Genomic DNA, 144179 nt, shown 5'->3' with positions numbered 1-144179 from the left:
GTTCTTCGGTACCTCTGGCTTAAGGCTTTGCCAGTGGCATCCCTGTATCATGCCAAGAGTCAATATGATGTATGAAGAGAATGGTTTTAGTGGACCAATGAAGATGTTCTGATTGACTAATCAAGGACAATAGTTAAAGATTAAACAGGCCCATTGTGGACCAAGGGGAGCAGTAGTACTCATGTAAGAGATAGGTTGGATGGAAAACCACTTGATCCAGTGATTATTAAGCAAAGGTTTATTGCTCTCACATTGGTCCTGAAGTAGTTCTCTGTGATGCACGTATTGTGTTTCTACTTATTCATGTGTGTGCTTTGATATTCATTATGTCCCACTAGTTAGTGGAGTAGTTTGGGGAATTGTGAATTTCGCTGATAGAAAATCTGGTAGGCATTTTGACAAGGATGAATTATGTCAATTTAAAGCCCTTTAGAGATGATGAGTAGGGCTACAAGTTTTGCATTAGGTGTTTTTGCTATCAATCTGAACATTGAATATATAAAGTAAAGTCACAAGGATTTTGGGAGCGCACGATAGTGCCTGAGTAATTTGCCGCGCCGCTCAATGCCACTTCTGTGTTGCTCCGACGATAGGCCTTCGGCTATGCGGCTATGCGGCCTCGGAATCCGGATTCTGCTTCAAGAACTGTTGCACCTCTCGCTGGGAGGACGCCAGTGCTTTTTTCACGGCCCGAACCTTGTTGCGGAGGCCTGACCTAACTGGATTGTTTGGTGACTGCTATTGCTGCATCGCTTTTGTGCTTCCTTGTGGCCCAGGATTCAGGGCTAATTGACACTGAGAGGGTGCTACTAATGGGAGCTATGGCAACGAGGTGGGCAAAGGGTACCACGATGTCCCCCCTTGCTGACTACAGGAATCGCTGATGCGGCTTCTGTGGCTTCTGCGGCTCCTGCACATGGATTTAATGAAGCCAGTTTTCAGGAGATGCCAACTAGAGGTAAAAGGGACATTGGAGGAGGAGGCAAATAGACAGGATAGTGTGTGAAGGTGGGTATTGTATACACAGAAGGGGGAGGCTCACAACTTTCTATTGCTAATTTGTTCCCCCCTTCTTGCATGGCCAGTTCTAAGGGGAGAAAAGTGGATGATTATTGCGGGGCTGAGGTAGCCATTTAGGTAACCACTGATCCTCTTGCGTAGGGGATGGAGGCCCGATTTACTACTGTTACTGTTACTGGAATGCACCCCCTCTGCACTAATCATGCTGATGGCCTGGAACCACCATTGAGCAATGGTCCAGAATTGTTTGAGGGGAATACGACGACGCAGATACAAGAGGTCCCTAAATATAGCACGACTGCGTCCAACCGGGACAAGACCCTGGATTCAGCAGAGGAATCTTTGAAAGAGGGTGGCTGGAAGAAGATACCCGTTTTAGCCCGACATGTGAAAGAGGGACTACCTCTGTGGGGTGGCAACAGCAAGTGATCCCCTCCCATGAGCTAGCAGGAGATTCTTTTTTTATTTACATACGGATCTGACACCTCCACAGATAGAAATTTATCATCAAGTGATGATGCACTTTCAGATTCGAACTGTAGCCGCACCATGAATGAGGCAGGTACCATGCAACGCAGGAAGTCAGTGCAGAAGAAGCAAAAGGGGAACAGAGCAGGAGCCACAGTCATTTAAAATTGGACTATTCTGGCATGCTGCTTACTTTCCCCAATGGAGATGAATCGCTTAGAGAACCTGGCCAAGACAGATGCAAGCCAACTATGGATACTGAAGAACCCTCTCTGTCTACCATTTTTCACTTGATGAAGCAGTTTCAAGAAGAAGTGCAGAGTAATAATAGCCAGGCAAAAGGGGCTGCCCAAAAACTTCAGGGAGGATCATGACGCTGAATAAAACTTGCTAAGACATCGCTAAATGTGTGAGCATGTTAGAAAGTCACACCGAGAGTATTGAAGTAGAGGTCAGCGCCTTGAAAACACAAAGCTTTTATCATGCACTTGTATGACTGACATCATGTGGAATCTAGAGGACCAGGAGAACAGGTAGCTCTGAAATATTCTGCAATTCCTGTGGATTCCCTAAGGGGGGGAAGGGGATAACCACCAACAGTTAAAACTCTTAAAAGTTGCATTCCCCGACCAAACTAATTGGAATTCAGACAAAGAGATACAATGGTCACATCGATTTCCTTTCATTATTAAGAAACATCCATCAAACAAAATGGAGAAACCTAGAGTCATCTTAGTCCATTTTGGAAACTTTTTACTAGAAAATTTGGTATACGAACAAGCTTGTCCGAATTCAAAAAAGTATATGAAGAGGTGTCGCTTTCGGTTAAACCAGACTTCACTTATGCACCAGTTGAGCGCAGGTGGCGCCTTCATCAAATGTATGTCCCTTCTCAACAGATTGAGGCCCGAGTCGGCTTAAGGAATCCAGCAAAGCTTAAAGTTAATCTAAATGGCCTTTCTTGCAGTTTTACTTCAGAAATCAAGGCTCAGGAATATCCAGTTGAAACTGGGACATGTCGACCACCCTAACTGACCTTCATTTTGGTGTTGCAAGCTTTCCGTCCTCAAAAAAGTGTGGGGGGGGGATCCAGGATTGTATAAAACCAGCCTTGTTTTGTCAAAAAGTTCAATGTTTTCTTTGATTAACACTGTGGGGTTGGGTGGCAATTGGAAAGGTCACTAGTTAGGCATACATCATTCAGGCATGTCCTGATTGCTTGGTTTTTGGAGGGGAGGGATGGGGGTAACTGTGGGGTTGGGTGAGAATGGGGACGAGGAGGAGTGGCCCACACAATGAAGTGGGTATGCCTAAGTAGAAGTGTTTTTCTTTCTTTTTTTGTTGTTGACAAGAGGAAGTATTGTGTAGATTTTTCTAGGCACGGTGCGGAGTAACCCAGATTTGGAAGAATGCCAAATGTATTATGAGAATTTTAGGATCGTCACCCTTAATGTTTGTGAATTAAATGATCTATGGAAAAGGCAGAAATTTTCACAGGGACTGTGACTTTTGAGAGCAGATTTAGGGGCATATGTATGTAATTTACATTTTGCGATTCTCAAATAGCTATTTTTAAGGAATCGCTATTTGAGAATTGCAAAATGGAATGTAGGTAATAAATCGCAATTTTTTTTGCGAATCTCTAAAATTCCTTAATTGCGATTAGCAAATTGAAAATCACAATTAAGCAATGAGTGTCCCATTCATTCCTATGGGTCTAGAGGCCCAAAGGAATGAATGGGGATACATTCTCAAATTGCGATTTTCCATGAGAAAATCGCAATTTGAGAATCGCAATTCCAAGGGTGCCAAGGTGTCCAAAGGACACCTATTGCACCCCTGGAATGTGCCTGTAAGTACATGTGGCACACATACATGCCCTAAGGGCATGTCTGTGTGCCACATGGCACTTTGAATTTTAAAAAAAGTGCATTTTGACAGGAAATCGCAAATTACCATCTACTTGGAGTAGGTGGTATTTTGCGATTCCTTAAGCCAAAATCGCAATTTAAAAGGCACCCCTACATAGCATTTAAGGAATCGCAAAATTAGGATTCCTTAAATGCTTGAGCAAAATAAGGAATCGCAATTTTTGCGATTCCTTATTTTGCTATGTGGCACCTACATTCCAAAAGGCCGTTTGCGATTCGCAAACGCCTTTCTACATATGCCCCTTAGTTTACCTGCAAGAGAGGGACATTGAAGTGGCACAGAAGGGAGTTTTTAAAATGATGGTATATACCCTGATAGGGGGGACTTCACAGAGCGCACGCATTCGAGGGGTAGCAATTTTTGCCCAAAGTAAGTCGCATTAATGTAACCAAAACAAGGTGGCCCCCCATGGGAGGTGGGTTTTAACTGAATGAAGGTCTTTATCCATGTCTTCTTTTACCTTATGCTCCGTTTACGGTAGCACCGCTGATGATCCAGGGATTTTTCACTGCCTCACAAGCGAGCTGGTACACTGGCCTCTACCTATCATAATTTGTGGGGACCTGAATATTAATTTACCTTAGCATTGGGTCATGGATGGTTACCAGGTCTATAATGGTTGGAAAATAAAAGTTTTGCAAGCCCTTAGAGCTCTATGTCTTGTGCACGGGCTTGTCAACGTATGGTCTAGCCTGTGAAAAATCAACTATGGGTATACCTGTTATTCCATACCAAATCAGTCACATGCCTAATTAGATTATTTTTTAGTATCGATTTCTATGATCCAAGATGTTAATATTGAGCTTGTTCCCCGGCTTATGTCAGATCATAACCCTTTAATACTAGGGATTAAGAGGAAAGGCCTCAGTAAGTGGACCTCTGTCTGGAGCACATGAAAGGGTGACTATCAGAATTTTTGAAACAAAATATTGGCTATGCACAGAGAGGTGGTGTGGGAGGCCCTAAAGGTATGCACATGGGGTGAAACTCTTCAGTTCTCATTAAGGAAGGGCAAAAAAGATAAATGTTTGCTACAAGAACTGCAAAAGAAATTGATGAGGTCTGAAGAAAAGCTTATTTGGGCAGTCCAGCAAAAGAAAGAAGTGGATACAGGCCAGTTAGAGGTCTCTTCTGCTAAAGCAGCAATTGGCGAAATCCTAGCTGAGAATGCCGGCTCCAAGTGGGCCGCCTCCAGGAAAACGGCTTATGAATTTAGCAAATAAATTGGTCATCATGTAGCCATGAGAACTAGACAACAAATTACTTACAAAGGGATACAGTCGATTAGAGATCCAATGGATGGGGTGGTATAAGGGCAGCTTTCCTTCAGTACTATCAAGCATTGTCTACCGAGAAAGGTTTTGGTGACAAAATGACCAGATACAAAGCTATTGATAAGTATCTTGACCCTATTTTGATGACTTAGAAGGCCCTCTTAGGAGGAGATTGTCACCGCACCGACCAGTCTGCCAGTTGGGAAAGCTGCCGGTTTAGACCTTATACCCATTGAATTTTATAAAGTCTTTATCAATCAAATTAAAGAGATTTTTAAAATCATGCTAGAGCAAATCTTAATTGGTACTGTCCCTCCTCAATCCTGGTCATCTGAAAAAATCTTTCTTAAAAAAAACAAAGCTTGGGGGCGTGGCTAGCAGTCGAAGAACATGGCCGCAATCTAGAGAGGCTCCGTGCTCCCTAAAGTGAGCATAGTCAATCCGTACATTTCTCCGCAAACCTTTCTGCCCCCAAATGTTGGAGGAAGCAGTGGAAGGTGCCCGGTACCAGGTGATCGTGCTCTGGCTGATGTATGATTCTTCACGGGACGGCGGCGGCATGTGACAACTTGGGGCCTGGTGCGGTGACGGAAGCCGAGATCTCGAGTTTGGCAGAGGACTGAAGCTCGGATCGGGAGTGTGCAGAAAGAGCAGTTGGCAGTGCGCTCCCCCCTCCAAGGCACAACTTGAAGTGGCGCTCGTCCATGTCGCCCTGAAAATACGAGGTGGGTGCTGAGGCACTCTTTGAGCGCTGACCGATGGACAATAAATACTCCCTGTGGCGGCCGGGACAGGTACAACAGTGATCGTATCTCCGGCTGCCATATTTCTGCTGCGTGCGGCCGCGCTTGGGGCTTCATCACGGAGGTGCATTCGGTGCGGGGACAAGAGAGCCAAAAGCAATCGGCGCTGGGATGGACCACACTCTTAACAGGAACTTTCAGCCTCCCACACTGGGTGAGGGCGACATCGAGCTTGGACTTGGTAAGAGCCACAAACTGTGATTTTCCCACCTCCCTCGTGGGGTACTTACATGTTGCCCTGCTGAGTAGGTAGGTGTAGGAAGGCAGTGTAACTTGCAGCTTTCACCGCTTCACAGGTGCTGCACACGGCAGGGTAGTGGTGCGTCTCCCATGATAGAAGGCGGTGGGGGGCGCGCCATTTTGCCTCATTGACTTAACGCAGAGGCACAATTATGGCAGCAAGTTAATTCAGGACAGCTGAAGGAAGACCTAAGGGGTGAAACCCAACAGGCTGCCTGAGCAACGAGTGCTCTCAGGCAGGCAACGGTGATTCGCAACCCTAGCACACACTGGACAAACACTCAAACCGCCGCCATGTGCAACAGGAACGCAAAAGGTGCCAACCAGTCAAAGCTGGATACATTTGTATACACAAAATCGCAGGCAGATGCGCAAGACAAAGATACTCCATCCCCGAATGGTGCAAGTGCAGGTGCAACCCAGGAGGTGACCCTACAGGATATCATAACCACCCTGAATAAGGTGGACTCACGTATTGGGACTCTTGCGGTAGATCTTGCCCTGATCCGTGCTGATTTCAATAAGATGTCAACCAAGGTGTCGGAGATTGAGACCACGACGGCTGCCCTGTCATCTGACACATCCACCCTTAAGAACCAGGTGCAACAGCTGGTGGCAGACAAAAATCTTCTGGCTGCAAAACTGGAGAATCAGGAGGGGCGATCACGGCGAAACAACATCCGCCTTATTGGCGTGCCGGAGTAGACAGGCGGTCCGGCTCTTGATCTCTTTGTGGAGGACTTGGTAATGACTCACTGTTAGACCTGTCAGCCTTAGGGTGGTCTCCCCTACATTTTTGCCCTTTTTGCCTCCCATTTTTATCCTATATTTTGTTGGACTTAGGACTCTGGGCGCCTCACCACTGCTAAACAGTGCTGAGGTGCAGGTGCTCTCCCCTAAAACCTTGTGAGGCTGATATTTCTGCCACCAGCCACTGGTAACGCAGTAAGGCTTACTCCTCCATAGGCTAACATTGGGAACCTCCCCTTATGGACTAACTTCTGACAGGGACCTAATAAGTCTATCATGTTTGGTCTTGTTGGACTCGGGGCGGGGAACCCTTTCCAATGATATATAGGGTTTGGGCATTCCTTCGCTAGGGATCCCACTTTTATAAAGGGGACCTTTTCCTGCCTACACTTAGATTAGGCTGCAGACTCCCCCCTCCCCTCTGCATACTGATAGCCTGCCTGGGTTGGGAGGTGGGAGTGGTGATTCACACCTTCTTCCCTGGGATGAGCTGTGATGGGCTGCCCACTGTAGCCTTAACTGTCACTGTGACAGCTAGGTCAGGGAAGGCAGGGAACATACCAGAATTCACTGGACTCTTCCAGAAGCCCCTGCCCCCAGACCCTTCCAGAGACTTCCACCACTTTCTAGCCCTTAGACTAAAAAGATATATAAGGGAGGGTCCTGGCCTCACATTCTTGTTACACTGCTGGACCTGGAAGAATCCCTGCTGGAGTGAGGACTGCTGCGCAAGAGGATTGCTACTGGGAAGGAGGCTGACTGCTCCAAGGAACTGCTGCCCCACAACCTGCTGAGCTGCCCTACTGTCTGCTGATCCTGCCCTGCAGGGGAAACGCTGTAAACGCTGTTGTCGCTGACCTGCCTGAGCCGTTGCAGAGGCTCACTCATCTTGCTCCTTGAATCTGCTGGACATCGAGGGAATTTGACAAAACCTTGCCGGACCCGCTGCGCGGGTCCCGCTGCGCCAGGAGACACCCTGTGGAGGCGCCGGGAGGGGAGTACTGCTCAGGAAGATATCTGTCCACCGGCAGGGCTGCGAGCAGGCTAGCAGGGACTCCATTGTCCAGGAGCCCCTGCGTGCTACACCTGTGGCCGCTCTCCCTGCCGGCTACGCCCCCCGCCCCATTCACGCCCTATTTCTTTGGGCGTAGCATCCACTGCGCGGGAGCGACCGGGGCGAAGACCGGGCAAAGAGCGGGCCATTTGAGGCCGTTCGAGGACGGCCCAGGCCCACCCCCCTGGCTGTCCGGAAGACACCTAAGGTAGGCGGCGTACCTTTGTACACAACTTTTTGACTCTGGGTCTCGCAAGGTCGGATAATAAGCAACTGTGTGACCCTTCATCCAACTTATGTTATTCACCATGACACTAAGATCAGGAAAAGAACGAACTGTTCAAATCCATACTACTAATGGAGTTGTCACAGGCCCCCTTGACGCTTTCATCACCCGGGCTTCGGGGATATTGGAGAAAGAAATTGCTATGGTCGAAAAAAGACTTTCGCTCGACCTTATCAGTGGGAAGCGCTCATCACTGGGGGGCTTGGCTACCATCTCAAGCCCCGTAGCACACGCCGCTTTTAACTGCGTCCAACATTCCGCCACGGACGCTATTGACCACCTAGAAAGCGTGGGGGTGAGCCCAACTGCTCCCATCCCTGAGGAAGAGGGGCATAGCATAGACGACTCACAAGTTAGTCAGGGGGACGATCTACAGATTAGCGGGGGGGCTGAGCTTAGCCAGCTATCTGGATACTTACCATTTAATGTCTCTAAAGCAGATGATCCCGTTGATTCTCTAAATACACATCCTGTCCCTAATCCTAAAAAGAGAAAACATGACTCTGGACTGCCGGGGGGCGGGTGCGTAAGATCTTAAAAACAAAAGATGCTACATGTAAAGGGAGCCAGGGCTCCGAGCTTCCTTCCAACACACAAAATGCCCATGTGGTCCCAAATATGCTGTGCCCCGCCCTTAGTACACTAGGCTCCTCAAACACCTGCCCAACGTGCCTTAATAGCGATGAACTACTGCTGGTAAAAATGGAGGCTATGCTCAAAACCTTGTTACTACCTGTTCTGGAGCGAACAAGGTTAATGACATCAAAAATCGATAGCTTGGAGGTCGTAATCAACTCAAACCATGCTATGCTACAAAAACTTACTAGCACCACCTATATAGAAGCTAGCAATACACAACCAACCCCAAATACCTCAGTCAGTAATAATACCGCATCGAGTAACCCTGTCCACAAAAGCACTTCAAGGCTAAATACCAATATGCCCACAGGGGGGGACAAGCAAAAAGTAACACATTCCAAGCCTATTGTGAATACTTTAATGCAGGCACCCAGGTCAAAGGCTAATGACAAACAAAATTCTTGTGCACATCAAAGCGCAGGCCCACCCCCTCTAGTTAAAGCAAACCCTGCCCATTCCTCAGCCCCGTCACATAGAGGTGTAACCGAGAATCGAAGTAACTCTAACCACAAGGAGGGGAGACATAGTAGATTTACCACCCCTCGCGCTGACCTACCGGCCAAAGCTACACAACACACAATAGTTTTGACAGGTGTTGCCCCATTAAAACCAGGCAGTAAGGAGTCGTATGGGGACCTCCGTAATAAAGTAATTTTCTGGCTAAATAAAAATCGACCCTTACCACCCTCCTCTCCGACTGAAATTCTATTCGTAAGAAGAGTGGATTGGGTGGGACATGGGACCAAGGATTTGGAGGGGGATTGCATCCTGATTTCATTTAAGGATTCATGGGTGGTGGATAACATCCGAAGAAAAGCTAGATTTGCCAGGCTGGGGGACGTCCAAACCTTGGCCCTAACGTATTTCTATCCCCATAGGCAAAGGGCCTATCAATCTCACTCGAACTATCGACAGCCCCCAGTTACAAGCCATCCCCTGGCTCTAACTCCTCTTGACCGCCAACACCCATTCCTTTTTAATCACTATGCTCCCCTCTATGACCTTGAGGCCGTAGATTGACTCCATACTGTACCATGCGGGTTTTCCTCGGCTATAGATGTAGGTCTTGGGTCAACAGGGTGTGGAGTGGAGTCTTCGCACACAATTACTCATCTAGATGCAGTGGGGGGAGGCTCAGCGAAAATGGGGAATAATCCTCCAGCACTTAAAAAAGTTTCGGAGGTCATTATTAAAAATATGGCTCCCATACAAACGGAGGACAAAAGGGATAGTAGGCAAAATCAGGTTCCCATCCTGGCCCCATCCACGCATCCTCCCCCTGTGACTTCAACTTTCCACAGCCTGTCAATTCTATCCTGGAATATTGCAGGAATCAAGGCCCGCATGTCCTCTGCTGATTGGTTGGAATTTGTGGACAAGTATGATATTATCTTGTTCCAAGAAACCTGGGCAATTGAACCAGTCTTCAAGATGGGCTATGTTAATTTTTTTAAGCCGGCGACAAAAGGGGGCAAAGGGCGTGCCTCGGGTGGCCTACTGATCTGGGTGAAACAATCACTGGGTCTTTATCCAACAGAGTTATATGTCCAGCATTTGGACCTCCTCTCAATTAAATTAAGTAAGGCCAAGCAATGGGATCTATACATCTTCAATATATATGCGAGAGGCATTCCAGGTGGCCGCAGCCCGCCGCAGCCCGCCGTTGCTGAATTTTATTGATCATAAACTTGATGAAATTGGATGTGAGAATGTTACCCTGTTAGCTGGAGACTTTAATTGTACCATGGAGCCATTGTTTGATATGGGGGACAACTGGAGCTTGGCCGAGGACGCTGCTTGGGACATCCCCGATTTGATGGTCGATAAAATGGCTAAAGCAACTGAGGCGGCAGTAAACTGGATGGCCTTTTGTTTAAACAGGGGTTTCCGAGCATGTAATGGCCGCACAAAGTCAGATAAAGAAGCTAATTGTACTTTTGATAATGGCCTAAGGTGGAGCCGCATTGACTATGTTTTGTTGAAAATGGAACATTGGTCTTCTCTAGTGGACATGGTAGTTATACAGCGCCCAGAAAGTGATCACAATCCACTGCTAACATCTTTGAAACTCCCAGATCTAAAAATCGCAGTGGAGCCCACTTCCTCACAAACAGGGGATGTTCTGCTGACTAATGACAGGAGGAGGCTGAAATGGGCTAAGATTATGGAGGATGAATCTCTATGGGACAATGCTAATATAATGGCTAAAAATGCGTATAATGATATGTTAACTTTTGACATGCTGGGGGAAAGTTCGGACTCAGCAAACAATGTTATCAACCTTCACATTAGTTGCTTTGCTCATCTAAAATCCCTCCTTTCCCTCCCTTGCCGGAATATTCCCGCTAAAGCCAACCCCCTCCCTCAGAAGTGGTATAACAAAAAATGTAGGGAGGCCCATTCTGATCTCATCAAAGCTATAAAATCCTGTGACATGGGAGCAGTTAAAGCGGCTAGGCTTCATTACAGAAAAACCCAATGTGAATCCAAACGGGAGTGGGAGGATAGGTTTTGGTCAGATCTCTTGGATGCCTCCACCTCGAACAATCAGAAAAAATTCTGGGACCTACTTAAGTGGGGGAAGGACCAAGACGCGAGCTCCCCGTCTAACCATGTGCCCCGAGAGGAATGGGTAGCGTTCTATTCTGCCCAATTCAGAGATGACAACTCTAACTGTATAACAACAGCGGGTATGACATCTCTGACATATACCCACAGGAAGAAACTCCTTTTTACAGTTTCAGAGGCTGAGTTGGCCTTGGGCTTGACCCTGCGAGGGAAAGCTCCTGGCATGGATCTCATACCAGCGGATCTGTTTAAATCAAACCCAGCCCTGTGGCTCCCTTACATAACCATGATAGCCAACTCACTAGTTAAAGGAGCTACGATCCATCATTCATGGAGGGGAGCCGAGATCATACCAATATTCAAAAAAGGAGACAGGTCCAAGCCGGGGAATTACCGCCCTATTAGTCTCATTGACTCCATCTAAAAAATCATTGCTCGCATGATCTTGGGACGGATTCAGGGCTGGATCGAACGTGAGGACATATTATCTCCTTTGCAGGCGGGCTTTAGATCGGGCATAAGCACCATTGATCAGGTGTTTAGATTATGCCTGATCTATTGGAAAGTGGTCTTGATTGGCGGCGGTACCATCTTTGCCGCATTCATAGACCTAAAGTCCGCCTTCGACCTAGTGCCAAGGGACAAACTGTGGGGAGTGATGGAAAAATTGGGTTGTCCACCAGACTTACTTGACCTCATTATTAAATTTCATGAGGATAATTTTGCGAGGGTAAGGTGGGGTGGCCAAGGACAGGTGACGGAAACTTTTCCTGTGACCAGAGGAGTCCGTCAGGGATGTGTCCTGGCGCCAACACTCTTCCTCCTATTCATCGACCAAGTGGTGAAATTGTTTATGACCACCCCTACTGATGCCCCAATGCTGGCTGGGAGAAGATTCCCATTGCTCATTTTCGCCGATGACACCCTACTCCTCTCTAGAACACGCAGTGGTCTACAGCGGGCTCTGAACCGCTTTGAGGAGTTTTGTGCCATTAATAATCTGGCAGTGAATGTGGGGAAAACAAAGTTTATGGTTTTCACAAGAAACCATCCTGTCCGGAGCACTGTGAACATGAATGGAGTTAAACTCGAGCAAGTTGAGACAATGACCTATCTGGGGGTTACCCTTGACAGCCGTTTGAGATGGAAAGATCAAATCAATATACAACATCTCAAACTTGCACGGTTAACGGGTTGCCTTATAAAAGAGCAAAAAAGATCCACCACCAAGCGGGTCCTTCCAGCCCTCAGGATCTATGATGCCAAAATTACCACCGCCATTTTATATGGCGCAGATCTATGGGGCTACATGGACCTCCTCAATCTCTTTAAAACCCAATGCAAGTTCTTACGGAACTTGGTGGGATTACCACAGTCGACCCCTTCAATTCCTCTTTGCCTGGATTCGGGATGCCTACCAATCAATGAGATGGCTAGATTCAGGCTGGTGGCTCTGTGGAGGAGAATATGGACCTCCCCTGACCTGTATCTATTTGCGAAAGAACTAGCAGAAGTCAGGTCAATTAGTGGATCTGGAAAAATCCCATGGCTCCAAGCAGTAAAAAAGATTCTTACAGACATGGGCCTAGAACAGCTCTGGTTAGCTCCTTCATCTAATGCCTTTCCCTCCAAACAGGACTTTAAAGCCTTGTATTGGGCTTCAGTCCGTCAAATCCGAGTTTCACTGTCCGGCAACATCAGCCTTACGGGCAGGTTCCTCACATTTAAGTTAGATATGTCCCGTGAGCCCTACTGGGATCTTATCACTAAGCAGCTGGACAAGAAACTGTACCACCAGTTCAGAGTGGGTGCTCTGCCTCTGAATACTTTTGTTTGTAAATGGTCTATGGGGGCTTCAATCTCTTGTAAAAGCTGTCCAGGCCAGAAAGAATCAGAGGGCCACTTTCTTTTTGCCTGCCCCAGTTATTCGGTGCCGCGGAAAAAATGGCTCAAACCATTGTTCCAGCGCTTACCAATTAGTAAATCTGCTGATGCAATTTGGGTGTTAAAAATCAATACCTCTGAGGTCTTTGTAGTGAGCCTGGCTAAATATCTGGGATGGGCCTGGCTTATAAGGCAAAAAATATGTTAAAGCAGCAGGAGCGTATCAACAGTGTTTCATAAAGTGCAGTATCGTGCCTATTGCCTATACAATCGTTCTTCTACATCAGTATGATTGGTACCTCAATCTTGTAATGGTTTCCTATCTATCATGACTTAATGTGCATCACTTATGCTTATGTTTATCCAGGTTTCTTATCCTAGATATTTAATATTTTTTTAATTGTTCTTAAAATTAATTCCATGTAGGCTTTTGGTTGTTTCGTTCATCTTGTTTGGCTTATTTGCTTGATTTACATATATTTTTTGTATATGAATGTCTTGTATTCTTTTTTTGTTTAAAGCCTTTTAATTTATCGCTTTTTTAAATGTATTTAAATGTGTCTTTTATGATTTTCCAAAAATCGAAATAAAGACTTGAAACCTGACTGCAACATCACCACCAGAGTGTCTCCACAACATCCCAAAGGAACTACTTTTCTTTGAACAACAATTTAAAGAGTCTTCAACATTTTAAAGATTGCCTTTTTGGGACTGCACCCTTTTTAAGCTAAAGGAAACTACCTGTCCTTGGACCACAGCATTTTAAAGACTGCCCTTTTGGAACAGCAACAACACTCTCAAGATTTGCCCTGCAACGCTGTACCTGCCCTCAGCACTGCTTGCCCCGTGATCCTCCCGAGGGCTCTGTGATTGCCTCTGCTTCTGGCGCAAGCCGACTGAAACTGGCCCTGAGGTCACCGCCACTGGGACCGGAGCGAGCTGTGTAGCGCTGAGAAGCGAAGCGCTGTGTGGCAGGAGGCTCCGTCGTTGCCCCGGACTTGGAGGCACTGTTATGTGCTGTGCTAAAGGAGTGCTGTGTGGCCGTGACGCCCACCCGTGCAGCGCCTGCTGAGCCTGAGGCCCCAGGGGGAGATGAGCCTCGCACCCGCGCCCGCAACCACCACCCCAGGTAACGCCTCAGTGCAACCAGGCTGCTGTGAGGGGGCGGGGTGCGGGTTTGCCGGGTACCTGGAGTGTGAGCTTTGTGCTTGGCTGGGAACCGTCCTTCACTGACCGGCCTACGGGGGCATACTTACTTGGTAATTGACACTGGGGCATTTTTTAGCATTACCAGCAGCGCCTGGGCAGCCGCACTTCCTACACTGGGAGCATCATTTCTATGAGAGACACACTTATTATGCTACAAGGGAACTTTGGCCTAAGAACCTTCCCCCAGTGAATTTTGACCATAAGAACCTACCTCAAGTGTACTTTTGCCATCCAAAGACACTGTGAGAAAGACATTACCAGCAGGAGCCCTTGGCACACATGAGCTTTTGGTGATTTGATCAGGCCTGGGAACTGGATTCATTCTTATTGATTATTGATCTTGCTTGGAAACTGGAATCCTTTTTATTATTGATCTTGCCTGGAGCTGGATTTACCTGCTTTTGGTTCTCGCATAGTTTTTAGATAAAGAAATTCTTATTCTTATACCAAACTGGTGTGGTGTTCCTCTTGTGAGTGTTTTTACTGTGTCATCGCCGTTGTGTGTTGCACAAATACTTTACACATTGCCTCTGAAGTTACGCCTTTGCTGCTCTGTGCCAAGCTACCAGGTCGGAAGCGGTGGTCCCTACTTGGACTAGGGTGCATACCCCTGCCAACTAGAGACCCCGGTTCTAACACTCACCTTCAGCCACTGGGATTGTCCAATTTCTTCTCAGTTGAGAGGGCGCACTCTGTCCCTGGAGGGAAGCCAGGGGCCCCACCACGGCCCATTCTGACCCGTATCTTTAATTTCAGAGACAGGGATGCGATCCTACAGGCCGCCCGTAAAGCTCCTCCGATACGAATAGATAATGCCACTATTACAATTTTTCCGGGCTACACTGCAACAGTCCCGAAACAACGCAGAGGATTTCTTGACGTTAAAAAGGCTCTCAGAGAACGTGAAATGAAGTACTCTAAGCTGTTCCCCGCCAAGTTGCAAGTTGAAGCCGAAGGTGAGGCGTGGTTCTTCTCGACGCCTGAAGAGGTGCAGGAATGGCTGGACGGCTGGCGCAAGGCCACACGGACAGGACGCAAAGGAGATCACGACACACAGCGCAGGGACCACAAGACGGGAATGGAGCAAGAATGAACGCAAAGCTTCGACATGGCGCATACTGCTGAGTGGCGAAAATGCATGAAGTGCCGTGGTGCTGCTGCCGCTCTACTTCTGTAGTGTAGTTCCTATATTCCCAATAGGCGCTGCGCATTGGAATAATATATCCTGTAGTTTAGACGTAGGACTGAGGTCGACTATGTCTCTACCGAATATATTAAACTTAATTGTGAGTGCCAGGCATATTTGGGCTGCATAGGCTCAGTCTAAATATGGTAATGATTTCTATGCCTATATAAGGATCGGATAATCTATACCTATATAAGGGCATGAATCGGGAAAAATTACACTAGGGTCCTAGATTTATTTACAACACTTCATAAGGATACTTGAACTCATGGTAACTTTGGGAAGTTCCCAGCAGAGATGGCTATGGCAATAGTACTTTAATCTGCTCCTGAACAGGTACTTTTCAATGTAAACTGGTGGTGTGGCCCACCATGATGGTACTATTGTGCCCTTTCAACTATAGTTCTTTTGTTTTTTTCGGACAAGAACAGAGGAGGGGCAACATGTTTATATGGATTCAGGGGAGCGGGGCTCTGGGGAGCGGAGGTCATTCTCTCTTACTCCTGTCGTTTAGAACTGGGAAAGGGTAATAAGCACTCTGCTTTGTTGGGGTGGCGGGTAGTTATGAATCCATCAAGCAGGGAGGCAGGGAGGGGGGCGGGAGGGGTGGGGCAGTTGCTGAGAGTTGATTTGTGGTTTGATGTTTCTTTTAAGAGGGTCAGAACAACAGAATGTATAATTGTTACTGCTTTCTGGGCATACTGCGTTGATGCTTGTTTGAAATACTACACTACCTATGGCATAAGAAACAATGGCGGCACACACAGAGGCTAGTTCGCAGGACCCCCCGATGTCCCCGATAGCTCCCTTGTCGCTGATCACATGGAATGTGCATGGGCTGGGAGATAATATAAAAAGGGGCCTGGTGTTGCAATATCTGAGGCGATGTGTGCCGGCAGTGGCCCTGCTACAGGAGACCCACTTCGTGGGCTCAGCCTGTAGAGCAATGGATCTTTGGGGATTTAAAATGGTGGTGCACTCCGAGTTCTCATTTGGTTCAAGGAGTGTGGGTATTTTGGTGCGTAAACAATTCCCATTGATCATACACCAGACTCAGACAGATGACCAAGGTCAATTTGCAGCCATTGTATGTCAGTGGGAAGGGAGACATTTTAACATAGTATCAGTGTACATTACCCCAGCCCTCCAGGAGGTGGCCTTCCCGGAGTTTAGCACATTTATACTGGGTCCCCCAGAGGGGGAGCTGCTCATTGAGGGTGATTTCAATACAGTGGTGGATGGAACCATGGACCGCCACCCTCCCAGGGTGGACGTAGCGAGCACTGCCCGCATAGAGGGATTTATAGATGCCCTAGGCCTCACAGACGCATGGAGGTATCGACACCTCACTTCACGGCACTATACTTTCTAGTCAGGGGTACATAATAGCCCTCATGCATAGACTATTTCCTAATCTCAACTGAAAGCCTTACCAATTTGGAAGACATTGAGATTCGTCCCCGAGGCATTTGCCGATCATTCGCCAATCTCCCTGACCTATACAACACATACTAAGGTAAGACGGCGCATCTATCCCATCTACTCTGGATACCTACATGTCCAAAAAATACGCAAAGACATCACTACAGTCACAAGACATTCCAAGAGAATGTGTCATCGGTACAATACCCCAGTATTCTGTTGGAAGCGTATAAAATGGTAGTCCGTGGTCAGGTTATTGCATCTATCACAGGTCATAGACCTGCAGCGCAAAAAGAGTTAGATACCATAGAATCCGACCGTGCCGAGGCTACTGATCGGCATGCTGAAAATCCCTCTCCAGCGACAACATTTTTTGTTTCATCAGAATAGGGACGGGACGGCCCTGGTTAATGTTAGCAGGCGCGTGTAATTGGTGTAGTGATCGCCGCCTGAGCCCGGCTACAGCCCTGGTTGATGTTAGCCGGCGCGTGTAAAGTCGTTGAATGAGAGAGTTATCAGCCGCGGGTAAATCCGTTTAATGAGACAGTTGAGTGAGAGCGAGTAGGAGAGGCTGCAGTAATTGTCCCCGCAGACACGCTCATTTGCGTGTTACCCCGCTTGAGGCCCAGATGCAGGCCTGTTTGATGTTAGCAGGTGCGTGTTCCCCTCGCTTGAGGCCCAGCTGCAGCCCTGGTTGATGTTATCAGGCGCGTGTAATTAGTGTACTGATCCGCCGCCTGAGCCCGGCTAGAGCCCTGGTTGATGGTAGCAGGTGCGTGGAATTTCGTTGAAAGAGAGAGTTTAGTAACAGCGTGTAGGAGAGGCTGCAGTAACGTTACTTACCAGGCCTCCAGGTGAACGCGTCGTTTGTCACACCCCCAGCACATGGCATGAAGTGCGGAACGTAGCACACTAGCACATGCCCCCAGGATTTCTCACGCCCCCAGCGTGCCCCTTGATGCGGCGCAATTGCGTTCACATGGCATGAAGGCCGGACACACGCCCCCAGCGTGTCACACCCACAGCGTGCCACTTGATGCTGCGCAGCAACGTAATTGGAGCTTGTATGCACGACTCACATGGCATGAAGGGGGGACACACGCCCCCAGCATTTGTCACGCCCCAAGCACACGCCCACAGTCCAGGATGTGATAGCCGTACCACACGCCCCCAGCATTAGTCACGCCCCCAGCCCACACCCACAGCACAACGCAGACACGCCCACAAGGGACTACTTTGCTGGCACGGTTCTTTTACCTTTTAAATGTATAGAGGAGTTGGCCTAACGGCTAAGGCGCTCGACCTCGGACCTGGGGATCTGGGCTCGAGTCTTGGTGACGACGCCAAACATCCTTTGATTCTGGGCAAATCACTTAATCTCCCTGTGCCTAACAAAAATGAATGTGTGTCCTTATGTAATCTAACGGGTGCTATGTAAAGCGCTCTGATACCTGATTCAGTTCGGGTCAAGTTTGCGCTATATAAAACACTGCAAAAAATATATATATATATGGTGGCCGTCTGCATAGCCTATGTCCTTCTGCTGCAACTGCCCTTTCCAACGCTGTATTGGGTGTTGTTATAGGTGCTGTGGTTACTGAGATTACCTGCCTCAAAGGTTTGGGCTCTCTCCGAGTTGTTCCGAGCCTCCCCCAAGTATGTATGCGTCCCTTGTATCACTTTTGTTCTTAGAGGAAAAGGATGATAGATAACATATTGAATAACCATACATCATTTTTAATACCATTTTATCAGTTATACTATTATGTAGAGGATATGTATGAATGGCCATTATCTCCCGCTTTTGCTTCCATTTTGTTACGAGGTAAGTTCAGGTAGTCAGTATGTTGGCATTCATTGATTTCAGTGGGATCTGTATTTACCCCTTATAATTTAATTTGTTAGTTCTTCCGCTGCATTGATCAAATTGTCTCTATCTAATTGTCTGTAAAGAATGTGCCGTGTTGTCTTTCCGTGGCATTGTTTTCCTAGTATGGTCGATGGCAAATGTTTTATGGTGCCTAAAGGAGCTTTTGTTGAACTTGCAGTGTCCTTGCCGCATGATTCCAAACTGTCCGAAAGATGCTCAAGGTCTTTTGGTTCATGTATTCTGCTGATTTTCTGTTTTATAATGATCCACATTCTGGCTGGTTCCAAATATCTATATTTTATATCCCAGTGTTGCGATGTAAGCCACAGGTCGTGGGACGCCTTCCTTTTCACATTTTTGTCAATTGAGAAAACTGCTGTGCCTCTTGAATTACTGGTTTGGTCTGTTCTTGCTTCAACAAAACAAGCACTGATGAGTCTTGGGTGTTTGGAATTACTCCCTCTGTAATGGGAGTGTGGGTGTAAATGTAATGGTGCCACAAGTGTAAGTCATACTTACTCATACACCAGTCTTTGTGAATATCCCGAAAGAATGGTTGAGAGTTAAGGACATAAGAGACAGGCAGAGAGAGTTAGGGTAGAGAAACAGAGAGGTATTGAAAGAGATGTGAGGTAGACAGGAGTAAGGTAGAGACAGAGAGGGGCAAAGAAGATGTGGTAAATGCTTTGTATATCTTTTCCCTTCTACCACTGTATCAGAATGTCCTATGACATCATGGAATGTTTGAGTGCCTTACTGTGCATAGAGAGTCAGTTGGTCATCTCAGGCTGAGGAGCTGGTAGCTCGCTCCTGGTGGGGTTTTCTCCTTGTATCTTCCTATCCTGTAACCTGCCACCTAACTACCTGCTAATAAAGAGGGCTCTTCTACTACACCTGGACTACGTATCATTGTTTATATACCACAATTTGGCGACGTTTCTTGGACTAACCTACGCTGTAAAGAAAGAAGATCGTAACTCAGCATTAAGGAAACCAAGGACTGTTCTAGAACCCAGTTAAAGTTAAAACAGGAGTAAACTAAATTCCTACTAAAACCGGAGTAATGCCCAGTAAACCCCACCAGTGTCCTTTTCATCTAGGACAGCCTGTAACCAGGGCGTTTGTTGTGTGAAGGAGCCAACTGCCATCTTGCTGTCATCTGGACATTGACTGCCTCCAGCCAAAAAAAAAGCCTCTGAGATTCATCTGGCCTGATCATCCTACTGCGTCTCTACAGCTTTTGCATCTTGACAGTCCGCCACTACACTACTGTGGGACAGGTGAGACATGTGTATAATCCCACAGTGTGGGCACGTTTTCTCATGTAAGGGCTTCTTGCGTCTGTTTTCATAGAAGTGCCCCGGCGCAAGCAGTACTCCCTCACAACAACCACCACTCCATGAACTAACATACATGTATGAACAAACATGCTTTACCTGGATTTAAGGGACTATTCTTTGCCCATGTTCGTGTTCATCATGTTACCACGGACCAATGACAGTTTAACCGTCAACTTTCGAACTGTCAAAGAGATCGCTATTTTCAAGCTGATGTTTCTCCCACTCAATGGTTTATTGTCGGCATCAGCGAAGACGTGAAGAAACTGACTACAAGGTGGTGAGAGATTAGGTCTTTGTGTTCTCAAGTGACTGTACAGAAAATGTCGATGCTCTATCTCATCTGCATCTCCTACCCCGTGTGAATGGACACGCAATTTATTTTGTTTAAACTTTTACAGACAGTACTCTGAAATTCAGTCGGATGTTGTTTTTACTGTGTTACCTACTTGGTTTAATAGTCGAGTGGTGATTCACTGTTTCGCAATGACATTGATACTCGTCATGCATCTGACTGTTCTCCAACGACATTTCTGCCTTCTGTTGTTCCGTTCTCTACGCTGGCTGCTACACTTCTGATGACGTACTAGAATGCTCAAAGGTGTTGGTGGATGACAGTGATGACGCACTCATGAATCTCCGATCAGCGTCTACTATGCTAGCTTCTCATTCTTTTCCACGTCACACGTTTGTCTACGTGACCTTGACCAATCTCTATTCACGTTCAGCTCACGTCACCAAGGAAGCCATTTTAATTATTTCAGTCTCCAGCAAACGTTTCCACAGCAACAGTCTCCGATAGTCACCGTGCGTTGTGAGTTTTAGAATTCATACCTGCAAGCAGTTCCTGCGCACTAAGTCTGCAATACACACGCTGTTTGTGTATCTGTCAGCAACAGGTCTCAAGGTACTCTTCTCTGTGCATCTACTACAGGTCTCGAAGTACTTTTTGTTGTCGGAGGTGCTTACCTCAGCGATACACACGCTATTTGTGTATCTGTCAACAACAAGTATTTTAATCTCATTATCTACACGCACAGGGTTTATACCAGCGATACACACACTATTGGTGTCTTTAGTAGTAGTAGTATCTCTGCTTTACAGTCAATTACAGTAATACACTAGAAAAATATTTTCAATTAGCACCAATTGTATATAATTAATTTTTGTTTTACGAAGAGAGTTTGTGTCTACTCTTAATTTGTATTTTTGTATTGTCTTACAAGGTGTACCCTTTTATTGGGGAAGTTATTTAGTTCTGTCTAATTGAAGCCTCATTTATGTAATAAGGGTTAGCACTCTACGGTGTACCCTTACTTAGAGGAGATTGTGAGGAGGTTGTAGTGCCAGTCAGTGCCTACATTTTGTTTCCTAGGGTCTTGTTGTTACCCTTTGAAGAAGTTATGTTGCACACTTTTATTGTGGTGTGCCCTTTCATTAGGGGAGGTTGTCTGCATGTAACTACTATATTCAAAAGTCTCAAAGATTAATATCCTTTGGTGTACCCTTTTCTGGGGAAGGTGGTGTGCGTGGTCAGCGCCACCATTCGGTGATGTTGCGTTGAACAATTCCTACATTGTTCAATAGTGTACCCTTTTGTTAGGGGAAGTTATCTGTGTTGGTCAGGAAGTTGCATCACTCTATTTTTTTGTTGTTCCACCTTTAGGTGAAATAGCGTTAAACAATTTTTACATTGTTCCGTTGTGTACCCTTTTCTTAGGGGAAGTTGTCAGTGATTGTCTAAGTTACATCACTCTATTTGGGTAAGCGTTATCAGCGCTACTCCTTGGTCTAGTTGCGTCACAGTTGTCAGTGTATGACTACTGTTTTCTTTATTCCAGGGATGTTAGTATTCTCTGGTGTACCCTTTTTAGGGGAGTTGTTTTGTTCCACAGTTTAAAGGTTGCCTTTCTAGGTGTACCCTTGGAGGGGAGGTTGTTAGTGCACGTCATGCACTAGTCTTTATTGCTAGGCATACACTTTTTCTGTGTAGTTTACTAATTCATCTTATTGTGCTTTCTTCCATCTGCACACATTTTGTCATTTAGTTGTTACACCTTACTTGGTTTACCGGGATCGCTACCTTGTTTTATTAAGGAGGGTGGATGGGCATGTTATGAAATTTGCATTCTTGTGTTTTGTTCAACCATGACCATTTGTGAATTTTTTAAAATATCTCTCTACATGCCTCTTTTAATTTTCCTTTGTTTCTACTTCCACGCTTGTGTTTCCTGCTTTTCAAATTGTCTCTTTGACTTGCACTTATGTCTACAGTCTCCTCTAGATTCTACTGCTCCGTCTTAACTTATTACTTGCTGTTGTTCGCTAACGGAAGAGGATGTGTGGTAAATGCTTTATATATCTTTTCCCTTCTACCACTGTATCAGAATGTCCTATGACATCATGGAATGTTTAAGTGCCTTACTGTGCATAGAGAGTCAGTTGGTCATCTCGGCTGAGGAGCTGGTAGCTCGCTCCTGGTGGGGTTTTCTCCTTGTATCTTCCTATCCTGTAACCTGCCACCTAACTACCTGCTAATAAAGAGGGATCTTCTACTACACCTGGACTACGTATCATTGTTTATATACCACAGAAGACATGACATGAAGTAAGAAGGGAACTGTGATAGAAAAGACTGCTAGGCAAATACATTTCTAGAGAGCAGTTTAGAGAGAGGTGACGTAAAAGTAATTGGCGAGAGGGGAAATTAAATCATCAGGGAGGAAGGAAGATGGGGCTTTAGTGATGAGTAGGGTGGAGAGATAAGATACAAGAATCTATAGAGTTAGAGAGCGGTGAAGCAGATAAAGAAAGTGAGTTAATAAAGGGAGAAATAGAGTGAGGCAAAGTAGTCACAAGGAGATAAGCATGTACTAGAGAGGGGTAGCCAAAAGTAAAGAGAGAGGTAAACAGGGGCTAGCAAGTTAAAGTGAGAGAGGTCAGTGATTGATAGAGAAAGAGAGGTAAAGTACGAAGTTGTAGCATACAAATAGAAAAACAAATAGAGAGTCAGAGGTACAAATAGGCAGAGAAACGGAGAAAGTTTGAGATAGAGAAAGAGATAGAGGAGAGAGTCCTCATATCTTACTTATAATCCATTACTTTAATGGGGGGCTTTTGGAAGGCAAGGGCCCATGGCAGTTTCCCACATTGCCTATGCCTGAAATATCTCTGAGAATTATCTCTTCTTCCTTTTGTCTAATTCAAGTGGCAGTTAGAGATGGTGGCACTGAATAGCTAGCCGTGAGAGTCGTAAAGGACTGCATATTGCAACCTTTTCGTGTCATGGGTGGAAATTGATAGAACCAGGCATTTGAGGGCCAACAAGGCCATTTTAAAGCACGAACAAGCATTAATTAGGACCCTAGTAAGAGTTTGGCAAGGCTTGAACATTTGATTCCATATTACAAGCCTCACACCTTTCTGTTCACCAAACCTTATATTGCCCAAAGAATGACTAAGACTTATTCTTAAAGAAATAAGTACATTTGCATAATGATATTCATGCCAAAAGGAGTAGATTTATTTATTTCAGGAATTCACAAAACTCTTTCAGATTATCCCTGGAAGCTACACTGTTTTCTAGATTAAATCATGTAAAGGCTTTGTGTATACCATGTTTGCATGCAAAAATGCATATATGTATATTGTCAAGTGCAAACTAATCAGAGCAAGAGCAATTGCAGATACTGTTTTTTTGCTTTCTGCACAGGAATAATATTTTTCCTTATGGAGAATCCCCTTAACCATATACCCCCACCAATTCTACGGGATGTTCTTGTTCCATCTTTGAAAGGTATTCACTCCTGCCTTGAAAGGAATTCCTCTCCAAAGTTTTTAAGGATGTGGAGTGATCAGGAAATAGTGTTTTATTGTATTATATTAGAGTTCATGTAGCATTTTGCTTACCTCTTCCAAGATTTAAAATGATCTCTGGGTGGTCTGTTTCATTATATAATAACACTTATGACCTTGATGAAGTTTGTGTGTCAGTATGTACACGCCCAGAAACAAGTATGTTTGAGAGTGGGCACAAATGTCTAATCATGCAATTTGCACATTAAGACTATGTTTTAAGAATGAGTCACATTGGGGACTATTCACAAAGATACATTTACATGTGAGTAATTCTAAACATGTAAATGTACTCTTATATTTTGTAGTGCTTTTGCTACTTTTGGAAATTCACCATTAATTAGAGTACATTTACAACAAAGCCTAGACCTAAATGTCCCCATCCCCTGGAATAGGGCATGTATCCAACTGTATAGGTGTATAGGTGTAAAGTTACTACTAGTAATTTTTCTCATGTATGCAGAGTTATCCACCACTGGGATGGAGATCTACCAATTGTAAATAGATAGGGAAAATCTTTAAAGTTTATCAAACTTTAGGAAAATGCATAAACATATTTTTATGCTAAATATAAATGTTAATTAATGTTATATATTCATTTTTTACAGAGCACAACACTAAAATGCTTCATCAATATTAACTTAATTTAAAACTATAGATGTAATTACTTTAAATATATTACATTAAATTAAAATGACTATTTTAAATTTTTATCAAAAAAATCCCACCGAAAGTAAAATAGTTATGATTATTTATTATGTAATAATATAACAAATAATATATATACAATTAATTCAGGTTAATTTAATTATTACTTAGTATCACTTTTTTAATAAAAGGTTCTTACAATATTTTATCATAACATAATATAAATGTTTATTTATGTAAATATATTTTAACATTTAATTAAATGTACCTATATTTTGAAAAAGTCAAAATAAATAAATTTATTTTAACACAATCTCCTATTGGGTTCTACATTAGGTCCTGTATCCCTTCTTTTCTGTGGGAGGGTGTTGTAGTACCAGTTGTTGGCTATGTGAAGTTCTGGACTTACTCCATGTCTGAGCTGGTATATTTTTGCAATTTGCATTGGTTGTGGTTCCTATTTCACTGTAGTAACTTTAGAAGTGCAGTTTGTGAATAGTGGTGTTCTTACTCTTTTGTGGGTGGGTGTTTGTCTCTCTTTAAACCCCTCTGCCCACCCTAACCCCCTCTGTACTCTCCCTAACCCCCCTCTCATTTGGTATTAGATATTCTCATTTTTCCCACCTCTCCCCTGGTCCTTCACACATTACCTAATGAATAGTAAACGTACATGTGTGGATCTCCCCTTAGAAACTATAAGATAGGTGGAGGTGGAGTTGAACCTGTCCAACAGTAGGTTTGTAAATTGCATTCTGCAGTGAGTATTACTACTGTAGTACTACTACAAAATGCAGTTTGTGAGTGAGGTCCTCTGCCTTTAGCCATCTGGGAAGAAGAGTTTTTAGGCATAGCTTGTCACCGCAGCACAACTGCCTGTAAAACGTATTATTACCAATTATTTTGACTAAGGTTTGGCTCCACTCAGACGAGTAGTACCCTCTGATATATTGGTATTGGCTATTTGATGTATCATTCCTCCTCACAGGAAGTCCTTGCATTGGAATGCTTGCAATGAGGCCAATAACTCCCTTAAACTGCCCTATCCAAAACCCATAATTATGTCATGGAGAGCTAAAACTGGGTCACAATCACCCGAATACCCTCTTATGAACCCATTTTGAGCAGGTTACTCCCCCAAATGTTTCTAGTTGTACATACTGAAACCATGCCTAAGAGAGTATGACATATGCGTTGATGGTAATAGGCTCTGGTGGGAAAAAGGTGCAATCCAATCTCCCTAGATGTTTTACAGCTGTTCATGGAGTTTCCATTGATTTCAATGGAAATTACATGAAGAAGAGCAAATACCCTTAGCATCCAAGTGGTTAAGCATAAACATTTGTATCTGCAGATAACAAATTTCTCTTCAGTTGGCATAGGAACAATGGGGCATATTAGCAAGAACCTCGTTAAAATTATAGCAGTTTTAGCGGTAGGAAACTGCCGCTGAAACTGCGATAATGGGCTTGATAATATGCGTTATAGAATTCCAATAGAAGCCCAGGTTAGATGTCCTGCACATCTAACCTGGGCTTCTATTGGAATTCTATACAGCATATTAGCAAGCCCATTATCGCCGTTTTAGCGGCAGCTTCCTGCCGCTAAAACTGCGATAATTTTAACAAGGTTCTTGCTTATATGCCCCTTTGTTTTCCTGAGCAGAGGTATGACTCTTCTTATTAGAATGCTGTTCTTACTATGTGACGTATATTCTATCATAACAAATCAGGAAGAACCAAGTCATATGTATGGCTAGGTATCAGTTTTTTGATGTGTTGATGAAAATATATTTATGTGCTATCATTTGATGTGATCCTAAGTATGAATCTGCCTTGCACTGCTGGAATAATTGCATCACAACAATCACAATTAACAAGTGCTGCGCTCACAGTATGTTTGCCAAACATATTTCCCAGTTGCCGCAGCTAACCATGGTCAAGTCTGGTTTTCTTTATTAAATACTCCTTGGAGTTCCTCTCAGGCTTCAGAAGAATGGTATACATTTTAGGGGAAAATATACAGCAAAGGAGCCCAGCACTGGATGCTTGGATTGCAAATATTTCCTCTGCTACGATATATTTTCCTCGGGTGCTCAAATAGGTGGGGATGAACAAAATCCAAACACTGCAGAACACCAGCATGCTGAAAGTGATCATTTTGGCTTCATTGAAACTGTTAGGTAACTTCCTTGCTATAAACGCAACCACAAAGCTGATACCCGACAACAGCCCCAAATACCCCAGTGCGCCATAGAAAAGTGCGAAGGAACCTTCGTTGCACTCAATGGTTATCGTACCAATTGCATTTTTCATGTTAAGGTCCACAAAGGGGGGTGAAAGTACCAACCAGACAATGCATATGACGACCTGGGGAAGTGAACACAGCAGAAGGAGATAGAATGGAAATGTTGGCTTCACCCACTTTCTGAATATACTCCCAGGCCTTGTAGCGTTGAACGCAATGACCACAGTGATGGTCTTTGCCAAAATGGTGGAGATGCAGATGGTGAACACAATGCTGAAAACGACCTGGCGAAGCACACAGGTTACTCTTTTAGGTTCCCCAATAAATATGATGGAGCAAAGGAAGCAAAGGAGGATGGAAACTAGAAGAAGAAAACTGAGGGCTCGATTGTTCGCTCTGACGATTGGGGTGTTCCGGTGCCTCACCAAAACGCACAGTGCTGATAAGGTGATGGCTGAGAAGATGGCACAGACAATCACCAGCGCTGCTCCCAGAGGCTCATGGTAGGAAAGAAACAATAGGGGTTTAGGGATGCACTTATCACGGACTTCATTTGACCACTGATGATCCGGGCATTTCACACACTCAACAGCATCTGGAAGAAAACGAAAAAAAAACATTATTTTACCTAGCATTGAAAAATCACCCTCATCTTTTTCAGTCCTCACAAAATGCTTCAATTTTCAGTTCTCACAAAATGCTTAAATACGGGTATTATTAAAGCTGTTCTCTGCAGAAGCTCTGTGTTCATTGACACTGTTCACAGTTTAAAAGCTATTGGGGTTCTATGCAAGTCATAGCTCAAAGGGACTTGAGCTATGACTGAAATGAACCATAATCCTTCTAATTGGTAGAATCGTTTCAATGGCATTGACTCCTTTTAAGATCTGGCCTTAAGAGAGCTTTAAACTGTTTTTCCAGCCTCATATTTTCACAAAAATAATAGATAATACTACATAATCTTAATTACTGAAATTGGATCTAATTCAGCGCACTTCAGTCATTGATCATATAGAGAGCCATTCAAATGTTGGTTCGTCCCACAGAACACCATAGGTGCAATGGGGCAGTCTCTCATTTCTCCTCTGCTATTGGCTGTGCTCCCAACCTTGAGTCAGCCAACTGGAAAACCATTTGGTATCCAGACTGTGTTAGTGAAAGCGTTTCACCTTCTTACTATGTGTTATGCCACAATTAAAATAATCTAGCTTCAGGAGACGTTTGTATTAGTATGTGTTGTATCACCTCTTCTGCATTTGCAAACAAGTGCTATTTGAGTTATCAGAGCTCTGGCAGTTTCACAGCATTCACTAACAGCTGCTCCTTTCCTATGCTCGGAACGTTTCTGGCAGACATTCTGTTCCTGCAAAACTGAATGGTGGTTTGGTTGGTCTTAGTGTATAAATCCCAGACAGTGAGACAGTGAGTACAGGTGTTGGCAGGATGGGCCATCTCCGACTTGATTGAGGGGTGGAGCTGCCACCAACCACACTTGCACATCACAAAGACTCCGTCATAGCACACTCACAAAAGGTTTCACTCTAGTCTTTTGTGCCCGTAGACAAGCTATGGTCAGTGCAGGGAGGAAGAAAATTCTAGTCACTTTCGGGGGTGGAAAACTCTAAAAACTTCTCAAACTTAAAAGCTGGCACTAACTGTAAATATTGAACCCCCAGACCCAACTCTTCAGCACACCTCTGGACCTCCGAAGGATGGCTGTGCCGCTATGCTGCAAGCTGGAGTGCTACTCTGCTGCCTTGCTATTCTGCTGACCTGCAGCCATACTGTCTGACTGAAGAGGAATGGACCTGCACCTTGAACCCAGGAGCATTAGAGTGACTCCAAGGGCTAGTTGGCAGGCTTCCTGATCCGAGCCTTAGGGACAGAAAAGGCTCCAACCACCTTAAACCCCGCTTCTGCACTCTGTCTGCTGTGTGTTTTGCCTCCCAAGGGGTGCCACCCTTGTCCTGGACCTTTGGAAGTGGGACGAAATGTGCTCTGCCAGCCCAGTTGTGGTCCAAGCAGACCTGACACAGTGCGTTTCATCTCCTCATGGCTCCTCATCATAACCACTGTTGTGCGTTGCCTCCTCGATGTAGGACCTGGTATCGCAGCCCTGCAGCTCCTCTGAACTGCCACTGCACGACACATCCTCGATGCAGGACCTTGCATCACAGCCCTGCAGCTCCCCGGAATCACCACTGAATGATTCATCCTCAATACAAGACCTTGCATTGCAACCCACAACGTATCAGAACCGCTGCTGCATGATGCATCCTCCACGCGGTATCTCGCAACAGTCCACAGCCCAAATTTAAGGTACTTTTTTCAGCAGACCTAACTGGGCCACTGTATCTGGTCCGCGCCCCATCATGGTCAGCTTGTGACTTGTCTCGTTCCGGTTCGACCAGATAACCACAGTTGGCGCTTTTTGCTTTTAGGCACTATTTTCACTTAATTCTTTAACATTGCATATCTCCAGTTCTACTGATTGGATTTCTGCCATTTGACCTCAAATCATTTAATATATTTTAATATATTTTTTTAATATAACGAGTTGTTGTCTAAGATTCTAACCAGGGTATGCCTTCATATAAGCTATCCTCTGAAAGACATGCCCACTTATGAACAGGTTTTTGGGCAGTTCCATCAACCCAAGCCTTTAGGTCTCCCTATTCATCAATATGTGTATGATTTTGTGAAAAGAGAGTGGAAGGATGCAGACAAGATTTTTTCCTAGGTTTGTGTCTTGTTTGTATCCTTTGGAGTAGTTGGGTAAATCTATGTCTGAAGCTGTAACAATGGACTTATTAGTCACCAGTCGAATGGGAAGCACTTCCATGGTGGAGGAGAGCATTATTAAGGATCAGGAGGATAAGTAGATTGACTCTACATTGAAAAAATCTTATACGAGTACTAATCTAGCATTAAGCACTGGAATTTATAGTTCTTATGTCTCTTCTTTCAGATTTGAAATGACTCTTCAAGGCTGTTCAGGAAGGCGTTGAGCGGATGTCCACCGATGTCGGGTACTTGCAGGTGAAGAAGGTGAAGCTTGACTCTACTGCCATGAGGACCAGGAGGCGTCGACAATGACCAGGGACTGGATTCGAGCGTTCCCATAAAGGATGTTGAGTACTGAGGTGTCGGTGCCCGGATTGGACACAACAAGCCTTGGCAACAGCAACCCACGCAGAAAGCAGAGATTGGCTTTGGTGCTGACCAGCAAGGTCTGAGGGACTCACCCTATGGTGGGGAGTCAGGGCACGTCTGGAGCAACCAGAGAAGCTCATGGAAAAGTAGAGTTGCCTTTGAGGGGACCCACCAGTTGATGGACCAGGGAACGTGAAGGAGCCTGGAGCTGAAATGCAAGGAGCAGGCCCACGGAACACTCGTAGAGTGTAAGCCCACAATCTTTGGTGCAGATGGTACTCAGGGCTTGGGCTGGAAGTATTCCAAAGCACAAGTTTGGGAAAGCTCAAATGTGCACGGAGTCCAGGAGTTCCGTCCCACGTCACTCGTGAGGGCTGCGGGTCTCAGCTTTGCTGGGATCTCGTGTCGGCCTCTGAGAAGTCTGAAGTTCATTTCCTGTGTCACAAATACTTCGGAGTCCGGCAGCAGCTTCGGAAATGCAGATCGGCAAGATGCTTCATTGGTGCCTGTTTGAATAGGGGAGTCACTTCTTGACCCCAAGGGAGTTTCTTCCGTTCTCTAGTCTTGAGTAGAGTGTTGAAGTACTGAGAAAAGGGGTTGGACATACTCCGGGGACCCACCTATGGGAGGGTTTGGAAAGAGGGGTGGCTACACCCATTTCCCTTGCCCAGTTTCAAGCCAGAGCAGGGGCTGGAACCCCCTGCAACCGGTTTGAACTGGGCAATGCACACGGACGCCAAATGTGCCCCCAGTGCAGACATCAAAGCACTATGAGAGTGCACCCACCCAGCCCCAATACACTAAAGCCTGTCTGGGAGGTGGTTACACCTCCCTGTGACAGGAAACCTATTGTCCAGGCCTCCTCTTCTGGAGATTCGGTCAGCAGCAGGAGGCCAGACTCATGTCTGTGGCTACAGCATCCATTTTGTGATGCTGGGGCTCGTTTAAACTATCACCGGGCAGACCAGTGTGTACATGTCTTCCCCCTCTAGAAGGGTGGAATTCTACCCCGCCGCCAGGATTGGTGGGGTGGGGGGTAGGAGTCCAAAGTGTTTGACACCAAACACAACATGTTTCCATGCAGCCATTCCAAAGTTAGCATTAACCGCAAGGTTATAATGCACTTAAGAGTATATGGTCTGGCTGCATCACAGAGCAGCTCCAAAGAATAGATACCGAAAGCTGCAGAGGGGTCCTGCTCATGCAGGGCACCCTCTCACACAAAACCAAGCACCTTGCCTCCAGGATTGATAAAGCCGGCCATAGGAGTGACTGATAGGTTTATATGTGTCAGTGATAGTAGATGTAGGTAACCCATATTGTAGTAAGGGGTGCATGCACCACCTTACCCAGGCTGCAGTAGCAGTCCTGTGGTGCCATTTTGGAAGGTTTCCTAGGGGTGGCATAATACATGCTGCAGCCCCTGGTAGGCCTCTGTGGTACCTATGCCCTTAGTACCTACGGTACCATATACTAGGGACACACAAGGTTAACCCAGTAACCAATCTGGAGGGTACCTAATGTACATGCAATCAACTTAGAGAGGAAGCAGCTAGGCTGGGGTCGTGGATAGCAGGGCCCCAGGCAGACTAAAGTCGAAAAACATTGAAACACTGGCAAAAAGTGGGGGTAACCATAGGAAGCAGATCCTACTCTCCTACATTGTGCAAACCTACTTTCTTAAATATTTTGGAGAATGGCACTTTGTTTTTGCATACTTTGGCTTTCTTTCCCAAGATGGCTTCCAAGATGCTCAGCGAAGAACTTGCATTACGTCCTGTATTTTTTCCTTCTCCTTCTTTCAAGAAAGGGCAGCTTTTTCCTTTGTCGGATGTCAAAAGAGCGTTTGAAATATACCTTCAGAGATCTGAGACTTATGGGAAGTGTGAACCGTTTTTGTACCCTTTGGTCTTCAAATTAGAGTTGCAGGGTTTTAATGCTTCTTTGAGTAGATTGATTTGTTCTCCTTTTGTGTTGGCTTATTCGTGGTCTAATATACCTGTTCCTGAAGGGATCCAGGGTACATTTACTAGAGAGTGGGGACTTTGGGGTGGATGTTCAGGGCACTCATCTAGCAAACATCTGTAGAACGACCACTTTGCCCTTGTCACATTCGTTTGTAAAACATTACCATATTGAAAACGTATTTTCCGTATTGAGGGCTTGTGAACAGTCAAACACTCAGTGGAACAATGATAGAACTAAACTGACAACTACTGCATAAGAAAATGTTTCTCATATAATTATTCATGTGTTACAACCCCTGAGGTGTAGGGGTCGACAATTGAGGCACCCTGGTCTCTGCGTATAGCACAAGGCTGTATTGCATCGAGTTTGTGAAAGACAGAAACGGCATTTTTTGCATCTAAAATCATTTTGTAGTCTCCTGCGCCATACTGTCTATATAAAGCAGACATGTTAGCCTACTGAGCTTTCTCACTCAACTTTTATTCTTCCAGTTTAGGCATTTGCTTTGAAAACAGGTGCTTCACCCTCTGATCTTTCTCAGACTATGACAACATGGGTAAACTTTTGATAGGTTTCGCAGAGCCTAGCTGCAATGAGTGTGGGAATAGAGTGGGCACTGGTCGCTTTCTGATCTAGTAGCTATGATTGAACTGGAACAGGCTTCTAGCCACCAGATGACACACTGGGACCCTTGCCTGGGTGAGTACTTATACACACTGTGTGCATAGGATAAGCAATCTGCAAAGCACAGTCTATGGGTGACCCTTTATTCTTCAAACTGCCACCTGGCTGCTAAAGCTGCACTTTTTTTGTCATGATTTGTACCATTTGTTCATGGCTGAAACGGATGCCTCCAGGTCACTTTCACCACCCTGGAAAACACAGATGCACTCAGCCAGACACCTTTCATGATGACAAGACAAAGAAATTACGTTGTAAGTGTTTTATACTACTCAAGCTGTGTATTTATGTAAGATAAACAGATGAATGTGTGTCTGTGAAAATGTCAGCTATGTGTGTGTAATTAGTGTGGGCAGAACTCTGCAGAATCTAACAGACTTTTCAGTGCTTAATTTGTAAAATATTAAGTCCAGGTGCTCATATTTTTGCAGAAAGACACACCCACATCCCCGGCTCGACCCACTTCCTCTACTGGCTCCTCCAACCTATTTCCCCGAATTCAAAGTGGCCTTGGCTAATGATTAAAGACTGGCAGAAGAGGCAGTTGCACAATACACTACCCGTTGGCAGCTCACCACTTCCAAAACCACTCCCCCACACTCAGTTAACCCTACATGCGCCGTGACTCGCTCCTCGCTTACAGGCTGAGTGGTCGCTCCCAGTGTCTCTTGCAGGCATCTGGTATTATTGCGCTGCATCGCTAGAATTGATTTTAAAAAGCGCCTTTCCATTTGGTTACATTTCGCCTGCTGTGTTAATTATTTCATAGCGCTGCCTTGCTTGAACTGCTTTGTTACATTTCGCCTGCTGTGTTAATTATTTCGTAGCGCTGCCTTGCTTGAACTGCTTTAATTGTGCAATTTGATTTAGCTACACTTCGACTGCTGTGTTGCATATTGCCGCTTTGCTTCGTTAGCGCTTTATTAATTATTTCCCCACTGCTTTCAGTCCTGTTAGCGCGTTTGACTCTAGCGCTACGCTGTGCTCCCCCCTCCGCCTCCATTTTGTTTGTTGTTGTCCTCGTGTGCCCGCCCCGCCTCCCAGCTGTGACGCCCTCCCACAGATTAGAAATAGCGCTCCACTCCCTACATGCGCCGTGACTCGCTCCTCGCTTACAGGCTGAGTGGTCGCTCCCAGTGTCTCTTGCAGGCATCTGGTATTATTGCGCTGCATCGCTAGAATTGATTTTAAAAAGCGCCTTTCCATTTGGTTACATTTCGCCTGCTGTGTTAATTATTTCATAGCGCTGCCTTGCTTGAACTGCTTTGTTACATTTCGCCTGCTGTGTTAATTATTTCGTAGCGCTGCCTTGCTTGAACTGCTTTAATTGTGCAATTTGATTTAGCTACACTTCGACTGCTGTGTTGCATATTGCCGCTTTGCTTCGTTAGCGCTTTATTAATTATTTCCCCACTGCTTTCAGTCCTGTTAGCGCGTTTGACTCTAGCGCTACGCTGTGCTCCCCCCTCCGCCTCCATTTTGTTTGTTGTTATCCTCGTGTGCCCGCCCCGCCTCCCAGCTGTGACGCCCTCGCCCCTCCCCCTCCACTTTCCATATATGACAGTTGCTCCCGCGCGCAGCGTTCACGCGCAGCGACCGCGCCCAGTCCGCGCCGAAGGTGCGCCAAAGGTAAGCCCGTCTACGCCCGTCCGCGCCTGGACCGCGCCCAGCGCCAGACCCCCTGCCCCTCGCGCTGCCCAGCCCTCTCGCACTACCTACGATGCCGCCACCCTCCTAGCCCTTAACCCCGGTCGCGCTCCCAACTGCGTCCAAGCCGCTCCTGGACGCACCCATGGACCTTTCTCATGCTACTCCTGCAAATTCAGCGGCATCGACAACATCCCCGCTACAACCACACATCAGGCTCCCGACCCCAACCACTTACAATGCATCCTTCTCAACACCCGATCGGTCCACAGGCACGCCATTGACCTATGGAATCTACTAGACACCATTTCTCCGGACATCGCCTTCCTTACGGAAACATGGATGAACGCTTCACCGCACCAGACATCACCATTGCCATCCCTGAAGACTATAAGATCACTCGCAAAGACCGTACCAGCCACACAGGAGGAGGAATCGCTATCGTCCATAAGAAATCCATCCGCATCTCAACCAGCTCTGACGCCAACCTCGCCAACTCCGAACACCTTCACTTCCAGATCCACATCGACCCCAAAACCACACTCCGAGGCACCCTCCTCTACAGACCACCAGGACCCCGCGCAAAATTCAGTGAAGACATCACGGACTTCATCACTCCACACGCGCTCCCCTCCAAAGAATACATCCTTCTGGGAGACCTCAACTTTCACCTTGAAAATATCAACGACCGCAACACCGCCACCCTCGTGGACAACCTCGCCAACCTCGGACTTAAACAACTAGTCACTTCCCCCACCCACATCGCAGGTCACACACTCGACCCCATCTTCACATCCAGCAATCATGTCTCCTTCGGACACACCACGGACCTCCTCTGGACTGACCACAGCTGCGTTCACTTCTCCTACAACAAACCAAAACCCAACATCCTCCTCCAACCTACCCTGCAAAGAAACTGGAACAAAATCACCACGGACCAAATCTCCGCATCGCTCCTTCAAAACTCCCCAGCCCCCTCTTCTAACACTAACGAAGCCGCCGCCAACCTCACCCTATGGTTATCCAACACCGCCGACACCTTAGCACCACTGAAAAAACGGCAAAGTAAACCTGGCAGCAAGAAGGCCTCATGGTTCAACGATGATCTCAAGAAGTCCAAGAAACTCTGCCGCTCCCTTGAAAAGGCCTGGAAAAGAAACCTAACCACCAGCACCAAGGACGCCTTCAAAAACGCCACCCGCACTCACCACCAACTGATCCGAAAAGCCAAGAAAACAGCATTCAAGGATCGACTTGACAACAACGCCCACAACAGCAAGGAACTTTTCAACATCGTCAAGGAATTTTCCAATCCCTCGGCCAACTCCAACGACATCACCCCCTCTCAAACCCTCTGCGACTCCCTAGCATCATTTTTCCACAACAAGATTGCAGACATCCACAACAGCTTTGACAACCAACCCGGAAATCATCCCACCCTACCATTTGCTGATCATCTTCCCCCCGTGAACACTCTCAACGACTGGAACCCAATCTCCACTGAGGACACCATCCGCCTGATGAATTCAATCCACTCAGGATCCCCCACAGACCCATGCCCTCACCACATCTTCAACAAAGCAGACTCCGTCATAGCTCCGCACCTCAGAGACGTCATCAACTGCTCCTTCAACTCCGCCACCTTCCCGGAAGACTGGAAACACGCTGAACTCACCGCCCTTCTGAAAAAACCAACAGCGGACCCCACCGAACTCAAAAATTACCGCCCCATCTCGCTCCTCCCATTCCCGGCCAAAGTCATCGAGAAAGCCGTCAACAACCAGCTCGCCACCTTCCTCGAAGCCAACAAATCCCTCGACCCCTCACAATCTGGCTTCCGAGCAAAACACAGCACCGAGACCGCCCTCATCGCAGCAACAGACGACATCCGAACGCTACTAGACAATGGAGACACAGTCGCCCTCATCCTCCTCGACCTCTCCGCAGCCTTTGACACAGTCTGCCACAACACCCTCCTACAACGCCTCTATAACATCGGAATCCAAGGAAAAGCACTTGAATGGATCACCTCGTTCCTCACCGGAAGAACACAGAGAGTCCGCCTTCCTCCATTCAAGTCCGAGGCCTTTGAAGTCATCTGCGGCGTACCACAAGGATCCTCACTCAGTCCCACCCTCTTCAACGTATACATGAGCCCCCTCGCGTCCATCGCACGCCAACACAACCTCAACATCATCTCTTACGCAGATGACACCCAACTGATCCTTTCTCTCACCAATGACCCCAGCACCGCCACAACTAACCTACACGAAGGAATGAAAGAAGTTGCCGAATGGATGAAACAAAGCCGTCTGAAACTGAACTCAGACAAAACAGAAGTCCTCATCTTAGGTACATCCCCCTCTGCATGGGACGACTCCTGGTGGCCGGAAGCCCTCGGAAAAGCACCCATCCCGACAGACCACGCACGGAACCTAGGCGTCATCCTGGATTCTTCACTCTCAATGAACAGACAAGTCAGCGCCGTTTCCTCTTCCTGCTTCAACATTCTTCGCATGCTCAGAAAAACATTTCGCTGGATCCCCTCCGATACAAGGAAAACAGTCACCCACGCTCTGATCACGAGCCGACTGGACTACGGAAACACCCTCTACGCAGGTACCACCGCAAAACTCCAGAAGAAACTCCAACGAATCCAAAACGCCTCAGCCAGGCTCATATTAGACCTCCCACGCAACGAACACATCTCTGGTCACCTTAAAGACCTCCACTGGCTACCCGTCAATAAGAGGATCACTTTCCGACTGCTCACCCACGCACACAAATCACTCTACGACATCGGACCAGATTGCCTCAACTCACGACTGTCCTTCTACACCCTCTCCCGCCAACTACGTTCTTCCAACCAAGCCCTCGCCACTGTACCTCGCATCAACAAGACCACCATGGGAGGCAGATCCTTTTCATACCTGGCTGCTAAAACATGGAACTCACTCCCCGCTTACCTTCGCCTTACCCAGAACCACCTAGCGTTCAGAAAGCAACTTAAAACGTGGATGTTTGACAAGTAATCCTCCTCCCCTTCCTAAGCGCCTTGAAACCCTCTGGGTATGTAGTGCGCTATACAAATCCTATGACTTGACTTGACTTGAGTTAAGCACACCAATGGATGGGAACCTGCACTGTAGAAAGGTGAAACACCAGTGACGACTGCCTGTGCAGTCTATGTGGTGAGTTTACAACGGGGTATACCCTAAGAACTCCCTGACCTGGGTCAGTTAAGATAGGTATGTATGCAATGGTCAGTGTCTATTGATTATAATCAAGAATTCATCATAGAAACCTTTACATAAATGAGTTATTTAGAAATTACTTCTGTGTAGTACAGGAAATTTATTCAAACATTTCAATAGTCAATATGGATGATAATGTTTTCAATGAATACCACAAGTCATACATGATGCAAGATATCAATTTCTTCATTGAGTCAAGCAAAACCTGGCGGACAAAAGTCTCAATAGGGTTGGTGTGGAAAAATCCTTGTGGGTTCAATTCACAAATGATATCAATTCACAAATAATATTACAATATTTCAATGCGCTCAAAGTGACAAGGAAAGGAGACAGTTAGGAGGGATGGGTGTGGTTGGGTAACGGTGAGGACTGGGTAAAGGATGTTGTGACCATACTACAATCACAGTGATAATGCAACCTTTACAGACTAATTTTGTTCATTAGTTCCATATAGCTCTTTAGCATAGGATCTGTACGTATCAATGGGTTGCTTCCTATGTTAAGAGAGTAAGTGCAATCCGGTCTACGTTTCGACCCCTGGATTAAGGGTTGATTGAAGCCTCATGCTGGGGTCTTCTTCAGGACTTGAGAGTGCAGGAGCGCCTAAAGGTGATACAATTCAAAGATGGAATGTATCAAGACTTTAATTATAGCGCACAGTTGTACTACAACTTGTTTAGTATAAAGGTAAACTTCTTACTTAAAGTTGGGCCGTCCAGTGGCCTGTTAGGATTGGACCTTGATCGGTTCCTCAGTAGTAACAAGTAATCTAAAGGTGATTAAAAATTGGGGATATGGGTCTGAGAACCGGGTTAGAAATGTAACCCTGTCGATAATTTACTCGGCGCGATATCAAAGGGGACACTTACTGGGGCATCAGGGGCTTTCCAGTCTGTCAGTATGTATTTTCGTATCTGTTTGTTAAGCTCCTCCAGATGCATAGTTTCTGAGGATTCAAAGAAGAAAAGAATATCGTTTTAAATACGCGAAACCTGTTCTTAAGGAAGCTGTTTTTATTTAAACCGTTAACTAAATGAGCATCGGGAAAGTGCTCAAAAGTTATCTAGATCGTGCATTAATCTACAGGCACTTGTTAGGAAAGAAATGGCAAATGCATCTCGCAACTTAAAATGGGTCGATAATGCCGTATTATAAAAAAATGCGTAGCTCGGGTCCCAGCCGAGCCTGCATGGCAGTGAATAATCAGGGCGTGTGGAATCCCTCATTACGGGGATGTATTTGTCGCTTACCATCAAAGTTACATCAGCGCGAGTGTATCCAGCAACGCTGCCCAGCCGCGAGTGAACAGAGCGCGAGGTGCAGGCGCTGAATACTTCCTGGGGGCTCGTCTCGATCAGCCAATCGGGGGAGAGCCTCCACGTCATGTTTAAGGGAGTGTGTGGAAAAAGCTTCAACAGGGGATTAGTCTTGAAAGACATGGAGCATAATCGTATCAAATACCTTGATATTGACAACAAGTGTGCTTTGCTTTTGTACAGTTAACTCCCGGGGGATTCTTTCAGTAGGTGCAGCACACTTTTCAGACATTGCAATGTTGTCTAAAAAGAACGTTGGGATGTCTTAATTGCTCATGTGTGGTTAAACCAAAAATGGGTGCTAATTAGGTACCTTACACGTTATGAGCATAGCGTTGATAATGAAATGTATATGCATAATCCTTATCACTCATAGTCAAATTGCACATGGAGTGGTACTAGATCGGCAAAAGACACGTTTCAACATAATGGCACATACAAGTGTTTTACAATCAATTGCAACATAATGATACATATGCATATCGGATTACCGGGTGGTAAATCCCAGTGGGGCACATTACGAATAAACGATGTTAAGTGATTATGTATGGTACTCTAAACGGCGCTTCTGAATAGCCACACTAGTTGCAAAGTACATTTAACCATAAGGATGAAATACATATTGGCTTATCTGGACGTTAGAACTGTGTACAGACCATCGTGTTAAACATAATAAGATAGGCCAATTTAGAAATGTTAGTCTCAGGAGGTATAATGCAGGAGATTTTTCTACAGAGACTCACATAGTCGTTGTGTGCTTAACGAAGCAGCACATAGATATGTATTCCAATTCAACAGAGAACATCAGCGATACATATAGCATGCAAAGAAGCTAACCCCGTGGTTCAGTCACAGTTAATCAAAGCCATTTGAGAGAAAGTTACATCCATCTCGTTCAATCCATTTTGCACAGAATCAAATCGCTGCATCCATTTACATTCTCTTGTGTTCAAGATGGAGTCTAGATCCCCACCCCTAGGTCCCAGTGTAATTTTTTCAATGACCACCCATTTGAGTGATTCAGGTATGTGGGTCTTTGTCAGAAAATGGTCAACTAAGGGTGCCCCCATGGTTTGGCATCTAATTCTGCTGCAATGTTGTAGTATTCTGTTTTTAATCTTCTGCTTAGTTTGGCCTATGTAGATCAGCCCACATGGGCAGAAGATGGCATAGATCACACCATTGCTATTACAGTTTGTCAATGTTTTTAAGTCAATGGTAATGTTGTTATGTGTGATGGCCTTCGTTTCTATGCAAAGTGCACAGGCTTTACAAGTACTGCATTTGACATTGCCAATTATGTTGGGTAGGTTCCACATCGTTTGGATTGTAGGAGCAGGTGGGGTGTCCAACATGGAGCGGACCACAACATCTCTGATGCTTTTGGCCTTTTTGAAGGCATGCATAGGGGGGTCCGGTGCTTCGATCACATCTGATATGATGCTCCAATGGTTTCCCTGTCGCTGAACCACGCTCTCTTGCGTGCTCTTTTGACCAGTCTTTTGGGGTATCCTCTTTCCAACAGCCTACAGATAAGTTCATCAGATTCAGCAAAGTAATCGTCTTTCATGGTACAGTCTATGTAGCAGCATTATGGTACGGCTAGGTGAGCTGTCCTCAATAGCGGTCAATTGGACCCATAATGTGTGCTACCTTTAGCCAGTATAAGGCTTCGAAGAACTAACAGAGCACATTGTGTTGTAGGACTTCTAGTTTTACTTTAGAACATTGAAGGAATGGGTGTTGATGGCAGAAAACAAGATTTCTTGAATGTGCCACTCAAGGCAAAAAAAATCTTATTTTTTTAACTTAAAAGCCAGCAGCAGTGGAGGAAGAACTGCATCCGTGGGCTTACATTATAAAAAGTTATTTAACATAATGAGCCATTTCAATGCTTTGTAGACAAATGTAACACTGAACACTAGTACACAGGTGATGGCAGAAGACCAAGTTTACCTAAACATGCCACTCAACGCAAAATTGGTTCGAGTGGCACGTTCAGGTAATCTTGTTTTTCTGTCATCAGCTTTGTGCCAGTGTTAAGTGTTATTTTTGTCTTCAAAGCATTCAAATGACTGATTGTGCTAAATAATGCTTTATAGTGTGTGGGGCTGATGGCTGCAGTTCTTCCGCCACTTGTTACCGGCTTTTAACTTTAAAAAAAGATTTATTTTACTGCAAAAGTTAAAAGCCAGCAGCAGTGGAGAAGAGCTGCAGTTGTGATCCCCACACAGTATAAAATGTTATTTAGCATAATCAGTCACATGAATGCTTTGTAGACAAATATAACACTGAACATTGGCACAAAGCTGATTACAGAAAAACAAGATTACCTGAATGTGCCACTCGAAGCAATTTTGCTTCTCGTGGCAAGTTCAGATAGTCTTGTTTTTCTGCCATCAGCTGTGTACTAGTGTTCAATGTTATATCTGTCTTGCAAAGCATTCAAATTCCTTATCATGCAAAATAAAGTTTTATTGTGTGGGGCCCACGGCTGCAGTTCTTCAGAAAAAGTTAAAAACCAATAACAGTAAAGGAAGAGCTGCAGCCACGGACCCCACACTATAAAACTTTATTTAGCATAATCATACATTCAAAAGCTAAATTTGTAGACTGATATAATGCTGGTGAGAGATATTACTTACTGGCTCTGAAGGATAGACTTTTTAGTTTTAATTCATCTGCGAAGATAGGAGGCCCGCTGCTCGACACCATGATTGCTTCTGTCGTCTCATGATGATTAATGAACTCCGAGGGTGAAAACAGTACTGATTGGTCCAATTCTGCACACAAACTTGATGATTTGCCAAGGAGGGACGCAACTAATATATTTTTCAATCTTTTATTGGTAGTGCAATACGCTAGCACACTACCAATGAATGACTGGAAAATGGAAATGGGGTGTGACCGTGTTGGTGATCTACGCCGAGGCAGGGACCCAGGCAGCTTCAGTTTCTGGCGGTAATGTGATGTGTGCGGCTCTCATTTAGGCAACTGGCCGAGCCGCTACATTCAGTTTTAAATATTTTACGCTCAAGCATTCGTGTGTCCTATCAGCTCTCCACGTGGATGGGGGGAAACTGGAACGGTGGCACCTACACTGAGCAGCGCGCATCCAATTAGTATTCATATTGCATGTGAATTCAATTAGAGTTTTGACCCAGCCCTTAGAACTAAGTGCTGGTGCTAAGCACCGGCACAAATTAAGCACTGGGATTTTTATGTATCTCCACGGTATTCTACAGAGTAAAACTCAGCAAGTGCTGTCCACCCCTAACAAAAAAGAGTGTGTCCTTCGGTAAAATTCACCAAGCCCTTAGTAGTTCCATCGGTACGCCTCTGCCCACAACCTCCCCAAACCCAAATGACACACAGACAAGTAAGTTGGGATGAAAAAGGTGCAGGTTTATTTGTAGTACAAATAACAGGATGGGTTAACTGACAGGCGACCCCCTACACCCCGCAACCCCTTGTTGCAGGGCGCCTGAAGTTGAGCCAAAGAAACTGACACCAGCGGCCATAGCCCGGTGTGGTACCTGGGAGGAAATCCTCCCACCGGCGGACCTATCGTCCACCCATCCCACCCTCCGGACAAGGGAGAGTTAACTCACACCTTCTCCATCCAGGCGGGGCGTTATCGGCAAGCCCCCGGTTGCTCAGGCTTACAACCGCCCTAAGGACTAACGGGGCGCCGTCGAAACCAAGTCCCCAACAAGGGCCCCTTGGATTATGTATGACTCAGCACGGTGCGTTTCGCACTGGGGCTTCAGGTCCTGTTCCTGCGCCTGTCCTGTATGGGGATCGCCTTGTAACTCCTACTGCAACAATAGAAAACAAAATACATTATTAATATCCCCCCTCACTTCCCCCCTATTCAGCGGGTGAGCGGCCGGAAGGGGAGCTGAAGAGCGCAGGCCTCGCGTCTGTCAGGGGATGGGAGGGGGCTGGGAGGCCTAAAGACCCTACGGCTGGCGAGGAGCAGCCCGAGGAGCGACTAACTAGTGTGAGGGGCAGCAGCAAAGAGGGCGCGAGGTGGGAGGGGCTACCATTATATCCTGTCCCAGGGGGGACGCCCCTTACCTTAGTTGTTGATGCCCCCCCACCTCAACCCACCGAAATGGGCGGCCGGCTCCCCGCGGCCCTACTACGGGGTCTGCCCTCCTATGGGGTCCCCTGCAGGGACCGCGGGCATCCTGCATTTCTCTACACACTTCGCAGGAGGCCGTTCCTGGTGATCATGCCACCGCATTATAAAACGGAGTTCAGATTGATTCTATTAGGACCCTTGATACCACTTGGAAATATATATCCCTAATGGGAAAATAGGAGGCATAAGAAAAAAGCAACAAGATCTATACGCTCTCCTTTCATGTTTTTTTATCAAGAAGAAACTTGGCCCTGATGAAGTTCACAGTGTGAACGAAACACATTGGCTCTCCAGTGTTGTCATCGAAGAAACATAAAGATTTTTGGAGCACCTATAACTAATTGGACTGATACGTACATTGGGCTTTGATATTGCAGTGCACTCCACATGTGTGTGTGTTGGATTGTTCTGACCTTTTGGTTGCACCTTTGGAGCAGCAGGTGCTGTGTTTGTACACACAGCAAGATACATTTATTATGCATATTGGGACAAAGAGGGAGGTGGGGTTTTGGTGCTTTGGCTTTCAGTTTCATCTTTTTGCATACAATAACTAACATGCTGCACTGCATGAGGCTAGTGCATCATGCCAGATATGTACAGTGACTGTGCGAGGCTGGGCAGTAACAGCCACCACCTGTCACAAAGACAATATTGTACAGCCAGTGGAGCACTCTTCTGCTATCAACCTGACATCACAGGTTTTACATTCAAACAAATAATGTATGAGATCATTTGTCTTCATGTAAACGTAGTAAAAGGTAAAGCAGTTAGTGACAGAGCAAGGTGGTGGATCAATGCCCTGGCACACCTCTAATGAGAAGTCGCTACTGCATTGTGGCTTAGAAAATGTTGTGAGTCAATATGACAACTGGCATCTTGTTAAGGGAGCGATTTCAAATGTAGGACCACCGCTTTTTGCTCTAAAAAAGAACTGGAGCATTGGCCAGCAGAATATTAGTACATCTACAATTCAAAAGAAAGACAATCAACGTACTTTGTTTAATCTTCAACCAGTACAAGGTCACCACAAATGTGGGACCTGTTCAGCCTGCGGATCAACAATTCAGGGGACACTCTTCACAGATGGTAAAACATTTTGGCGACATACTGAGTTCACTAATTGCAAATCAAAGTATGTGATTTGCGCAATAATCTGTCCTTGCCAAACGTACAGGGCAAAATCTCACAAGAGGCATGACAAAGGATAATCCAACACCGCTCACGCATTAAGAACCAAATAATTACTGCCCCGCTTGAGTATCATTTTATGCCAATTAACCATACCCTGAGTGACTTCAAATGGACAATCTTGGCAATAATAAAATCCTCACCAAGAGGTGGCGATTCAGCACTTCAGCTATCGCAAAAGGAGGCATTACTGATAATGACAACCGATACGGCGATGCGGCGCAACGAACTATCTGAATTAAGTAACTTGTGAAATCAATTACAATACCCACAATTCACTGCGGAGTGCAATCCAGTCCGCTTCTTACTACGGTCACTCTCTCCAAAATCTCACGCATGGATCGTGCCAGCTGAACAGCAGAATGGGGCTTTGCGGGGGAGCGGCCGACCAGCGGGAGGCATGCTATCCCCGGGGGGTTTTGGGGGCCTCGGGAGTAGGGGGGGGCAAAGGGGGCAGCATTAGATAGGTTTTGATGGTTGGGCTGGCAGTAGGGTTTGGGCTGGCATTGGGCTGGGTTGGGCTGGTAGTGGGCTGGTTGTCCTTATAAACGGACATTTTGTAAGTCTGTCACCATTTTGTGGCTAGGTGACACGGCAGCCGGGGGGCAGATAGGACCAAGCGTTGTTTCCCCTCCCTTCCACCCTGGTTTGGGCCATAGATGGGTAGGTGCCTGTTGGTTTGGGGGGTGGTTGAGAGGGTGTCTGGAGGGGTTTTCTTGGGAGCCGTTGCATCTAGGGGTTTGTTGATTGTTCAATGGTTGTGCAAGTTATCGTGCCGCTGGAGCAGGTGCTGGGGTGAGGATCGTGTTGGATGGCGTTTTTTCCTTAGTAGATGGGGGGGGAGGACAAGGTAGGAGTAATGTGACGTAGTTTGACAGGGGGGGGGAAGGAAGAGTGCCTAGAACAAGTTATGTAGTTAGGTAGGCTGGCAGGTTGATCTTGGGCAGTTGAGTTTAAGTTGTGTTTAGGTTGTCAAATGGGGATCCATTTAGGGGAGGGGGAGGAGGGCTGTTAGGTAGTGCATATTTAGTGAGGATTAGTTTTGTACGGCACAGGCCAAGGGATGTTGGTTTTGTTAAGGTGCACCTGCTTCCAATACAGCGGCCGTTATCACACCTAATTATGTGTCTGTGGTCGGTGCTGTCTCCCCCCACCTCTCCCGATGGGCCCCAAACATGATGGCGGGGAAAGGATTGAAGCTCCATGAATAAGAGGCAAGTGAAATTAGCATGTTTAACGCGTTTACAAACTCCCAAACTCTAACGCGGCTCAATCGCGGATGGTGGCACGAGCTACATGTGGAGGTTCATCCACGTTGCAACTACCTAGTAGGTGTTTCCCTGAGATGTAATACAAATGTCTCTTTCCATCTAGAGCTCTGGATGAGACAAACGCTACGCAGGTCGGCCACACATAAAAATTCGCAAACAGAACAGTCGACATTGAGGTAGGCTGACAGACCTCATCACCGCTCTTTATAACAAAGAATTTTCAATAAACATCGACTTTTGCGCATGGAGCTCAATTCAATTCCTCTTTACTCATTAGGGCTTCCTTTCACACATAACCCTTGAACAGTCCATAACGCTGATTATTCAGAACAAGACTTCGACTATGGAAGAATTAGAACTTCCTTGTGAGGTACGAATTTAACATTCAATTTGCCACAGACACACGCTGAATAATGTATCTTCAGGACATGCCCTTGCTTATCCCTCCCTACTATGTGTTTATTTATTCACAGAACTCCAACTGTTTTTATTATGAAAATTCCACACCACCTTGGAGCATCAAACAATTGCAGGTATAATCAGGTGACTCAGTGGATGTAGATAGATTATAGTTGAATGGAAGGGTCTCGCAACCTTTGACACCAATCCCCTTTCTTTGTTTTTTGTCTCACAGATAAAGCTATTTCCAGTACACGTCATGAGGAGAACCCTTTAATTACTCTGGGTTTGAAACTCGTTGACTCTGAGCTGAAGCCAGAACAGTTATGGGCACTTCAGGGAACTATGAAAGAAATGTATCCCCCTATGGCGTAACAACCCCTTCTATACAGAGTAGTCTTCAGCCCAGTAAACAAGCGGGACTTTTTGGACTAGGATATGTCCGCCTGCCCGTTCATCTGTTACACAAGGATTGGTGTCCTCTAAAAAATGTTTTGAGGCAATTGACAATTCATATAGTGTTTATGTTTTGTACATGTGTTTATTGACTATTCTGTGTTTTTGATTTATATGTATTGTTGGTGGAAAATGTGCTATATCTGTGTCGCTTTCGAAGACATGATGGAATGTTATGATGCATAATATTTTGAAATTTAAAATTAATGTAAAATAAACTATGCACACTTAGAATTTATTGGCTAGGTGTTGCCAAATATTTGTTCAGCAACCTATTTGGTCATTTTCCTGTTTCCTATATTATAGTGATCCAGGCCAGATAGTGATAGGACCCAAACCTTTTTTGTTTCACTTGTGAGTCAATATGAGGCACACCACCCTGGACTCCCCCATGTGTCTAGTTCTCAGAAATGTCTGGGTTTGGCAGGTTTCCCTGGATGTGAGCTGAGCTAGGGTCCAAAATCCACAGTTAACAAAATCGCTAAAAAGGGGTCAGTGTTGAGTGAACACATTTGATCTGGCCATGTTACATTTTAGACCTTTTCCAGGGGTGGGTGGTAGGCCCGCCCACACAAGAGGGGTACCATTTTAATCAGGAGAATGCGGAATGTTGAATAGTATGAAATTTGTTGAACCTTTACAGAAATGTGAGAAAAATGTGTGTTCTTAGCCAAAGTCTGATGTTTCAAATGGGGTTTGGGTAAAAAAAAAACTTGTGAAAACCACAAAAGTCATACCAGTCTAGTTTTCAGAAATACCTGGGTATGTTAGGTTTCCCTTGGTGGCAACTAAGTAAGGCCCAACATCCGCAGTTACCCCTGTAAGAAATGTGGTTATTATTTGGGCAGGATATGAGGCCAGCACAAGTAATAGGATCACAACTGTTTCCGTACTGGGAATGAAGAACCCCATTGGAGCACTTGACGCGACACAAGATCTTTTGTAGTGAATTTGTTACAGAAGGCACTCCCAGAGTTGTCGGATTGGGGCATGGACTCGTAGGTCCGAAGGCGCATAGACTGCCACTCGCGCTAAAGGAAAGGGATCAAGTACACCCTCGCTCTGTTCCTATTTTTGTGGGCATTTTTTTGCTGAGACAGGCTATCCACTTCAAGGCACATCAAGAGGCATCGTTAAAGGTCAAATTGATGTCTATATGGACTCGGTCGGATTTATGCAAGGCAACAATGGACTGATAGTGGGAGATGCGCCAACTCATAGACCCATTCAAGGCAGTTACAGCACAGGTGTTTTTGAAAGGGCCTGTACGTCTTAAAGTTATAAAAAATGAATCTCAGAAATATTCCAATCTGAAACAGAAGCCTCTAAAGTTCTGAGCTGGAGGCTTAGTGATACAAGGGCTACTACACGAGCAACAAGATTTTTAGCTAATAATGACACTTATTTTTCTATGGTGATTTTGCCTTTCTCCTTTTTCTTGACTAGCACGTATGTGGGGTGAGAGACGGGGTGCACACGGGTGGAGGGCCCGGAGAGGGCATTCCCAGAAGACTGCCACACCAGCTGGTAGGTTTCAGGGTAGGTGATTCCATCTCAAGATACGAGGGAGGGACTGGGGAGATGGACGAGTTTTGCTAGGAACAGGAGGATCACTTATGCACTTTAAGGGAAGATGGGGCTAATGAGTCAGAATGTTGGGACATAGTCGGACAAATGAGGTTAGGAAAATTCCTTAAAGAAATTTAAAAACCACACAATGTCAGAGCTGAGATTTATGTGTTGGATTGTAGCTGAACTAAATCAAAACCACAAAAGACATTTAATTCAGGAGGAATTGGCAATTTATAAACCCCAAATACTAGGCTTGACAGAAACTTACCTAGCACATAGAGATTGGCAAGTATTGGACCAATTGGGTTATGAGAGAGTAGCCTGCACGTCCCAGACAATTTCGATACAAGAGGGGGCTCTAATGAAATATAAAAATCTGGCAGTCAAAATAGTTAATACCTCCACAGACAGCAGAGGGAGATGGGCTATCACACAGTTGATAATCAATACACAAAGGTATACTACTTGTGTGGTGTACGGCCCATGCTTCGACAAACCAGATATATTCAATTTTCTTAACTTGCAGCTGTTGGATTGGGAAGGGGAACTCATAGTAATGTGGGACTTTAACTGTGTCATGGACTACAAAAAGGACTCTACTAATCGCCAACCCAGTATCCCTATGAGTCAAACTAGAGCCTTGATTACAGAATTAAAGAGGCTACATAGGTTAAGAGATGTGTGGAGAATGTTACGTCCCCCAAACCCCGATTATACGTATTATTCTATACCACATAACCAATACTCACGTATTGACATGGTGATAGTAAGGGAAAAGGTGCTAGAGGCTATCTCCGAAGACTGTATCAGACCATAACACAATTATATTGACTCTCCGATCCTATCAAGTGGGGTCAGAAACTCATTATTTTTATTTCCCGCTGTACTTACTCAACAATTTGGAATATTGACTATATTTAAAATACTTGTTAGTTTAATATATACAGACTAACAAGGTTACCGCTTCCCCATCCACTGTGTGGGACTGCATGAAAGCATTTATTAGGGGAGTAATACTCCAGTTTATTTTAAAACAAAACAGAAACAGACAACTGGAATTAAGCCAAATACGAAAGGAGTGCTTATCTCTGGAAGTACAACACGCACAGGCAGCTCATGCAGGTGACCCCCTGGAACAGGATATATATCTTAAGTTAAGGGAGAGGCCTCAAATAGCCAATAATGGGATCACTGAGAAAGTGGCAGCCAAATACCATAAGAATAGAATCTACCTGTACGAGTATGGTGAGAAAATAGGATGTGTTATGGCTCATCACATAGCAGTTGAAAGGTAAGTAATGAAATTTAGTGCATCACAGGAGACAATGAAGTTGTTCATAAGTGTCCGCAGCACATCACAGATTAATTTGCTGCTTTCTATTAAATGATTTATAGTAAACCAAGCATTATTGAACATCAGGTTATAGGGCCAGATGTACGACCGTTTTTGCATGCGGAAGCAGGTTTGCGAACCCGTTAGTGTATGCAAAAACAGCATGGGACATATACAAAGCCTATTTATTGAGTCGCAATTTATTTGCGACTCACTAAAAAGGTTTTGCAACTCGCTATTCGGAAGGGGCACTCCGTTCCTAAAAGCGAGTGCAAGCCCATGTAGGAATGCGGTCGCAAAACACTTGCAAATTACCACCCTCTTTAAGAGGGTGGTAATGCACTTGCAAAAGGGAAGGGGTGCCCAGGCGACCACATCCCATTTGCAAATTCAGGGACCACTACCTGCCCTTAAAAAGTGAAACGAAAACGTTTCATTTTTGTCTTTTTTAAATGCATCCCGTTTTCCTTTAAGGAAAACGGGCTGCATTAAAAAAGAATGCTTTATTTCAAAGCAGTCTCAAACTTGGTGGTCTGCTGAGCCCAGCAGGCCACCACACCTGGGAGGGCCTGCCATTCCCAATTGGGAATCGCAAACAGTGTGATACACACTATTGTACATCCAAAATAGTGCCTCGCAAATTGCGAGGCACTATTTTGCGCATCGAACATTTGGCCCATAGTCAACTATTCGGCTGACAGTCAGATCCCCCCATTAAACTCTATGCAATCTTCTGTACTAGTTGCAAGCGTGGAGATAGGCGAAGTGGAGGTGGCAGTGAGCAATCTAGCATCAGGGAAAGCGGCTTGGGAAGATACTATCCCCTTGGAATTGTATAAATTATTTATACATATTTTAGCCCCTGAATTCTTAGAACTGATAAACTACATATACAGTGGTGGGGAAGCTCCAGGATCATGGGGAGTGACGAATATAGCTGTTTTTCTTAAGAAGGGTAAACCACCGGAAGATAGAGGGTCGTACCTTCCAATAGCCTTGATAAACGCAGATGCAAATATATTTTCAAAAATCTTAGCGATGCGTCTGGCCCCTTACATGCATGAGTTAATCTCTAAACAACAACAAGGGTTTATGCCTGGAAGAGACATGAGCGTGCATATTAATACTGCCATCTCTGCCTTTGATGTTGCTGGTTAAATACAAGAATGAGTGGGAATGATAATGCTCAACACAGAGAAGGCCTTCAATAGAGTTACGTTCGAGGCACTCTGTGTGACTATGGGAGAGTTCGGCATTGGTGACCAGTGTAAAGCCCTAGTGCAGAAATTATATACCAGCCAAAGGCCTAAATTGTATTAGGTGATAAAGTTTCTTCTTTATTTTCTATATTTAGGGGGATGCGACAGGGATGTCCGCTATCCCCGTTATTGTTCGCTCTCTATATTGAACCTTATTTTAAACATTTGCTGCTGAACCAGGATATAAGGCTATTAATGTTAGATGGGGTTTCATATGCAGATGATATGGCTGTATACGCCGCCAACCCATGTACTACAATGAACTGTAAGCAGAAGCAATTGGAGAGTTCTCCCAATACAAGTTAAATCTACTGAAAACGCAAACAATCCTAAACTATGAAACACCTACCCCATCTACACCATTTATGGGAGTTACCGATATCGCCACCTACTTGGGGGTACGGTTAAGTAGTAAAATGGAAAGTATAGTAACCCTCAATTACGAGTCACTAAAAAAGTTAGTCAGTGCCAAGCTACGTCAATGGCACCGACTGCCTTTGAGTATATGGGGTAGATATAATATTATAAAAAATTAATATTCTACCTAAGTTTCTTTCACATAGATTCATGAAGCCAAATTACGCTCGCAATGGCTGCGAATTTGCATTTGTGAGCGCAATTTGAAGAAAAGGAATTCTTGATAGTGAAAACTCGATAATTGCAAATTCGCTAAAGAAAAAATGCGAGGTCGCAAATAAATTCGCAGAATCCAGGAAGAAGCTCATTAGCGAATCAGAATTTGCGAGATACCATGGATTCTGCGAATTAATTTGCGAAATCGCAAAATAATCGCTATCGCTATCGCTATTCAAGGAAAATCGCATAATGCGAAAATCCCAAAAATCGCTATTTGCGAGGCGCAATTTAAGGAGAACCCAAACCAGGTGGTAACCATGAAGGGAAAAAAAAAAAGAAAAACTTTACCAAACTACCAACATGTGCAGCTCTGACCAAACACACTTAAGGGGACGCAGCTGGAGCATGAGGACTCTCACAATGCCAGGACTCTACATGGTGGTCAGGCGGCGAAGGCTACAGCGAGCAGCACAGAACAGACGCAGGATCCAGGAGCGAATTTTCCGCCAGCGGATCACCCTTCTGGGCCAAACTGATGAGCAAATTTACTCTAAGTACCGCCTGAATTGGGCAATGATCATCAAGCTGATCCGGGACCTAGACCCCCTGATGCAGCACCCAACAAGGAGCACCAATGCCGTGCCCACCCATGTCCAGGTATTGTGCAGCCTGCACCTACTGGCCTCCGGAAGCTTCCTGGGGATAGTCGCTGTTGCAGGGGGGATATCCCAGCCCACCATGTCCCGCTGCCTAAGGAGTTTCCTGGATGCAATGCTGACCCGGCTACACCACTACATCTCATTCCCCAACACCCAACAGGACTTGAATGACACCAAGCTTCATTTCTACAACATTGCACAATTCCCACATGTAATTGGATGCATTGACTGCACCCACATCCACATCTGCCCACCAGCACAAACGGAATACATGTTCCGCAACCGCAAGTCCTACCACTCCCTCAATATCCAGATGGTGTGCAACGCCAAGACTATCATCACGGACATAGTGGCACAATATCCGGGGAGCGCACATGACTCCTTCATCTTCCGGCACAGCGGCATGCACACACGACTGGCCAGGGGAGACTTTGGCAAAGGACACCTACTAGGTAAGTACACATGCCCCCAAATAGTACACTGTGATCATGTATCTGCGCAGAACAGGCACTCACCCTGTGCTTCTTACCTTCAGGTGACAGCGCCTATGGCCTACGTGAGAGCCTCCTCACCCCATACCTCAACCCTGCCACACCACAGCAACGGCGTTACAATGCTGCACACATACGCACAAGAAATTGCATTGAGAGAACATTTGGCCTATTGAAGAGCTGTTTCCGCATACTTCACAAGACTGGTGGGGCCATCAAATACACACCTGAGGTCTGCTGCCGCATCGTGGCCGTGTGTGCAATACTCCACAACATTGCTACCAAGCGCAGGATACCAGTGGAGATATCTGGCAGTGAGTCGGAAGGGGACAACCGCCCACCTCCACATGTGCGTCATGCACGCGGGGAAAATCCTGCTGAAGGACACAGGCGCCGCAACCACATCACTATTAACTGTTTCTAGTGCACCCATACCCCTCACAAAACACTGCACTCATGCATGACAAATGTAATAATGACATGAGTTTGATTCAAGACCATAAAACTTTATTGTTAATGCACAATAAAGTGGACTTTTGTTTATTTGGTGTCACATGAGGACAGTATTTCTACATACCTCCCCATGCAGGGGTAGAGGGCTTGCAGGGGTCTCCAGCATGGGGCTTGCAGGGGTCTCCAGCATGGCCCCACCGACAGTGTCCAAGTTCTCACTGGCGGTTGCGACGAGACGCACCAAGTCGTCTCTCTGGGTCCTGAGGGACAGTGTTGGCCCGAGTTGATGCTGTGGGCCTGCTGCTGCGGCGACGTACAGGCACAGGCGGCAAGGATGTGCTGCTGTTTGTCGACGCTACCTCGCTCACATCGTCAGGCCCCCCTGGTTCTCCATGGGCAGTGGGCTGGCTGCTGAGCACTGCTGCTGTTAGCAGATCAAGTGACCTGGCCACATCCTGGCAACACTGTACCATCTGGCCCTGCATGGCAAGTGACCTGCGTGCCAGCTGTGATGTCGCATTACCAACAATGTGGTTCGACCTGGTGTAGGCCGACAGGCGGGCCAGTAGTTGGCGGTGGCGGCGGCGGGTCATGTCCTGCTGGGCTACCAGCAGCTTGCTGTTCTCCCTGACAGCAGCGGTCATCTGGGCGATATTTTGCCCAGTTGCCTGCAGCTGTGTGTGGATTGCTGCCAGGTGACGCGCCTGGGTACGGTGCACCGACAGCATGCGGCGTTCAATGGCCAGGCCAGGATCAGGAAGAAGGAGTGCCCTGCCCATGCCTGTTGAGACCTGACGCTGCTGGCGCCTCAGTGCGCTGGAGTGTGTTCTTGATCCAGCTGTGCGCCTCATCTGCCTCCTAGGCGCTGGTGGTGTGGCCTGTACCACTGCTGTGGGTGTTTGTTGGGGTGTTGGCTGGACACCTGTGGCTGCAGGGGTGGCCCTGTCCACACGGGGTGGTGGTGGTGGAAGTACTGCAGGTGGCTGTGATGGACCGGGTTGTTGGTTGGATTGGCCCTCACCCTCAGTGTCCTCTGGGGTCTCCGCAATGTGCAGGGCCTCGCTATCAGTGCTGGGTTGGTCGACAGCACCTGTGATGTAAAGGGTGCATGATTAATGTTATGTCTCTTGCACATGAGATGTTGATACATGCATTCAGGCTTGATTTCCCTGACTGGCTTTTGGAATTACTTTGATTTGACAGGTCTGGCTGGGTTGATCTATCTGGGGATTTATGATTTCACTACAACTACCACAGTGCAATGGGGCATTTCAGGTGTGCATGGCCTGCATTACTGGGGATGTCATATTGCTAGCTCAGGAGTCATGGGCATTGTTGGGGGACAGGGTCGCAGTCGCATGGCACTTACCTTCTGATTGTTGGCTGGGTCGGGACGAGTCCAGCTGGATTACCCCCACGCAGGCTTCTGGTGCGATGGTGTCCTCTATGAGGTCCTCCAATGGAGTGTTTAGTGTGGCAATAGGTTCCCCTCCACCGGTGGCCAGTCGCTCCCCAAGCCTCTCGGCAATATTCTCCTTTGAACGACCTCTCAGGTCGTACCAGCGCTTCTTGAGGTCATCAATTGACCACTGGGTCACCCCGACCGAATTTACTTTAGCGCGGATGCGTTGCCAGATCCGGCGCTTGTCTGCCTCTGGCACCCTCCGGGAGTCTTTGCCGAAGAGGCGTGCATGGTCCTTGGTGACCCCCTCAATCAAATACTCTAGTTCCAGTTCAGAGAACTTGAGTTTTCTCTTCCTCCCTTGCCCACTGCTCCCTGCTGCTTCCTGGGACATGTTAAGGATTTGTGTCCTGCTGGGGTGCTGCACAGTCAAAAGTTTGGAGCTCTTCAGAATGCTGCTTCCACTGTCTGGCTCTGTGTTCTGTTTGTGGGTGGGAAAAGCCTACTTCCTGGTTGTGATGTCATCAATGGGCTCGAAATGCGTCTTCCCATTTTTGCGATCATGCGATTTTGCGATCAATGCGATTTTGCTAATTGCGAGATCGCAATTTCTACATGGAAAAATGCCGATTCCGTGAAATTTAAGCGATTGTGGCAAAATCGCAATCGGCAATTGCGGCCGATTGCGATTCGCTTTTTTCAATCGCATTTCTACATGAATGCCATTCTCCGAATTTCAAATTGTGAATCGCGATTTCTCGCAAATTGCTATTCGCAGAACGGCATCTTCATGAATCTGGGTGTTTATCTTTTTCGATCTTTACCCTTGTGGGTACCAGGGGGGAGATGTACGATGCGCAAAATAGCACCTCGAGAATTGCGATTTTTTTGAGACTCGCAATTCGCAAAGCGCTATTTTGATTGTACAACAGGGTGTATCATACTGTTTGTGATTCCCAATCGGGTCACAAATTGAGAGGCTCATGAATTTTAATGTGGTTCACGCAATTTGCAACCCCATTGGGAATGGCAGGCTCTCCCAGGTATGGTGATACAAAAGGGGATGATGGACGGAGCGTTTGAGCAAATCAAACACTCACCCCCAGTCAACTGATCTGGGTTTAATCCATCACCATTCTTTAGCCCACTCAGCCACCCCATTTCAGACATGGCTATATGCAAATCAGTCTGACCCTGTGCCTCATGGGAACAGTCCAGCCCGAACTGCCAAGCCATGTCTTCCATGGACCGGAAACAAGCATCCGTATCAGCAGACCACCATGTCTGGGACTGGTTTTAAATAAAGCAGTTTTTTTTAATGCAGCCCGTTTCCCTAAAAGGAAAATGGGACGCATTTAAAAAAGAAAAAAATGGGAACACTGCCTGTCCTTCAAAAATATTTTTGCAAAGGGGAAGGGGTCCCCTTGGGACCACTTCCCTTTTGAAGTTTGCGAGTGTTTTGCGACCGCAATTGCGGTTGCAAAACATTGATACATGGGCTTGCGCTCACTATTAGGAAGGGAAGGGAACTCACCTTCCTAATTCGAGTGGGAAAACCTAAATAGGCTTTGTACATGGCCCATGATGTTTTTGCATTCGCAAACGGGTTCGCAAACCTGTGTACGCATCCAAAAACAGTGGTAAATCTGACCCTAGATGTCTTTTTTAGGCGACTTGAAGGAGTTTTAGGGAGTTTTTGTATGGCATTATAGGAAAGACAAATGGGCAATTGCTTGAAATTGCCATATGAGCAGGGAGGACTCAAACTGACAGATTTCACATTTTATTTTTGGGCTGCATTCATAGGTTGAATTCGGAGCTTATTGAATGGGGATAAATTGAGGAAGTGCACAGTTGGCTATCAATTAGCATGAGGACCAGATATCAGATATGCAATACGTAAGCTTACAGACCCTAATTATTTCAAAAGGGTAAGATTAAAGGTGTTGTGGGATGTCGTTCAAGTTTGGCGTGTAATATGTACTAGGTTTTCTCTGCCAACTATACATGCGCTCACTCCATTATGGGGTAATCCACTTTTCCCCAATATCTTTCATGACAATGTGGGGCAAGCCTGGGGAGATAGGGGACTATAAAATCTGGGCCATTTATTTGGTAGTCACGGAGTACGATCTTTGCTGCACTACAGGAAACATTTGGTCTACCGCAAAGATCCTTTAAAAAATATCTCCTGGTCAGGGACTATCTCATCCACAAATGCGAATTTAACAACAAGCAAAAGATCTCAGAAGTTTATACATTACCCTATCAATCTTCAAAATGCGGCATAGGTACATTTTATCGGGAGCTTATGTCGCCTTTTTTAAAGATGATAGCGCGCAGATAGCGGCAACAAGGAGCCAATGATTAGCAACTACAATAACAGGATCAGAAATACAAAAGGCACAGGAAACACTTGATCAGGCAATAATTTCTGTGAATCACAAAATACAACAATTTATAATGGTATATATGCTATATTATACACTCTACCGTATTTCCAAATGGACATACTCTATGAACTCATCTTGTGTATATTGCCCAATATGTAATCTTTATGCTGCAGATATTGTACATATGTTTATTGAATGTCCAGCTCTCAAAAAACTTTAGCCTAAATAACAAAGAGATATTAATTGGCCTTCAGGGTGGGGACAATCATAGTCTTAAATCCCTCACATCAATCATCACAGCTAGCGTGCACTTATGCATTGCAAGGTCATGGCTGGATGTAATACCACTAGAGTTGCTGAATGTTGGTCATTACTTCGACAAATGTATGAGTGCGAGATGGCAATAGCTAAAGATATGGACCCAGATGAGTTATAAAAGTGGTTAAGATCTGGTCCAAACTTCAATGGATGTAATTCATTCACAGCATGAAGGGTTGATTGTGGTAGACAAAGTCTTTTTATGCTGGCATTGCTAATATCTATTTTTCTCTCTTTGGTTCTGATGCCTTTTTCCTTCTTGTTTTTCTTTTGTTATTTGAAAATAAAAAATATTATAAAAAAGGGGGCACTAAACTCTCTCAGGGGAGCGAAGTAAGACCTATTTGGGGGAGGGGGGTTAGGGCTAGCAATCGCCATTCACTGGCAAGCATTAACAACACTCAATAAATGATTGTCAAATCAGTGATCTTTATTTGAAAAAAGAAAAGTACATTGATTGCACGCACATTATGAAATACTATGCATTCATTTACAAATATATACATCAAGTAGATTGTAATTCCTTTGGCGACATTCTAAAATCACATTTGACCCCCTAATGTTCATAACCCCCAGAATCACAGAACCCCTTACCCCACATATACCAGATAGAATATCATTATATGTGAGATATCACTTTCGAATAAATCAGGCCTATTGACTTTGTCATGGAGTCACGATATAAATTCATATGGTAATCCTATTAGCTTTGTCAAGAGACCACTGTTTCAATATATAGGGCAAGCCTATTTACCTATTGGCTTTGTCACAGGATCACCACATTAAAAATAAAGGAAGCTTATTGGCTTTCTCATGGGGTTACCACATTATAAGGCCAATGATCATATGTTGACAAATCACCAAATACAATCCTTATTCTCAAGAAACTATTGCAATGTTAATCAAAAATCACTGTCAGCAATATACTTTCAATAAAGCACTTACAATCAACTTAACCTGTGTCTGAGTCTTTCTTATACCCATTTAGGCCACATACACTGCAGCCATAAATCAACCAGAAGGAGTCCCTGCACTCACAGGCTGTAAACAGGAAGTTACAGCCTTAGAAATGGTTAAAATAAAAGTTACACAGTCTGGAGGTCATGCATTTCCTGACTAGAAATAGGGTCAGTTTATACATTTCTTCTTTGTGAGCTGATGCAACATGTGCATCTCCACACAGCTCTCCTTTAATTTGTTGGTGATGCCTCTGCCATCCTGGGAACACCAGTATCACAATTCCATAGGCAGAATAAGCCCTACAGAGCATTATAAAGCGGTACCTGGCTCGAGCTATGATTATTTTATTAGCGGTTGTGTTTGCCAATCCTTTTTCTTTTGTTCTTTATTTTTTATTCATGGGTGCCTGGCAGATTTCACAGTAGTGTATTGAGCAAGCCTCAAGGCCCCCTCAACCACAACCTGCTCTCTCATGCCCAGCCAACTCCATCGGCCAATGTGGGAGCCAGCCATTCTTCTCTCTCCTGCCTCTGCTTTCTGGCTGTGAGGGGGCCTCCACCCCCCTATACACAGGTAAGGAAGGTAATAGAGGGGTTCAATGTTGCGTTGACCACATGAGCATTAGTTATAGTTACTGTGTGCAGTGGCGCTTATGGCACTCTGGGGACTCTATCAATGCTGATGGGTACTGGGGATGTGGTTCCAGGATCACTTATTACTGAGCTGCCCCAGAGGATGAGGTATCTAGGCCAATGAAGAAGTTTTGAGAGTAGGCAGCATGCAAGCCCCTCCCTGGGCAAAATAAACATATTAAGATTGTGTTGACCCCAGGGCACTGTCTCACCCTGCGGGTAGAACTCAGGAAACAACAAAGCCCACGCGGGAGGGGTCCAAGGTCAAATCCTTCAAGGTTGCGTAAATCTTGCCCAATGTGCGGATTCCAACAATTCTGGCCTCTTTTTACTCTTTGTGGTAAGCTCTAGCTGCCACTTGGAGCATTTTCAATAGGCCTCCTCACCTCCAACGGGGTGCATTCTGTGGGAAGGTAGATTCCCTCGATTCCTGCAGCAGCCTTCTCCTTTACCTGGCTCCTAATGCTCCCCTCCTCCTGCTGGGGCATAACAGTCCAAGTCTTCCCACAACTGGTCCTCCAGAGGTGTAAGGGGACCAGCCTCACTGGCCCTGGAGAGACCCAATAGCCCTGTGCTCAGCTGTAGATAGACAGTCATCAGTCCATCAGGGGGCTTACCCATCCAGCTGTCCATGGTGTTGTCACTGTCGCAGTCAAGGTTCATTTTCGAGGGTACACCTCTTATGCTCAGCCCAGCCTGTGCATTGAGGGCACTGTTTTATCTAATCCTAAAACTGGCTCTAGTCAGTTCTCCCATCTTCCATGGGTTTGGCTCCAGCCTGGCTTGTGACACAGAATGCTAGTGTCAGGTCTCTTTGTGTGCTGAGGAAAGTTCCTTTGAAGTCTAATCAGGACAGGAGCCATCTCTTCGCCAGCTATCCTGTCAGGAAGACCCACTGGCTCCAAAATGCATTTCCCTAGTAGTAGAACCATCACCAACTGAGGTAGCTGGAAACTAACACTGGGCGTAGTTTGCGAAGTAGCGCTACGCGTAGCTATGCGAAGTGCACTTCACACTACGCGAGCTACGCGTAGCACTACGCGAACTGCGTAGTAGCCTGTTTGCACTGTGCAAGATGCTATTTTCAATTATTGCACAGTGCGGAATAGCATCCGGCACTGTGCAATCATTGAAAACGGCATCTTGCACAGTGTGAGCTGTAGTTTTCTGCCGCTCAAGTGGATTTTTACTCGAGCGGCAGCTTTCTTATCGCGGACCAATTGCAATGAGAAATCTGACCTCCCCGCATTGAGAATCTCGCCGGGAGGTTTATTTTCCTCGCTTGCGATCAGCAACTTGATGTTGCTGATCGCAAACGAGGAAAAAGTCTCGCTGGGATGTCATTTTGCTTGCTCGCGGTCGTCAACTTGTCGTTGAGGACTGCGAGCAAGCAAAAAATTACCGCTGCACCACGCCAGGCTACACGTGTTTGCACTGTGCTACGTGCAGTTCGCGTAGTGCGAATTAGCGCAAACTTTGCAAACTACGTGAAACCTTAAGGAAGAAAAACTCAACTTTTTAAAAGTAGCATTTTTAAAACAATCATTTACAATACGACATCACCATTAAAGATGAATTTAAACAACAATTGAAAAGAGGGTAGGACATATTTTCTTTCTTCTACCAATATGAATTTAGCTTTTAATAAATGTAGCAATGTAGCCCAAAGATTTCCTATGGCAACAGCATGCATTGCTAAAGTAAACAATAGTTTATGTGGCTATTTTACTTTAATGACAAATTCAACATTATTTTCTATATGTCCTACAGTAAAATATCTGCACTCTGCCTTTATAGGGAGTAAAGCCTCCCTAGAAGTGACTTATTAATATTTAAAAGGAAGATTTAGGCCTGTCATAAAGGGTATTTTGACAGGCTAACTTTGCAGTTTAGAATTGTCGCTGGCAGGGCACCTGTGTGCAGCTACCAGGCTATGTACACCTTTAGTCTTTTACAAGCAGCCAGCACCCACGCACATTTACATGTGTACACATGTTCATGTGTAACCATTCCAGAGCCTGTTACCCTAGTAGCATCGCAGCAGTTTAACTTAAAACCCGTCCAGACACTGGCCGTAAAAATATTCAGTCCCATTTTACCATGAAATTACTGGGAGTGATACTCAGGTAGGGAGACTCACCTAGCATAAAGGTACAAAACTGTGTGATCAAAAAGAAAATAATCTTGGGATACTGTATGAGTGGAACCCACTTGCGACACCTCCATTGTAGAACAAAGTTGATTTTAATATGTGGAAGAAATGTGTCCAGGTTATGCTTTAGTATGTTTAGCGTCCCAAGTGCTAGGCCTAGCGACAAATGTGGGGTACCTTTTTATCAGGAGAAAAGTAGAAACACACAAAAAAGGAAGATTTATTATTACTAATTGGATTTTCTGCATTTGTGGCTTCCAAAAGAAAGCCAGTGTACACAAAAGAAGGCATTTTGCAAAATGTCCTATGAACCACATGTATGGAATAAACACAAATTTAGAAATGTGCTAATAACCACTGTTCCTAAACTCAGTAATGTTTTAAACATTGTGACCTATACTCTGTATGTCAGCATGATTGCTCTAGACAGACCTGACCTGAGAGAAAAGGTGCTGCATAGTTTACCTACAGTGCGACAGTATCTATTTTCACTGTATGCATGTCGATATCCTGTCTTCTTTCAGTCATTAGCTATTGTTGAACAAGAAATGAAGAAAGATTGGTTATTTGCACCCCACTATCGCTATTATGTAAGAGAGATGAGGATTGAAGCATACAGCCAGCTCTTAGAATCTTACAGGTCATTGACACTTGGCTACATGGCGGAAGCATCTGACGTTGGGGTGGAATTCATAGATCAAGAGCTTTCAAGGTTCATTGCAGCTGGAAGGTTGCACTGTAAAATTTACAAAGTAAATGAGATCGTAGAAACTAACAGACCTGCAGTAAAAACTGGCAGTATCAAGAAACCATCAAAAAAGTGATCTATTGTTAAACAGGGTTCAAAAGCTTTACAGAGTCATTAACATGTAAAACTGTTTTGTTTGAGACCATTTTGAAAGTCATCTAATAATGTACTATGTACCTTGAATTGTAGATGATTTCGTCAAGCGATGTGTTTTGTGATTTTACATACAGTTCATGTAAACACTTCTAAACCTTAAAACAAATAAATGTTTTCTTATTTAAAAAAAAAAAAAAAAAAAATAAATAAATATCATTGTACGGTGCATTGTAGTTGTTAGCTCGGGGAATCGTGTTTTTGGCAAACGTACAAACCCAATATATCTCCATGACTAGAAGCGTCTGTCGGACAAAATGGCATAGTCAGCGTGACATAAAATTATAGAAGATGTTGTTGTCACAAATGGCAGTTTTTTTCCTACTTATTTTCATTATTGTTTTATTTCAACAGTTTCTTTGGGAAAGTCTTGCAGTATCTACACAAATGACGCCTTGCTGAATTCAGAATTGTGCCTACTTTTCAGAAATGTACAGCTTTACAGGGTCACCCATGGTTGTCACACCTGTTTGTACCACAAAGTGCAAGTAGGCAGAAACCATAAATTGTAGGTAAAATGTAATACCTATTAGAACATAGGAAAAAAAAAGTGGTATAACACACATTTATCTATAAAATTCTGCTTATTCCAGAAATATGGGAAGATGGTGATCTTAGCAAAGCAACTCTTTCATTGATGCTGTTTTTAATTAAAACATTTCTCAGTTCCCTCCAAGGGAATCTACAAATGCTGGGTATATTTAGAAATCCCAGAAAGTTGGAAAAGAAGGTTGCAAACTGGGCATAGACACCTTGGGGCCCATTAGGATGTCGGGCGAATTGCCCCCGCCAGGCTAGCGGTGGCTACCGCCATCCTGGCGGGGGCAACCCGCCCGACATCCGCATTCGAATTCCCCCCGCCATATTAGTATGGCGGGGGGGACCTCGGCGGACGGAAAGACTGTCCGCCGCTTTTCCGCCCCGGTCGCCTTGCGGCCGGGGCGGAAAAGGATTAATATGGTGGCGGTGTCTATTAGACACCGCCATCCATATTACAAAGGGATTAGGGAGATGCCTTTCCGTGGTGGCACGCTGGGGGCCCCCTGCGGGCCCCCAGAGTGAAGGAGAGGTGGGGGTGCACACGGGGGGTGCCTGTGGTACACCCCTGTATTTGCATTAACAAAGCGGCAGGCACCGCGCGGTGCCTGCCGCTTTGTTTATGCAAATGTAAAAGTGCATTTTTAGCATTGTGGCGGGCGGTGCTGAGAGCAACTCTTTAGAACACTAACCTGTTGTTGTCCTACACTGGAGTGATTTCTAACCAACATGTGCTGTTCCTGAGGTCCTAAAACTCTTGGCTGTGTCTGGCTAGACTCTCCCTACCACTCCTGAAAACCAAGCAATTAGGAACTGTTTGTAATGTCAACCTTAGAGTGGTCTTCCCCCAAACGTTTTGCCTTACTCCTCTATTTTTAGTCATCTCATTTTTGTTGGTGTTAGAACTCTGTGATTTGCTAAATTATGAGTGATCTCTCCTTTAAACATAGTGAAATTGGCTTACACCCAATTGGCACATTTAATTTAATAGTAAAGTGGTACTACATGTACCCAGGGCCTGTAAATTAAACCAGCATGCCCGAGGCACTTACTGTGGCGCCCACTTCAGTAGCCTTTTAAACATGTCCCAGGCCTGCCATTGAAGCCTGTGTGTTCAGGTTTTAAACTGCCATTTCAACCTGGCAAAATAAACCTTTTGCCATGCCTACCCCTTTCTTTTTAATACTATGTCACTCGGTGGATAGGTCCTAAATAGCCCATTAGGTAGGGTGCAAAGTATTTAAAAAAATTGAAAATGTACTTTTAACATTTACATATTTATCCCATAGGATAACATTGGCTTGAACTATTATATTTAATAAGTGATACATTTTAATTGATAGCACGTAGGAATGATTTTAAGTAACAAGTCCGAAAATGGCAGTTTTAGAAAGTTTGCACTTTCTTGTTCCCACCTTTTGGGGCTAACAGCCTGTATCTTGGGTCACATGACTAGGCTGGCAGTTGGTCTTTGTGTATTGTTCTCAGGCAGGAAGACAAAGGGAGAATAAGAGTTGGCAAATTAGGCCATCTCTGACTTGATGAGCGGGAGGAGCTGTCACCTACTATACTTGCACATCACATTTTCCCTGCCCAGCACACTCAAAAAGGATTTTGACACTAGCATTTCGTGACCCGAGACAAACTGGGCCAGGGCAGGGAGGCAAGCAACTCTGAACACCTCTGGAGGTGGAAACCTCCAGAAACTTCTCCTACTTCAAATGGGGCACCAGGAATAAATAAGGCACCTGCAAGTCAATCTGCTGCAGGGGACTGCTCCTTTTTTTCAATGTATTTATCACTTCAGACCCAACTATCCATTTAACCTGTGGACCTATAGAAGACTCAGAAGGACTGCGGTGCTGCTCTGCAAGAATCCAGCACCTGGACTATATTTGCGGTGAGTATTGTATTGCCCCCCAAATGGTGCCACTCCAGTCCTGGACCCGTGGAAGTGGGCATGAAGGTGCCCTACCAGCCCAGTTGTGGTCCCGAGAGCAGAACTGAAGCAGGAAGGTGCATCTGCTTGCAGCCACTTCGGAACCATCACAGAGCAATGCATCCCCAAAGCAGTCCATCGGATTGCAGCCCACAGCTTTCTCTGAACTGCTGCTGAGTGACACATCCTTGATGCAGGCCTTCACAGCACAAGCCCCTTATTGACAGCATCACAACGACAGGGCTGGTTTGCACATTACAGCCCCACAGCTTCCTCTAAGATACTGCTGAGCAACACATCCTCAACACGGGATCTCGCAATGCCCTGGAAGAAGTATTTAAGGTACTTTGTTCAGCAGTCCTAACTTGGTCCTCGTATCCGGCCCTTGCTCCATCATGGTCAGCCTGACTGTGTGACTTTGTTGCAGTCCCTCTTGACCACATAACCACATTTGGGGTGTTGTGCTTCTAGGTACGATTTTCACTTAAATCTTTAACACTGCTTATTTCCGGTTCTACTGCTTGTAATTTTGGTCTGAAAAAATGAATTTTTTATTACTCTGTTTTTCTAAATTGGTGTGGGGTTCATCTTGTGTTTTCACTTTATTACTGTATGAAGTGCTGCATAAATATTTCACACATTGCATTTAAGTCTGGGCCACTGGAATTATGTGATTGTGTGTCCGCATACTTATGGACTTGCTTCATTTGCCATATAATCCATCATCTGCTGCTTAATCTGCAGATTTGTTTTTAGCTCAAATGGTTCCAAGGTTACAGAAAATGCTGTGGAACGTCATTTGCAAAAGTAGACTGGTCACCTTTCTATTGCTTATTGCTAGCTTTGCCTGCTACTGTTGTTAATGAGGTTCAACCTAAACCCAGAGAGTGTGCCGCATTACTCAGCATAGTTTGCCTTGTCCTGCTGCGTAACTTATCCAACTCCGCTGCATAATTCCAGTTGCCCTGCTCTAAGCTAAGCATGACAGCTTTGTGCCAAGCAACCTGAGGGTTAAACAGAGGTTAATTTGGGGTTTCATTGTGACTTCACTGTGCCCAAACTTGTAGCTGCTACTTGGGTAGTGTATTACCCCCCTCAACCAGTATCCTAATTTCCTACAGAAACCTTTTGAACTTCAAAGACCTCGAGGACTGGGACCAACATTCCAAGCCTATCTGCCCAATGTGTGTGGCTGTAGATTCAGGCTCTTCCCGTACAGTGCGTCTCTACACAGCAAATATGATTCAGAATACCTCGCGTAGAAAGTATTGCGCCTTTTGGAGCCCTCTTCTGTACAACCAGCAGCCTAATCCCCCTCCCCCACTGAAGGATTCCGAGTTTCAAAGAAGTGACTGTGTGTGAATGTAGAAATCTTGAATGGGCGATGGTGCCAAAATTATCCAGTTGGCAAGAGGATTTCCCTGGGCATGTAATTAGAATTTCTCCCTCTCAAAGCTTTTTCCACCAAACTCAACAGCCTCTCCAGGACCGAATCCAATGGCTCTCTGATGCTGTGGAGCCCTCTTAGTCTACAGTGTGCTGCACTGCCCACCGAAGATTTTACATCTTTGAGACAAAGCCCCCAGGGTTGAACTTGATTTCTGTATCTGACCCACACTCCATCATGGTCTGCCCCGAATTGCACCTAGGTCCTGGTCTACTGCGAACAGCTAAATGAGGGTGGCGCTTAACGTTTTGGTGCTATTTTTATTTTAAGCTTTACAATTCATACCTACAGTTAATCTTATTGGATTATTGTCATTTTCGTTTCATTTATTTATTTTATTTAAAATCGATTTGGGATTTTTATTATTTTGTGTTTTGACTTTATTACGGTTCTGATATTTTATAAATACTTTTCACATTGCCCTAAATTTAGTCTGCTCTGTGCCATAGCTACCAGAAGTTGAGTTTAAGTTAATTTAGTGACTTTAAGGGTTCACCTTTAAAAGGGTTGGGATTATTACTTATGGTGGTTAGTCACCCCCTCAACTAACAACCCAATTTCCTACAATTGGGAGCACCAGTGAAAATGTACTAGCTTCTACGGTATAACACCTTCATTTACAACCCACCAATTTTAAGGATGTTCTCTTCTCTTTCGTTTCCTAGTAGGGAATTTACTCCTGCCCTTAATAGGAGTAGGCCTTAAACATTTTCAAGAGAGGGAAAAGGGCCAGAAAACCTTGTGAATATCTGAAAAAAGAAACTTGCACATGTAAATGGTTTTATGAATGAGTTCTATTAATCTGCAGGCAGACTTTGACCAGATGTGTTCACCACAAGTAAAGCAACAATAGATTGCACACAGTTCCCCTGAGATGAGTGATGGCGTAGTGCAATGTGCTGTCTTCCTCTCTCCCTCGAGTGTAAGGCGTTAGTGTGCCTCAGTACAACAGGGAAGGGTATCCCTTGTCGGAACTAGGGATGCCTCACACAACAGGCTGGTTTAACGGCTGTTGTCATGTCACCAGTTAGTCGTATCGTAACATCATCGGCTCCCTGCTCCAACGTCAAGCCGGCGCTGCAATGCCTGACGGGTAGCACGAGGTGCTACACTCTTGTGGAGATCTTTTGTTCCTTTGCCGATAGGTGTAAGGGTGTGAGGGCCCTAGTGAGTGGAGTAGTGAGCGTGAGTGAGGTGGATTAAAACAGGTTGGTATGATCTACGGCTATGGCTTTAATCGTGTAGTACACCACCTAAAATAAAAATGTGAGGGGCAATGGGACTACAGTAGCTACGAGGAGTCAGTCCCGTTCAACCCTCAGCTGTGAATAGGGGGGTCTGCGAGGATAGGGTAGTAATCTCTACGCAGCGGGCTGGTGACCTCTTCACCTTGCCCCACGTCCTAGCGCGCAGTGTCGCTTGAAGCAGCCTCGCAGACCCCACGGGAGCAGCCTTGGGGCACTTACGACCGCCATTGAGGGGTATCCCTCTGATGCAGGAACCCCTCTTCGGCTGGATTCGGCAACCACACAGGTTGTATACTTCTGATGCCTCAGCCTGATGCGGGGCATCTTGTTAAATCACTAAGTTTATGAGCACCTTTCTTCTTTTTTTTGGTCCTGAAGAATTGCCAATACAGGCATGAAACATGTCGACCTATTCACAGCTGAGGGTTGAACGGGACTGACTCCTCGTAGCTACTGTAGTCCCATTGCCCCTCACATTTTTATTTTAGGTGGTGTACTACATGATTAAAGCCATAGCCGTAGATCATACCAACCTGTTTTAATCCACCTCACTCACGCTCACTACTCCACTCACTAGGGCCCTCACACCCTTACACCTATCGGCAAAGGAACAAAAGATCTCCACAAGAGTGTAGCACCTTGTGCTACCCGTCAGGCATTGCAGCGCCGGCTTGACGTTGGAGCAGGGAGCCGATGATGTTACGATACCCTTCCCTGTTGTACTGAGGCACACTAACGCCTTACACTCGAGGGAGAGAGGAAGACAGCACATTGCACTACGCCATCACTCATCTCAGGGGAACTGTGTGCAATCTATTGTTGCTTAGCTTTTGGGACATGCACACTGGACCCCTATAAATATTGTCCCCCCCAATGTCCCTCCCTGTTGTTGACTTCACCACAAGTAAGTAAGAGATTAAACAAATCCAGCACGACTTCCCTATCTAAACATGTCAAACAAAAAATGTTTGAGTTGAAAACAATAGTCAGAAACCTTTTTCACCAAATCAAAGCGGGTATCAAAAAGCTATGAATAGGTTACGTCACCCACAGATTCTTGTGGTATGCTTCATCATGGGTTACCCAAGTCAAGGTAGCATTCATTTATGCACCCACAGGTTTCCTTTTAATATGTGATGCACTCTAAGAATGTAAGAAAAACATTTAACCTAATTTGTTTCACATACTACCTGCAGAAACAGGTATTAAAAAAAGCGAAAGATAGCTATTAAGCGGCACAAAAATGTGCACCCAGTGTATAGTGCACACTGCAAAACCACACATAATAACAAGTGTTCTGAGTTTCATGTTTTTCTTGCATTTCTTAGCGTGATGCATGGAAAGAGAGTCAAGCAGGCAGCGATGCGAACCTCGTAAAGTCCTGATGAAGGCCTGTGATCCGTATGGGATTAACGGTAAACCTGAAAATTGTTGGCCAAATGATAGTAGATTGATGATCCATTGCAAATCATCCATAATCCACACATTTGTATTTTGATTCACATCCAAAGTATCAGATATTAAAAGGGAAACCTGCGCAGTACACTCTGCGATAATTTTTTATAAAGAATCTGTATCCCTGCAATTTATCCAGTCCACTTAATTAGAGCTCCTGTCTAACGGTTGAGTGTGCCAATGGGGTATTCACCTACCTTGGTGTGAATAGGTCACCGATAATGAAACATGCCACAAAAATACGTGGGTGAGGTGACCTATCCATATATTTTCCATACCTGCTTTGATTTGATGACATGCACAGACGTGGACCAGATGCCTTGTGTGGTAAAAGTTACTTCATCTTCTGTTTTTAAACTTCACAACCTCAGGGGGCACCTAATGTGATATAATAATAGTTGTAAAAGTATTGAACACTTGTAGCTAGAGGGAACAGAAAGATATAGTTGTCAGTGAATGGTGCCTCTGCTCCAATGGGGTTGGTGGAATGATTGTTCAGAAGCATGCACTTACATTTTGAAATAGCTCTAATGATGGACTGGCAATAAAACACAAACCTGGCAAGGAAAATGGATGGGACATCAAATTTGCACCATGAAAGTAAATGCAGCAGGTGTGGTGGTTCCACTCCCCAGGACTAGAAGGAAAGGTGTATGATTCACGCCCCAAGCAAATATGTTGAACAAGAAGCCAAACAGAACTAGTCTCTGCACATTCTGTGAAGTTTTCGAAAACACCTGCTAACATTATTCTGAATTGAAGTAATAAAATAATCCTGTACCTTGGAGCCTAGCATGGTGCACAGGGGCACTATTTCTCCAAAGCAGCAAATAATGCATGTGCAAGAAAATTATGTTCTTGACACAAAACACTGACTCCAGGATAGGGAAATGTTTATTTGTTATAAGACAAGATGTGTCGGTATTGTGACTGCCCCAGCAATAGCAGTTTCAATGTCAGGACAAATAACACCTGTTTCAAATATTGTGCCAGGTCACCCTACACTTTTCCTGTGGCAATTAATAGCCAATCAAAATATCTGTGACAAAGGTTCAAACCTTTGCCAACTAGAGACCCCCATTTCTGACAATACTATACAAAGGTAAGGCATTATATGCAAGGGTGCCAAGGAGTAGGCCCAACGGCTAGGGCGGTCAACCTCGAATCTGGAGAACTGGGTTTGAGTCTCGGCAATGACACTGATCATCCTGTGATTCTGGGCAAACAATGTAATCTCCCCGTGCCGAACAAAAGTGAATGTGTCCTCGTGTAATGCAACTGGTGCTATGTACAGCGCTCTGATACTTGATTCGGGTCGAGTTTGGGCTATATAAAACTCTGTAAAATAAAAAAAATTAAAAATCAGGTGTCATGATACACCCATCACATGATGAGGTACATCCATTGTTCTACTCAAGTAGTTCATGGTGTTAAGTTTTATAAGATTCAGCTGAAACATGAATTGGCGCAGTTGATAATGGGGTGCTTAAAGTTTCAGCCTACCAAGAGTACTGTTTCAATGTGCCAGAACTCTGCATTAATGTGCAAGCCTGTCTAAGTGAACACTTATATTTAAATAACCCAGGGTCCCTCCTAGTGTTGATTCTGCATACTGTGTGTTAGGGGTAAGAGGTTACTCAATGCTGGAAATGGTATACCGTGGCTATTACTTATGGTATCAGGATAGGAAACTACAGAAACTACAGAACTTTCAAAATGCCGCAGCCAGACTTACCCTCAACCTCCCCCGCGCAGCCACATCACCAAACACCTTTGAGAACTCCACTTGCTCCCAGTCAAAATCTTCTCACACAAACCTACAAAGCCGCCATGACACTGGACCAGCATATCTGAACCACTGCTTCTCATTTCACCAGGTCCCTCTGCTCCTCCCAACTGGCCCTGGCTACCATCCACAGATCCATAAGACTAGTACCAGAGGAAGGTCCTTCTCCTACCTCGCAACCAAGACCTGGAACACCCTACCTCTTCATCTCAAGTAATCCTCGTCGCTGACCCAATTCAGGAAGGATCTACAGACCTGGCTCTTCGACTTAGACCCAGTGCCCAGACGGATCAGCAGCCTCCCGTCCCCCACTCAGTGCCTTGAGATCCTCACGGATGAGTAGCTGTTCTTTACAAACCTGTGCTTAATTGATTGATTGACAGTTACAGGAACAAACATCAGCCAGTAGAAATATCCATCAGATTATATTATTTCATGGCATGACAGTATCAACATTCACCAAAATATATAAAACACAAATTGCCTTGCTAGTACCCATATTGCTACACAATATTTAAAGCTCTTGACACTTTCAAATCAATAGCATTCCAACGAGTAAAGCATACATTGCATATCCTTTTCCTAAATACCTATTTCTTAAAATCGTCATTGCCACAGGAGTAGAAAAAAACTAGTTTCCACACAGTTCTCGTACATGAAGTTCTTTTGCCATACACCCCTAACTTTGTCCATAAACTCAGGATACATCAGGTATGGTAGTCATTTAGCCTTCTAAAATCCATTTGCAGGCCCAGCTCACCACTCTGCTCCCACTGTAAAGCATGTGCACCAGCCCAACCGGCAGTGCTGTAGGAACATGAGTAGTTCACAGGCTGACCAGCCCGACCATGACTTGATCAGTTACAAAACACACATCTAAAGTAGGATGACTTTTTATAACAATAAATCCACAACCCTCAAAATTCCACTAGAAAGATTTAACTCTAAAGTAGAGCCTGTTTCTGCAGCACATATGCCCATAAAGTTAATTTAACATCCTGGAGTTTCAAGCATACCAGTGTTATTAGTGATCTCTCCCTCTGAACATGGGAGGCAGTCAAAGCAGCAAGAGGGGTATCCAAGTCGAGCAGCTCTCCTATGACCAGGGGAGCAGTTTTCACTGCACACTGAGCGAGGGAGCTGAAAATGGACAAAACAAACAATGTTTTAGCCATACGCATTGGACTCAATCAACACTGTGGATATGGCATTGTCAGCTTTTTGGTAAACCCTGAGCTTGTAGACCTTGGATACCATCATGATAGAGCCAATGGCTTGATGAGTTTCTGTTTGGTTGCCAGGGCAATACAAACCCGAGAACAAGTATGTAGCAGCCATAAAGGTATGCGTTTGTACATTTTTCCAAAATCAGTATTGTGCACTACTGAGGTGCTACAAGAAATGCAGAACCATAAAAATGTAATTCGACTTTGACCTTTTTCAAATGTTCTAAATATAGCTAAAATATCTTTTAAGACACTGTCATTTACTTTGAGCACACGCATATTGTGTTATTATGAACAGTATAGCTAACAAATGTGTACGTGAAAGGCAGAACCCATAGTCATAATTTCATGCGCAGGCTTAGTGCACTAAATCCAATGGATAAGTATTTTATGGCTTAGAAAGTGCGATGCATTTTTTAATTTAAAAGGACCTTTGAGAAAAGCCCCTTTGGGTGTGTGACTGGTTGTCAAGGCAATGCTTGCAGCCAAGGGACTGACGGCACCACCTGAGCTAGGAGGGAGTGAGCTCTCAGCTAAAAGAAAGAGAAGGACAGGAATCTATTGAAGTGCGAGACAGAACCAGAGACCAGACACTTCCATGAGATTGTCTTCCTTAATAAACACAGATGATTCAGTCTTTGCACTGATAAAAGCCATGTTTCACCAATAATAGTTCACATGCAGAGAGGATTACGAGTTATGAGCTGTTGTCTTAAACCAAAAAAGATCAGACAAAGTCATAGCTAACCTGCTGCTGAGAAAGACCACTTCCTTAAAGCATTAGGTGACGAAAAAAATTCCTAAGCAGTGCTCTGTCGTGTCTTTGATGACTTTCCTGTAGAAATCAGTATAGAGGGAGAGCGCCTATTTTCCTTTCTACTATATATGATGCATGTGACTGCTTATTCTGTAATTTGTTTTTCCACACAATGCCCTGAATGTTGAAGGAGCACTCTACCTCCAACTTCTAAGTCTTCTTGTTTCAGTTGTTGACCAGCATTTCTTGTCCACAGCAGTACTTCCATGTATATAAGTTTGAGCCAGCTGCTGATTCAGTTCCCGTACATGATTCACATGTGGTCAGAGACGGCAGAACATAGACACATGGGGGCGCCTTTATGAGAAAGTCACGCAGTAAGGGCAGCACGTTGACTTGCTGCGCTGCACTGCATGAGAGGGAAAGGGCAGGAATGTGCTGTATTTAAAGCTATATGGCGCTTTCCTGTCCTTTCCTCTGATCTGGCACCTTTCTGGCAGCCTAGCAGCCTAGTGTTGCATGCAGGATTGTTTTTGTGCAGGAAGGGGTACCTTCCTGCACACAAGCTATCCTGGAAGGCATAGTACTCTTTTTATGAGTGGAAGAAACTAGGAGAAATAGAGATATTTCTCCTTCTTATGCCTCTCCTGGTAAAGCGGAACTTTTTGGCACATTCCTAGGTTTACTAGTTCTGGTAAATATGGAAATGCATGCGAACACCCATGCAACGCCCCTGGAACGCCTTTCCAGGGCACTGTAACGTAATGTACCAATGATGAGTTGTGTTACTCCAGATTTATGAAGCCACTCAGAGCCACACAAAGTGGTTTTGTGTGTCTTCATAAATCTTACTTAGCATTTGCTCCAGGCATGTACCACATTGGTCAAACGTGATGCGAACCTCCTTCTTAATATACCCCATAATTGGAAGAATAATGGTATATGACTGAAATAGACTCCAGGAAAGAGGTGTCCAATCATTTATTAGACCATTTTAATATTTCTAACAAAATAACTGCTAATACATGCCAAGTCTACACAAATGTCAAGAACTGATGTTAAAGTTGTGGTTCATACTGATGTCAAAAGCACAAGAGAAATGTTATTGAATTTGTACGTCAGAGGGCCAAAATTATCACCAAACAATATTACTGATTGAAAGGGTCATCTAAGGAAGTCGCCAGAGCTTGCACTGCACAATGTCAAAGATATTAGAATCTTGGACCCACATTTAGAATGGATAACCTTTAGCATAATAGATTTTGGGTAACTTCATAAATATTGTTTTTGTGTGGGAACTAGCCTTGTAGTTGGTATCAGTCTGTTGTTTCTATCAGAATACATGAACTTTTTTTCGGTTTTGAATTTACCTTTGTGTGTCCTCTGCTCCACACAATAGCACTGTCATTGATTGTGATATCCCGATGTTCAGCCAAGGAGTCAAATGTGCCAATCTTTACGTACTGGGTGGTTCCATCTGGTAAGAGTTGCCAGTTTAAAATGTCATAGAGAGCTGGAGGGTCCGCATTCTGGTCGAAAAATTGTTTCTCACCACCAGAGTTTGTAAAGAAAACTTTACGAATGAAATTGAGCAGATGCATGCAAGGGGAGAACAGAAAATCAGAGGTATGAATAAATCTAACTTAAATTTAAGAAAATAGTTTTCAAAAATATTTTCAGGAAAACGATAAGATCCAGGCATTTATGCAAATTCTAACTTCTCTTTAGATCAGTTTTAATAATTGGTGGAAAGGATAAAATAATAATTCTTTATTGTTTGATTACTTCAAATCTTACAATTTAACATATAACATGTACTGGAATGTAAAAGCATTAAAAACAAGATAAAAAAATGCAACATCAAATTCTAAAACCGTTACAATAAAAATATACCAAAAGTGTAAACACGGTTTCATACTGTTCAAAAGTTTTCTTAATTATAATCTCCCAGTTTTACTTTCACTCTTAATAAAAACTTTACAAAAGCCAAATTCATACTTATATCATTAGAATGCAGACACATTATCAAAGCATGCCTACATGTCCTTATTCCTCAAGCATTAAAACATGTTTTAAGTATAGTTTTTCTTTCAGTTTGGAGTCCAGGGCAGATACATAACAAGTGGACAATATTCTCCTCTCCGGTTTTACACAATCTGCATACTGTATCCCCCTCAGACTTCATCCATGGGGGAAGGTGACTTATTCCCGGGGAGCACGCCAAATCTTGCTTTTATAAAGATTTGTTTATTTGTTAATGTCCATGGTATTTCCAAATATGCTTGAATCTGCTTTTTTGTAAACCCATCAATTATTGGCCATGCATGTTTTCTTTTTGCCAATATATCTTTGTCTCGTATGATGGATAAATGATTTGTTGATCTGTTGATTGCCTGTTTAAATCATTCCTTGTTTATTGTATTGTTCCAAATTGGCATGACACAAATTCTTCCAATGCTTTTTTTAGATAATTCCAGGCTTGTGATTTTCTATTGTTATTTATCTCTTGCCATAGTAACTGAGACAATTCATTGTCTTGATCATTTTTTATCCTGTTCCATGCCTTGATAAATTGACCCTTTCGTGCGTAAAACTGGTTATTTAGACCAAACTCCAGCCTTATTTGAGTGGGTGAATCATTCTGAGACGGACTGCTGCTGCCAGGACTCTGTGAGAAGCCCTCACGCTTCCTTGGAACCTTTATTTGGCTGTGCAACCTGCCCACCCGCCTCCCGCTGCCCGACCCCTGTGACATCTTCGGGGTGAGGCCGCCAAGCGGAGCGCGGTGCTGGGGAGGGGAAAAAACTACACTGCCCACCATCCTTTGCGGCGCAACCTGCGTCATTCGCGCGCCAGGAGGCGTTTAAATTCACAGGCACCCCGGTCGAGTGGGGGAATCATTCTGAGACGGACTGCTGCTGCCAGGACTCTGTGAGAAGCCCTCACGCTTCCTTGGAACCTTTATTTGGCTGTGCAACCTGCCCACCCGCCTCCCGCTGCCCGACCCCTGTGACATCTTCGGGGTGAGGCCGCCAAGCGGAGCGCGGTGCTGGGGAGGGGAAAAAACTACACTGCCCACCATCCTTTGCGGCGCAACCTGCGTCATTCGCGCGCCAGGAGGCGTTTAAATTCACAGGCACCCCGGTCGAGTGGGGGAATCATTCTGAGACGGACTGCTGCTGCCAGGACTCTGTGAGAAGCCCTCACGCTTCCTTGGAACCTTTATTTGGCTGTGCAACCTGCCCACCCGCCTCCCGCTGCCCGACCCCTGTGACATCTTCGGGGTGAGGCCGCCAAGCGGAGCGCGGTGCTGGGGAGGGGAAAAAACTACACTGCCCACCATCCTTTGCGGCGCAACCTGCGTCATTCGCGCGCCAGGAGGCGTTTAAATTCACAGGCACCCCGGTCGAGTGGGGGAATCATTCTGAGACGGACTGCTGCTGCCAGGACTCTGTGAGAAGCCCTCACGCTTCCTTGGAACCTTTATTTGGCTGTGCAACCTGCCCACCCGCCTCCCGCTGCCCGACCCCTGTGACATCTTCGGGGTGAGGCCGCCAAGCGGAGCGCGGTGCTGGGGAGGGGAAAAAACTACACTGCCCACCATCCTTTGCGGCGCAACCTGCGTCATTCGCGCGCCAGGAGGCGTTTAAATTCACAGGCACCCCCGTCTCGCGGGACGCCGGGCGAAGCCCGGGCCAAGGGCGGGCCCGTTTCAGCCCGTTCCAGACTGTGAGAGACTGGACTGGGCCACGGTATTTGTATTTTTTCTCTTGACCTTTTGTTTCGTAGTCTCTTTTTGCTAATAATTGCGGTAAACTACACCTCCATCCCTGTTTACTGCGAGCTCAGTCTTTTAGCTCCCTTAATACTGCTTAGTCTGAAACGCATAGCGCTCGATCATGAATAGAGCTACCAGGAAGAGAAAGACAGAAAAAACTACTGATAAAATTACTGATATAACTGGTCCCATTGATTTATTCTTAAACAAGACCAATGCAGTTATCGATAATACCATTCAATTGATAGAACGAAGGGTGTCACATGAACTGGAGGCTGCTAGAAGAAGATCCTCTATGGGTCCTCTTGCTTCAGCACTAACTCCAATCCTTAAGGGGCCGATCATTCCCTTGTTGAATCAAGCAAGTGCACTAGTTCACACAGTTCCAAACACCGTGGACTTGTCTGCAACACAATTGTCATCAGGGTCTGATTCGGTGGATGACTTAGAAAAAACACCGGATTTACAACTCCTACACAACCAAGACACAGCTGTGGAACCTAATCCAACGGGTGAAAGGGAGGGCGCCATACCTAAGAGGCTAAGTAGCGGGTTGGTCATACAGGAGACTACATCTGCTCCATCAATTATTGTCAATCCCTGCAACCCGAATAAGAATAGTCATACTATTGTAGTTCAGCAAACCCATCCCTCCACTGATAGAGTGGTTCTAAACACGTTTCCACAGAACACTGAACCACCGGGGAATCTAGATGCAATAGGTGCTGTAGGTGGTATACATAAACCTTGTACTACATGTGTGTCACTGCATGATTTTCTCACAAACAGCTTGGGGGAATTGTTAAAATACCATCTGCAACCCTTGGAAAAAAGCATAAGGATTATTGAAAAACAACTTGCAAAACTAAATACTCCTGCATTTATTCAGAAGTCACTGGGCACCCTAGATATGGGGGAGGGGAAACCCAAAGAGCCAAGTAAATCGGCTCAACCGCTCACTTTATCAGCGGTGTGTCCAAAGCCCCTTGCACAAGACAGAGAAGCAAACCCCAAGACTAATAAGAGTGCCAGTTCAAACTCACAAAATACACCTAAACCCCCGACTGTAGAGGGGAAGGGTCAATCTGATATCATCAGCGGTAATGTGCAACCCACCCCGGCCCTTGTGGCCCTAAATACCCAGTTAGCTAATTTTAAGGAGACCTTACATTCATCACAAAAAACCCAACCTCCACAACCCCAGGGAAAAGAGAGAAAGGGTACTAGGTTTAGGCGCCCGTTTCATCTGCCACCTGAGGCTACCCCTTATACTGTTGTCCTAACAGGGGTGCCAGAATTGACAGATGGTTCGGACGAGCCCCCGTGGTCATTGAGGAACAAAGTTCTGCAATGGTTAAGTCAAAATAGACCTCTCCAGCCATTACACCACAGCAGAATAAATTCTGTGAGAAGAGTGTACTGGATTGGGGATACGAAAAAAAGCCTACAGGGTGACTGTGTTATAGTCAACTGCGACGATCCTGCCATGGTTGACTATATTTCATCTTGGCCAGCGCTCGAAAAAAGGGGGGGGATTGACGTACAGCGTCTTTCCTTCTTCTATCCACCTTTAAATATCCCCAATTATGCTGTCACAACTGGCTGGGACGAAGTGCAAGACTGGCCCTGGACGCAGGTGGGGCACTCCAATAGAAACAGGAATAGCAATAATTATTGGACCAGAGGCTGGGATTCTCGCCCCTGGTACCATAGTAGAGGAAACCCATATCCTGATTTCTGGAGGGGGGCTTCACAAGGAACAGATACGACTGTTTAGATATGGTCGATTGACCAACAAAGGTCATTCCCGGGCTATCAGTAACCTCAACCCCCTCAATTAAGATCCATGATGTCCTTACTCAGGTAGAAAGTACTAATCCCGTGGCGTTAGAGAGTTTACAAGATCATGCTACGGGGGGTGGAAACCTGTCAGGCCTACACCTAACAGAACAACCTAGTATGCCATCAAAGGAGCGTGGACTTGGGACCACAGCCGAAACTACCTGTATGTATGTACACCAATGTATAGCAGATAACACTCGAACTCATAATGAGTTTGGAACTCTGCCCGTGGGTATTGTCCCAGTAACTAGTCAGGAAGAACTGAGCCCACGTAACGAGGGAAAAAGTTTGCTAAAAATAACATCCTGGAATATTGCCGGGCTGGCTAAAAAAGCGCGGGACCTGTTATTCCTAACTTTCATGGAAAGGCAGGACATAATCTGCCTGCAGGAGTGCTGGGATTTAGATGAGACCCATATTGAGGGTTTTAGTACTTTCTACGTCCCTTCGATTCAGGGCACCCGAGGCAGAGGCTCGGGGGGGACTGTGCATTTTCACCTCTAATCTCTGTAATATAGAAAAGAGTACTTATGAGGTTAGTGGACCGAAGGCAGGGGTAGGGAGCCTACTACAAGGTCTGTTTATTCAATTAAATGGGCGTTCTTTCTATCTGATAAACATCTATAATAACGCGCCAAAAGCGGAGGTCAGAATCTTTATAGCGGAGTTGGACTCACTGCTAAAGAAAGGTGGGCAGGGGGCAGACTGCCTCCTCATAGCAGGGGATTTTAATTGCCACCTATGCCCCTATAGTCAAACAAAAAACTGTGGCATCTTTGACTTAAGGGGGGACCCGACCACGCACTTCGAACACTCCATAGTGGGCAACCTGCTAAATCAATTTATGCACGATTGGGATTTGGCCTTCGCCAATGAACTTTGTGAGCCATCTGTGGCATTTCAGACTACCTACTTTGGCCGTGGGGCAGGCACTGTAATCGACTTTATTTTAGTCTCGAACAGGAATCAGGGCTGGGTGGTGGGTTTTGATACGGAGGATCTAGCAATAAGCGATCATTTTCCTATCAGCACTTCCCTTAGCCTAGGGAAATTGGGAACCCAAAAAACAAGTACGATGAATATACTTCATGGTCGCTCAGTGGCGCTGGCCAGAAAAAACGGCTACGCCATAAAATGGGCAAAAATTGATCCCACAAACTTCCTGAAAGACTTGGTTCAGAAAGAAATGAGCCAGTTTGCCATTTGCTTAGAATCAAGCACCAACCCCGAGCAATTAATACAGGCGTATGACGGGATTACCGCCACAATAAACGCCAAGTTAATTAAAAAACAAAAGTCAGGGGAGGCAAAAAGATTACATGGCTGGTTCAATCGAGCCTGCACTAAAGCACATAAAGCCCTTTTACAGGCCTTAAAGACAGTCCCAAGGGATAGCGGCCGAGTTAAGGAGGCTAGGCAAGTATACAAGCAGACCCTACGAACTAGACAGATAGATCTCAAAAACGCAGCCTGGGAAGCCCTGATCAAGGCAAGTGCCCTAAGGGATAACACAATGTTCTGGAAAGAAATCAATGCCCCCTTCTTCTCAGACAGGAAGGAAGACTCCTTGGAAATAGGTATACCAGAAGATACCTGGGTTAACTATTTCACCTCCCTCTATAAGAAAGAATCACTTGCATCGTTCCAACAAGATGAGCTGGAGGCGGGGCGAGAGGTTCATTCACCGCTTCATAGAAATTTCCCACTAAATGTAATGTTTACCCCTGCAGATGTGGAACAAGCGATCTGCCAGAGTGCTAGTCTAAAGGCCCCTGGTCCTGATGGAGTTCCCATTGATCTATTTAAGGGGAACGTGGATCTCTGGGCCCCCCTACTAGCAAATGTCTTGAACGCTTACACTAATTTAGGTTTCCCCAATACATGGCATGAAGCAATAGTCATCCCAATATTTAAAAAAGGGGACAGACAAGACCCAAAATGTTATCGTCCCATCTCCCTGCTAGACAACCTAATGAAAGTAGCAGGGAGGGTCCTCCTAACCAAATTACAAGCCTGGTCCGAGAGCAAGGGGATACTCTCAAAATTCCAATATGGATTTAAGTCCGGTTTGGGAACCGTAGAGCAGGGTCTAAACCTGTCCCTCATAATGAATAAATATATTGGAGCAAAAAAAGGGAATCTTTTCCTAACATTCATCGATTTAACCTCGGCGTTCGATTGCCTAGATCATGGAATGTTGTGGAAAACCCTGGCCATAATGGGGATAGACAAAAACATTTTAAGTTTTATTCAGGAGTTGTATAGAGACGCAGGCGCCACGGTGAGATTTGGTAAAAATGGCGAGCAAACCAGAAAATTTCCCATAGCAAAGGGTGTTCGCCAAGGCTGCATACTTGCGCCATTTCTATTCAACTTATATATTAACGAGGTAGCAGTATCGTTGATTGCTCTGGAGGTGGACTACCCTAAGATAAATGGTCTCTCAGTCCCACTATTGCTATACGCCGATGATGCGGTGATTATGGCCCGCACTCAGCGGGGACTCCAAAAGGCGCTAATGGGTTTTGCAACCTTCATGAGCTCTAGGGGCCTAAAAATAAATGTGGGGAAAACTTTTACGATGCCTTGTACCACCAGTAAAAAAGTTCCTGACTGCAAAACCTTTGTTAATGATTCAAAGATAGCTATGTCTAAAACGTTCTCTTATTTGGGCATCATTTTTAATAATAGGGGGACATGGTCCTCAGCGATCACCTCCCGGAACTTGGCCTTTGCACGCTCGATAGGGGCAGTTAAACAATTTGCTAAAAAACTCGGCGGGAAACCGGTAGACACACTACTTAAGATTTATGCAGCAAAATGTGTGTCTACAGCGGTTTATGGGGCGGGGATCTGGGGACTTGCGGATAGCTCACAAATACAAAGGGTGGAAAATGCCTTTTTGAGATATCTTTTAGCAGTCCCGCGCTCCACATCCACCACCATATGCCACAATGAACTTGATAGACCCCACATTAGTGATTTGATAAAGATAGCGCCAGTCATGTTATGGTACAAGATTTGGACATGTGAGGATACGACTTTCAATAGGGAAGTAATTCATGATTGCTTGGGGCAAGCCGAGGGCGCCAAGCAGCCATGGTTGGCATATGTGAAGAAATTTCTGAATTCTATCGACCAACCAGAGTTATTTTCAAACCCAACATCATGTGCCCTAATCTCAAAAAAATCATTAAAAAAGTCATGCCTTGGTCTATTGGAGGAGAGGAGATATTATCTGGATGGGCACAAGTCTACTATCGTAGCCCATCGTCAGATCCTCCATGATCATGGCCTTCATCCTTATTTGGCGCCAAATTTTTCATGTTACCACAGAATGCTTTTAGCACGAATGAGGACGGAATCTTTCTTTAGGTTAACAACGTTCCCTGCGCCAAATGATTGGTCCGGGAAACTGACAAAATGTCCGTGTGATGGAGTAGCCATCCAGTCTAACATACACTGTATCCTCTTCTGTCAGTATTATCAGTGGGGGAGGAAAAAATACCTGTTACCACTGTTAAAGTCATGGGGTTTGAGAAGTTGTAAATCTGCCCTTCATAGATTGTATTTGCTTCAAGATGAGCTTACCATTGTAGTGGTGATAAAATTTTTGTCGTTCATTATAAAATGTAGAGGAACCATGAGAAATGATTAGGAGTATGAGGGTTTGTATGAGTATTATTTTGTGCCTAATAACATCATATAATACATAAATATGTTTATATTTACCTCAACTGTTCCATCAACTTAATGAATTTATCTTCCTATCAAATGAATTTTGTGTAAAGTTTTTAATGTTTTTAAGATTAGTTTAATTGATAAGTGTAATGAAGTGCATATTTTTGTAGTGTCTTTTTTAAATCATCAAGTTTTACTGTTGTGTTTTGATTGTATTTTGTATTTATGCCCGCTTTTATGGTGTTTGTTAAATACCGAATAAAGCTATCTTTGAATCTTGAATCTTGAATCTTGAGTGGGTGACTCATTATTTGGTAGATGAAAAAGGGATTTAAAAGTTTTTGAGACTGCATTATTTATTGTCACAGTATCTTTCCTAATTAATGCCTCACTACCATATGTAAGAGTGGGGAGGAGTTTTGCTGATATAACCTTTAAAAGGGGACGATAAGTAAGATTTCATAATGATTTCTGTAGTACCCTGTATGCTTCTGTCAAAGCATTTGCCTTCCTTTGGATATCCAATTTTGTGGATGAAACTTTCCTTTTTCATTGAATAGTACTCCCAAGTACCTGTATGTTTCAACTTGTTCTAGTTGGATATCTTCCATATACCCTTTGGATTTATGTTTTGAGCTTACATTTTTAGCGATAACCATAACTTTAGTCTTGGTTTCATTTATCACCATTCTGTTTTCTTTTGAGTTGTAGTAACACTATTGTTTGGCTTAAAAGGATGACATCATCTGCATATAGCCGATTGGAAATTTGTTTGCAGGCTCATTTTGGTGGATATGCATTTACTTCATCCAGGGTCTCCGTTAAAAAGTAAGGGGACCGGTACGCATCCCTGCTTAAGACCTGCTGTTGTTATTATTTCCCTTGTTAGTGTGTGGCCATCCCCCATCTGCACTCTGACCCATGTGTTGCTGTACAAAAGTTGGATAAGTTTTAGCAATTGGTCTGGAATATTTTTTGCTGTAACTTTCTCCATAGGAGCATCTTTGGACACGATCGAAAGCATATCTAAAATCTACAAAGCATAAGTACAGCGGCTGTTTCTTTATTATTGATTTGTCAATTAAAACTGATAAAGTTAATATATTTGTTGTTGTTCCAAGTCCCTTAACAAACCCAGTCTAATTCGGAGGTAATACCTTGTTATCAATTGCCTTTCAATAGGATTTATAAGTAGGATCCCTGCAAACAACTTAGCATCTGTAGCTTGTAATGTTATGAGCCTGTAATTTTCAGGGTGTGCCCAGTTTCCTTTTTTATAAATAGGGGATATTAACGACTCTCTCCAGGATTCTGGTATAGTTCCTGTCCGTACTATTTCTTTAAACACATCCGTAAGGTATTGTGACCATAAATCCATTTTTTCTTTGTAGAGGGCAAACAGAACTCCATTAGGACCTGGTGCCCCATTTCTCTGTTAAGTAATCAATTTAGTTACTTGGGATTTAGATATGTCAATTTGACCATCAATGTCATACTTTGTTGTGTTTGTTCTACTCTGGGTACTTTCATTTATTTTCATTTTTAGTTTTGGATCAGAATTTAGATGTGTTTCAAGAAATCTAACCCATTCTTGTTCGGATAAAGTCGATGACACCACTAACTTATTCGGTCTCACTAAACCATTTATTATTTTCCAGAATTCCCTTGAATTTGTTTGGTTGCTTGCGTAAAACAGTTTTGACCAGAAGTCTTGCTTAGCATGATTTCTTTCATTCCATATCAGTTTCCTTAAATTCTGATTTAAGGTTTTTAATTTAATTGATAATTCATCATTTTGCAGGAAATTTATAATCTGTCTCCTTAAGGTATTATGAGTACTTCTCAATATTTTATTGTGTAAGGAAGATTAATATGTGATTTCCTTTTCTCTCCTTGTGTAGTTTGGTTCTTCTTAACTACAGATGTAGTGACCTGAGGTTTGACAAGTTTACAAGTGAAGTTTACCCATTGTTCAATTGGTGAACTCAAGCTTTTATTTTTAAAACAATATTTAATGAGTTTCTGCACCAATTCATTGGTCTCCTCTTTGTTATGTACCGTCCAAATAAGTTTCCTGTAGTTGATCATTTCCGTCTGACCGTGCATGGACATGTAGGTTTGGTGTTTTTTACTCAAGTTTGTAGTGATTATCTGTTGACTATGATCAATATCCGGAACCTTCCTCAATTGATATGAGGCAAAATTACTAAAAATGTTTTAAGTGATGCGATTGTATTATCAGTCCTTGTCTTTGCATTATAGGACTGCAAGGAAAATGCGGGTGGTGAATCTAACATAACTCTCCCATTTAGTATTTGTAGTCCCATCGCTTCAATATCCTTTACAAATTGTGTTCAAATTTTACCTCGAGGGTGATTTGTCTCCATTTCTAATACCTGGTGAGGGATAGCCCATTGATGATCTTGTGACTGTGTGACGTCATCTCTGGTAAATGGTATTAATAGATTTAGACTAAAATCCCCTGTCAAAATAAAATCTACAAGTGGGTCAACCAACATTTGTTCCAACAGAAAGCTATTAAGGATGGCACACATTTTTTCTCTTATACTTTGAGTTGGGTGTATATATACATTAATTAAAATTAAGATCTTTGGTTTATTATGATCATTTGCTTTGAATTTCAACTTTACCGCTAGGATGTTAGGACTGATTGTGTCTAGTTGCTCATGATCAGCTAGTAAGTCAGTAGATATAAAAGTTGCTAAACTCCCACTCGGACGGCCATATTTATGGGTTTTGTTTGCAGGCTCCAAGTAGCCTTTGTATCCCTGTAGTATGATTGGATTGATTTCCCATGTTTCCTAAAGAAAAATAATTTGGTATGGGTTATAGATAGAATTTAAGTGGGCACTGGTAATCTTACTTTCTTCCCCGTTTATGTTCCATGAACACATCATGAATTTTTCAGTGTCCTTTTTTTCCTCCCTTATCGAAGCAATAGCTATATTCCGTCATAGGTCTTTATTACCGTGTAATGCAGAAGCGATCCATTTTTCATTTATTCCCTCTGACTTTTTCTATTTTGCTTTGTGCTAATATTACCTCAATATTTTGATCAGATCTCCCAATGGCATTTTTTAATACGAAGCTAAAGCGAATATACAAAGTGTTCATATTCTGGGACCGTGCAAAAAACTGACTATCGATCAGGTTCTGACAGTCTTTAGATCAGTTGTGAAAGCTAATACAATTCAAAGATCGTGATCATGCTTGTGCCTGAATATAAGGTGGCCATCTTTGAATTCCATTATTATCAAGTTTGTAGTGATTATCTGTTGACTATGATCAATATCCGGAACCTTCCTCAATTGATATGAGGCAAAATTACTAAAAAATTTTTAAGTGATGCGATTGTATTATCAGTCCTTGTCTTTGCATTATAGGACTGCAAAGTAAATGCGGGTGGTGAATCTAACATAACTCTCCCATTTAGTATTCGTAGTCCCATCGCTTCAATATCCTTTACAAATTGTGTTTAAATTTTACCTCGAGGGTGATTTGTCTCCATTTCTAATACCTGGTGAGGGATAGCCCATTGATGATCTTGTGACTGTGTGACGTCATCTCTGGTAAATGGTATTAATAGATTTAGACTAAAATCCCCTGTCAAAATAAAAACTACAAGTGGGTCAACCAACATTTGTTCCAACAGAAAGCTATTAAGGATGGCACACATTTTTTCTCTTATACTTTGAGTTGGGTGTATATATACATTAATTAAAATTAAGATCTTTGGTTTATTATGATCATTTGCTTTGAATTTCAACTTTACCGCTAGAATGTTAGGACTGATTGTGTCTAGTTGCTCATGATCAGCTAGTAAGTCAGTAGATATAAAAGTTGCTAAACCCCCACTCGGACGGCCATATTTATGGGTTTTGTTTGCAGGCTCCAAGTAGCCTTTGTATCCCTGTAGTATGATTGGATTGATTTCCCATGTTTCCTAAAGAAAAATAATTTGGTATGGGTTATAGATAGAATTTAAGTGGGCACTGTTAATCTTCCTTCCTTCCCCGTTTATGTTCCATGAACACATCATGAATTTTTCAGTGTCCTTTTTTTCCTCCCTTATCGAAGCAATAGCTATATTCCGTCATAGGTCTTTATTACCGTGTAATGCAGAAGCTATCCATTTTTCATTTATTCCCTCTGACTTTTTCTATTTTGCTTTGTGCTAATATTACCTCAATATTTTGATCAGATCTCCCAATGGCATTTTTTAATACGAAGCTAAAGCGAATATACAAAGTGTTCATATTCTGGGATCGTGCAAAAAACTGACTATCGATCAGGTTCTGACAGTCTTTAGATCAGTTGTGAAAGCTAATAAAATTCAAAGATCGTCATCATGCTTGTGCCTGAATATATGGTGGCCATCTTTGAATTCCATTATTAAACAGGCATTGCCTAATAGGTCTCAGCTCTGTCACATATTGTCTTTGCCAAAATGTTGTTCTTCCTATAGCTGCTACATATTACCCATTCCTGAATTGCAGTATCTGTTGGGTAGGCCATATGTTGCAGTACCCCAGATATAACCGAATTATTCATCATGATGCCCAACTATGCATGCATGTACAATTAAAAAGGTTTAATCACAGTGTGCCTAGTGCATCAAGCACTATAGTCACACTATACATGCTATTACTGGTATGCCTTCTGGAAATTGAAGATGTCACTGTAGGGAGTTGAAGCACAGAATGATGCCAACTGCTGAATCCCTTTGGATTTAGAGGATGATTCCATCATCTAAGGTGCCTGCCATATCATCACGTGGCAGCTACCTTAGATGAAATAATTGCTTCCATAATTCCTGTCTGGTTCCTTGGCTGGGCCTTGCTTAGTGCTCCTGTTTTTTTCTATGCTGAGCACTTTTCCCCCTTCACAGCAGTGTGTGCTACAACTTATGTTTTTTGCCAGCTCTATTTTGTTCCTTTGGCCGATCCAAAAAATTCAAGATGTTCCAACAAAGCAATGGATTACATGGTCATCCCCATCCACAACACAGAGAAATAAAAAAACATTGGGAAAGCCAAAGAGCCAGCTTGAATGTCTTAATGGTAGCAAACATACCCATGTTCATATTCAGCCTATTAAAGCTATAGCTTTTGGCAAATACATGACATCTCTTTCAATAGGTTTAGAGCTTGATGAACCTTTTGGTCTCTCTGACTTTTTCCTGGTGGTATGCATTCTGGGAAGGGTTCTCAGAGCTGGCACTGACCCAACCGTGAGAACACCCATGCCCTATTCTAATCAAAGCCTCATGCAGCATGGAACTGTGGTGACCATTTTTGGCAAGGTTGATTTTGGTTTCTGGTTCTAGTCCAGCCTTCATTAGGGGGTACACCTGGTAGAACCTAGGGCACAAAGTCAATACAACAAATTCAAAACACATGCCAGACTTGGATGAAAAAAAACTTTCCCTTATACAGGGCAGCGCTTTATGCAGCATAGCACGAAAAAACTGCAAAAAGCACTAAATAGAAAATAAGAAAGAAAGAAAAGAGTAGACGGGATGCAGCAAACCAAATTACAGTGCCAGAAAATAAAGATAGTAAAATGTGCTATGTACGTGAAGTAGAGCACAAAGTAAGAGAGAAAGTTTTTCTTTTGGTTGATACTTCCTTCCCACTCGTCGTTTTAAGTGGAGGGCTAAAAGGGAACAAAGAAACCAATTTGAATATCAATATTTGAATTTATCACTGAATACCGTAGCATTCAAGTGAAGTATATATCTTTGGTAGTCTGAATAATTGCACCAACACTTTATGGGGCAGATTTGCAAAGTTGCCTCACACTGCAGCACAGCAACCAAAGTTGCAACGTTGCGTGAGAGGCGAGAGCAAGACATTGCCTTATCTACAAAGATATGGTGCTGCTGCTCTCTTCCCTTATGTTGGTGCACAATCAGGCTGCTTAGCAGCACAAATTATTTTGCACCATAGTACAAAGATGTCTACGTGATGCATAAATTAAGTTGTATACTGGAACGGTACCCTTCCAATATAAAATACTACCCTTAAAAAAAATTTACACTTTTTACTTTGAATGTGTGTTGTACAGTGTAGCACCCATTCAAAGAAAAAGTATGGAAAGTGTGGAGGACTAAAAATACTTCTACTTTTTAATGCTTGTTTCAAACGTGTTATTTTTTGGTGCAAAGTACTCTTTACAAATGTAAGTAGATAGGGATTTGTGTAAAAAACATGGGTTGATGTACGTGTAAATCCATGTACCACGCATGGTATGCCTCCTTTATGCAAAGTAAGGCACAGGCTGAGAACTGAAAGGTTCACCCACTTGCCTTAAGAGTAGAGATAAAAGGACAATGTGTCTCACTGCAGAAAAGTGTAGCCAGGTGTTCATTTGAGATATAAAATAGTACCTCATGCATTCCAATGCAAGCATCCTATAGCCAGATGGATAATACATCAAACAGCCAATGGCATCATGGTAGAGAATAAAACTGCTTTGGGGAGGAGCTGTGTATGTTTAAGATTGGTAATTATAGGTAAATTAGACAACAATAAGTCTGCATGGAAGACAGCCTCTTCAGGCACACTCATACAGCTGCTGCCCAATATTGTCTGCCATAAACACAAAACACTAGGGGGGTCATTAGGATGACGGGCGGACTTAGTCCACCCGCCATCCCATTAGGGGAAGGGACCGTCCACCATAAGGGTTGGGGTCTCGTGGGGGGTATTAGGATGCGCGCGCCACAGTGGCGTTCACATCATGCATGTTTAACATTGCGGCGGGCGGTGTTTACACCAGCACCCACCACAATATTAAAAATGCTTGTTTTGCATTTGCATACACAAAGCGGCAGGCACCGCGCAGTGCCTGCCGCATTGTGTATGCAAATGGTACCCCCCATGTGCACCCCCCACCTCGCCTTCACCATGAGGGGCCTGCAACGGGCCCCCAAAGTGAAGACTGCATGGGAAAGGCATCTGACAAAGCCCATCCTGATATGGCTGGCGGTGTCTGATAGACACCGCCACCATATACACCCTTTCCGCCCCGGTCGCCTTGCGACCGGGGCGGAAAAGCGGCGGACGGTCTTTCCGTCTGCCGAGGACCCCCCAGCCATGTTAATATGGCACGTGGTCATTGCAGCAAGGATGGCGGGTTGGTCGCCCCCGCCAGGCCGGCGATGGCTACCGCCAGCCTGGTGGGGTGATCCACCCGCCATCCTAATGGGCCCCAAGATATGGCACTGACATTGATGTTCTAAAAATGTGACTGACCTTCAGATCATCAATTGCTTAAGAGGACTAGCTTAAAGCCCCTTATTAACACATTTTAAATGACTAATATTTAAAAAATTATATGATTTTGATGTGTTTGAAAAAGATAATGGAGGTACGTGTTGGAGGTACGTGGAGGCACAAAATGCTAAATGGAATGCCAGGTTGTCTATAGGGGGTGATATTTTGCAGGAGTCTATTATATTAGCTGATAAACTTCTAATATCTTCCATTCTAAAAACACAGCAGTATAAAACTATGTTTCATTTGTATTATACACCGTCAAAAATTGGGTGTGGTGGGGATAAATGAGGATAAATGTACCTAGTGTGGGAGGGAGCAGGCAGATATAGTTCACACGTTTACTACATGCCCAGAATTAAAACAACTGATAAATAGGATGCAGACCTTTATGATGGAAGTTAAAGGGGTGCAGATTGAGATAACCCCAACAGTTATGATGTTGGAGGTCTTGGAGGATGCTATGCTAGCACAGGGAATGTGTACATTCAGATACTTAGGGGCCCATTAGGATGTCGGGCGGATTGCCACTGCCAGCCTGGCGGGGCAAACCGCCCGACATCCTCACTCGTTTTTACCCTGCCATATTAGTATGGCGGGGGGACATCGGCGGAAGGAAAGACCGTCCGCCGCTTTTCGGCCCGGTCGCCTTGCGGCCGGGGCGGAAAAGGAATAATATGGTGGCAGTGTCTATCAGACACCGCCAGCCATATTAGCATGGGCATTTTACAATGCCTTTCCGTGGCGGCAATGCCTCCAGGGAAAGCCATGCGGTCTTCACTCTGGGGGCCCCCTGCGGGCCCCCAGAGTGAAGGAGGGGTGGGGGCTGCACACGGAGGGTACCTGTGGTACCCCCCCAAATTTGCATAAACAAAGCGGCAGGCACCGCGCGGTGCCTGCCGCTTTGTTTATGCAAATGCTAGAAATGCCACTGTGGCGGGCACATCCTAATGCCCCTCACGACAAAGTCCGCCCGTCATCCTAATGGACCCCTTAATATATATTGCTGTTGCTTTGGCAAGATTATGTATAGCATTATTGTGGCGCCAGAAAGAATCCCCTACTTTTGAGATGTGGAGAGCGAGGCTATTTGCTATATGCAAACTAGAAACTAACCTATATGCCATCAAAGGGTTAAAGAAGCAAAGATTAGGCGTTAAAATCTGTGGGGCTCTTACTGAATTCATGACATCTGCAACATAAGGAAACTAATAATCAAACCCTCCGACTTCGGAAGGATTCAAGTTTGTTTTGCTGTATAAATCCCCTGTTCTTAGGCTCCTCGCAAATCATAATTTATTTACTTTTGCTATCCTCTCGCTATTCGTCTGTAGCTATCCAGTATTTAACTGTCGTGCTCAGGGCTCAAGATGCTGGTGAGGTTTTCCATATGTTTATTACTTCAGAATGCACAAATGCTAATTTATTGTATACTCTCCTCTTTTCGCTTTTTTGTCTTATGTTTATGCTCTCTGTAAATGACTACTAGCTTAATAAAAAATGTAAAATAAAAAAGATAATGGATAGCTATAACTGTTAACAACCAGACTTAAAAAACATTGTTTTAAGCACACAAACACCCTCCAGCAGCAAGTAGTCATGGCACGAACTGAAGCTAAAAGAGTTCTATGTAACCACAGCTGTCCTTGAGAAGTACACTTATATAGCATAGTTATGGTTTCTGTGTTTCAGTTAAAACTGGTTATGATCGATAACAAAGCTCTCAAGGCAATTGGAGGCCATTTTGCTTTTTAGTAGTAAGTGACGAACATTGAATTGTGCCACACTTTAATGGCTTTGGAGCCTTCTGGTGTCAAAGCAGTATAAGTGCAGCTCCTACTTCTAAGCACTTTTCTGTGAAGGATGTTCCTGCTATGACCCACTGGCCACAGAGTTAGTCACTTAATATGCCTTTCTAACTGTCCACAAGGTCCCTGGATCTCCTGCACATACTTCTACTTTTGTCATGGAAGCCTTAATCACCCCATATAGCGTTAACTCACTGTTTACTGGATGTTTCTGTGTAGTGGCCAGCAGATTCCAAGCTGAACTATGAGCAGCACTCTGTCCTGGGCAAAGGGCACCACTATGATGACTATCCCATAAAGTAATGCATCCAACACACCTGGTAGTTTTACATCAAGATGGTCTGAAAAGCATGCCTCATGATGCCATGAGCATCTTAAGGTTCCATGCACTAGCCCAGATGGCATCTGTACACTGATTTTGGTAAAACTGCCCTGCTTAGTGTGTATAGATTATCTTAAAAAAGTTAGTTTATGTACAGTACAGCTCAGTGATTGGTGGTTGTGAGAAAGAAATAATTGTAATAAAGTATAAGAAGTATATGGTAACCGTAGAGTAGATTATAGAATATGGTTTATTAAGATTTAGTTACAAGTCAAGAAGGCAAGTTTCAGGTAAGTAAAAAAGTATATGGAAGATAGGAAGTTTAGATTATTAGCCCCACCAGGAGCAGCCTCCCTGCTGCTCAGCCTTCACACTCTAACTGGCAATCAGCACATCATCAGGCACTCCACTCAGCTCTCCAGCACTCAACCTGGCTGAGCAGTAGGGACGGTGAGCTAAGCAAAAAGTATGTCAACTCTCAAGTCACAACATATCTACTTTCCTTAGGAAAACTATTGACAGAATTAATGCAAAAACAAATGCATGCATATAAACCAAACAGAAGAAAATAGGAGATAAAATACATTAAATTCACAAATAATTGATTAAACATTGCTAATGCATAAAGGCTTTAAAATCACGAAAAGAATAGACAGAATACTTCCCAAAGCAATAAATAGAGTTAACTCTCACCCAAACATTAAACTCTCACCTAACCCCTTTTCTAAGGGAACAAAGAGGTACAAGCATACTGTGACTAGAAAGGACTTGGAGATACATACAACCCAAATTTCAGGCATCGCCCTTCACGCTAAACCGAATACACAAACCTGCAACAGAGCACTCAAGCAGTTCAACTCAGCACTGGGGTACAACCAACCCCACAACTCAGTGCTAGGGTACTCACCCTACACACTGTACTAAAGTACACAACCTTACAACTTAGCACTGGGTTAAGTCTAAACCTAAAACATGAAATTAGGGTACCCACTGCCATACAACTCTGTACTAGGGTACCCACAACCCTACAATATAGCACTAGGGTAATCAGCAGGCTACAGCTCTGTACTAGGATACTCACAACCCTAAAACTCAGTACTAGGGTACTCACCACCCTTCAACTCAAAACCAGAGTGTCAGACCTCCCCATATGCACACAATTATTAAACACACAAGACCGCAAGCCAGAGTACGAGACTCAATAATGATTTAAAAAGAGTAAATTCAACTGCCATGTAGCACACATTTAAGTAGGCAAAACAGGGAAATAAACAAGAACTGCTTATGGCATGAAATAAACATTGCAGCATAGCAATAAAAATAAACGTATTGAACATCATTAAAAAAATTCAAATTTTCCCTGGTGAGTGATCATCAGCCGACATGGTATACAACCTTTACAACGCAACTTTTACAACGACCTACCATTACCACGCATTTTTTACAACGCAGGATCCATTACAACGCATACCATTACCACGCATGTATTTACAACGCAGGTACCTTTACAACGCATACCATTACAACGTAAGTATTGGTAAGTATATTATTTTATTAAAAATATTATAAGTTTGCGTTTTTGGGTAAAGGGGTATTTTTAGGGTTCAGGGTCAGTTTTGGGTTTTTGGGTAAAGGGGTATTTTTAGGGTTCAGGGTCAGTTTTGGGTTTTTGGGTAAAGGGGTATTTTTAGGGTTTAGGGTCAGTTTTCAGTTTTTGGGTAAAGGGGTATTTTTAGGGTTTAGGGTCAGTTTTCAGTTTTTGGGTAAAGGGTATTTTTAGGGTTCAGGGTCAGTTTTCAGTTTTTGGGTAAAGGGGTATTTTTAGGGTTCAGGGTCAGTTTTCAGTTTTTGGGTAAAGGGGTATTTTTAGGGTTCAGGGTCAGTTTTCAGTTTTTGGGTAAAGGGGTATTTTTAGGGTTCAGGGTCAGTTTTCAGTTTTTGGGTAAAGGGGTATTTTTAGGGTTTAGGGTCAGTTTTCAGTTTTTGGGTAAAGGGGTATTTTTAGGGTTTAGGGTCAGTTTTCAGTTTTTGGGTAAAGGGTATTTTTAGGGTTCAGGGTCAGTTTTCAGTTTTTGGGTAAAGGGGTATTTTTAGGGTTCAGGGTCAGTTTTCAGTTTTTGGGTAAAGGGGTATTTTTAGGGTTCAGGGTCAGTTTTCAGTTTTTGGGTAAAGGGGTATTTTTAGGGTTCAGGGTCAGTTTTCAGTTTTTGGGTAAAGGGGTATTTTTAGGGTTCAGGGTCAGTTTTCAGTTTTTGGGTAAAGGGGTATTTTTAGGGTTCAGGGTCAGTTTTGGGTTTCTGGGTAAAGGTGTATTTTTAGGGTTCAGGGTCAGTTTTGGGTTTTTGGGTAAAGGGGTATTTTTAGGGTTTAGGGTCAGTTTTGAGTTTTTGGGTAAAGGGGTATTTTTAGGGTTCAGGGTCAGTTTTGGGTTTTTGGGTAAAGGGGTATTTTTAGGGTTCAGGGTCAGTATTGGGTTCTTGGGTAAAAGGGTACAAGGTAAAAATTAAATATAATTAAATTTAAATTACATTAAATTAAATTGATTAAATTAAATTAAATTAAATTAAATTAAATTAATTAAATTAAATTAAATGAAATTAAATTAAATTACATTATATTAATTTTAATTAAATTAAATATTAAAAAATATTATATACTTACCAATACTTACGTTGTAATTGTATGCGTTGTAAAGGTATATGCGTTGTAAATACATGCGTGGTAATGGTATGCGTTGTAATGGATCCTGCGTTGTAAAAAATGCGTGGTAATGGTAGGCGTGGTAAAAGTATGCGTTGTAACGTCATACATCCGCCGACATTCTTCTAAAATCACAAGCAACAGGAGAGACACTATAGCATGGCAATTAAAATGAGCACAAATGTCCTGGAATGTCAAAATGATATGACCTCACTGGTACCCCCAAACAGCTAAGGAAAACTAAAGGCAAAGGAATTAGGTAAGATATCAGTGCGCCATGCTGGAATATTCTTAAATGCGGCGTGACACAAGGAATCCTTCTGTGCTCCGCTCCAGTCAGCGTAGAATACTTCAGCCACACGTTGTATCACATGACGGTTGAAAAGTATTGAAAAAGCATAACCTGTGCTTGCATGTGGGTCAGCGTATCACTCTTTAACTTGCACACCACTCATGATATGCAGCCTACACTGTGACTTCATGGCGTTCCATATCAGCATGCAGGAAGGAGCTTCCACAGACCAGCACTTTCCACCACCATGACATGGATGGCAAGGAACAAGGTTGGTTCCACAGCTTGTGCCCTCCTGAACTTGCGATTACAGGCTTGAGCTCAAAACCAACGGTGAGGCAAAGTCAAAACTCATGCAGATTTTTTTAATTAAAAAAACACTGTCGCTCAATATCACATCAAAGGTTTTGTAGGTCAAAGGCATTGCAAATATTAAAAAAACAAAAAACAAAGACGCCGTGATGTCTCCATGTGACCCAATCCTGTCAATGATCATGTAGATTTTTGGTGATGTCCCTCTGGCAAATGCCAGTCCAGACCAAAAAATAATGAAAGTATAAACCAATTGCCTCATGTAAATAGTAAAAAATAAACACCAGGGATGCCACATCCAATTTTTTTAATAATAAAACACTGCCCGTATCTTTAGAAATGAATACTGCTGGTTGATCTTGCTCACTCAACAAGCAGGCTGTGTGTACACTTACAGCAACTCCAAGTACTTCAACCACTTGTAGAAGTCTGTTCAGCAAATCAAGGCATGCAGCATCACCACTTGTGGAATTATGTTTCAGGCTTGCTGACATGAGTTCATGAAGGCCATGGATGACAAGAACATCAAACACCTGAGAATGTAGGGTGTCAAGGCGATGAGGGACAATGGTGCAGCTGACCAGGGCATTGCTTTTCTTTTAAGTTTGTTTGCTTAGTTCCAATTTCTTCAGTCGATTCTTTAGTTCAGCAGGTTCAAATACAGTCTATCTTCCCAGAGGTTCTTTCCACAAATCGTCGCCATTGTAGTAATGTATGGGCAGTAGTTATCATGAGCTAAGGAAAAGGTATGGCAATACTTAAATCACAATAATAATGAAGTGAACTGATGCTGGCGTGCGTAGTTACCTACTCAATTACCATACTCACCTGGGCCCATAAACATACACACCTTGAACAGGTAGCCCTGCTTTACTCTCTTGCCTATCAGGATTAAATTCACTTTAGGACGTATACCTATACACATTGACTTACCAATCCTTGTCACCTGTAATTAAAGTCCTAAGGGTTCAAAAAGGGAGTTAGCATAATAAGTAGATAATAACATTTACCTTCATAAAATAACCACAGACTCGGGAAAGTTTTAAACACTTTGGGGATTAATTAGGATGGCGGGCGGATTGCCCACCCCCGATCCGGCGGTGGTCACCGCCGGCCCGGTGGGAGAAATCCGCCCGCCATCCCTGTAGGAAAGACCCCCTGCCGTATTATTATGGCTGCAATACGGTGGCGGTGTCTGTTTGACACCGCCAGCCATATTACAATGTGGTTTGAGGAATGCCTTTCCGTGGTGGCAATGGGCATGCGGAGTCTGCTAGGGGGGCCTGTGGCGGGCCCCCAGGGACTAGGGGGGGAGGGGGGTAAGCAAAGGGGGGTACCAATGGTACCCCCCAGCACTTCCATGCACAACATGGAAGGCACCGCGCAGTGCCTGCCATGTTGTGCATGGAAGTGCACAACATGCCTACCTAACATTGTGGCGGGCGGTGCTAAGTGCACCGCCCGCCACAATGTTAGGAAGCAGGATGCGCCTGCCACTGTGGCGGGCACACCCTAATAGCACCCACATGAACCCCGCCCTTATGGCGGGTGGTCCATTTACACAACGGGATGGCGGGCGGACAAAGCCTGGCCGCCATCCTAATGGGCCCCTTTATCTATGTAAATTCTTAAATGTCAGAGTCCATACAAGTGCAGTTAAAGACGTTTCAATTAGGAAAATAATAACTAATGCATCGATATGTATAAATATTACGAGATTTCTATTGGACATTGATACCTGGGAAGGGTGAGAGAGGGAAACAATACAATGACATACCACACAGATTATATTTACTTAGAATGATGCGAAGACCAACCCTGGCCACAGGCTGGAGCAAAGAAACACAGGACTTCCCACAATTCAGATGCAACCGAACAGGAGAGGTGCAGATCAGGACAGGTGAGGATCAGGACAGGACAGATGCAGGTCAAGACAGGTACCCTCAGCTAAGTGTAACACCAGCGTCACAGCCATCTCTGCAGCTAACAGTCGGACCCCGATTAGGTTATCGATTCTTCTCCCTCAGCAATTCCCGATTGTTTTGACAGAGTGCTCCACCAGCACCTCTGCTCTCGATCTCCTACAGCACACGTTGGGTCAATGACAGGTCAGCTACTACCTTAGTTATACCATTTTGCAGGGTAATGTACCAACCACCAGTGTTGCAAATTTGTGTATTCCCTTAATTTGATTGGTCAGAAAGGCGAGGAGAGGTCATCACACCATACCAGTATGAGATCATTTTCATTCATTAATAACGTTCAATGTTCCCGCTCATAATGTACTTTCTCATGAATTTTATTCCACCCAGCAATATCAGTTTCAATGTATACAATATTATGACTATTTTGTAAGTTGTTTTCCTCTTGTGGGGTCAAATGTTCATCTTCTCACAAATATTGCGAGTAAGTCAGGACTTGGCTGCGTTTCAATGCCAATACTTCAGGGATTTATAGTTCCTCTGCGCATACGCAGCTCTTTCAAGATGGAGTTCAGAAACACCCTTCAGGCCCAAATACGAGCTAGCAGCAAAGTCAAAGAGAAACAATTTAGAAAAAGGAATTCAATGAATGCACTGTATACCACTTATCTCTACTCTATTTCCTTTACCTTATTTTAACTATATCATTAATAGTTAAGCAGAATGAACAAAGTTTAGTTAAAGCAGCAGCAGGTGCTTTAGTATGTGAAACATGAAGCGGCCATCTTAATTCTGGTGCGCAGCTACAAGAAATTCTCACCAAGCTAAAGATGAATCACTGACAGAATATCGACCTACAAAATATGGACCTACAGAAATATCGATGCAGGAATATAGAAGGCAAGAATATCGACATCCTATTTACAACATGGCAAGTACAAAAATATCAAAACCAAAATATCGATGTTAAAAATATCGCAATTAAAAATATAATTTTTTTCTGTGTAAAATTTTTTTGCAAAATAAAGTAAATAATACTTATAAATAAAATGAACATAGTTAAACATATTTAATAATGTTTAAAATTAATAAATAATACATATATAATAATAAAACATTAATTAAACATATACATAAAGTGGTCGATTCCGATTTGGGAAAAACCGCTCCGAATAGCCGTTCGGAGCGTTTTTCCCATACGAATCGTACCCTGCAACGTCCCGCGTACGTACGACGAAGTACGATTCGTACCAGGAGCCGGACTCCGTACGAATCGTACAGAAGATCGTACGACTCAAATCCCCATACGAGTCTCCGTCGGAACCCGCTGTACGCGACATCTGTACGGCTCGTGGCTGGTTTTTACGACCCAGCAAGCACGATACGTGTCGGGTACGCGCCGTACGACCCTTTTTTACGGGAGCCGAAAACAGCCGTAAAAGCAGAGTTCGTGCCGAAACAGGTACAGAACGCCCCTCCCCCCGGGTACGGTGCGTACCCCCCATGATCACAGGGGTATGCGCGTACCCCTGCGATCATGGGGGGTACGCGCCGTGATTGGGATACCAATATGTGATTGTGCGCTTTTCCGTACGAATCACCCTTACCTGACGTGGTCCGTACGACTCGCGTCCTGATACCCCGGTCCGGATCGTACTCGTCGGGTCGTACGGCGTGTGTATGAGTCGTACGGAGACGGCTCCGGATGCGAATCTTACGGACGGTAATTTTACCGGATCGGAATCGGCCCCAAAATATATAATATAGGCTTACTTAATAATTAGTTTTAATAAATATTTTGCCAACTTATAAATTATTAAAAAAATATAAATTACAAATACATCTACACACATCAAACAATAACATAAATAAAAAGTAAATAATTATGTTTAATAAATAAAAATATATATATACTTTCAATATTTTTTAAAATTAATTATATTCTACATTATCTAAAGTAATACAAAAAATCGTAAAAAGTCCAAAACAAAACTACAGTAATGAAAACGTTGGATAGCGTAGTACTTAAAATTACTATTCCCACTCCAGAAAATGCAACAGTAATGAAAACGTTGGATAGCGTAGGACTTAAAATTACTATTCCCACTCCAGAAAATGCAACAGTAGGGAAAGTGTTGGATAGCGTAGGGGTAAAAATTACTATTCCCACTCCAGAGAGTGCAACAGTAGGGAAAGCGTTGGATAGCGTAGGGGTAAAAATTACTATTCCCACTCCAGAGAGTGCACCAGAAAGGAAAGCGTTGGATAGCATAGGGGTAAAAAGTACTATTCCAACTCCAGAGATTGCAACAGTAGGGAAAACGTTGGATAGCGTAGTGGTAAAAATTACCATTCCAACTCCAGAGAGTGCAACATTCGGGAACGCGTTGGATAGTGTAGGGGTAAAAATTACTATTCCAACTTCAGAGAGTGAAACGGTAGGGAAAACGTTGGATAGCATAGGGGTAAAAATTACTATTCCCACTCCAGAGAGCAACAGTAGGGAAAGCGTTGGATAGCGTAGGGGTGAAAATTACTATTCCAACTACAGAGAGTGAAACGGTAGGGAAAACGTTGGATAGCATAGGGGTAAAAATTACTATTCCCACTCCAGAGAGCAACAGTAGGGAAAGCGTTGGATAGCGTAGGGGTGAAAATTATTATTCCAACTCCAGAGAGTGCAACAGTAGGGAAAGCGTTGGATAGTGTAGGAGTAAAAATTACTATTCCAACTCCAGAGAGTGGAACAGTAGGGAAAGCTTTGGATAGCGCAGGGGTAAAAATTACTATTCCAACTCCAGAGAGTGCAACGGTACGGAAAGTGTTGGATAGCATAGGGGTAAAAATTACTATTCCGACTCCAGAGAGTGCAACAGGAGGGAAAGCTTTGGATAGCGCAGGGGTAAAAATTACTATTCCAACTCCAGAGAGTGCAACAGTAGGGAAAGCGTTGGATAGCGTATGGGTAAAAATTACTATTCCCACTCCTGGGAGTGCAACAGTAGGGGAAGCGTTGGATAGCGTAGGGGTAAAAATTACTATTCCCACTCCAGAGAGTGCAGCAGTAGGGAAAGCATTGGATAGCGTAGGGGAAACAATTACTATTCCCACTCCAGTGAGTGCAACAGTAGGGAAAGCTTTGGATAGCGTAGGGGTAAAAATTACTATTCCCACTCCAGTGTGCAACAGTAGGGAAAGCGTTAGATAGCGTAGGGGTAAAAATTACTATTCCTACTCCAGAAAGTGCAACAGTAGGGCAAGCGTTGGATAGCGTAGAAGTTAAATATAACATACTTCTAAATAATTTTTGTATTTAAAATAATTAATAATTTAATTTTTAAACAACTCTACATCATTTACAAATAGCCATTAATAATTATTAAAAACATAATTATAATTGAATAATGAATTAACAATAAATACCAGTAAATATTAATTTATACATATTCGTTACCAAATAATAAATATTGAACAATAAAATATTTTTCTTAACAAAAATCATAATAATTATTATACATTGATTAACAATTAAAAAATATTAAACAATAAAATAATTTTTTATGGCCAAAAATTATTTTTTGAAACATTAATTACCAATTAATAAAAAACACTTTCCAATTCATAAAAAGAAATTACCAATTAATAATATTAATTGGCAATTAAAAAATTTAATGACCATTTAAAAAAAATAATTGCCAATTAAAAAAATGTAATTACCAATTACAAACATTAATGACCAATGAAGAAAATGAATTACCAATTAAAGTAATTAATTGCCAATTAATAATTAATTAAAAATAAAATAATTATCAATATCGGTAAATAAAAATAAATGTTTACTTAATTACAATTAAATGACTTCCCAACCAATTCCCCTATAAACCCACAACCCGCTAAAGAACTTAAACACAAAAATTAATTAAAAGTAATGTATAATTCCTAAAAAATGTATAATTAATTTAATATAATGAAATTACTTCCCATCCTATTCCCCTTTATACCCACAACCCTCTCCGGTATTGAAACATAAAATTGACTTAAAAATAACATTATTAATATATAAAAATAGTACACATATAATTTAATACAAATGTCAAGTCAAGTCAAGTCAAGTCAAGTCAAAGAATTTATATAGCGCACTACATACCCAGAGGGTCCCAAGGCGCTTAGAGAGGGGAGGAAGATTACTTGTCAAATATCCACGTTTTAAGTTGCTTTCTGAATGCTAGGTGGTTCTGGGTAAGGCGAAGGTAAGCGGGGAGTGAGTTCCATGTTTTAGCAGTCAGGTATGAGAAGGATCTGCCACCCATGGTGGTCTTGTTGATGCGAGGTACAGTGGCGAGGGCTTGGTTGGAAGAGCGTAGTTGGCGGGAGGGGGTGTAGAAGGACAGTCGTGAGTTGAGGCATTCTGGTCCGATGTCGTAGAGTGATTTGTGTGCGTGAGTTAGCAGTCGGAAAGTGATCCTCTTATTGACGGGTAGCCAGTGGAGGTCCTTAAGGTGACCTGAGATGTGTTCGTTGCGTGGGATGTCTAATATGATCCTGGCTGAGGCGTTTTGGATTCGTCGGAGTTTCTTCTGGAGTTTAGCGGTAGTGCCTGCGTAGAGGGTGTTTCCGTAGTCCAGTCGGCTCGTGACCAGAGCATGGGTGACTGTTTTCCTTGTTTCGGTGGGGATCCAGCGAAATGTTTTTCTAAGCATGCGAAGAATGTTGAAGCAGGAAGAGGATACGGCGCTGACTTGTCTATTCATTGAGAGTGAAGAGTCCAGTATGATGCCTAAGTTCCGTGCGTGGTCTGTCGGGATGGGTGCCTTTCCGAGGGCTTCCGGCCACCAGGAGTCGTCCCATGCAGAGGGGGATGTACCTAAGATGAGGACTTCTGTTTACTTAACAAAAAAACATATAACACATACATATTAAATGCATAATAAAATACATAACAATAATACAAATATTGATATTAGTAACAACGAGATTAGTAACATCGATATATTTGATATCGATATTACTAACTTCGATATTACTTAAATCGATATAAAAAAAATGGATATTACTTACCTTAAGGTCGATATTCTGATATTCTGTCCAAAGATATTCTTGATCTCGATATTCTGTACCTTTGATATTTCCAACTCGATATTTCTGTAGGTCGATATTTAGGAATCGATATTTAGACTGTGCACCGCGAAAGATACGTTACCCCACATGAGTGTGGCAGAAGCATACGCAGTATGTGTCTCGCGTTTTCAGCAGCCATTTTAATGCATTCGGGTTACTGTTAGTAAAAGCACATTGTCAAGCTTCCCCTAGATACTAAAAATGTTGTGTAGTGCTATTATTAGTAAGACAAAACATATTGATTAATAAATTATATGGTATTTCGAGAGGATTGGATCCAAGCAAGTCTCTTTACGTATGACACCTTGCTCCATCAATCCCCTTTTTGATGGTATTCTATACCATCACAAATTACAGAACCAGATGCCAACTTTTAACATTTTCCCAATTCTATTTCTTCAAACATCATATATGGTCTTTTTTCATTATTCATTTGGAAGTTTTTCATTTTCTTATATAGATTCCCATTCAACTCTCCAAGCTCAATTTCTTCAAAATTCCTCTTCTTTCCTTTCTTGTTTACTGTATATGTCTTTTTGTTTCTGCAGCATTCACACCAAATCATTATCCCTAAACTCAGTAGGGCTACTCCCATTATTTGCATCAGTATTCTACCTAATGTACTTTTTCCTACGTTAGAAAACCAACTACATACAGAGGAGAGACCATTAGTTAGTCTCTTCCATGCACTATCAACCTCCAGTGGTTTCAATTCTTCCTTCAAGTGCGTAATGTTTCTTGCATACTTCCCAATTTCAACACTTTTATCAGGAATGTACGCGCAACAATGTTGCATTTTCAGCATTTTACAGACTCCGCCCTCTTTTGCCAATAATATGTCAAGAGCAAGTCGATTTTGTAAAACCATTGATCTTAGCGCAATTAATTCGATATTGATCATCAGAAATTCTCCAGCAGTGACAGTCGATAAGCCACCCACCACCGTGGACAATTTGCAAATTCGCTGAGTATTCAGAACCACTCCCACTGAAGGTATCAATGCACTAAATATATCACCTACAATTTCAGCAAAACTAGCTCTTTTATTTTGTGTTAGTCCATTATTTTCTTTATAGCTTACAGTGATTCTTTTTACATGATATACTTTTGGGAATACCATTCCAAAATAGCAACTCCCATACCAATGATCAGGTAGTTTAAAATATGCCTTGTTCCCACAAATATGATAAAATTCACGAAATACTGGTTCAGTTCCATCTTTGAAACCCCAACCTCCAAATGATTTTAAAATTGTGTTCTCATTCACTGGAACCAATCAATATATTATTATATTAGTCAGTTTTCTCTCTATGGAGACAGCGTTTCCCTTTCTTTTTGAAATCCAGTATCATAGCAGCCTGAGTCTTGCCATTTGCGGTAAATTCATTACTTTCAGCCCACTTATGAAATTTACGTTTTGATCCAGCAGCTTTTATATGGAAATCCTGTCTCCTTGTCTCTAATAAATTCAAAAATACTTTCTCTTTTTCTTGTAGCTTACATGTTAAGTTGTCTTTGTGCGCTTCAGCTATAGCTATTACTTTCATTGTTAGAAAATACTCACCCATAAAATGTGTTGAATCTCTTGTACTAAGGACAGGGTTCATATTTCTACGTAAGGGTACTTCAGAAAAAACGACATCAAAATTAGAATAGTAATACTGCAACTTTCCATTTCTGTAAAAGAGACTAGCTAAAATACTACATCAGATATCAGATGTTAGGGGTAAATGATGATGGGCAACCCCTTCTGCTACTGATGTGGGCAATTTCATGCACACATAGCAATCACTGACTTCCATAGCTTCTACATAGTGTACTAACAGATTAGCAACTACATTTAAATCTGTTTGTATTTTAGCTCTACTATAGTGTAGTTCTACCGCTTATGGTGCTTCTAGATCTACTCTGTTTTGTTTAAAGCTATCTACCCTTTCATGTGCATCTACCTTTTCTTGTGTACTAGTGTCATTTTGTCTATTCTCACTCATTATATAAGGTATAGCTACTGTCAGTCCTAACCATGTGATGAGTACTATCAATATACTACATGTGCATATTCCACCGCATGTTTTTATACAATTTATTTTCTGTTTTCCAACAGCATTATAATCAGCCATTTTGACTAAGGAGACTTAACCCCTCTTTGTAACTTTTACACAGTCTATAACCTGTAAATCTTCTTTCAGGTTGGTCTCACTTCTTTGCTAATCTGATCAGTAATTAATTTGTCATCACTTTCATCACTTATGTCTAGGTTTCTTCAAGGATGACATAGGTCCATTCAGGGTCTTTCAATTTATTATTCAGTCTTTTCAATCACGTACTCCTCCTTCTTGGTTTTTCTGTGGATGGTCCAGCTTGACTCGATAGTTCATTTACTTGCTCTGGTTCTTCATTTATTGTTTTAAGGCAACATTTTAGTCTTTTGATAAACCCAGGTCACTTATCTCCCTTTCTGAGTCTTTTAGCAGGCACTGTGCTTGAATTTTCTTCAGATACTCTTTTGTTTTCATTCAGTTGTGGCACACCTTACTCTTTATTATCTTCTGAATTCCTCTCTATCTGACATTGTCCAGGGTTTATTTTTGTCAGTTTTGCCTGGATGCATTCTTCTAGACTAATCTGACCTTGTTCAGGAGTTTGATAAATTTGACTTTGACTTTTGTTCGTCTTCTTCTTCCTGAACACGTTTTTCTACCCCTATCTGGTATTGTTCAAGTCTTTTAATCTCTTGATTGTCTTTCACCTGAACTTTTGCTCTAATACCTGTCTGTCCCTCCTCAGACTCAGGAGTTCTGTTGGGTATTTCGATTGTCTGAGTATATTGATCTCTCTTTATCTGATCCTCCTCAGATTTACTATTGGCTTTGATTTCTGTAATCTGAGTGTGTTCTTCTATTTCTATCTCATCCTCACTATCACTCTGTCTATCTAAATATGTTTGACTTCTGGTTCTCACAATCTCTACAGGTATATCAACTACTGGAATCCATTCGTCCTGACTGGTGCTCGGTTGTTCCTCATCAGCTACTTCAGGATTGATTTCCTAGGACCCTTCATCTGTACAACCTTCAGCTTCTACTTCCTCAGGTTCTGTCACTCTTTTAGTGTGACTGACGTGGATCCAGTTTGGAATTCCCTTGCATTTTACAGCTGTGGTGGTAACCAATATTACTTGGTTTGGCTCTCCCCACCTCGGGGCTAGGCAAGATTCTCGGGTGTGTTCCTTTACCACTACCCAGTCACCTGGATTCATGTCATGTGCTGGAGTTGATTGTCTGGCCACAGCGTCTAACCCAGCCTGGTGAGAGATAGCACGCACTTGATCAGCCAGTTCTTTGCAGTACTCTAGCACTAAATCATCAGTTATATTTATCAGCTTATGTCCTAGTACCCACGCTTGCCTCATTGCTCTTCCCATGAGTATTTCATGGGAACTCAAGCATGTGTTCTTATCTGGAATGCTTCTGAGTCCCATCAGAACAAGAGGTAAAGCATCCGGCAACTCCAATCGGGTAGATTCATACATCTTTCCCAATCTTGACTGGATTGTGCCATTCAATTGTTCTACCACTCCAGAAGCCTCTGGGCGGTATGCACAGTGCAGCTTTTGCTCAATTTGGAATGCTTCACAAATTAGACAAATTAATTCATTATTTAAATGAGACTCTCGGTCTGAATCAATCGTTACTGGAAAACAAAAACGAGGAATGAGTTCTCTCAACAGGAGTTTGGCTACAGTTAAGCTATAATTTCTCCGGGTAGGGTAGGCTGCCACCCATGTTGTAAATAGGCAGACAATAACAAGGACATACTTCAATCCTTGACAAGGAGGTAATTGAATTAAGTCAATTTGCAGTCTCATAAACTGGCCTTCTGCCTTTCCAATCTTCCCCGGGCAAACTACGGTTTTCCTACCAGGATTAATTAGTTGGCAAATTAAGCACCTCTGGCAAAGACTCTCTTCTATTTTCCTGAACCTTGCATTAAACCACGTTTGCCTGAACAGTCTTATCATTGTGTCTCTACCTATGTGGGTGTCCCCGTGGTACATCCTAGCCATGGGAGCAAGCATACAGTCTGGTAACACAGGTCTCCCATCCAAGTAAACAATAACACCATCCCCAGACCTTTCTTGACAGCCTATTCTCTCCCACTCTTCCTTTTCTTTTTGTTCTACTTCATTTTGTAATTCTCTCACTTTGTTCCATGTTCTCACACCTTCAAGCAACATAAGTTGGCAGCTGATTCCACATGCATCAATTTTCTTGTTCACTGATATTCCTGATATTTGGCACAATGTTGGGGTACCTGGTCAGCATAACCGTACCCTGAGGTCACTCTGTCATTTCCAGATTGGTGAGCAGTACACTTGACCACAGTCACTGCTTTTGGCAATTGAATTGCTTCAAGCAACTCTTTTACAAAATGTTCATTTTTGATAGGAGTACCTAAAGAAGTCATGAACTCCCTTTGCATCCAAAGTAGGCCAAAGTCATGCACAACCCCATAACCATACTGGCTATCAGTGTATATGGTTACTTTCCAGTTCTACCCAGTTTTGCAAGCTTTAATTAAAGCGATCAATTCAGCTACTTGTGCATACCTGACTCCTGGCCAATAGTATGCTTTGACTATGCCACCCAATGTGCACACTGGATAAGCAGCACTCAATCCTCCTTCCTCATGTCGCATGCATGAGCCATCTACAAATAGCTTGTACTCAATCTTTTAGTGGCTCTTCCTGTATGTCTGAGTGTGGTTTAGTACAGTATTCTGTGAGGTCGACACAATCATGTTCGACTTCTTCTTTTACCTCTTCAAATTGAGAATTGGGTAACAGTGTCGCAGGATTTAGGACAGTACATCGGGCAATTGTTACATTTTCTGCACCTAGAATGACTCGTTCATACTTAGTCAGCCGACTAGGAGTCAGGTACTGAGGGCGTGTTCTTGTCAATAGAATCACAACAGCATGTGGAACATAAACGGTTACAGGATGTCCCATTATGATGGACTCACTTTGTTCTAACCTCATGCAGGTTGCAGCTTCCGCTTTCAGACATTCCGGCAACGCAGATGCTACTGGATCCAGCGGAGCAGAAAAATATACCACAGGATGTCACATTAGAGCATGAGTTTGGGTCAGAACTGAAAGTGCACAATTGTCTCGTGCATCACAGAACAGTGCAAATTCTTTCGAATAGTCAGGCATCCCTAATGCTGGAGCTGAACACAAACAGTTTTGTAATTTAAGGAAAGCAGTCATGCTCTCTTCATCCCATTCTACGGGATCTCTTGCTCTTTTCCTTGTCATTTGTATCAATGGCTTAGCTAGGACTGCAAATCCCACAATCCACTGTCTGCAGTAACCTACCACTCCGAGAAACATTCTGATTTCCTTTTGTGTTTTAGTTAGATTCATGTTTCCAATTATTTTAATCCTTTCTGATGTTACTCTTCTTATACCTCTCTCTATCTGGTGCCCCAGATATTTTACTGATGTGATACAATATTGTAGCTTTTCAGGTGACATTTTATGTCCACCTGCGACCAAATGATTCAGTAAGGCAATCGTATCTACAACGCAGTCATCTCGGGTTTTAGACGCAAACAATAGGTTGTCTGTATACTGCACCAGAGCAAACTGTCCGGGCAGCACCAAAGACTCAAGACATTTTTTAAAAATCTGATTTAAATTCAATGGACTTACAGTGTACCCTTGAGGAACACGATTCCAGACGTAGACATGCTTGTCAAACTTAAACGAGAATAAAAATGTACTGTCTGGATGCAATGGAATGGAGAAAAAGGCATGGCATAAATCAATTACAGTAAACCATCCTGCTCCCCACGGGATCTGATACAAAATCACTGCAGGATTTGGCACTACTAGGCAACACAGGACAACAATTTTATTAATTTTTCAAAGGTCTTGCATGACCCTATATTTTCCGCTTGCTTTCTTTATGCCTATTATAGGTGAGTTACATAGACTGCTCATTATTTCTTTTAGAATGCTTTGCTCAACCAAACGCTCTATTTCTGCGGCAACACCTGCTTTTATTTCTGGGCTCATTTTGTAATGTCGAGTATTTGGATAGACTGCACCTTCTTTCACTGTCACTTTTATGGGGTCGACATTTGCCATTAATCCTACTTCTTTTCCGGTAAAATCCCACACATCAGGATTCACGGTATTCTACAGTTCTTCTGGTAAATCTTTTACGGTAATATTTTTAATTTCAGCTTCCTGTTTAGCTAACATTAATTTATAGATTCCATCCTCGTCTGGAGTCTGAATCTCAACACCACTTGGGGTGCAAAAGATTGTGCAATTCATTTGCACAGCAAGTCCCTACCTAACAGGTTTACTGGACTGGAGTCACAAATGATAAACTTATGCATTTCTTTAAAATTGCCTATTCTTACTTCCATTGGTTCGGTGACAGGGGTCCTAATTTGTTTATTAGAAACACCCACTACTTGGATCGCTTCTCCCAAGAGGGGTACTTTTGAGATGTCTGCTGTTCTCACAGAACGGGTAACACCAGTGTCCAATAAAAAGGTTACATCATTTCCCTCAACCTTTTCGTCAATGTATGGACCTGACTGATCTACCGGCAAGGATACGCCAAGTACGCTTTCCTCTTCTCCCCCTCAGGCACCGTCAGTAACTCTTGAAAAAAGTGTCATGCAAAAGAAATTGTGGTATCACTGCATCTCTCCTGCTTCTTCCCTCCCAATTTGTGGTATCCACACTGTATTTAGCTTGGCTCCCAGAATCTGGCATAGGGGCAAGTGGTAACTAGTATTATATTACCTGTTGTTGTGGCTTCCTTGACACTCCATTCTGCGTCTGTGGATTTACATTTTCATTTTGAACATTATGACTTTGTACAGCCTTACACTCGTTTTACCAATGTCCCAATTTTCCGCACCTGTGACATGGAAACTTTTTCTATGCCTGTTCATTCTTCCCTTTAGTCTGCGCCCACTTGCTTCTCCTTGACCTTGATTATTTCTCAGCTCATTCAACTGGAGTTCCTGTTGCTCTGCTAATTCTTTCATCTATTATCAATTTCATCCCAACAATACTTTGCATATTTGAGAATCTCATCGACAGGCTTTGCCTGCCAGCATATTTTATGGTCTTTAATCATTTGTGAAATTTCTGGTCTCAAACCTGATACAAAACGATAAATAAAATGTGTCATGTCTTTGGTATCAATGTTTTCTAACCCACTTTACTGTTTGAATACCTGTAGAAGGCGTTCATAATATGCATGCGCCGATTCATCCTTATTTAGGGTAGTTCTGTCTATTCTCATCCAATCTGTCTCTTTTTGGAGGTACCTTTCACTTTAGATATCACTTGATGGTACTTTTTCATAACGTCATCTGACGGGGCTCCTGTCTTTGGGTCTTTAGGGTACTCATCATTGGGCCAATCTAAAAAATTGATACTTGTATAGCGCACTACTCACCCGCAAGGGTCTCAAGGCGCTTGTACGAATACCGCTGTGGAACCCATCCTGGCTTTCCCTGTGAGGTGTCCACTCCTGGGCACCCCCAAGGTGGAGGCCAGGCATCCTTAGCGTTGTGGGGGCCGTTGTGGAGATTAAGCAAGCTATTGCCCAGAGTTGCAGAGTGGGACTCCATGATTGGAATAGGCACCAGGTGAGAATTATCAGGTCCGTGGAATTTTGAGCCCAAGACCCGCCGAGGCGGGGTATTGAACCCTGGTCCCGGACCAGACCTCTGCATCAGGGTCTGCCGCTCTAACCATTTGAGCCACACTTCTCCACTCTACTCCAATCTACAGTAATTTTACATTCTGTCCACAAATCTGCAGGAACAAAAATGTTGAATAAACCATCTAAATCTTTTAACAATACTTTCGAGACTTTTACAAATCTTTCGACTTGCCTGTACCATTCTACAAGTTTCTCTCTAAGTTTTGGGAAATCATTTTTGAATGACAAAAAATCCTGTCCGGACCATGGAACATGTACATAACCTCCTCCTGGCACTTCTCTTATTGGGCACAACCTTTCCACTTTCTCTGGTTCTTTCAGTAAGTACTCAGATGCAATTCGATTTGCCTGAGCTTTCTCCTTTTTCTTTGTCCATCTAGCTTTCCATCTGTCTAAATCACCCCATTTTTGTAACAACAAAAATAACTCATTTATTTGCAACTTTCGTCCTGACACATTCATGTTTTCTAAATCTTTGTCAGAAAATTGAGCTCGGTATGGTTTCTGTAGCACCTTAGATTTACCTATGTCAATTCCCATGTCATAGTCCAAATTCATTCGTTTTTCATGAAACGTTTTTGTATTTCAAGTGATACTTCTACATATGAATAACAACTGTTCTTCACTTAATGTATTTAACCTTTCCAATCCCACATTTCCAGCAATCATTTCTTCTAATTCGACTCCTAATTTAAAATGTCTAATACTTTTGGCTGTGATTTTGGCTTGTCTACGTCTCGGGACCACCTCTCTATTTCTTCTGGGGTTACTACAGTGGCACTTCTTGTTCCTGCAGATGTTTCCATCTGCACTTCTCTAGAGCCTCCAGAAGTGTATTTCCTGATTGTACCACCCACAGGTTCCCTTATAGGCAAATCCATCAGGTAAATTACTGACTCACACTTACTTGTCTGGTCATCAGTTATTAAGGTTTCCTTTCTAGATTGCTCTAGAGGCGTAGTCAAAATGGGAGTTTTAGAACAAGGCTGTTTATCTCCATACAATATTACCTGTATTGTTAAGGCTTCAGGACTGGTATTCAATTGTGTAATTTTCTGAATTAACCCACTTCTCTGTTAATTTATTGCTTATCTTTTTTTTCTTGTAGTACCTTCTCTAATGTGGTCTCATGTAAAACATGCGGAATCAAAGGTGGTTTCAAGAACAGGGCACTAGGGTTGATTCTGGTTGTCTCTTCATGATAAGGTGGCGGATTTTTCATTAACAAATCCTCTAGTTAATCATCTTCTGAATCACCACTAGTCATTACATTTCTCGTTTTCTCAGTGCTTTTAATTCCTGATGTCTCTTCTAAGGTTATAATACAGGATACACTCCCTCCACTAACATAGACTGTCCTCATCTTTTCATTTGCTTATCTCTAGTCTCATTAGGAAATCTGGGATAGAATTTACTCCAATTCATGTCACTTCTGGGCATATCTTGCTCAAAAGCATTTGTTTCCCATTCCTCTAATGCTTCATACTGCGTTAATGTAGGTCTGGGATTTAACTCATTCATGCGTGTTCTCAAATTGTACAAAATTCTACCATTAAAGGTACCATTTTCTGGAAAGGCCATAATACTGTCTTCCTTCGTGTACTCTATACAGTTTTCTAACCACACACAGGTGTGGTAGCCTCTTTCTACCATCATATATGATGCAGGCGTATTTGGTGGTGGGATGATAATCCCTTCTCTGGTTTTAATAGCGTTATCCTTTTTAAAATAATTCTTTATTTTCTTGAAAAATTAAATTTTTCTCTTTTCTCGTACATAATATAAGGTCTTCCTCTAATCTGTTGTTCTTTAGCAAATCCTAAATATTTTCTATCAGGTTGATTTCCTATAAATGCTGGATCTAGATGCCACATATAATTGGTACTGAAAGTTTAATTACTGCAACTTACTCCGTTGTTTATTTTACTATAAATGCTCCTCCAATACTAGTGCATCTCTTATTTGCAAATGACCAATCAATATATAATTTTCAAAATGATTTAACCAATGGTTGCGCGGCTTTTCCTGTGAGATGCGTTCTCACACTCCTGCACTCACTCCTACTATACAATTTCTACCTCTGCTACACACCCGCTGTCTCAACCAATACCAGAGCGGCTCTCTGTGACGTCAGTGCAGCACCGCGACTGACTCCCTCCTTTGCAAGGTAATACGAAAACTTAATTATTTTCACTTTTGAATGCAAAATTCATTCATTAACAACATAGAAACATTCGCCACTGTGCTTGATTGACTAAATTCAAAGGAAAGACAATTTTCTTTTAGCGCGAGTAAATCCCTTCTGTTTACTCCTCACTCACTACGAGTAAATCTCTTCCACTTACTCTTCACACACGCATTAAAGAACATGTTACTCCTTCAGGCTTACCCTTTCTAGGTGATATAAGGCCAAAGTTTCATCAGCAAACTTCACTTGCTATCACTTATTCGCACATTTATACAGAAATCCCTAATTAGTGCTTTAAGTTCTACCTAACTTTATGCACTTATTCATCAAGCAAGTGAGGGGAGGAGTTGCGTACTTTGTCCGAGCTGCCGCCGAGCCGAGTACTGCTGCTGCTGTGCTTTCGAAGCCCTTGGACTACGGGCTCCCCCACTACCGCATTATCCACCTGTTGCGGCCGACCCCCGATGGCTGCTGCTTGGTGTCTGTTGGTTTCTGCCCACTGCCGGTGCGTCCCGCTGCCGCTGCCGCGCCGCACTGCACTGCACCGCACCGTGCTACCTCGTTGTGAGGCTGACAGCGGCTCGGCGTTTTTTGGCGGTCTGGCGGTTCTTTGGCAAGGTTACAGGTGCTGAGCTGACAGGCCGGGGAGGTGGTGACGGGTCGTGTGGACGGCAGGACGGAGGGACGCTGCTGGTGGATTAGAGACCTGCCCACTGGCCACTGGCTTTCTCTACGGCGAAGTGAGTAACAAAGGCGGAGGTGGGCTGAAGTATCCCTGAACCCCCCTGAACCCCCTGAACCCCCTGAACCCCTGAGTGTGCAGGGTGGGAAGGTGCTGCTGCTGGACGTGGTGAGGATCTTTGTGATTATCCTCCGAATCCTCCGAATCGCACACACTTGTTAAGACTTGCTGGTTCTGCTAGAGCATTGATCAAAATGCAAGCAACAATTATATAAATATAAATATTCATATGGAATATATAAAAACTACAGGCACGAAATTGGACATACACTGGACTTAAAACCTCACAACTTTAAGTGGCCCGTCAGTCGTGAGAAATCCCTTTGCAAGGCCTTATAACCAGTATGTTCCTCTGGAAACCTATAATTAGCCTCTAACTATTTACAGCGATATTTATTGCAATATTTACAGCGATATTTTGAGCATCATGTATTCCAGAACTGCAATCTAAAATTTATTTACCTATTGTTAGTTGTAATAGGAGCATTTTCGGAGGAAAGCGGAGTATTTGCTGATTTTTTTTTTTTTTTTCTTCATTTAGGACAAATATTGTTGTTTAATTGTTGTATAATTGTATATGGTCGCTGAAGATACTGTTGTTTGGTTTGGACGATCTGCTTGCCTGGGAGTTGATTGATACTTTATATTTTATCCTCTAAACGTTCTTTCAAGAAAAAGCCAAATGCGCTCTGGGAAGGAGAGGCCAACTGCTCCCCCGGCGCATAGGGCACGTAAATCTAAAGCTCCAAGTGTATTAAAAAAAGTCTAAAGCTCAACCTAAGGAACTAAGTCAGACACTGATATCGCCGTTTGCAAGAAAGTTTGAAAAAAGTTCTAAAATTCCCCAAAAATGTGACTTTCTAAAGGACCCAACGAGAGCTATAATGTCTATGCAATCCGATCCAGCAATAGGAAACTTGCAATCACCTATTATTAATCAGGCAAGTATGACGCATCAATTTGGACTAAAACAAGGCTTAGAGGAAACAGAGTGGTGACAGCGAATCTAACAATTCGGCTAAATTAGTAAATCGAACACCTTCGGAAATTACTAACCAAGACTCAGTGTGCATAAGTGATCTACAGGAAGGGGTCACTGCAGAGAACAGTATAGAGGAAATAAAAACTGAGATCTTACATGTTGATCGCTCTATGGAACCAGGTATAGTAACCATGTCATCTTGGATGCCTATAGAGGTTAACGTTGAAATAAGGAAAAACACTGTTCCAAGTTTGGCACCGACCATTAATAATTATAACATATTGGATGATTTTCAACAAAAAGGTTGTTCAAAGGAAATTGAAATAGAAATTGCTTCACCTACATTGGAAATAGCTATGCAGCTACTTGATGAGGAAAAAATAGGTCTCCAAACACTGTGTAATGAACAGAGTACATTACACTCGTCGTCTACAGTTTTTGTAAAACAATCTGATAGAGTAAACTTGGGCATTGGAATGACACAACCTGTGGGAGCTAGAACAAGACGTAATTCTGAACCATTGCAAACGGTACAATCTGACGGCTATGATAGGAGCGGTGAAAAAAATTCCCCTACTATAGACCAGAATCCGCTGCTGAGTAAAGGCACTAAAACTACTGATAAACAGGATTTGAGTGCAATTTGGCATATTTTTGATCAAACCTCAACACTTACTCTTGAGGCACTTTTGCTTCAGTACAACAAAATGGATATACAAATTGACATCCTAGGAACAATGGCAAAAGTAGTCGCAGGAATAGATCATAAATTAGCTGACCTTAACTACTTGATAACCAGAGCTCAAGCTGATCAATCCACCAACTATTTGGAATGTCCTTGTGTGCCAATAATTAATAAACTTACAACCATACCAGAAGTTATTAATACTATAATAGAGGATGCTAAGGCAACGCTTAAAAGGGATCAAAGTCGGAAAAAAGGTGAGAATTAAGGAATAAGTTTCATAATAGAACGGAAACACATTAAAAATGATTGTTTAACAATCCAAAGTGACTCGGAAGTAAAAAATCATTTACCTACCACAACACTACCTTATATCCAAGTGGATTCCGAAAAAAACAAAAACGGGACAATACAGAAAAGGCAGCAATTTGATTAGATACCCGGTAAATAAATCCCTAACAGATAAGAAACCTGAAAATGATATAGCTTATCTCGTAGGGGAAACAGACGATCTTGCTTGTGATAAAGCCTCTAAAATCTGGAAAAACTTCACACTAAATAAGCCTCTTGACCATAAGATGGAAACTAACCTCAGGAAAAAAATGCTCACAAAGGAATCTAATCTTTAAGCCTGTAAACGATTCCAGAGGTCACCAAGATACGTTAAATAAAGGCAACCTATTGTGTCTGTGCAAATCGGTTCCATTTCTTGCAAATTTGACAACTAAAGTAATAGATTGTGTTGGATTCCTACAAAATCCAGAAGGCCCATTGCCGTTAACGGTGCTGATAGTTACATTCCCGGCTGTAGCGGAACAAATAATGAAGGAAGAGTATATCTTTCGTAGCTGGGGAATAATGATCAGTAAAATTAGGCCGAAAGAATACCCGACACCACTTTTAAAAGCAGAAAACTTGCCATGTTCTGATAAAAGAAAAAAGGGGCAGCCACCCTTCTCTGTCCTAAAAAATCCAATTCAACGAATAGATAGAGGAGTCGCAAATCTATCAGAAAACAAACGGGAAGAGAAGCAAATTGGAATAACTGATTCATGGATCAATATTGCCCTATACGGAACTAACAAACAATGACAAGTAAATCAGGAAATTCCAGTTGATGATTTAAAGAATAGCAACGCTGCTATAACAATTTGTTCCTGGAATGTAAATGGTGTAGGCAAAAAATTGGATAATATAACTCAATTACTTAAAAAGTACCAGATAATTCTATTACAGGAGACCTGGGCCACAGCCCCGTTTATAATCCACGGTTATAAAGGATACTACGAGCCGGCTATTAAGCAAAGCAATTACAGTCGCCCTTGTTTAACAATCCAAAGTGACTCGAAAGTTAAAAATCATTTACCTACCACAACACTACCTTATATCCAAGTGGATTCCGAAAAAAACAAAAACGGGAAATTTAACAATCAACTGTCGGAAAAACATAATGAGCATAATGATGATGAGAATAAGTGTTCTTGACTCGTACCCGGTCAAAAGGACGAAAAGGGACAGAAAAAAATTACTAAAAGCAAGAAATAAAGCAAAAGTGCAGGAACAAGAAGACCAAGGGTCATACGAAGGAACATTGAAAAATAAACTTACTAAAGGAAATGTGGGAGTATTACCATTAAAGGAAACAACGATAGATATAGGTAACGACGTACTAACAAAACCGACTGTAATAAAAACTAAGTATTATGACATTTTTACACAATACGGAAAAGGTAGCAATTTGATTAGATACCCGGTAAATAAATCCCTAACAGATAAGAAACCTGCAAATGATATAGCTTATCTCGTAGGGGAAACAGACGATCTTGCTTGTGATAAAGCCTCTAAAATCTGGAAAAACTTCACACTAAATAAGCCTCTTGACCATAAGATGGAAACTAACCTCAGAAAAAAAATGCTCACAAAGGAAACATCAAGTGGTACCCAAGTAAAAAGTTGCCTCACAATCAGTTCAGTAAAACAGGAAATAGATAAAACAGTGTTGAAAAAAAAGGATTCTGGTTCACTGAATGCTGAACAACAAACATTGACACAAACTTTAAATGTAGAAAAAAATATCAAACCACCTTTGCTCACTGAACCGGTGAATCAAATATCGGAACTAATTCTAAATGAAGTAACAAATATAAAACAACTTTCATCTATGGAATTGGTGAAACCGTTGGAACCAATGGATCTTATAGAGGATGTGGCTGACGCAATAAAGGGAGACTAAATAGTAGTAGTTAGAACTGGTAGCAACAAACATCTCATAAACATAATTAAAAAGGAACGGAATACAGACATTGAAAGGGTTAAGGATAATCAGAGGAAGGAAAAACTAATCTTTAAGCCTGTATACGATTCCAGAGGTCACCTAGATACGTTAAATAGAGGCAACCTATTGTGTCTGTTCAAATCGGTTCCATCTCTTGCAAATTTGACAACTAAAGTAATAGATTGTGTTGGATTCCTACAAAATCCAGAAGGCCCATTGCCGTTAACGGTGCTGACAGTTACATTCCCGGCTGTAGTGGAACAAATTATGAAGGAAGAGTATATCTTTCGTAGCTGGGGAATAATGATCAGTAAAATTAGGCCAAAAGACTACCCGACCCCACTTTTAAAAGCAGAAAACTTGCCATATTCTGATAAAGGAAAAAAGGGGCAGCCACCCTTCTCTGTCCTAAAAGATCCAATTCAACAAATAGATAGAGGAGTCGCAAATCTATCAGAAAACAAAAGGGAAGAGAAGGAAATTGGAATAACTGATTCATGGATCAATATTGCCCTATACGGAACTAACAAACAATGACAAGTAAATAAGGAAATTCCAGTTGATGATTTAAAGAATAGCAACGCTGCTATAACGCTTTGTTCCTGGAATGTAAATGGTGTAGGCAAAAAATTGGATAACATAACTCAATTACTTAAAAAGTACCAGATAATTCTATTACAGGAGACCTGGGCCACAGCCCCGTTTATAATCCACAGTTAAAAGGATACTACGAACCGGCTATTAAGCAAAGCAATTACAGTCGCCCTTCTGGCGGGTTAGCAATTTTTATATCAATGGATTTAAATTTGGAACATGTGGAACTAATTACAAACAGCTGTAATGTCCAGTGGGTGTTGCTAGAATACAAGATTCTAGAATAAATAAGATCGCTAAAGTTGATTAATATATATATTCCACCAACATTCACATCTAGAAAGGCCATGTGTGCTACTGTCTCCACCTACTTGATAGAGCAAAGGATAGAGGACCCCATTACGGATTTTATTGTCACAGGTGATTTCAATCTTAATCTCCTAGTACCATTCCCAAGAGATGAGGTGACGCAGTCACAAGATCACCAATGGTTAATTCCGGCACAAGTTTTGAAAAGCTCAACTAAACCAGGAAAAAAACAAATAGAACAATATTTTCTGAAGGATATGGAAGCATTGGGCCTACGAATACTTAATGGTAGATTCCCAACAGATTCACCCCCGGCATGGTCCTGCTATACCTATAACACCAAATCCTGTATTGATAACACCATGGCATCATTGAATATTTTTTGTAACTTTACATCGTACTTTTTAATTAATGTTCCAGAGAGCGATCACAGTCAGCAAGTTATCACCACTTCATTTACAAATAGAAAATATCAAGCTTATTTAACAATGCAAGGTAAAATTGGAACTATTAATTATCGGAAATTAAACTGGGAAACAAATAAAAAACGATTGACCAGTGAGCTGGCCTTAAAATTGGCTAGGGAAAGTCTGGAAGAAACATCTGCTAGATCAATAGTTGATCAATGGGCCAGTTTCATTTCCGAACTACCTACTCATAATGGTAACCATAATGGCCCCGGAGACAGTTATCTGACTCGAGCAGTATAACGGGTAATTCATATTAACCTTCCGCATACAGTCCAAAGAATTAAACGACTTAGAAATCAGCGAAGGAGAGACCGGACAAAATTCCCCAATAACGAAGAAACCAAAACTGCTCTAAAAGAGATATACCAAAATTTAAGGAAGTTAATTTGGAATGAAAAAATGGCAGCTAACAATGATCTTTGGTCTCAAATGTTTCATACTAGTAACCAAGGAAACTCAAGAGAGTTTTGGAAGATGATAAATAGCCTAACCAGGCCTGACAAAGCTGTAGTTTCATCAGTACTAACTCCACGGAATGGGATAATTTCTTGGGGCTGCATCTAAATCCGCAACCTGTGATACCTGGAACCAAAGAGCACTGCACACGGAAGGTAACTCCAATTCCAAGCCAAGATATGGATCTTAATATAACGCATGAGCGAGTTGTTAAGCTAATAAAGAGGCAGAAAGAAGGAGCACCAGGGCCAAAGGGTATACCCTTTGCCCTTTACAAAGAGGATCCAGACGCATGGGCAAGACATCTTGTAAAGGTCTTCAAAGAAGTAGTCAAGAAAGGGGTGATACCGGAAAGCTGGTGAGGGTCCTTAATAGCCCCCATTTATAAAAAAGGAAATTGGGCGTTGCAGGAAAATTATCGCTTAATAACCCTACAGGACAACGACTCAAAGTTATTTGCGGGGCTTCTATTATCATCCTTATCTGATTGGGTAAAAGATAACAGCGTTCTCCCGCCTAATCAAACAGGCTTCATCAAAGGATTAGGAACAGCTACCAACATCTTAGCACTATCTATTTTAATCTCTAAAGCAATTATAAAAAGACAATCTTTATACTTATGCTTTGTTGATTTTAAATCAGTTTTTGATTTTGTAGATAGAGAACACTTATGGGGAAAGCTACATGCACAAGGGATCCCTCCCTTATTAATACAACTGATCCGTCTTCTGCATATTAAAACTTGGGCAACAGTACGTATCGGTAATGACCACTCACTCTCAAAGGAAATACCAACGTTAGGCGGAGTGAAGCAAGGGTGTGTACTGGCTCCTTTGTTATTTAATTTGTTTTTAGCTGACTTGACTCAGGCCTTGAACAACGTAAATGCACACCCTCCAAAGCTCGCCGATACGCATATATCGAACTTGCTCTATGCTGACGACCTTATACTCCTAAGTAATACAAAGGTGGGCCTACAACGTCTAATATCACGAACAGAGGAATATGAGGTGAAAACAAAATGGTAATAAATGAATCCAAAGTTATGGTTGTCACAAAAAACACAAGAAGGCAGTCCAATTCAAAATGGTTTTTGGGGAAGGAACACTTGGAGCAAGTCAAAACCTATAGGCACCTGGGAGTTATATTTAACGATATTGGTAACTTTTACCCCCAAAAAATGGATATCACTAGGAAGGCAAACGCATTAACGGGTGCATTCGGAATAATCAAAAACTCTACAAGTAATTTAACTTTTTGAGTCCAATTCCCCTGCATAACCGGCGATCTCTTGCGGTGCGGTTTCCAACGGCAGGACCACGCCGTTAAAATATTTTAGCACACTTCTGGAAGTCCAGAAAAGACGGGTCGTACACGCCAAAAGGAGTCACTTCGTCACGTTTCTTTTTATTTATATTTTTTCATCATATTTCCATCGGTTACTCTGGCAAAACAAACAAGACCGACGCGTTTCGCAGCAGCCGCTGCTTGATCACGGCATCCGACGCGTTTCGCAGCAGCCGCTGCTTGATCACGGATGCTGTGATCAAGCAGCGGCTGCTGCGAAACGCGTCGGTCTTGTTTGTTTTGCCAGAGTAACCGATGGAAATATGATGAAAAAATATAAATAAAAAGAAACGTGACGAAGTGACTCCTTTTGGCGTGTACGACCCGTCTTTTCTGGACTTCCAGAAGTGTGCTAAAGTAATTTAACTTATCAACCACTCCTTAAAGTGATATCGGCGAAACTGTTACCTTCCTTATCTTACGTCAGTGAGGCTCTAAACGGAAAAGACGCAATAATTATTAATAATGCTATCACAAAAACCTTCCGCTCCCTTTTTCGTTTACCAATAAATGCCTCACAAGCCCAAGTGAGGTTGGAATTCGGTTTGAACAACCAATTATATCCACGGAAGGGACATATAATCAAGGTATGGAATAGAGTAAAAAATTAAAAGGAGAACTTAATTTCGCAGCTTTTATGGAAAGAAATGGAGAGTAACAAAAAATTATCTGCATGGAAATACCAGGACAATGCTCTAGATGAATTTGGAGTTAGAGGGATCAGGACTACTACTATAATCCAGGAATCCTTTAAAAAAGTAGTGAATAAAACAACGGATTACTTATCATTGATAACCGATAAAGAGACCCTTATTAAAAGGAAACACGCCTGGTCCATAATAAATGGCTACAAAAAAAAGAGGCTTCAGCAGTATATGGACACGGCATGGTCGTGGAGTAGCAAAAATATCTTTATTAACGCACGATTTGGAATATAGGCAGGAGAAACACACGCACTACCTTGGAAAAAACTCAAAAATAACATACCGTGTTGGTTGTGCAAAATTGGTGAGGAAAATATTTTACATCTCCTGTGCATCTGTCCAGAACTAAAAAACGAAAGACTAACTTTGCTAAAAAGGTTATTCAATGAAAGAGCGATAAGAACTTGTAGACAAGCACTAATTAGATGTCTCTGTCCAGATGATCTACCCATTAATTCTGCTTTCGCAAAATTTTTATCAATTGCACTGAAAAAATTAGAACAACATAACATTGTTTTCTAAAATGACTATATTCATCACTAACTTTTATACATACGTACTTGTTTTATTTAAAACAGTTTTTTAAATGTTTTTGTATAAATTTTAAAGATTTACAGTTATTTACAAACCATTTTAAACGAAGTGATGTAATTTAAATGTACATAATTGAGCATTCATTCTTTGTAAATATGTTAATTAATCAATCAATAAATAACTACTACTACTCATCAAGCAAGTGACCTCACTGCAGTGTGGCTTCCAGTTACCATCCACTATTCCATAGCCCTGGGGTTTCCAGACAACACTTAACAATACAAACGGGTTTTGGTTAATACATGAAATCAATACAAAATCAATAATCAATACACAACTAACTACCTATCTTAACTAAACCCTAACTACTACTCTGCTACCAAAGAAACACTGATGGCGTGCGGAGTTACCTGCTAAATTACCATACTCAGCTTGGCCCATAAACATACACACCTTGAACAGATAGCCTGCTTTACTCTCTTGCCTATCAGGATTATGTTCACTTTATGCCTTTTACCTATACACATTGACTTACCAATCCTTGTCACCTTTATTTAAAGTCCTAAGGGATCGAAAAGGGAGTTTGCATAATAGGTAGATAATAACATTTACCTTCATAAAATACCCACAGACTCGAAAACGTTTTAAAGACTTTATCTATGTAAATTCTGAAATGTCAGAGTCCCTACAAGCGCATCTAAAGCCTTTTCAATTAGGAAAATAATAACTAATGCAATTATTTGTAGAAATATTACGAGATTTCTATTGGACATTGATACCTGGGAAGGGTGAGAGAAGGAAACAATACAATGACATACCACACAGTTTATATTTACCTAAAATGGTGCGAAGACCAACCCTGGCCACAGGCTGGATCAAAGAAACACAGGACTTCCCACAGTTCAGATTCAACGGAACAGGACAGGTGTAGATCAGGACAGGTGAGGATCAGGACAGGACAGATGCAGGTCAGGACAGGTACCCTCAGCTAAGTGCAACGCCAGCGTCACACCCCTCTCTGCGGCTAACAGTCGGGCACCAATTGGTTTTTCGATTCTTCTCCCTCAGCAATTCCCGATTCTTTTGACAGAGTGCTCCGCCAGCACCTCTGCTCTCGATCTCCTACAGCTCACTTTGGGTCAGTGACAGGTCAGCTACTCGGACAAGTCGGACAATTAACTAGCTAAGCCTACCTTAGTTATACAATTTTCCAGGCAATGTTCCACCCCCCAGTGTTGCGAATTTGTGTATTCCCTTAATTTGATTGGTCAGAAAGGCGAGGAGAGGTCATCACACCATACCAGTATGAGATCATTTTCATTCATTAATAACGTTCAATGTTCCTGCCCATAATTTACTTTACCATGAATTTTATTCCACCCAGCAATATTAGTTTCAATGTATACAATGTTATAACTATTTTGTAAGTTGTCTTTCTCTCGAGGGGTCAAATGTTAATCTTCTCATGAATATTGCGAGTAAGTCAGGACTTGGCTGCGTTTCAGTGCCAATGCTTCAGGGATTTAGAGTTTCTCTGCTCAGACGCAGCTCTTTCAAGGTGGAGTTCAGAAACACCCTTCAGGCCTAATTACGAGCTAGCAGCAAAGAGAAACAATTTAGAACAAGGAATTAAATGAATGCACTGTATACCACTTATCTCTACTCTGTTCCCATTACTTTATTTTAACTATAGCATTAGTAGTTAGGCAGAACGAACAAAGTTTAGTTAAAGCAGCAGCAGGTGCTGTAGTATGTGAAACATGAAGCGGCCATCTTAATTCTAGTGCGCAGCTGTAAGAAATTCCCACCAAGCGAAAGATACGTCACACCACATGAGTTTGGCAGATGCATTTGCAGTATGTTTCCCACGTTTTTCGGCGGCCATTTTAATGCATTCGGGTTACTGTTAGTAAAAGCACATTGTTAAGCTTCCGCTAGATACTAAACATGTTGTGTTGTGCTAATATTAGTAAGACAAAACATATTGATTAATAACTTGTATGTTATTTCAAGAGGATTGAATCCAGCAAGTCTCTTTATGTATGAAACCTTGCTCCATCACTAATGGACAGATGGATAGGCCGCACTTCATAATTATTATGAAGATTCTGGATTGTCGAGAATAAGCACACACAGAATTAGGAATTTATGCATTAGGTTGCGCATGCATGTTGCAGTTGAGTTGTATACATTAGGATTATAGGTGATTAAGTTAGCGTGAGAAAACAAATATGGAAATATTTATAAAATAAAGCAGTACCAGGAACCAGTTTGATACGAAGAAAACATTGAATTAGCAGACTATATTCAAGGCCACAAGAGATGGGTTGCAATGGAGTTGCCTGGTAACGTATTGGTAGATAGAACAAGCCAATAGTGACATTCATAGAGGATACTGTCAAAGAAACGAGAGCAGACCTGAATGGACACTGTTATTAAAGACCTAGCCTACTTTTACATATAGCAACAACAGAGCTGAATGGAAACCACTATGGAAAACCTAGTGACTGTTTGCATATAGCAACAACGGACCAAATTGGGAACTGTGTCTTTAAACACAGTCTTGATTGATTGTAAAGTGAGCTGTATCATGGTCCTTGGACATTTTGCCCTTTGGATGGATGTTTTTTTAGGAATGAACATTATTTGGAGGTGGTAATTTTGTACCATTTTTGGAAAGGAATAGTTAATGGTAATAACAGTGGACCAGAGAGAGGATCAGATTAAACTTGGTGCCTTCCTCATGGAAGAGGCTAGATATTTGCAAACCTTTGTCTTTTAATGTTTTTTGATTGGTTACTTGCAGGTAAAGGGAAAGAATAATGGCTTCCTCACATACTGGTATTGAAGGAAGGGGTAGACATGTCAGATATCAGATACCCTCTACCATAAGGGAAAGAGACTTTATCAAGGTGATTGTATGGGTCTATTAGACAGAAAAAGACAGAGAGGGAAGTAAAATAATTTTCCTGGGGGGCAGTTTGTACTGATTGTAAATTTTGTTACCATTGGAAGACAATGGTTAGAGAACCGAATGACTGTTTGGAAACTATGCAGGTGGCCATTAGGGAGGGCTTGAAGCTTTGGGAATGTTTTGAATAACTTGATATCACTACAAACTGTTGGATAAAGATGGCAGACACTCTCAACTACCTTGCAGTAAAGTGATTTGAATGGATGTTGATACATTTAAAGTAGGTTCCTGTAGAGTGGTGAATGATATTGTGGTATATAAAAAAAATAGAATTGGTTTTTCCAGTTTAGTGCACCAGCACATTCGGGAACATGCTTGTAGAGGGAATGACATAGACTTCAGCAGGAGAATATCATGAGGGGAAGAACTAAATAAACAATATATATTTTGACTATAAAGTGCATATGTTAATATATGGTTGAAACATAACAGTTAATATTGAAGCATTTTGCTTCTTTTTTCTCACTTCTGCAGGAGATTTCATTTTCAATGATCAATACAGATCTGCAATACTGCAATCACATAACATTGTAAGGGGTTGAAATCGCTTATGATGAAATTAATAGCAAGATACTGATGTTGTAAATACTGTGTTGAGTTATTTTGAATGCAATGCTAATAGGAATGACAATTGGCAATGTTAAGCCTAGAAAAACATCGAATTACAGGATGTGGAGTTTGAATCCAAGCAAATCAATTTTCTAACACTTGTGATGATTAATATTGTTTGCTCATAGTGGCTGTGGATCTAGTGAAGATGGGATTAGGGTCCTTAATTATCAGAATATGATATGTATAGATAAAAGTAAAGGGAGTCAATAATATGATTGCGAGTTTTTATGTATTTTATGTGTTTTTAAATATAGTTTTTTTTATATATTTGTTTCACAGCCCTGATGAAGTCCTTGTTGAATGGTGAAACAAGTTGGCTGGACTCGATGTTCTATTTGTGAAGAATAAAGTTTGTCGAAGACTCACCTCTACATATTTTCATGTGTTTATGGACTAGTTCACGAAGTCCACCCATCTGGATAGACTTTCCTAAGAATTAACTTTTGCTATGTTCTTAATATGGATACTATTGCAATGCCACAGGAATTATTGCGATAGCGCTCCTTATTTCGTTGTTTTTTCCTTTATCCTTTTGTGTTATCAGCCTATGAATCTGGTGAGTTTGAAAAACACATATGTGGTTTGCTCAATGCACCATAGGTTTGTGACCAGGGAAGACAAAATTAGGATTAAAAGGTCATGGTTAGAAAACAGAGCTGTACATACAAAAATGCTTACTTCCCAAGGTTTCAACTGTAGAAAATTAGTGCATGTGTTAGCAGCAGGAAGAATTCTATGCTTGCATGACAAGAGTTGGTGTAATCCATGAGCCACGGCATGCACTGCATTATACACGCTGTACACCACTCGATAATTGTAGATGTCATATGTAGTCGCATCAAGCGAAGTCACCAGTTCTCCTCCAGTGCACATTTCAAGTTGCCTCCTTGTTCTGTTGCCATTTAAAGGTATTGAAGATGAAATAGCTCCTGGCCAGTGACAGCCAAAAACATTCTCCCAAAATGTTTGAATGAATATGTCTTCTTGATGTCTGAATGGATGAATCTGAGAAAGATAGGTACTAAATCCTGGAATCTCTCCACGGTGGACAGCAAAGCCAATAGTGCCATGTAAACTGGGCCACAGCTCTCTCTGAGAGAACACAGGAGATACCATCCAGCTGCTGCTGGCCACCCAGACTCTTCCTGTGATGTTCTCTCTCTGAAAAATCACCAATAAAGGAATTATTTGTGGCTTGTTAACATAGGCAATAATCACTTTTGCAGAGGATCCCCTCACAACCTGGACAAGCTGAAGTATCTTGGTAGTGGGGTTTTGGATTGGGAATACTTCAAAGAAATCAATACAAACACCATGTTTGGCCAACTCCTCCATGAGTTTCCTGCTTCCGGTTAAGCCATAGTCATTGTCTGAGGCAAGGATGCCCATCCACGTCCAACCAAAGTGCAGTACCAATTGTGCTAGGCCAATGGACTGGTAATCATTGTTTGGGACAGTACGAAGAAAGGATGGAAACTCCATTTTATCACTGAGCAAGGATACAGCAGAGGCATAGCTGATCTATAAAGAAAGGAAATAATAATGATTCTAAAAGGTGTGACATATATATAGGCATCACAAGTGGTCTCCTACCCCCAGCCTCCCTTAACCTCGAGCTTCTCATTGCACATGCCTCGATCAGCCTTTCCCATGCCCTTCAATTAGGCCCTACATTCAGCCTCTTCTTTTCATCTGGGCCTTCCTTAAAACAAACTCTATCATCAGCTTGCAGTCTCTCTTGGACACTGCCACTTCTGCTCTCATTCCTTTTTATCACTCCTTTATCCCCTGGTACCAGATGACTAGCTGTCTCTTTTTTCGCTGATCCAGCATTCTACCGTTCAAGACTTCCTCTATAATTACTCTACCCAAACCAAAGTCTATACCCATTATAAATATGCCCCACATATGATCTTTCAGGTTTGTACTCCAGTTCTACTCCTTAGATCCCCTCCAATCTCCTTATGCCTATTTGTCCCTAGTTACTTCATCTACCCTCTACCCGAGCTTTCTCACAAATTGTTCCCCAGTTACAGCCTTTTACAACACGACTATGAACATTACAGCATCTTTCATCATCTTCCAGCCTTCATGGTCTCATAATAATCATACTCTTCCCCTGTTCTTTCCACAGCAACCTCTTGGCACTGGTTCTTTTCACAACAACCCTTTTCTGGATTTTGCCCTGCTAGCAGGAGACCAGGCCTAAGTGGGTGAAGGGATTTATTGCAAAGCAAAACTACAGGTTTTCCATTGTATACATTGTTTTATTTGCACAAATTCCTCCAGATAATTTCTGGAGGAATTTGTGTGGGGAAAAATGTCAGGTTCAAAGTTTGCTCAATTCAGAATCTAAAATCAGACGAAAACATTATTTGCGCCCAACATAATATTAAGTATGGGACATACAAAGAGCATGCACATGATTAATAATAGCTAATTTTCAGTGTCAGACATTAATAGCAATCAGCCTAGGTCAGGTGTCGAGTGCTAAAGATATCATTGCCCTACTGACCACACCATTAATATATTGTTTTCTCTTTTTATTCTTGGGCTATTCTCAAGACAAAACCCCCCAAATGCAAACAAGCAATGCTACAGCCAATAGGTCTGACATACAACTGAATATGACTGTGTAATATTGAGTTGTAAATGTGTGAGCATGTATGTTTTGGTGTGTGTGGTATTGGGGATGGGTGAGAAGCTGAAGGTAGGGATGAGTTGATGATTGGATTAATGGATACTTCCATTTTTGCACTTACCCATCATCGATGCACTTGATCATTCCTCATTGCACTCTTGCATCTCTTCATCCACCCATTGTCTCATTCTTGCATTCCCTTTATCACCAGTTTTGAATACCACCAACAACACAACAACCAATGTAAAGAAAGTTTAAGTTATAAGCCAGACCTATTGACTTTACAAATTATCAGCAAGAGGGTCACAGCTAACCACACAGCGATAAACTGCAATGTAAGAGGGTTTGGTTAAACAGTATGTTTGATTATTATGTCGTGAATTAAAGAAACTAAACTAAAGCATCATATTATCCTACATGACACTAGCTGAATCCCCTAAGATCTCTTGAAAATGCAAACTGATAAAGAACAAAATACAAGTGACACTATTAACAGAAACTGACTATAAAATGTAATAAGATCAATTCTAGCTCACAAATACTCCAGCTCTCACTGGAGAAGTGCGCATTCGGTGTGAGCACCCATAAATATCCACATTACACTTTCCAATTAGAAAAGAAGGTGCAATACTTAAATAGATCACTGCAACTCTTTAATTGTTTTCCAACCATTATAAAACGCACCTGCTACATCTCAATCTTTTCGGACATCAAAGGACAGAATCTAGATATTTCATTGATTTATACACGAAGGCCCAAAAGGGTTGAACAAAGATGAGGAGCTGAATATATATCTGTGTTAATATTAGGTGCATAGGAACTTGTGCTATGACATAGATTTGCAAATATTTTTGATTTTGCATCCTAAGACCAAAGTGTGCACTATAAGTACAGTGGTTTTAGAGATTTTTTACATAAATGTTTATATTTTTTTCCACAGGGCTGATTAGAACACATGGGGCCAGAGGTGCATTGAACATTTTCCAACAAAGAATTTGTTTTCTATTTTGAATTATTTTTGCCCACTTGTGCAATGATATATCACGGCGATTGATGTTAATACTTCTGTATTGTAAAGATGATACATACATTCAACAGAAGGGCACGACATTCCATCTGTCGATAAAGCCCTTGTAGAAAGCTCTCCCAGATTGGTCATTGGACCCCCTCCTGCAGGTGATAAGAGCACGTTTGCAACCCATGCTCACTTATGGCAGTGAATCCATGCAAGGCAAAGATGCTACGACACTAGACAACACCATCAGTCGAGCATACAGGGCAATATTCCATCTACCCACCTTTACATCGCCTGCTCAAATCCGCAATGAATTTGGGCTACAGAAACAAACGGTGGAGAGAAGAGGCGCATTCATAAAAAGTTGGTGGAAAATTAGAGACGCCGACCACGGATCCCTAAACGCCCAACTCTGGACTGAACTGTCCACTAGAGACAACTCACCTGCAAGAAATTACATCGATAGACCTTCACACCTTCAAAAAAGTAGTAACGAAAGTCACCAAGATGATTTCATCTATTGAGGACAAAGACACCCTGGCTAAGAGAGCTCATGGATGGGCAGTGCTAAAAGACTATAACGCTCTTAAGCCACAAGAGTACCTAAAAACGGGCCTCACACAGAAAACAAAAAACAAGTTTCTGAACATGCGCCTTGGCAACATACCCATACTACCCCATCTGGCACCTTGGAAAAGACAAGGCTCAGCAAACTGCTGCCGACTCTGCTCATCAGGAAAAGAGGACCTCATACAAATCATCTGTATCTGTACAAACCTCTTGGACATAAGGCGTTCCCTACTTCGGGTCCTATGGAACCAGAAGGGCATAACAAGTTGCAGGCAGGCTGTGATGCTATGTTTTAATCCAGGAGAGACCCAGTTAAACTGTAGATAACCAACATTTTTCGACATAGCGGCTAGTAGACTCACGAAACAGTCACAGGGCTCACCCGAAGCACTAGCCAAGCCAAAGCGACGCTAGCTGCCCCGGAGAACCTCGTCCCCTCAACCCGCAGAACTTTGTCTCCTTAAATCCTTATGTCCTTTCTCAAACTAAAATAGTGATTCTTATGTTCTTAACATGCGACCACACCCGTTTTTCTTACATTTTAATTGTAACTATGGTCTTCTTTTACATATTGCAAGTCCTAACTTCCACGGAGAACTTTGTTTCCTCAATCCTTACGACCTTACCAACTTAAATCGCAACTTCTATGATCTTAACATTTGAGCCCACCCGCTCTTCTTACATTTTAATTGTAATTATGGCTTTCTTTTATATATTTGCAAATTTTTATATTGTGAGTTTTTATTAACTGTACAATAAACAAATCTCAAACTACATTCAACAGAGGATGGGTGACATTCATGACATGACTTACTTTGTATGATTAGAGGGCGCTCATGAGTATTTGTATATGCTCTACATTAACTATTTAGGAAACTTATAATTTAAAGTTCTCTTTGTTTCTATTTATCTAGGAAATATATTCAATAATACAATGCAGACAAATTAACTAAACATATACAGTATCATACTGCATAGGTACTATACAATAACTTGGGGTTGGATAGCATTCACATAATATATCCAAGAAGGTTGTTGAGTGTATCATGAAAAGTTTTTTCTAGGCGTAATCGAATAATTAAAAAAAATTGCATTCATATGTGCAATTGTCAAATACGGAAAGTGCCAAACATTCAATGTGTTTACTAAGATTGAAGTTATTAAGAAGATTAAACTACAATTGTGATTTTGATCCTCATGAATCAAGGAGATAAACGTGAATGATTGAGTTGCAATGGTTTACTTAAATTTAGTTTGAAGTATGCCATGCGATTTACCACTGTTTTGATTATTATTTCTGTCAATTATTGCTGTCAACTACCCAGTAGTTTCATTACATATTTGTATTTTTATAATATTCCATTTGTTTCTATATGTGGTAATGATGACTGATGCATTACAAGATGGCCACCATGGCCCTTGGATGAGTTGTGCTCTTTTGATCCTTGTTTATGTTGATGGCACCAGGGTGAACCTTTATGGGTGTACTGGTGATCTAATATTCACACGTGATCAAAGCAATCTCGCCGAAACGCTTCAGGTGTAGCTGATGCTATTTGTGATTGCTGGAAATCAATGAAAACGATTGCAGTCATTCTTTAAGTGCGCACCTTCACTTCTAAAACTGTTCCAGTGATCCTTTGGCATGCACACCTTATTTTCGAGTTGTAAAGTGTGGTTTGGACAAATTCTAGCTTTGTGCTTTTACCAAAGCAGTATGCCAACAGTGCCACTCTCATTTGCAATGCCTTGAACTATGGTACTAGTACATTTGTAGCACTAACATTACTATGGAACAACAGACAAAGTTACACAGAGTATCATGGCAGAGATTCGATTCAGGTTCATGTACATTTTGTAAATATGCAGCTTCGGCCCGTGCCCTTCTATAAGCGTCATATAGGCTGACTTTTAAGTGTCATACATGTAGGTTTTTAATTAACATAGATTTCCAGTGCAATTTCTTAACATGGAGGGTGATAAGGTAGATAATAAAAAGTAAAACGGACTGGAGAGTTACTGCAACTCCGACTTTGTCATTTATGATGTAAGATATGACACATGAATCAATGATTACAAATTAAACCAATTAAACAAGGTCAAATTACACACATGGAAATGAACAGTAATCAAGCAAAAGAGCAATACGATAAGGAGCTTAAGACAAGCTGAGGCTTTATCAACTTATGTTGTGTCTGTTTATATAGCACATAACTCACCTCAGAGGGTACCCTGGCTCTGAAGAAGGAGCTGTATGGGCAGAGCCAGGGGTATCCTAGGTGAAGAGCCAGGCCTTCAATTTATTGTATAATTCAGGGGCCGGTTGTTCCAGGCTTTAGGGAGGGTGTAGGAGAAGACATGATTCTGGCTGGGAACAGGTGTCCGGACGTTTGAGCATGTTTCTGAGGTTGATAAAGGACAATGGGAAAATGTTGTATGAAGCTTAGTATGTGTTCATGAGGAGGTTGAAGCATGCTCATTTGTGGGTTTGGAGCCAGTGGAGATCTTTGATGATATAAGTGTGAGGCGCAAGGGTTCGATAAATAGATAATACAAATAGATAAAAGTAATTATGGAGGCTTACTTAAAAGTTTTTAAAACCTGCGAGAGATCACAAAGCGTCTTCACATCCTCCTGCAATGGACTCGATACTACAAATGTCTCTAAAAGTGAGAACAGCTAACGTTTTGAAGTAGAAGAGCTATTACTTCTAAAGTCACTGAAATGGGTAAATCTGTCAAATGCATATATGAAAATTGCAGGTCAACAAAATGACCGTCCGTTTCCATGAAATACATTTCCCCAAGGCAAACTTATTTACATAATTTAAATAGTCTCTTGTTACTCCAAAATGCAATTTAATTAATAACAGTAAAGTGTGAGATACAGGGAAACCAATCCAATTAAAAATGAGAAGTACAACATGTTGGCTTTACCTACCAAAGACAATACAAACCATGAAAAAAAACTAAATGCCTGCTTGAAGTAAGTGTAAAAATGCATTGTAATGGTTGTCAGGTCTTATTTGTTAGCTATATCAGAAAAAAAGTTTTGTTTTAAAAAAAAAGTGAGGAATAGTATAGAGCATTTACATTAATATTTAGCTCATACTTCAACCAAGCAGTTAGTTATAATGCAGAATGCCATGTTTTTAGAAGGGGTAGTCTTTCTTCAATGTGGCTTCTGCATTTAACAAATGGTCCCTGCCATGTGCTTGAAACAATACATCTCATGTGTTGCACTGGAAGCACAGGAGGTGGAAAAGGCACCCAATAGCTAATAGCATGTTGGTAAGACAGAAACACTTCTCTGAGTTGATCAAATATGTAATTGCACTGTCTCAAACAATGACTGGAGGTGGCTGACCAAAAGGAACCAACAGCTCACAATGTATTGTATGCAAGATGTTTAGAAGGTAACTAAAGCTGTCACACCAGTCATCGGCAAACCTTAAACCAAACCTTGACATGGAGGTCATCTCAGCTTGCAATGCTTTATCAGTGCCAGTCTCGAATGAAGAAAACCACTCCCTTTTGAAAGAGAAGAAACCCGTCACTTTTTATTCAGGAACATGTTCAGGCTGTAGATAAATTCACACGAGTGTCAGTCTGTATATGTGTGCTTGTGCACCATGGGTGTGTCTTTGCATTTGTGAGTACACACATCTGTGTGCCTTACCATTTATGTGTTGTGTATATAAATATGTTTGTGTGTGATACTTGGATACTGTTCTAGATATTGGCATGACTTCTTTTAAAATGTTTCCAGGGTGAGTCAACATAGGCTGCATGACATGCCTTTTATGATCAGAAGGAATGTCTTGGAAGGGGGCAGCTATGTCTCGTCTTCAGGCTTTGAGAAAACAAAAGGTATCGCAATGCACAAGGCAGAATCAACTCGGCTGTCATATGCTGCAGTACGTGCCTCTAAGGGGCATGACCTTGTGCAGTCAGTTGCTAATGATGTTCTAAAGCACTGACGGCAGAAACAATACTAGTTGGCAAAAGAAGAATTCAAATAGGAATTGCAGAGTGCTGCATCAGATCAAAAAGAAAGATATGGCAAGCGCGAAGAGGTAAATTTAGAGACAAAAATCACCCTGAGATTGGATTCTGAAGAGAGTTCTTAAAAAAGGGAAAGAGATGCCCGGGATTCTAATATCCTGATATTCCCTACATTGCCACGGAAATTGGGTGAAATGAACTAGAACCGAGGAAGAAAGAATTTCTCAACTTTGGGGTGAAGACAGTGACAAAGGCTGAGAGTAGTTCACGTTATGTTTTCAGGATCCTGAGCAGTCCACATCTTATTGAAGGATTGCAGAAAAAGTAGCAGAAGGGTAGGGAGAGAAGGTGCAAAAAAGAGGAATTTCTGGCAGGTTAGTTTCTTTCTCTGAGGCAATTCATTCTCTGGTAATGTGTGGTTCACAAAGGTTTTAACTGAGCTTTGTTTCCTATCATATTTATTCATGGGTTGAGATATTTTGAGGAGAGAGTAGGTCCCCAGATGAGGGGGACTGGTAAATATAAGGATAATAAGGATAATACTTTGAAAATGAAGGTTACCACATGCTCAAACCAAGCAGGGTTTCTTAAATTGTGCAACAACAGAATAATGACTCAGGAGAACCACACATGGCTATTAACACCAGGGTGAAGAGATACAATCCAACCGATAATCAGTCAAGCACAGATCTAGAAACATTTGCACTTCACACCTTATTTCCTGATGTCATCGTAGCCATCAATCTGTGTACATCATGTCTCAAAATATTCTAGGAACCTAAAAGCAACCCTAATCATAGAGATTAACTTTTTTGCTCATCCTTCGACGCAATAAAATCTATTTTACCGAAATAAGCAAAAACCTACTTAGCACATGCCTATGAATGCATTAAAATCCACAAAGCTTTTTTTCGCAGCTGTAACCCTAATTTTGTCATCATTGTTATTATGTAGCACTATTCAATAAATATTTCGTTTCAGAATGTAAAGACCAGTCTTCTTACTCAGTACTGTGCTTGGTTGTTGTATGCATGTATGTTTGTGGTATCTTGTATTATCCCTTTGTGTATTTCTAGATTATCCTGTCATGTCCGATTGTGGAAAAGTCAGCCCATAACGCACCTGATGCCCAGGCTGCTGGCGCAGGACGCCTCTTAGTTCCCATCTTGAACAATTACCAAATAAAGAGACGGGCGCTGGAAACAGGAAAACAAGAACAGAGTTTTATTTCTCATGAGGAGAGCCTGTCATTTCGGACACTCGCATAGTGTCTTCAGGAGGTGCTCTCTCTTGGTGCCCCTCCAGTTTCTCTGAGGCTTCGTCTTTTATACACATGTTTATGATGCACAAACATTCCTTATTGCAATAAAGACGCTTTGAAGTAGGATAAAACATGCTTGGAATCCCAGCCTCAGGCCTATTCCCATACCAGTCGCTCAGATGTCATCCTCCCCTCCTGAATGTAACAAGAGATTGTGATCTCTCAGCCGGACATTCCTACAGGACACGAGGGCAGGAGGGGATGATCAGATCAAAGGTTGGGCAGGCGATAAGATCGGGCACTTCGGTTGATGTATCACGGTTTTGTTATGCTGGGCAGGAAAAAGGGGGAGGGTGTACATCCACGAGGCTTGGTCTTAGGACTTGGGACCGGGTCGAAAGGCCAAGTGCAGCTGGGGGGGGGGTCGTCAGCTGAGGGGAAGGGTGTTCTTGGGAGGAAATGGGGGGGGTGTGGGTCAAGCAGGAGTGTTACTTCTAGAGCAGGGTCACGCAGAGGGAGAGGGTCTTATGGCCGATGCATGAGCAGTGCGCGCGGGGAGGGGTGCCGGGGGTTTAACAAACGGGCCGAGAGGCCATGGTGCCTAAAATGGCTGTCGTGTATGTGTGTGCATGGGTCTATGCTGGCGGGATAACACAGTCAGTATTTAGCGATATCCGTTCTGCTTACAACAAGGGGTACAGTGAACACAAATGAACGCCGCTTATGTGCATATACATTGCCATTTTCAACAGTCGCCGCTTTTTTACATAAGCTAGTTCATTTCTATACAGTCGATACGATTGGCGGAATGCGGTACATATTATTTTACATTTGTTGGGTTATTCATACAAGTCTAGAGATCGGCATAATACTTAGTCGGGGTCAATCAAGAAAAAGGTTCCGACACATTATAAAATCATGTTCCGACTTTCTCTCCGGTGACATCAACATACAGTAAAAAGTGCTCTGATACCTTCGGGTCTTGTCAGTGCTATAAGAGACTTTTGGAAAACTAAATACATGAGTGACCGATGAAACATTTTTGAAAGCAATACAAAAATGGTTGAGGGGGGAATTCAGTTCGATACAAGCAATTAGTCAAGGGGCGGGTAGAAAGTTCAGGAAGGGGGGTCTTCGTCACAATGTCTTTTTAACAGAGAGCCATCACCGATAGGCTCTGGTAGTCCGTCTTCTTTCGTTGGCGCTGTTGAGCACCGGCGGTGGAGCTATAGGTCCAGCTCGGATTCATCCTTACGCGTTGCAGGGTGCGATCAGTCCTCTGCTGTTAGATCACAGTCCTGTTTCCTAACTGATCTTCTTAGGGGTGCCTCATGCTGGGCACCTGCGTGTCTTTCTTCTTCCGTGGCAAAACCTTATTCTATCTAAATGCTGCTCTTCTTTTCTGAGTCAAAAGTTATGCGAAAAGGGTGATGTTGTTGAATAATCAAGGGAAGAGAGGGCGGAGTGGGATCAGATCTTTGAACACACCAAGGGACCAAAGGAGCAAAGGACGACGAGCAGGCAGGCCCATCAGTCGGGCTCAAAAGGGACGGGGACTTCAGGCACGAGTGGGTCAGCAAATCGAGGGCTTCAAGGCAGCCCTTCATTCCTTCATCTGCCGAGTTTGAGAGTGGTGCCTCGTCCCGCGTCTCATTGCTCTGCGACTCCACCTTTGGTTGAGGTCACTCGTGCTTCATGATCTGTGGCCAGGCTGTGCGTCACGTCCAGCTCCTCTCCTCCGGTGATTGTATCTTTGAATGGGTACAAAACAAGTTTTAGAAAAACTGGCAGGAGAAGACATTTATACATCTCAATTCCGTCCCCAATCCTAAGTAGGTGAGGGATAGGTTCATCGGTCACAGTCAGAAGTCATCACTTATGGAGTATGTAGGAGGGCATTTCCGTTGAATTCGTATACCTATTTGGCGTTCATTCGTGACGTACGTGGAGAGAAATCGGACTCCCATCGACAGTGTATTCTATCAAACTCGAAATCGCGTCCTTAGGTTACGTTATAGTCCCCCTATAAAAAGGCCAGATTAGGGGACATCAGTCGTCTTACCTGTCCTTTCTTTCATTACCAACTCGGGTTCTATCGTTTTGCAGAAAGGAGAGGTAGTAATATGGCAAGTTACAATCGTTTTAGTTCCTGTTAATTTTGCCGAACACCTTTGTGTTCGAAGAGACCCAATTAGGTTTGTGCCGGTGGGGCACAACGTTACCACACAAGGGAGGAGGGAACAGGGGGGCCCTCAGAGAGAGAGAGAGAGAGAGAGAGAGAGAGAGAGAGAGAGAGAGAGAGAGAGAGAGAGAGAGAGAGAGAGTCGTCCGCACTCTAAGCGAACCATTCGGTACACGTCTGACATGGAGAGAGAGAGAGAGAGAGAGAGAGAGAGAGAGAGAGAGAGAGAGAGAGAGAGAGAGAGAGAGAGAGAGAGAGAGAGAGAGAGAAACGTGTACAATAATAGGCCATTTAAGTGCGCACACAACACAGACAGTAGGGGTCAAGTAATACGGAAACACAGGCAGAGGGACGACGTAGATCCATACATTACGTACACACAAACTCAGGCGGGGGAGACAGTACATGTATTATATACAAAAATCCAAGACAAAACATAGAACAGTTATTGGCCAAAATGATCTCTTCCTGTATGCTGCGCATCCTTAGCATCCTAAGCTCTTTTTACCTTTTTCTTCTCTTTTATCGTCGGCTGCCTTCACTGGTGGCTTTGGTTGCACACACTTACGCCTTTGGCAATTGGTCAAGAACTAACCTGGTCGGGCTAATGCTCACGGCGGGCTGAGGCAACAGTGGGTGTCAGTTGGGAGAACAATAGGGCAGCTTTGAGTTTCATGTCTATGAGGGTGCGAAAAGGATGTAGTAGATTTTTAATACTGGCAACATTCCTAGTCCTCCAAGCGGAGGGTACTTGGGTAAACCTCACCTCGGAATATTCCTTAAACTTTCCCTATTTAGTTAAACGTAGGAATTTATTCATTAGTGCACGTCATTTTTGGTTGTATTATTCGGGGTGCCAAGCGAAGTCATATTTTGTAGTTTCCGCTTCAGGCTGTCCTCCCAAGCGCTAAGTTCAGGGAGAGAAATAGTCATTGTTCGCTCGTCGTGTGTAGGTACCATAATCGAACCCCTTTTTCCCATCTCTTTGTCCGCTAGATCACCATTTTTTTTTTCGTACTTTAATCGACGTTCCGATGTGACCTGCAGAAAGAGGGAAAAAGAATGGGGGCGGGGGCAGCATTTTAAAAACACATTAGCGCGCATAAACTCGAAAAGGCTTTTACTTACTACATACTCGGGCTATCTCCACGGGACGCAGTCCCTGCCAACTTGGCATTTAAGCCCAGGTGGACCGTTTAGTGTGGGAGAGATGATTATCGGAACCCTGTGGATAGCATAGGTCGCCCAAGTGTGGTATTACGGATCGTGCGCAGGGGGGGGTCAGAACAAAGGGCAGTTGGTGCAACGTGGGGGGGCGAGCTCGTGCTCTCCTTTGAGGAAAAGTGACAACCTACAGTGGTACGGGGTCGTTTGTCGTTCGTACCAGGGGGGTCAGGTGGCACTCCTTCAGGGCGACATAGGGGCATTTTTAAAACAACTTTCCTGATACAGGTAGCATATAAAGTATAGGCTAAATACCAGGATCTTTAGCGGTTGCTTTAGGCTGTACAAAAATGAAAAACACATACAACAAAAACCTGGACCATTCATATTTGCAATATTTCTGCGTACTATACTTTTTAACCCTTAACTAATCGAGCTGAGCCCTTTCACCTGTAATTTAGTTATATCGGAAATAGTGGTCATTTATTCGAAACTTACCAATTTACGCGTGACAACTACGTTTGCTTTTTCCAAAAATCTTTAATAAAAATGTCGGTGCATAAATACGGGCCTACAACCCCGAGGGCCGGCCACGGAGCAGGCTGGAACTGTACATGTGGGGATACTTATTAGTGGAAAACCTAATGGAGTCGGTGGTTGTTGATTTCATAATAAAAAGTGCGACAAGTACAATAAAATCATATCGAAACTTCAGTGTGAGCGAGTATCATAAGTGTTGAAATTCGAACTTTCAATAATCATGATGCGCCAAAACTTAACAACAATTCATTGTCCGAATGTTCAATCAGTACCCATCTCATGTCAATTCATTGTCCGAACACATAATCAGTACCCATCCCATATCAATTCATTGTGTTTAAAAAAACTGCATACATATCTCATGACACCAAGGCTGAGCAATCGGGGTACAAAAAGGAGTTGAAAGTTTCATTTGTACCAGCGCCATTTTGGGTGCAACCAGGCAGATCCAGGCATAGTCAAAATCTCCACCAACTCGTGGTTGGCCCAGAGCCTCTTTCGGCAGTCCAAAAGTTCCGTTAAAGGGTAACAGAAAGGATCGGCGGTGTGAACCATCAGTCAAAGGGGGAGGGAGGCAACAATTTTTACTACCGGGTCATACTGGGTTTTCACCGGAACTGATCCGAACTGTAGTCTGCAGGATTTTAGTCATTCAAACTGAGGCTGGCGCCAGCATGGGAGTGCCGACGTCTCGCGGCTACATTTTCATCGCTCCGCGGGCAATCATGGCAGTCATTCCACATCGGGGGTGTCTGCGGGGGTCGGGGGCCCCCGTGGCTTTTATAGAACCTTCAAAGTCAAGGAGAACACTTCTGATTGTGGGACTCATTTCTTAATCAACAAGCAACCGGGCCATCTCTTCACGCCGGGCCCGCTCCTGCAGGGTCGACCACCATTTTACGAGTGGACGAACCCTTGTCGGGTGAGTGGAGCATTGGGGGTGCCACTGGGGGCCTCCACCTGGGGAGGTGGGAGAGGCTCGTTCGCGCCGCCTCTCCCTCCCAGCGCACCCCACGCCGTTTTTCTCGGCGTTAATATTCATGATGGCCGGACCAGGCGATGAGAGGGGGGGGTCGGAGGCATAGGCAAGACATCCCCCCCCCGGTGGCCTGCAAGGCGCCGCTTCAGGGCCGAACGGGGAGCTTCTACCAAGCCGTGGCTGGACCAGGAGATATGAGGGGGGGGGTCGGTGGCATGAGCAAGACATCCCCCCCTGTATTGTCGCAGCCATTATTGAAGAAAGAAGAGGGGACGCCCAGATCCCGTCGGCCTCGGCTCCTCTTCTGGCCCACCTTATGCGACGACCTCCCCGGCGACGGCCGGCAGCAGGACCCGCCCTACACGTGCCGAAGATCTCGTCTTCCGGATGGGCGTAGCCGCGGACCTGTTGCACTTCGGGAGTTTCCAGAATGGGGGTAGGTATCTGCTGACTTGTATCTATCTCATGTTACCGTTATTGGGGCGTGGCAGGCGGTGGGACAGACATGTTTGGAGCAGTGAGGGGTGGCGAAGCCTGGTTGCCTCGTGGCCGTTGCGATGTCAAGCTTGGCTTCTCTCACCATTTTCATGTTTCTTATTACGGGCTTATTTCTAACGTTTCTTATTTCTAGCGAAATCATGTGTTTTATCGTGAGCCATTTCTAACGTTTTCCTATTTGTAGCGAAATCAAAAAACTCATCAGTGGCCTACTGATTTTGCTTTCTTATTTCTTCCTTCCCTTTTTTTCTAGCGTGTTTCATGCTAAAGTTTCTGTTAACAGGATACGGTGATTACTTCGTTATTGTTGCATATGTCCTTTTTATTAGGGGTGCCCTCCGGTCGAGCCAGATGACCTACCTCTAATAAATGGTCCGGGTGGAACTAGTTTGGGAGTAGATAGGCACGAGAGATTACAAGGGAGGACAAAGGTCCACATTACCTACCCTTCACTACTTGCAAAGATTAGACAGAATATTTCTATTCCACGTTATTTGCAAACAGAGAATGTTTCAAAAGAACTATTCCTTGAACAATAAATGTCCAGACAATCAATCAATCAGTGGGGAGAAAAACAGGCATGACGGATTACAACGGGGACAAAAATCTGCATTACCTATCCTTCACTATCTGCAAAGGGGGGCAGAATATTTCTATTCTTCCCTGTTTGTAGACAGGGAATATCTCAAAGAGCAATAATCGATAAAAATCGATAACAAACAATCAGTGGGGAGAAAGATAGGCATGACGGATTACAATGGGGGACAAACGTCTGCATTACCTATTCTTCACTATTTGCAAAGAGAGAGGAACGTTCCTATTCATCGCTGTTTGCAAATAGAGAATGTCTCAAAGAGAACCAATACTTCAAGTACAATCAATCAATCAGATGGATAAAGCCATCCTACCAATCGGACGTAAAGACGTCCTACTTAACCTTACCCGGACCGAACCGTGTGGGCAATTCTTCGCCTTCCCTTTTCCAGCGCCCAATCGTTCTCTTTCTCCATGTTTTTACCGCAGCATTCCTGTGGGATTCCAGTCAGGACAGTAGGTCACTTGAGAGAGGTCCGTTCGGAATCGGTGAAGTTCATTCAATCGGCAGCCGGACGAGGGCCCTCTCAAGGCAGGTATACTCCAATCGTTTAGATGTTCACCCCATCGTCTGGACCTCTCTTACCGGACCTTATGTCGCTGATGGGCCCCGCGTTGGGCGCCAATTGTGGAAAAGTCAGCCCATAACGCACCTGATGCCCAGGCTGCTGGCGCAGGACGCCTCTTAGTTCCCATCTTGAACAATTACCAAATAAAGAGACGGGCGCTGGAAACAGGAAAACAAGAACAGAGTTTTATTTCTCATGAGGAGAGCCTGTCATTTCGGACACTCGCATAGTGTCTTCAGGAGGTGCTCTCTCTTGGTGCCCCTCCAGTTTCTCTGAGGCTTCGTCTTTTATACACATGTTTATGATGCACAAACATTCCTTATTGCAATAAAGACGCTTTGAAGTAGGAAAAAACATGCTTGGAATCCCAGCCTCAGGCCTATTCCCATACCAGTCGCTCAGATGTCATCCTCCCCTCCTGAATGTAACAAGAGATTGTGATCTCTCAGCCGGACATTCCTACAGGTCACGAGGGCAGGAGGGGATGATCAGATCAAAGGTTGGGCAGGCGATAAGATCGGGCACTTCGGTTGATGTATCACGGTTTTGTTATGCTAGGCAGGAAAAAGGGGGGGTGTATATCCACGAGGCTTGGTCTTAGGACTTGGGACCGGGTCGAAAGGCCAAGTGCAGCTGGGGGGGGGTCGTCAGCTGAGGGGAAGGGTGTTCTTGGGAGGAAATGGGGGGGGGGGGGTCAAGCAGGAGTGTTACTTCTAGAGCAGGGTCACGCAGAGGGAGAGGGTCTTATGGCCGATGCATGAGCAGTGCGCGCGGGGAGGGGTGCCGGGGGTTTAACAAACGGGCAGAGAGGCCATGGTGCCTAAAATGGCTGTCGTGTATGTGTGTGCATGGGTCTATGCTGGCGGGATAACACAGTCAGTGTTTAGCGATATCCGTTCTGCTTACAAAAAGGGGTACAGTGAACACAAATGAACGCCGCTTATGTGCATATACATTGCCATTTTCAACACGATCTCTCTGAACCCTCTCCCTATGAATTTTAGATTGTATACTGGAAACATACCTCTTTTTTTTTAATTTATTTTACTGGTTCACAGCAATACATGAATACATCAAAAATTAGGGAGATAAAATCAAAACAACAGATAGATCGTGTATGAAATGGCTTAATTCGTCCAATGGCAACATCATAATCAATACTCTACATGCGCAAATAAATGGTCAGTCTATGTAAATCCATTTATAACAAATAAGGTACAAGTTGACTTTAATTATATTCGCAATCCTCATAATAATCTAAAACAGCACCCCATATTTTCAAACCCATTTTCTTTTTCTTCCTAGATCCAGTAATTGAAAAAAGCCCCCACTCCAGTTTGTATAAACTATACATTCTTGCTTGCCTTTGTTGAAAAAGGGGAGGCTTTTCCTGAAGCCACTCGGTGGCAATACACAATCGTGCCACAGTCATTGAAAAAAAAATAAAGTGGCGATAAGGATATAGCCTTTCCACTGAGCTATCTATAGGGATTTTCCCCAGAAGCAACATAGCAGGAGTAACAGTTAACTGGAAATTAAACACTAAAGACATTAATTTTTCAATTCCTCCTATAAATCCAGCCAGCCTAGGACAAGAAAAGAAAATATGTATACTGTCTGCGTGGTCAGCTTTACAACGAAAACATTTACCATCAAAACCCTTACCCCATTTAGACATGCGTTCAGGAGTATAATATAAATCAAACAGGGTTTTGAAAAATTGAGCTTTTAAATTAGCAGACATTAATGCCTCTTTTGACAATAAAATAAGATCTTCCACTACTATTTCTGAATCTCCTAGGCTGTTAGCCCACTTTACCCTTATTTTCTCAAGATCGTCCGTCTTGCCTTCTACTAACATTCGATACGAAATACCTATTTTCACTTGTCTATTAATCCCTTCTATAACTTGATTCTTTTGTAGATTTAATTTCTGTCTTGCAAAAAAATCCCGAATTTGTAACAATTTAAAAGAACAACTTATGGAAAAAAAAACTGGTCTCTTAACTCCTCAAAGGATTTACACTTACCATCCTCCATGCACATATCACCCAACCACCTAACCCCCTTTTTTTGCCAGTTTTGTGACATTCCATCCGAGAATATCATCTGCAATATCCTAGATGCGCTAAAGGGAGTATAGTACGAGAACTTCCCTATTGCCATTGTTCGAGCTAACCATCTCCAGGTCTTATAAGTACCCACTAACACCTTAAATCGAGTTCGCTTGTAATAGCTACCATCAATTTCAGTAAATAAGCTCTGCTTCACGCAGGGCCCTAACAAGATTTCAAATATTGATGGGTGATTAAACATGTGTTCAGTTGCTCCCCCTATTATCAAAATCCTAATTTTCAATATAAAACAAACTATATAGTAAAGACAAAAATCTGGAACCCCTAACCCTCCCCTTTCAGTTGGTAACATCATGTATTTCATAGCTCGTCTTGGCTTCCCGGGGCTCCAAATACATTTCCCACATAAGGATTGCAAAGCCTGTATCTTGGGCTTGGGGAATTCCAAGGGTATTGACCTAAACAAATATAGCACTTTTGGTAGAACATTCATTTTTATGATATTAGTGCGTCCAATAATAGTAAAGTACAATCGTTCCCACCTCTCAAGTGACGCCTTAATTTTGTCATAAACATTATTCCAATTAGAGTCAACCAATTCGGTCATATTAGGCTTGATCATTATCCCTAGATAGATAACTTCTTTCACCACTCTTTCATCTTCCCATATTAAGGCTTCAGAACAGAGAATCTGAGTCTTTGACTCATCAAGTTTGTAGCCCGTTATAGTTCCAAAATCTTTTGCCAGCCTCTCAATCTCTAAAATGGCAATGGCTGGATTAACTGTTACCACAGCAATATCGTCCGCATAAGCGAAAACAGAAAAAACATATTCAGATACAATAAAGGGGGGTATAAGTAGGCTTTGATTTAGTTGTTCTATAAAAGGGTTAATATACAAAGCAAATAATAACGGGGAACAAGGGCACCCTTGGCGAGTCCCTCTAGTAATATTTAAAGAATCGGAGAGTAAACCCAGAACAGAGATCTTGGCCGTTGGTGTAGAATAAAGAGATTTAATTGACAATACATTTCTGGCCAAATCCCATTTTGGCCATTAGTCTCCATAAGTAATCCCAGCACACACGGTCAAACGCCTTTTCTGCGTCCAGCAGAAACAGCGCTAATTCCTTATTGTTCACCGCCGCAGTGTCAAATAATGTAATAACTTTATTTATGTGATCTACGGTTCCTCTTTTTGGTATAAAACCGTGCTGTTGCCGAGAAACTAGGGATGTAACAACTTCAGACAAGCGATTGGCCAGAATCTTTGAAAAGATTTTATTATCAACATTTAATAGGGATATTGGTCGATAAGATCCCACCATATCCGAGGGTTTACCTTTCTTACAGAAGACCGCGATAGTCGCTTCTGACCAAGTACTAGGAGGATTTCCCTGTTGTGCTTTCAACATTACATTCAACATTTCATTCTTAATGCTATTAAAGAACTGTTTATAAACTTCCGCGGGAATTCTGTCGGGACCTGCCGCCTTACCAACTGTCAAGCTCTTTACTGCCAGTTCTAACTCTGACATCGTTATCGGTAAGTCCAATCGGTCAGCAATGTTAGGGTCTAAAACTTTCAGACCTGTATCCAATCTGTCACTCCATTCAATGGGCACATCTAGCCCACCTTCCTGCGTGTATAATTCAGAATAAAACCTCTGAAATATGTTAAGAATTTGATCCGGCTCCGCATGAGATACACCCTGGCTATCTTTCATTGCGTTAATGTTCCGAGCTGACTCCTTCATTCACAGTCTGACCGCCAGCCTTCTACCAATCTTTTCCCCGAACTCATAACTTTGCATTTTAGAAGTTAAAAATCTCCTTGCAATTTCTGTGCTCCAAAATCCAGAATGTTAGCTCTGGCCTTTGCTACCTCATTTTCAACCTCCCAAAGCTCCTTTCTACCCCTGGCTACTTCCCTCGTTAAAAGGATCTCTGCCTGTGCCAACTGCTCATATAACTTATCAAATTCTTTTTTAAATGTCTTTTGCTGCCAAATTGAAAAACTAATACACTCGCCCCGAAATCCCGCTTTAAATGTATCCAACACTATACAATCATTGGATGTACCCTTATTGTAACTAAAACAAAAACTGAATCCAGCTATCCATGTGCATTTTCAATTCCTTATTCAATCCTAATTTTCGGTCATATGAAAAGTTGGAGCGTATTAAATTCCTCACCCGTCCCTGCATTTCCAACGTTATCGGAGAATGATCAGAAGTAATTCTGGGGTAAGTTTTAATTGTGGCCCCTTCCAGCAAATTTTCTGGGGCAAAAAAAAAATCTAATCTGACCAGTTTTTTGTGAGGATGTGAATAAAAAGTAAACCCACTGTCTCCCCTCCTGAGCCTTCCCCATACATCAATTAAACCTTGATCTTGCAATAAATTAACAAGGGGTTTATAAACTCTTGGTTTCCGGCCTTTATAATTAACAAAGCCATCCTGTATTGCACTATTCGATAAGTTTATATTCACATCCCCACAGAGCACTATTGGTTGTGAGAAGTTAACCAACTCCAAGTTTATTTCATTCAAAGGAGCGGGGTCATCCAAATTTGCTCCATATACTGTACATAATGTTAGCTGTCTTCCCCCGACCCTACACTCTACAATAGCCCAGCGTCCATTTTTATCCTCTACTTTCCGGACAACATTTGTAAAATTCTGTTTAACAAGTATAGCTACCCCCCTAATCATACTT

General features: G+C 43.0%; 1 protein-coding gene across 1 annotated transcript; it reads right to left on the bottom strand.

Moving 5' to 3' along the window:
- Positions 1-26370: 26370 nt before the first annotated feature.
- LOC144769525 (vomeronasal type-2 receptor 26-like) lies at positions 26371-73265 on the bottom strand. The gene is made up of 3 exons (XM_078653667.1): positions 73035-73265; positions 70698-70821; positions 26371-27284 (listed from the first exon to the last, which is right to left on the bottom strand). Exons 1-3 carry the CDS (start codon positions 73263-73265, stop codon positions 26371-26373), a joined length of 1269 nt encoding a protein of 422 aa, XP_078509793.1.
- Between the last annotated feature and the right edge of the window lie 70914 nt (positions 73266-144179).

Source organism: Lissotriton helveticus, chromosome 7 (assembly GCF_964261635.1).
Source record: "Lissotriton helveticus chromosome 7, aLisHel1.1, whole genome shotgun sequence".
Classification (NCBI taxonomy): Eukaryota; Metazoa; Chordata; class Amphibia; order Caudata; family Salamandridae; genus Lissotriton; species Lissotriton helveticus.
The sequence above is the reverse complement of the archived record's forward strand: the minus strand, read 5'-3'. Positions and strand labels throughout refer to the sequence as shown.

Excerpts from the sequence above, each read along its gene's own strand:
- LOC144769525 (XM_078653667.1), bottom strand. The coding sequence starts at position 73,265 with ATGCATCTGCTCAATTTCATTCGTAAAGTTTTCTTTACAAACTCTGGT. Across the intron at positions 70,822-73,034 it reads GGAGCAGAGGACACACAAAG|CTCCCTCGCTCAGTGTGCAG; the intron begins GTAAATTCAAAA and ends GTCCATTTTCAG. Across the intron at positions 27,285-70,697 it reads AGAGATCACTAATAACACTG|ATGCTGTTGAGTGTGTGAAA; the intron begins GTATGCTTGAAA and ends GTTTTCTTCCAG.